This window comes from Scatophagus argus, chromosome 10 (genome assembly GCF_020382885.2).
Source record: "Scatophagus argus isolate fScaArg1 chromosome 10, fScaArg1.pri, whole genome shotgun sequence".
Taxonomy (NCBI): domain Eukaryota; kingdom Metazoa; phylum Chordata; class Actinopteri; family Scatophagidae; genus Scatophagus; species Scatophagus argus.
This window is the reverse complement of record NC_058502.1, coordinates 95,703-234,128: the sequence shown is the minus strand read 5'-3', so window position 1 is coordinate 234,128 and position 138,426 is coordinate 95,703. Positions and strand designations below refer to the sequence as shown.

At 45.2% G+C, this 138,426-nt stretch overlaps 11 protein-coding genes and 1 long non-coding RNA gene across 25 annotated transcripts in view; 6 read left to right on the top strand and 6 right to left on the bottom strand.

Moving 5' to 3' along the window:
* The window catches only part of tjap1 (tight junction associated protein 1 (peripheral)), a 24,608-nt gene extending 8,021 nt beyond the window's left edge, over positions 1–16,587 (top strand). Inside the window, exons 3-11 of one of the 4 annotated variants that reach the window (XM_046401373.1) lie at positions 1,704–1,736; positions 4,053–4,222; positions 5,948–5,976; positions 6,200–6,361; positions 8,207–8,273; positions 10,410–10,517; positions 11,236–11,319; positions 11,797–12,486; positions 13,296–16,587. In XM_046401373.1, coding sequence (XP_046257329.1) covers positions 4,103–4,222; positions 5,948–5,976; positions 6,200–6,361; positions 8,207–8,273; positions 10,410–10,517; positions 11,236–11,319; positions 11,797–12,486; positions 13,296–13,946 — 1,911 coding nt within the window. In that variant the 5' untranslated portion in view covers positions 1,704–1,736; positions 4,053–4,102 and the 3' untranslated portion in view covers positions 13,947–16,587. Of the gene's footprint in view, positions 1–1,703; positions 1,737–1,850; positions 2,973–4,052; positions 4,223–5,947; positions 5,977–6,199; positions 6,362–8,206; positions 8,274–10,409; positions 10,518–11,235; positions 11,320–11,796; positions 12,487–13,295 lie in introns of those variants that run through there. The other 3 variants (XM_046401375.1, XM_046401376.1, XM_046401374.1) reach the window with 3 other exon arrangements.
* Positions 16,588–16,780: 193 nt separating this feature from the next.
* Positions 16,781–21,258, top strand: LOC124065718. Its single transcript, XR_006844481.1, has 3 exons — positions 16,781–18,043; positions 19,995–20,346; positions 21,131–21,258. It is a non-coding gene; the product is annotated as an uncharacterized LOC124065718 (long non-coding RNA).
* dnph1 (2'-deoxynucleoside 5'-phosphate N-hydrolase 1) lies at positions 21,085–22,912 on the bottom strand. The gene is made up of 4 exons (XM_046401377.1): positions 22,651–22,912; positions 22,022–22,093; positions 21,806–21,916; positions 21,085–21,245 (listed from the first exon to the last, which is right to left on the bottom strand). The coding sequence occupies exons 1-4, from the start codon at positions 22,784–22,786 to the stop codon at positions 21,127–21,129; spliced, it is 438 nt and encodes a 145-aa protein (XP_046257333.1). The 5' UTR covers positions 22,787–22,912; the 3' UTR covers positions 21,085–21,126.
* A 1,050-nt stretch (positions 22,913–23,962) lies between these two features.
* yipf3 (Yip1 domain family, member 3) lies at positions 23,963–27,292 on the bottom strand. The gene is made up of 9 exons (XM_046401735.1): positions 27,031–27,292; positions 26,271–26,480; positions 25,450–25,556; positions 25,316–25,361; positions 25,042–25,134; positions 24,820–24,951; positions 24,589–24,702; positions 24,388–24,511; positions 23,963–24,278 (listed from the first exon to the last, which is right to left on the bottom strand). The coding sequence occupies exons 1-9, from the start codon at positions 27,100–27,102 to the stop codon at positions 24,157–24,159; spliced, it is 1,020 nt and encodes a 339-aa protein (XP_046257691.1). The 5' UTR covers positions 27,103–27,292; the 3' UTR covers positions 23,963–24,156.
* A 1,128-nt stretch (positions 27,293–28,420) lies between these two features.
* Positions 28,421–40,960, top strand: ncoa4 (nuclear receptor coactivator 4). 3 transcript variants are annotated; one of them, XM_046401733.1, is made up of 11 exons: positions 28,421–28,581; positions 33,531–33,654; positions 34,566–34,706; positions 36,072–36,163; positions 36,402–36,510; positions 36,601–36,681; positions 36,922–37,041; positions 38,341–39,054; positions 39,195–39,485; positions 39,575–39,667; positions 39,791–40,960. In XM_046401733.1, exons 1-11 carry the CDS (start codon positions 28,544–28,546, stop codon positions 39,794–39,796), a joined length of 1,809 nt encoding a protein of 602 aa, XP_046257689.1. In that variant the 5' UTR covers positions 28,421–28,543; the 3' UTR covers positions 39,797–40,960. The 3 variants fall into 3 exon arrangements, with proteins under 3 accessions (XP_046257689.1, XP_046257687.1, XP_046257690.1); XM_046401731.1 differs by having other exon boundaries at positions 36,919–37,041; XM_046401734.1 differs by lacking the exon at positions 28,421–28,581 and adding an exon at positions 29,550–29,848 and having other exon boundaries at positions 36,919–37,041.
* Positions 40,961–45,121: 4,161 nt separating this feature from the next.
* Positions 45,122–52,956, top strand: LOC124066103 (zinc finger protein 135). Of its 2 annotated transcripts, none has more exons than XM_046402209.1 (3): positions 45,122–45,351; positions 48,714–49,345; positions 50,055–52,956. In XM_046402209.1, exons 2-3 carry the CDS (start codon positions 48,765–48,767, stop codon positions 50,977–50,979), a joined length of 1,506 nt encoding a protein of 501 aa, XP_046258165.1. In that variant the 5' UTR covers positions 45,122–45,351; positions 48,714–48,764; the 3' UTR covers positions 50,980–52,956. The 2 variants fall into 2 exon arrangements, with proteins under 2 accessions (XP_046258165.1, XP_046258164.1); XM_046402208.1 differs by lacking the exon at positions 45,122–45,351 and adding an exon at positions 46,744–46,881.
* Positions 52,957–56,768: 3,812 nt separating this feature from the next.
* prph2b (peripherin 2b (retinal degeneration, slow)) lies at positions 56,769–62,932 on the bottom strand. The gene is made up of 3 exons (XM_046402813.1): positions 61,917–62,932; positions 59,638–59,884; positions 56,769–57,226 (listed from the first exon to the last, which is right to left on the bottom strand). The coding sequence occupies exons 1-3, from the start codon at positions 62,495–62,497 to the stop codon at positions 57,023–57,025; spliced, it is 1,032 nt and encodes a 343-aa protein (XP_046258769.1). The 5' UTR covers positions 62,498–62,932; the 3' UTR covers positions 56,769–57,022.
* Positions 62,933–64,156: 1,224 nt separating this feature from the next.
* Positions 64,157–89,574, bottom strand: ubr2 (ubiquitin protein ligase E3 component n-recognin 2). Of its 4 annotated transcripts, none has more exons than XM_046401746.1 (47): positions 89,417–89,574; positions 87,812–88,095; positions 87,651–87,729; positions 86,630–86,743; positions 86,361–86,491; positions 85,551–85,689; positions 83,700–83,762; positions 82,793–82,913; positions 82,601–82,708; positions 82,428–82,516; positions 81,319–81,417; positions 81,139–81,237; positions 80,427–80,590; positions 80,230–80,329; positions 80,011–80,139; positions 79,302–79,485; positions 78,779–78,840; positions 77,881–77,991; positions 76,965–77,030; positions 76,624–76,740; positions 76,458–76,521; positions 76,082–76,206; positions 75,925–75,977; positions 75,733–75,835; positions 75,601–75,649; positions 74,650–74,804; positions 74,106–74,208; positions 73,506–73,615; positions 72,141–72,224; positions 71,877–72,061; positions 71,420–71,628; positions 71,238–71,331; positions 70,851–71,012; positions 70,677–70,765; positions 70,158–70,218; positions 69,475–69,623; positions 69,353–69,408; positions 68,586–68,682; positions 68,420–68,487; positions 68,108–68,246; positions 67,903–67,993; positions 67,319–67,449; positions 66,978–67,086; positions 66,143–66,277; positions 65,726–65,896; positions 65,486–65,587; positions 64,157–65,404 (listed from the first exon to the last, which is right to left on the bottom strand). In XM_046401746.1, the coding sequence occupies exons 1-47, from the start codon at positions 89,498–89,500 to the stop codon at positions 65,263–65,265; spliced, it is 5,379 nt and encodes a 1,792-aa protein (XP_046257702.1). In that variant the 5' UTR covers positions 89,501–89,574; the 3' UTR covers positions 64,157–65,262. The 4 variants fall into 4 exon arrangements, with proteins under 4 accessions (XP_046257702.1, XP_046257703.1, XP_046257704.1 ...); XM_046401747.1 differs by having other exon boundaries at positions 66,978–67,080; XM_046401748.1 differs by lacking the exon at positions 81,139–81,237.
* A 586-nt stretch (positions 89,575–90,160) lies between these two features.
* On the bottom strand, positions 90,161–98,414 carry si:ch73-193i2.2 (transient receptor potential cation channel subfamily A member 1). 3 transcript variants are annotated; one of them, XM_046402914.1, is made up of 18 exons: positions 98,213–98,414; positions 97,676–97,790; positions 97,435–97,592; positions 97,101–97,187; positions 96,168–96,627; positions 95,846–95,955; positions 95,532–95,643; positions 95,395–95,423; positions 95,151–95,242; positions 94,944–95,058; positions 94,683–94,853; positions 94,444–94,514; positions 93,973–94,140; positions 93,508–93,626; positions 91,691–91,895; positions 91,149–91,353; positions 90,943–91,010; positions 90,161–90,621 (listed from the first exon to the last, which is right to left on the bottom strand). In XM_046402914.1, exons 1-18 carry the CDS (start codon positions 98,297–98,299, stop codon positions 90,456–90,458), a joined length of 2,538 nt encoding a protein of 845 aa, XP_046258870.1. In that variant the 5' UTR covers positions 98,300–98,414; the 3' UTR covers positions 90,161–90,455. The 3 variants fall into 3 exon arrangements, with proteins under 3 accessions (XP_046258870.1, XP_046258871.1, XP_046258869.1); XM_046402915.1 differs by having other exon boundaries at positions 94,683–95,058; positions 96,168–96,329; positions 96,477–96,627; XM_046402913.1 differs by having other exon boundaries at positions 94,683–95,058.
* A 1,560-nt stretch (positions 98,415–99,974) lies between these two features.
* Positions 99,975–109,167, bottom strand: prkn (parkin RBR E3 ubiquitin protein ligase). 3 transcript variants are annotated; one of them, XM_046402221.1, is made up of 11 exons: positions 109,020–109,167; positions 105,459–105,622; positions 105,089–105,365; positions 104,880–104,995; positions 104,556–104,639; positions 104,303–104,418; positions 104,081–104,217; positions 103,331–103,392; positions 102,677–102,907; positions 100,850–100,967; positions 99,975–100,505 (listed from the first exon to the last, which is right to left on the bottom strand). In XM_046402221.1, exons 1-11 carry the CDS (start codon positions 109,024–109,026, stop codon positions 100,402–100,404), a joined length of 1,416 nt encoding a protein of 471 aa, XP_046258177.1. In that variant the 5' UTR covers positions 109,027–109,167; the 3' UTR covers positions 99,975–100,401. The 3 variants fall into 3 exon arrangements, with proteins under 3 accessions (XP_046258177.1, XP_046258176.1, XP_046258178.1); XM_046402220.1 differs by lacking the exon at positions 109,020–109,167 and adding an exon at positions 107,927–108,551; XM_046402222.1 differs by lacking the exon at positions 109,020–109,167 and having other exon boundaries at positions 105,089–105,313; positions 105,459–105,600.
* A 9-nt stretch (positions 109,168–109,176) lies between these two features.
* LOC124066109 lies at positions 109,177–112,683 on the top strand. Its single transcript, XM_046402223.1, has 5 exons — positions 109,177–109,391; positions 110,801–110,948; positions 111,237–111,604; positions 111,842–112,070; positions 112,150–112,683. The coding sequence occupies exons 1-5, from the start codon at positions 109,326–109,328 to the stop codon at positions 112,269–112,271; spliced, it is 933 nt and encodes a 310-aa protein (XP_046258179.1). The 5' UTR covers positions 109,177–109,325; the 3' UTR covers positions 112,272–112,683.
* A 13,090-nt stretch (positions 112,684–125,773) lies between these two features.
* On the top strand, positions 125,774–136,095 carry LOC124066339 (protein quaking-B-like). Its single transcript, XM_046402625.1, has 6 exons — positions 125,774–126,370; positions 130,368–130,504; positions 130,776–130,892; positions 132,645–132,788; positions 135,250–135,337; positions 135,463–136,095. The coding sequence occupies exons 1-6, from the start codon at positions 126,226–126,228 to the stop codon at positions 135,864–135,866; spliced, it is 1,035 nt and encodes a 344-aa protein (XP_046258581.1). The 5' UTR covers positions 125,774–126,225; the 3' UTR covers positions 135,867–136,095.
* Positions 136,096–138,426: the final 2,331 nt, after the last annotated feature.

The following is a 138,426-nucleotide window of genomic DNA, read 5'->3' as shown; positions in this document are numbered from 1 at the left end:
TCAGTTCACTTCAGTTTATTTATATGGTGCCAGTTCACAACAAAAGTTATCTCATGACACTTTCCAATTAGAGCAGGTCTAGACCAAACTCTTTAATTAGGTTTTGTAATATAGAGAATCCAACATTCCCATCAGCAACAGTGGAGAGGAAACACTGACTTTAATCAGGCAGAAACCTCAGAGCAGACCCCAACTCAATGTGGACAACCAGAGAGAGAGAGAGACAGACAGAGAGACATAGAGGGGAGTGGGGGTGAAAGATGCATAGCAGCAGCAATAATACCAGAAGTATTGGAACTGTAAATAATGATGATGATGAAGTGTACAGAAGGTACTGTGGTGATTATGATAGCAGTATTAGTAACAGTAATAATGGCAGTAGCTGTACAGAGTAGTAACAGAATTAAAGCCTTGAGCCTGGCCTGAGCCTGAGCCTGGTCTGTGGACCAGGCTCAGCAGGACGACAGCACGAGGTCCAACCACGATCCATGAGGACCTGAGAGACCAGAAAGCACAAGGACTCCACCTGCATTAATGGGACATAAATGTGTGCAGAAGGAGAGTTAGAGGAGGAGAGAGAAGCTCAGTGCATCATGGGAGATCAGCCTAAGCCTATAGCAGCATAACTAGAGACCGGTCTAGGCCAGCCCTAACTATAAGCTTTATCAAAGAGGAAAGTTTGTGGTCTACTCTTAAATGTGGACAGGGTGTCCGCCTCCCGGAAACCGGAAGATGGTACCATAGTAGAGGAGCTTGATAACTAAAGGATCTGTTCCTGATCTACTTTTGAGGACTCTAGGAACCACAAGTAGCCCTGCATTTTGGGAACGCAAAGTTCTGGTGGGATAATAGGGTACTATTAACTCTTTAAGATAGGATGGTGCCTGACCGTTCAGGGCTTTATAAGTGAGGAGGAGAATTTTAAAATCTATCCTGAATTTTACAGGTAGCCAATGTAGAGAAGCCAGAACAGGAGAAATATGGTCTCTCATGCTGGTTCTTGTCAGTAGTCGTGCTGCAGCGTTCTGGATTAGCTGGAGAGTCTTTATGGATTTACTGGGGCAGCCTGATAGAAGGGAGTTACAGTAATCCAGTCTAGAGGTAATGAATGCATGGACTAATTTTTCTGCATCTTTCTGACTCAGGATGTGCCTAATCTTTGCAAAATTGTGGAGGTGAAAGAATACAGTCTTTGAAATATTCGCTATGTGTCAGTTAAAGGACATGTCCTGGTCAATGATAACTCCTAAATTACTTACAGTGGAGCTTGAGGCCACGGCTAAGCCATCCAGCATTGCTATATCACTGGATAATTTGTTTCTAAGGTGTTCGGGGCCCAGAACAATAACTTCAGTCAGACTGTCAGTAGAGCAGTACATGTGCGCCTACAAGACACCACAGAGGGATTTTAACATAACAGACAGGAAGTCCAGCAAGACAAAAACATTTCTAGTCTTTAATCAATTAATCAAACTTGTATTTGTATTTGTGTGGCATTTTCATACAAGCACAATTGAGGAAACACTAGAGGTAGGATGATTAATAAAACAAAAGATTCAGATGAAACGTGTAGGCCTGGAAAAACCGCGAGGCTAATGGAACAATGCTGAGACGCTAACATGCTAATGCTGATTGCACTTTCACGAGGAAATTGTCTGATTAAACAGTGTGATTCACAGCTGTGTGTGTGTGTTTTGTTTCAGGTGTGTTGTTTCGTGGAGCAGCTCACACTGCAGGTACAAACACACCTGGACTGATGATCACATCCTGAAAAAGCTTGAAATACCTGGAAATCTTCAAATCAGTCTGAAGCTCTGAAACAGACTGAAACGCAAGATAATCTTCGTTCAGAGCTTTCAGTCAGTCAGCTGCTGACTTTCTAAATTTTAAAGATGGCAGTAAATTTACCTTGAATTGAGATTATTTTGTTAAACTGGTCACAAGGTGAAGAATGAACGTCTACATTCAATTCAAACCCTTCCTGGGAGTAACAGTAGTATCTGCTCATTAACTGAGGATTAAACCTGAAATATTTGAGGTTTGAATTTAAGTTCAGTTTTCTTCTGCTGATCAGGAAGGGAGGAGAAAAACAGTAAGAACTTCTGAAAAGCTAAACTGAAGAGAGAAACACTGGAATGAAAGGAAGGGATGTGAAGAAAAGAAGGAAGGGAGATGTGTAAGACAGGGCCGTGATGAAGGATGACAAAAGCAAGAAGGGTAATAAATAATAGAAAACAAAAGCAAGGGACAAAGGAAGAAAGAGGAGATGAAGAAGAGAACACAGAAAAGAAAATGTTAAGAAGAAGGAAAGAGAAACGAGTGCTACTGCGTCCGAGGACGTGACCAGACGGTCCCCACAAATGCTCTGCTCTGTGTGAGCAGAGCATGCTGGGTAAAAACGCTCGAGGCAATTTGAATGTAAAATTCAGAAGCTGCAGTCAGAAGGAGCGAAGACGTGGTGCTGGTTCACCCTCACCTGCGACTGCCAGGTGAAGGCGATGACGCCTTGTCGTTTGCACTTTTCTAAAACTCCATGAAACAGGGCTGCTGTTGGGGATTGTTTTCAGCTGCGAAATAATCCACATTTGGTGTCTGGACATCCATTGCTTCACTGATGAAAAAGCCAAACCCGCAGGAACCCCGTGAAAATGAAAACCAGATGAGAGAAGTCAACTACGACTCCCAAGATCAGTTTCACTAACAAGCAGCCAATCACAGAGCATCACATTAACAGTGAGCTGGACTGAAGTTCACTTCGACCTTATGGGTGTTGTAGTTTTGTCGTAGGGACAGAAGTCGAAATCAGCTGATTGATGTGTTTCACTGTGAGGACGAACAGCAGGTGATGAGTTCACTGACAGCAGAAAACAGCATCACGATGTGAGAGACAGGAAGTCCCACTGTGATTGACGGCTGTTTGTTGGCCGCCTCGGGCAGGGTCATGTGACCTGGACGAGCTGTAAACGTTGCAGGTCAGTGAGCACAAACGGACTGTTCAGTAGAGCCCAGTAAAAACCAGTAGACCAGGTGGGTAAAGGACGATGAAGAAGAAAGTGTGAAATAAAAGCAGAGTCTGAGACCTGCTCTGTCTGTTTCAGATCTGCACTGGAGTAAAGCTGGTCTGATTTGGGTGTGGAGACAAATAGTTTTTATGTGTGTGTGTGTGTTTGTTTATTTGTTCACACATGATTGACAGTGCAGGTTTGAGCCAACGTAAAAACAAATGGACAAATCATCATCATCATCACCACACTGTAATGTCGATTATACATGTGTGTAGTTAGGTTTTCAAAATGTTGTCTACAGCAGGTTGTCAGTCAGATCTGAGTGTGTTAGCATGTTAGCAGTGTTAGCATGTTAGCAGTGTGCACTGCTCCATGTCAGACGGATTAGCAGGCTAATGCTGACATGCTAACTGGCCTCATTCAGATCAATGGAGCTGCACTTCCTGTTCTGGAAACAAACTGAGATCAATGTGTCGCCTGAGGTGCACACACACACACACACACACACACACACACACACACACACACACACTACATTTATTGACTCACTTGTGAGAACCACTATTCAGTTCTCACTGTGAAAGTTTGAGGTCCTCACAAACATTCAAGTCCAAGAATTCACACACTGACACGGACTTGTGAGGACCAGTGACTTGCGTGTGATTTGCCACTTTTGATACCTGTGAGAACAGGTGTGTTTGTTTCCGGTGGACATCGTCTACAGGGACGCTCTGTCATGGCTTGTCCTCACAGTGCAGGTTTGAGCCTCCAGCGCAGTCCTCACAAACATACAATAACATAGAAAGCTAACACAGACACACATTTACGCTCCATCCGACACACACACAAACATGAGTGCAGGTGTGTGCAGAGATGGAGGCGTGTTTGATGCTGATGAGGGGCGACCGAGCATTGATCCGCACAGAGAGAGGGAGTGTGACAGCAGTGGCAGAGTCCATTTGTGGTTGAGGTGTCGTGGTTGGCGGTTGGCAGGCGATCGGCAGTTGCATCATTTTCTGCCACATCTGACTCTTCTTCTCCTGGCAGGACTGACACCGCCAGGAAGGAAGTGAAGAAGGAAGGAAGTAGGGCCCAGGATGACGAGCGCGGCCCCGGCCAGGAAGCCATACCGTAAGGCTCCGCCACAGCACCGCGAGACCCGCCACGCTCTGCCGATTGCTCCGGCCGCACCTGCACCACAGCACAACGTCAGTCAGGTAAACCAATGCACCTTAAACACACCTCCAGTCCAGCTCACTCACCTCTCAGCTGCCGCCTGTAAGCGACCTCAGAGCGCTGGGTCACAGCATGGCGTCCCGACCTCGCTGCTCCCCCTTTCTGACAGCGAGCTGGATGTCTCCAGCCTGTCCAGCCTGGAGCTCTGCATCCCACCGCCCCCGCTCTTCAGTAGTCAAAGCCACAAGCCCAGCCGGACCAGACCCACAGCGGTGGGTGCCACCACCCGTCCTCGCCGTGCGGGGAGCCACTTTGTGAGTGGTGGCAGCGAGGGTTCTCCAGTACGTCGAAACCCCACAGCAGCTCGGATGCACTCACCGAGCCGCAGCCACAGAGTGGAGCGTCACATCCGGACTCACTGGACGCAGACCTCTGCCCCTCCGAAAAGCATCCTGAAGCAGCCTGCCTCGCTGGGTGTGGAGCACGCCTATGACATCATCAGGAAGTCAAAGTCAGTGGAGCTGTTGGACGATAGCAGGGGGCAGAGCAGAGCTGTGCGTCATCCACCCTCTCACTCTCTGGACCGGACAGAGCAGCGTCGGTCCTCAGACCCGCCCTCCCCCCGTAAGACCAACTGGAACTGGAAAATGCAGGTTTTGGAGGAGAAGGTCCGCTTCTCCAACTTTCTGGATGAGATCACCTGTCGTGTCATGAGCCCCGCCCACCTCACGCTGCTCGGAAGGACGCCCTCCAGAGAGCAAGAAAGTCCCGCCCCCCAGCGGCGCCGCCACGGCCACAGGAAGCAACAGGCGGAGGGTACGTGTGCAGACCGGACTCAACGCTGGGACAAGTGGGTGGCAGCGATGCAGCGGCCTGACAGCTGGTGCCAATCCCTGCGGGAGGAAGGGGTGGGGCAAGAGACCCCACACCTGAGGAGTGACATCACAGGGAGGACGAGACCTAAAGAGGAAGTGCTGGGGGGGAATAGAGGAGTAAAAGAGCCACAGAGACACAAAAACAGACCTTCTGTTTCTAATCAGTCCTCTCAGTCCCACATCAAGGTAGGTCCCCCTCCTCCCGCCTGTCATCCCATGTGCGTTACTTTCCAGTCCCGACACCTTTAGATGTGACTTTTTCTGAACAGTTAAAGTTGATGATGAAACGAAGGGCTGCTGAAGTCAGTAACTAAGTAACTCTGTTACTAAACCTGTTGACCCTGCAGACGTCCTGCTTTCTGTCTCGCTGTACTGATGACCTGCAATAACCAGTTCAGTGTTGTTTCAGGGGAAACGCAGCACAGACTCAAGCTTCAGGCTGCAGAAAGTCTGATGATAACCTTTAGGGTTTGTGCTGAATCAAACGGTTTGCACAAACTGAGCGATGAGATCGCTCTCACATGTCATGTGATCAGGATGTGGAGCGGCCCAGTTTCCTCCTGTTCGCTCCCGTTTGTACAAGTTTTTGTTGATGTTGTTTATGAGACCTTTTGATGTCACCGTCAGGAAAATCAACCGATTGACAGTAGTGACGGTAACAACATCAATAATGGATGAACAAACGACGTTTTGATCATTTCCTCAGTGAATTAGTTTGGTCTGCGGGGTTTTTGTCCGCTCGCAGAAGACGCTGATGTGACTGTTCATGAATCTGACACAGAAACTGATAAAGACAACAGGAAGTCCTGACATGAAAACGTCTCGTTATCGTCACATTTCTGTTCTTGTTCTGAAAAACAACCTGAGCAGACTGTTTTTCTTGTGTTTCAGGAGGTTTTATCAGACTCGGACAGGATCAGGTGAGACTCCTCTTCTTCCAGATGCTCACATTTACTTCATTCTAGTCCTTTTTCCGACTGATGTCGTACTTTTGTACTGTGACTTTTACTTGTGACGGGGTTTTTAAATGGTACTTTAAATTACTGTTTATTTGGAATTCCAAACACTGAAATAATCTACAACCTGTGAAGGTCTTTGATCTTCTGCCTGTTATGACCTCTGACCTCTACTCCCTTTACCCAGAATCCTCCAGCAGCAGAATGAGGACCTGCAGCGCCGCCTCTCTCTCTCCACCCACAAGATGGAGGCCATGGAAGCGGAGTTTGATGGCAGCCGTCACTACATGGAGGCGGAGCTCAGCCGGACCAGAGACGACCTGGATAAGATGAGGGACAAGTTCCGTAGGTGAGGACTCTGACGATCCAGATCAGACCGTGGTGGTGTGTGGTTTTACTGGTCATGATGAGGAGGTTCAGAATAATCAAACTGCTTCCTGGAGGTCTCTGGAGTTGAGGAGCAGCGTAGGATGGAGTAGGAAAGGGTTCACATTCACATCACGTTCACATTCTTCTTCTCTGTAGTCTGATGTTGAATGCATCACTTCCTTTACTTTGTAAATTGTTAATTTATTTTACCTTTATATTTTTTTGAAACTGTTTTTGCACACTTCTTGCTTTTTGCGCTCTTTTTCTGTTCTTGTGAGCTGCCACGACAAGTGAATTTCCCCACTGCGGGATCAGTAAAGTTCATCTTATCTTATCTTATCTTATCTTACTTCCTGAGTAGCGGAGGATCATATGACTGTGCCCACAGTGTAAAGAGTTTTCAGCACACAGGACAAATCAGTGTATTTACAGGGTGGGTCGTTTCCTGCTTCACTGGTCCACGTGTGACGGCCTGCCTGCCTCTGAAGCTGCCCTGGGTGGGTGTATTGCTGAAGCAGCTAGCGAGCTAATATCACAAGAGCAGCAGAAAAAGTGTAGTCAAAATGTCCCAATGCTAATGACAGTCATGTTGTTTACATTCATTATAGTGATGTCAAGTGTTTTCATACCCGTGAATGAGACATGCAGCTAACCCAGCTACCACAAAGCTAACATTACCAGTAGTGAACAGCACCTATTGGCTGGTTTACATGGTGAACGGAGTTGTTTATTTTCGTAAGCTGAGAGAGTTTGGCGAACAAGATGAACTCGCTGCCCACAGGCAGTGAGGCTGCAGGATGGTCAGCACAACTCCAGCTTTTAGTTTTGTCTGCAAAGCTGAGCTGCGTTCAAAAACTTTTAATGTCTGAGAGAAGCACACGCACACAAGCCCAATCTATCGGAGATGGTGAATTAACGAGATTCTGATTATAAGAGCCAGCAAACTGTTTGTTTGTTGTTTGTTCATCAAACAGAAGGAAGTTCGTCTTTCCTTGGTGCTCGTCCTCCTTCAGGTCCTCAGTGTGATTCACAGTCAGCGTAATTAAAGGAACATTTCACAGCATCTGAAGAAACTCGGCAGACTCACAGTCAAGTGATTTATTGAAGTGATTACTCAAATGTTTTTGAAGTTCCTCAGGGGTCCAGTTTAGGTCCTGCTTGTCTCTCTGAGCCATGAGGTCGTGATGGTGATTTTTATCTTCCTTTCTCCCCTAACCTGTGTGGTTCAGTTCACATGTACTCTGGTGTGTGTGTGCGTTTGCGTGCGTGTGTGTTCTCTGTTCACAGCACTGAAGTTTAATCCTCTGTAAAACAATTCATCACTTTTAGCATGACTCTGCGGTGATAATCAGTCTGTAAATGAGGGAGGATGTCAGTGAGTCACTGCTTAATGAGGCCTGAGATTTAACATGGAGGAGGGAGGGAGGATAGAGAAGGAGGAGGGAAGAGGAGGAGGAGGAGGGAGGAAGTGCAGGAGGGGGGAAGAGGAAGGAAGAGGAGAGAGGAGGAGAAAGCAAAAGGAAGAGGAGGAGAGAGGAAGAGGAGGAGGAGGAAGCAAGAGCAGGAGGAAGAGAAGGAGCGAAGAGGAGGAGGAGGGAGGAAGAGAAGAAGGGAGGAGGAGGGAGGAAGAGCAGGAGGAGGAGGAGGAGGAGCAGGAGGAGTGCTCACAATGCTTGGCTCAACAAGGACTCGACTCTGACTCTGCTTGGACTCGGCTCTGACTCGGTTCGGACTCTGCTTGTCAGGAAGTTTAATCCTGAATCTGTTTCAGTTTGTCCTGCGAGACCATGTGAGCATACTCAGTAACACTTTTCTCTCTCTGCAGACTCCAGAACAGCTACACGGCATCTCAGAGAGCCAATCAGGATCTGGAGGAGAAGCTTCACGCTCTGGTAACCTTTCGCTGCCTTCACATGACCTTTGACCTTACCAACTTTCTGATTTCAGTCAAACACCAGTTGGTCAAAGTTAGAGAAGTTTGAGACCAGAAACTCTCTGATTAGAGACGAGATTTTTGTGAAGCCACGTTGCCTGGCTCGACATACACCCATTGGACACCATTTGTTAATACTGGATGTAAAAGGTCTCTGACATTGACTGACTGACTGACTTTATGTTTTCTCTGCAGCACGTGTGTGTGTGTGTGTGACTCATTGATCACACTCAGCCAATAGATGATCGATGACTAAATGAAAACGCACTCTGAGGCAGTTTATTGATTAGCTGTGGAAAAGTGGAGCTGATGGACAGCTGTGAGGTCAGAGGTCACGGGCAGTCGGCCCACAGCAGAACAAAAGGCCGACGTCGCTTTAACTGAATGTTAAATTAAAACATTCGCGACGCAGGAGGAGTGACGTGGGCTCAACAGCTGTGAACGTCTGTGCTCCATCCAAACAAAATAAAGTCCTTCACGACACAGAAATCACACATGTAAAATATGATTGAAATATCTCGATGTTTCTGACGACGGTTTTCTGAAGTGAAGTCTCAACTTTCCTCTGGACGACACTTTGGTTCTGACTGAAAACCACAGTAGATTAACACCAAACATGAAGAGTTAAAGTCAAATGTTTTGATCAGATATTCAGAAGCCGCGCGTCCTGTTTGTCTTGTCGTTCTTCATCTCTGTCTTTTCTCTTTTCTCCTCTTTTCTCACGCTGCTCTCTGATGGACTGACTCATCCTCATCATCTTCATCTTCATCTTCATCTTCGTCAGGCTGCCGTCAGTCAGACATGGGTTCATGCAGTTGCGTTTCATTCATGTTCTTCCTCCTCCCACACATCCAACATCTGCCCATCCTCCTCATCCTCAGTTTTCTTCTTCTCTGTTTCTTGGTGAAGATGTTTGTGCACCAAGTCCTGACCTCCAGCTGTTACATAAATGTTTTGTTTAAATTGTACTGCAGGAGAAAAATTCTCCTCCTGGTGATTTATTTTGTCCTCAGAGATGAAGAAAAATCATCTGTTGACTCCCTGTGAGGAAAAATACAATAAATGAAAAGTTAGAAACTATTAAAAAATGACTTGTTATTTAAAATTGAGGGGTAACAAGTTGTAATTTTAAGATCAACTCATGAGGAAAAGTGATCATTTGGACTTTTATCTCATGATGCTAATTTTAATAACTTCCTCAGTCACATTTAACTTTAACAAGAAATTCACCCAAAAAGTGATGAAGCTACAAAATATTTGGACTTGGTGTGAAGACTCATCCGAGCTGATGACTGTAGGTGTGTTTGCGTGTTGGCCGATAAAAGTGAAGCGTTAAAGCGATGATTGAAAAGCTGCTCGCTGCTGTCTGAGAGATCAGGACTTTCACTCAGCTAATCGCACTTTAAACCACTCAGGGCTAAGCTAAGCTAACATCAGCCACACTTGAGTTTCAGAGTTGCTGTACCTTCACAGTGATAATTAAATAGGTGTTAGCTGTATTAGCTAGCTGACTTTATTTGGGTCTGGCGCTAATATTAGCCCAGCCGAAGCTGCAAATTTGGTTAAATTAATTCTCCTTCGTCGAGCTCAGTGAGTGATGCTTACAGACTGTCTGTATTAACTGCAGTGATGCTTCCTGATCTACTCGGGATGCTGACCACGCTAACCAACACGTTTACTTAATGCTAGCTGTGTTAGCTAGCGTGAACTCCTCGAGTTCTCAGTGTTCTAGAAGAAACGATGAACATTTCAGCTTTCAGCTTGGTGCTTTGATCAAGATCTTGTCAGATCATACTGATCTTCATGCAGCAGCAACCACACCGCCGCATCCCATAATGCATCTGTAAAGTGCTGCTGGCAAATGCAGCATTCAAATGATCTGGGAAAACTGAAGATATGGAAGGAAGGCTTAGCTTCTGGTCGCAGACATTAACGCTCGTCTATGAGGATTCTGCCAGATTAAATTTATATCTTTTCAAGTCTAGTCTGAAGTTTATTCCCACATGATCTGAATGAAGGGCTGCCACTTGTCAGCCCAAGCTCGTGATTGGCTGTCTCAGCTGTGACTGACATGGTGTCTCTGTTCCTCCCACAGCTACGGAAGGTGGAGAGGGACAAAAAGACGATGGACCAAGAGATCGTGGAGCTCACCAACAAACTGCTGGATGCCAAGAACACCATCGACCGCCTGGAGGAGCTTAACGTGAGTCTCTTCCACACGCTCCCACAGTTCATCTTCTGAACTCTCTGACACCAGACCACCATCTCACTGGTTTTCCACGTTCCCTTTCAGAGCGAGAAAAGGCTCAGTCGACTCTCTCTTCAACTTCTCTGTCATGTCCACGTGTCCTTTCTGACTGACCTGTCAACTGTTCACACTGCCGTATAGCTTGCTAACTCGTCCCATGAGATGATTTTTATATTTGTTCGTGTGACTCTTGTTTTCTGGTTTGTCTCTGGGATCCTTTGATGGTGAGCAGTTCAGAAGTTCAGATCACCTTGAACTTCACGGTTCGCGGTCGTTTTGTTGGAGCCGTCTGCCTCGTGTTGGCATGTCGAAGGCCGATAACAAGGACTATTGTCCTAAGTATTGATTGGTACCACAGTGTTATCTGGGCCCTCACAGGAGCTGCAACACAAAACTTTAAGTAACACAAAGCAAACTGAGATCCGTCCTCCATCAGTTCTCAACAGGAGACAATAGCCTGCCAACTGCCCTCTGATTGGCTGACAGCTTCTCTGTAAGGGCTCATTTGTGACCTCATCATCAGGTCATGTGACTTCCTGACAGCTGAGGAAGAAACCACACGTTTGCTCATTCATTCATTCATGTTTGAAAACTTAAGAGTGAGACGTAAGTTAACAAGTACTACTGAGTACTGTATGTAGTACTGATGATGTGTACTATTGTCTGCCATCAGGAGCGCTACAGACAGGACTGTAACCTGGCCGTCCAGCTGCTCAAATGCAACAAGTCGCATTTCAGGAACCACAAGTTTGCTGATGTGAGTAACTCAGAGAGAGAGTGTGTGTGTGTGTGTGTACAAACTGATGCTGTCCAGTACACCAGCTTATGACGCTCACTGTGTTCCGTCCATGTTGACATCGTCAGAGTTTAGTGTTTGATTCTGATGTAGAGCTGGACTACATTACATTGAGAGACGATACACAGAATACTCCTTTAATGGAGGAACATGGCTAATTAATGGCATTAATGGAGAGAGAGTGCGTGCGTGCGTGTGTGTGTGCATGCGTGCGTGCATGCATGTGTGTGTGTGTGTGTGTGTGGGTGTTGGTGTTGATGGTTCCATTAGTTCCATTAGAGGAGTTTATAGAGACTCAGCTGTTACAAACCGTCACCTCTGATCCAGCCCACTTCCTGGAAACACTCTAACACTCAGTCTGTTTGTCATGTTTCTGTGTGTGTGTGTGTGTGTGTGTGTGTGTGTGTGTGTGTGTGTGCGTGTGCGTGTGTGTTGCAGCTACCCTACGAGCTGCAGGACATGCTGAATAAACACATGAAGAGCAGTCTGCCCGAGCGAAGCCCTGCCACCGGCTCTCAGGATCCAGACACACTCAGTTTGACTCCTGCTGACGTAGTGCCGACCTCTGTCATCGCCCGCGTCCTGGAGAAACCAGAGCCGCTGGTCCTGAACTCGGCCCAGTCCAGCAGCTGCGGGCGGCCTGTCGCAGAGGATGTCTTTGTGCATGTGGATATGACGGGCTCTACAGGGGCTGAGGGTCGCGGCCGGGAGAACGACGGCGGTCGGGAGGCGGCGCAGCACAACGGTTCCTGCCGCAGTCAGAGCAGCCTGGATGGGCAGTCAGGTGGTGAGGAGGCGGGTGGGGTCCCTTCCTTCGAGAAGCTGAACCCATACCCTGCGCCGCCACCGCCTAACCCACTTTACCCCGGACGCAAGGTCATCGAGTTCTCATCAGACGACAAAGTGAAGATCCCCAAAAACTCCCCACTGCCCAACTGCACTTACGCCACACGGCAGGCCATCTCTCTGAGCCTCGTCCAGAACGACGACGAGCGGCTGCCCCCCGGCAGCCCCGCCCCCTCCTCCTCCTCCGGTGGGGCTGTCCACCAGCGTACGCCGCTTTCCCAGTGCGACGCCACCAGTGACCCGCTGTCCAGCCAGTCCAGCCCATTCAGCAGTCCGCCGCAGGTAAGCAGGAAGTTGAGTGAACCTGTGTGTGGTTTGTGTCATTAATGATGATCCGTATGATGATCTTCATGTCCTCAGTATTTTCGTTTCCGCTGAATGTGAGAAGGTCAAGTTGATGTGTTGCTTCGATCTGTTTAACATAAAAGCTTTAAAAACTTGTGGGTTTAATTCTTAACCTCTGAATCATTCAGGATTGTAAGTTCTTTAACATACATGTTAAAATCAAATAAACCCAAACAGGCAAATGTAACATTTCCTTTGGTGTGCAAGGCTCAGCTGAAGGTGGTTTTAACTGCTCTACTGGTGGAACATCAGCGTCATTTCAGTGACAAACGCACGACGTTAGGCAGCTAACAGCCGCAGTGACTTGAGCACTACATTGTTCACACTTCCTGTTTTAAATACAAAAAGTGCTCATCATGACTGACATTAACTGTTTTTGAAAATAAAGCTTTCAGCTGTACCCTGAGAATGTTCAGAAAAGCTGAGGTACATTTTCATCCCTGAACAGTGTCTGCAGGTAATCCTTTCAGCCCAAACAGCCTCAACCTGTCCTGTAGCGCAGGGCTATCCTGAGAGTCAAAACCCTGGGCAGAAAAGTCACCTGCTGCTACCTGTTGTTGATCAGCTCCTCTGTGGCATTATGGTGGCTGGACAGTAAATGAACCAGAACTACACTTAGTAGTATTTGTTCTAGTTCTACTAGTGTAGTTCAGGTGAGTCAGGGTGATAAACTGTCCTTCGTTTGGGTTGTTGTAAAACTAATAACGACCCCCCCCCCCCCCCCCCTCACCCCCCCACCCTCACAGGCTCCCAGCGTTCTGGCGAGCTCCGGTAGCTCAGAGGAGGATCTTCTGGCCAACTGGCAGCGGATGTTTGTAGAGAAGATGGCGCCATCCTGTGACGGCTCCGTGGTTCACCGCACGTCGTTCAGCAGTCAGACGGCTCATGAGCTGCAGCGGAGGAGGCCAGTGCCGGGGGGCGGGGCTTCATCCTCCTCTGACCGCCACAGAGCGGCATACTCGGACGGTGAGGAGGGCTCGTCGGCGCGCAGCTGGACGCCGAGCCGTGGGTCCAGCCTCGACACCGACACCGACACTGAGCCGAGGCCAGGCAGGAGGGGGCGCTACAGTGGCGGTGACGGTTCCACAGAGGAGGGTGAGAGGTTGCTGATGAACCTGGAGGATGATGGCGGCAGCGGGGACACGGCAGTCACTGTGGCGACCAGCCCGGTTGACGCCTGCAGGAGAGAGCTGGAGGAGGAGGAGGAGGAGGAGGAGGAGGAGGAGAGAGACGTCCTCCCCCACGACCTGCCTGTCATCACACCCCGCCTCCTGGACTTTGATCCCGCCCTCGCCCCACAGCGGCCACAGAAAAGCCCGAAGAGGATGGGCGTTCACCACCTGCACCGCAAAGACAGCCTGACCCGAGCCCAGGAACAAGGCACTCTGCTGGACTGACGCTCGCTCTCCACAGCCTGAGCACACCTCGCTCGCCCCACACTGTGCTCCTTCAGCTGCTGTCTGTCTCCATGGCAAACGACCTGTCTGTCACAGGCCACGCCCATCCAGGAAATAGCCATACTTTATCGTATGCTGCCGAGCTCACCGCCTGACCGTTGTGTGTGTGTGTGTGTGTGTGTGTGTGTGTGTGTGTGCGTGCGCGTGTGTCTCAGACTGATCAGTTCCGATATTGATAAGATGATAATCAACTTCACTATCAGTGATTTGAACCCAGCTGATCAGCTCATGTTTGTGTTGTTCAGCTTCAGTCAAAAATCAAACCGAGTAAGTAAAAACAAATTAAATCCTGACAGTATTTTTGGAGATTTAGTATCCAAAAACATTTCCCTCTTTTTTTTTATTTTAAATGAATCAAAATTCTGATTAAAATTCTAAAATATATGACATGCTATGCGTCCAGAAGTATGTGGACAGACTTCACTACTAAGACTGAGAATCACACGCTGGACTGCATTGGTGGAATTTATAGAAAATTGAGCAGTTTGGTTGGTGGCAGTGACAGACTTCTGGCCATGTTGTGTATTTTGACAGAGTGTTCTGTAAATTATGTGGGTGTCCACCTACTTTTGGCCAGTCTACATACAAACCTAACCTACATGGCCAAAAGAACCTGGACAGCTGATTAAACCACAATACACTGGACATCAGTATTAGATCCCTATAGCAGTCTACTGTCTGTGTGTGTGTGTGTGTGTGTGTGTGTCTGACAGTCTGTCTGTCTGTCTGTCTGTCTGTGCGCGTTCGTCAGGTTATTGGTGAGACTAGAAAAATGAAAGCTTAACAACTTTGTGGACGTCCTTGCCTTGTTTCCTCTGTGGGAGCTTTTATTTTGAAGAGAACAGACGACACACACACACACACACACACACACACACACACACTCAGACTCTCAGTGCCTATCACTCACTCTGTCTGTCTGGAAGTCCCAGGAAGGTTGTGACGATGACGCTGGATCTGAAGGTCAGACTTTTTATTTTCTTGTCTACACTAATCATCGATTTCCTGTGATGTCGTTATTTAGTCACCTGATTGGTTTGTCGGGGAGTCATGGACCATTTGACCCCGACTGACATCTGTCCCCGCTCCCCCTCTTCACCAACACTCTGACTGTACCTGCAGGGGGCGGGGCCGGGGCGGAGCCTCTCGCACCTGGAATGTATCCATCAGGTTGTTTTGTTGTCATTCTAACCTTTTTGTAGTATAAATCCTTTGCTCAGAGGTTGCTTTTCCATTTGAGTTTGGTTTGTTGTTGATTTGTTTTGTTGTTTTTCTGATCAGTTTGGTTTTTATGTTCAGATGTCATCATGGGCCTGCGGAAGCCCGTTAGCGCCAGAAATGATCAAACATGAGCCTGGAAGAATCTGAACCAGTTCTTCTACAAAATAAAATCTGGTCTGAAACCGCAGAAGTAATGCTTTTAAATAGAGTCTCATTATAAATCTGAGCAGATGTTTGATGATTTGAGTTCAGCCCTAAACAGGAACATGAACAGAGATGAGTTTTAAAATGCTGGAAGTCAAATTGATGTTTTAGTCTCACTATCAGTTTTCATGCCTTCTCAGATCAGTTAGCTGTAAATTATCAAACATCTAATTGACTTCAGAGTGTTCTAATAGTGATTGAAAGACCAGACGAGCTTCTGTCATGGTTATCTGATCCCTGATCAGTTTAACGACTTGATGATCTTTGTGTTGTTGGTTGCAGTTATTGTATATAAAAGGTGTGTGAGGTCCTCGGCCTGAAGTGAAAAGCAAACCGAAAGCTGCGGTTGAATTTCATAGAGAAGTCGTTGGGTCACTGCAGGATGTGGGACTGACTTGTGAGTCCAGGTGATGTAATGCAGGTCTGTTACAGGTGTGACTCTGCAGGTGTGAATGGGCTCAGAGGTCTTCTCATTAGAAACGTGTTGTCAGTGTTTGTCTTTCTGGCACTTCCGGGCCTCCGTATGTTAACTCACTTTTATCAGTTTGTTCTTCTCTGAGGTCACCGATGAATGTTGGCTTGTCGCCTTCCTCACAGCTCTGATTGTGACTCACCGAGCCCCAGTGATCACCGATTGGTCCTCTGATTGATTGATTGTTTGAGTCTTAAAGAATCTGACTTGTTGAAAGTCATTTGATTTAAAACGTTACCACAGTTTTGTTCTCAGCAGTGTTTTCACGGGAAGTGATGGAGTATTGATCAGTGCTGAATGTTTGAGCTCTGTGTTAACGCTTCAGTCTGTGATCGGTGTGTTGGTGCCCTGAAGGTCAAGCAGTATTGATCTGTAGAGCAACAGCTGTTTTCATCAGCACTGAATTAACTGATCAGCAGCATCGATAATCACAAATTAATTATCTTATTATCTAAACAGAGTGTTGATTTTGCTACTCACGGGATAACGAAACAGAAGCACACAAGCACCAATCACAGACCAGCTTCATGACCTTGTGGTGTGATAGCACTACAATTAGTGCAGGTGCGTTATGGGATAAAAGGTGTTGTTGGAGTGTATGATGGGACACAGACGATGTTAGCAGAATTAGGACAACATCCTGTCAACGTGTCTTTGAGAGATAATAAAGATTTTCCTCTCACTGCAAGCTTGATTATGACCACCATGTGGCAGCAGAACAGGAAATACGTCAGACTGGAAACAACAACAGCAGCAGCAGCTGAAAACACCTGGAACTGTTGATGTGATTGGTCCACTCAGTGGCTGTTTACTGTATCACATGGTCTCCCTCAGCCAGTGGTGTCTGTAGATGTTTAAACTTGAAACAGTTCTCGTCCATGTCGGAAACAACAGGTGACAAAACAGCAGAAATGTGAGGGTTAAAACTAAAACTAAAAATACAGAAAAATTATGAACTGCTCAGCTTTCAGCAGTTTTAGCTTAGCTTAGCACAACAACCGGAACTGAAGGGAAACCGAAAAGAGAAGAAATCCACGTGTCTGACTGGCATGTTGTTAGCTAACGAGCTTGTCATCAATCTTGTATGCATGTAGTGATGAAGTTAGGCTAGCTGTGCTAAGCTAGATGGTAAACACAAGTTACTCTTTACTGTCGATGGTGCTAAGCCAGCAGTTTTCATCAGTTTTCGGAACATGAGCTCAGCTAGGCTACAGATAACTGTTAGCTCCTTTGGAAAGGCTAGCTGTTTATCATCACTGACAGCTAACAACTTCAGCTAGCTACAAACATTTAAGGTCACAGTGGTTGTGCTAATGGTTTGTAACTACCGTGACATCAGCTATATATTAACAACTGTTTTCTGGTCACGTTTCCCCTTGAATTACAGTCTTTGTGCTAAGCTAAGTTAGCCTGGTCCCAGATGTGAACTCATGTGATCAGGAGGGATTCTGAACCAAAAACTTCCACATGGACCATCCGGTGTTTCTGCATGTTCTGGCCTGCTAACAACAGAAAAACACGTTCAGGAGCAACTTCGGGAGCAGGCTGGGAGTCGTGTTGTGTGTGCTGAACGTGACTTTGTTATAAGATGGATAAATAAAACATGTAAAAACGGCGGTTTGGTCCTTTAACTGCAGTCTGTTTGGTCTCTGAGCTGCTGAATTATTCAAAACCATTTTCTTTTGTGTGACGGCTGCAGGATGCGGAACTAAAACCTCTCAAATCCCACACCCATACAACCGCATAAACACACCATCCTCCTCCTCCTCCTGCCTATCAGACTGATTTTTAGTCCTCAGCTGTAATTAGCAGAAGGAGCAGCTGCCGTTAAATTATTAAGGTTTTATTACCATCAGAAATGGGTCGTTAATACGTTAGAGTGTGTGTGTCTGTGTGTGTGTGAGGGAATGTAAGTGTTATAGTGTTAATATTTCATACAAGTCATCAGATGTTCAGGAGACGCGAACAGAGAGCAGGAAGTCGGAAATGGGTGTTAGAGGAGTGTGTGTGTGTGTGTGTGTGTGTGTTAGCGATGCATTCTGGGTATAAATAGACTTTACATCTGGACTCGTGCAACTTTAATGACTCCTCTTCACGAATATAATTGGAGACGTTGACCTGCAGCCTCATCTCAGTCAAGGTCATCCTTCATCTTTCCTCTTCTTGCTCTTTGTCCTCCTCTTTTTGTCTTTCTTTTGGCGCACTTTTCATGTTCTTCCTCTTCTTTCTGTTCCTCTTCTTTGTCTCCCTCCTTCCTGTTCTTGCTCTTGTCTTCCTCTCTTGGACATAGCTGTCTCTAACTGCTTCCAGTCCCTGACAGAAACCTTTTCTCAGACAGATTCTTTTCAGAATAAAAGACGTAGTTGAAGGCAGGAAGTGAAATCAGAGCCTGTATAAATACAGAAATTAAAGGGTTTTCTACACACAGCATTATTCTGACAGGACAGTGTGTTTCTCTGCTCATCCAAGGTCATTCTTATGCTGTCTGCTTAATGTTTAAAGCAATTCTGTGTCCCATCATGCACCAGGAGGACAGAGGCACTGAAGACTGTCCAAATTCAGTCTCCTCACGTTTGATGGTCTTTATTCTTGGGTTTTAAAATCTGCACAAGTCGATTCAGTAAACAGAAACTTTGGTTTTTATTTTGTCACTTGCATTTGGGTCAGATGGGACACACCAGTTTCCAAATTAGCAGCGTTCACATCAACATCACCAGATTTTAATTTTACCATCAACCCTACAAGATGTGAACGCAGCATTAGCAAACGCTTTATTTTCAGAGCTAATTGTAGCTAACAGAAGCTAACGATTGCTCCTGTTAGCTAGGTTAGCTACCGTTAGTGCGAATTCAACAGAACCAGTTGTTCATCAGGTGATTTCCTCTTCTGCATCAGGACCTTGTGTGAAGGTACGCTCAGTTATTCTGATGTTGTGTCCATTAATGCCCCTGAATGCTGACACTTGCTGTGGGAGGTGCCAGCAAAGAGATTTATGTATTAACATCTTTACTCTTTTAGCAGCTTGTTGTTCAAATTGGGTTTGCTAATTCAACAGTATTTATTATACACCAGCTAATTTCACTACTTAATTATTATTACAGGCTAATTATTGCTAATTACTATGACAGTCTTCATCAGTGAATGAAGGCCTGAAGACATGGGTAAAATGAGTCCTTAATCTGTTATTAATTTCCTCATATGATGTTCTGATCCAGTAGAGAAGGAAGGAAGGAAGTGACACGCCTGAACGCACTGTTAGCAAACTAGCTAGCCTGTAGGCTTATTTGCAAAACACTCCAATGCTAATGCAAACTTTAATGTTAAGATTAGCGCTTGTGTGCTAATCATATTTTAAGTAGCTGCACATTGCTGGTTAGCCAGTTAGTCAAACACAACCAGCTGTGTTCAGAGCAGAGGACCTCCAACGTGGCTGCTGGGGACATCTGGGTCGTTAATTCAGGACCTGGACTTGTCTGAGGACTAATGAACGTGGTCCTTGTGTAACAAACTGAGGACTGTTTTGGACGCTGAGGATTTGTGGGATGACTGGTTGATGATTTTAGCTCTGCCTCCTCGCTCTCCACCTACAGGTGCTGACGTTCACTCAATTCTTTGACCTCTGACCCCAGCTGTGGTGCTTTCAGGGTCAGCTGAACTGTTTTCTTGTGTCTCCGTCTCTCTGATAGTCTCAGTGGGTTTTTGGTCTGATCATTTGTTTCACTTTCTGTTGAGAAATAAAACTACAAAAATGATGGGAAAAAAATACAAAAGAGGACTGTTAAAACTCTAACAATTTTATTTTCTGAATTTGTAAACCAATGTATATTTTAAAACAAATAAAATATTTTAAATGTAGTTCAGTCTGTGTTTTGGACTGCTGAGAAGCACAGGATGGTCCCTGGAGCCAGTGCATGCTGGGATACGCTCCAGCTCCCTGAGGAACACGGTCCACCTGCAGATCGAGTCTCCAGGCAGGACGTGTGTCTGCAGTTTGTCGTCATTTTAACTTCCTGTTGACAGAAGAAAATGTGAGGGCTAAAAACATTGTGATGATAACTTTTATTTGGCTCTTCTTTAATCTGATCCCACAGCAGCTTTCGGGTCTGCAGTTTGTCACCTGACCAGCTGCTGATGAAATTGCGTTAATATTGATGAATGCTGTCGTCGTTAGACACAAGCAGCCTCATCAACACTGGTGTGTGTGTCCCGTTACCTGGCAGCAGCTGATATTGATCAAATTGCTCTGTGACTTATTTATAACCAATAAATAATTGACCTGTTTTGTTCCGTCTTCATGGTCAGCAGCTGCTCCATGTGAGGGTCCCGTCCCCTCCTGATGGTGTCGCACTGCCTGTCAGTTAATGGCCTGTCTGACCGGAGTTCAGAAGGTTCTCCAGGGGGTCTGTGCAGTGTTCTTAAGGGTTTGTCTTCAAAGCCTTGTGGGTAATTCAGGTTTCCCTCAGTATTTGTCACGATTCTTCAGGGTTTTTCTTGGTACTTTCAGCTTTATTCTAAAAGGTTTCAGAGGTTCTCTGTAGAAACATGGGAACCTTTGTTCCTCCTCACCTATATGAGCTCAGGTGATCGTCAGTGTGTGAACTGCTCTGGTGGCAGATGTGTGAGCTGTGCTGCCACCTTCTGGAAGCCTGAGGAATTGAACCTGAGAACAGAAGAACTTGAAGGTTCATGTTTTGGATCAGATTTATCAACTGTTTTTTAGATAAAAAGCCCTGAATCTTCTAACCTGAAAATGGTGACTGAATGTGTAACACTGAATTATTTTATTTTGAAAAACAAAAGTCTGAATTCCTGTAGTTTGACTTTCCCTCAAGGTCAAAATGAGATTTTGATTTATTATAGTATAGTATTATAGTTACTCAGACTGAATCCAGTCCATTCAGGGTCCACACAGATGAAAAGTGGACATGATCGATGGATCCCAAATGTAATTGATCAGGCTTCTGTCCACTCAGTCACATGATCCAAAAGAATTGAACTCAAAATGAAGTTTATGTTCCCACCAGTGTTCACGTTATCACAGTTGTACTTTGTTATAAACAACTGACATCTGAATGTAATGAGACTTTCAAAAGTCAGTTAAGAGTTGATTCACGTCTGATTGTTTGAATTCTGTCAGATTAAAAACATTTTGTTTCCAGATAAAGAAAAAACGCACACGGATTTTATTCTGCTTTTTGACTTTATTGAGTGAGTTTCTGTTCTTCAGGTTCTCTGCAGGCTGTTAAAGAACTCTTCCAGAACGTTCTCCACCTCATCCTCGTCGTAATCTCTGACCAGGAAGAGCTCGCCGTCATCAGCTCCTCGAATCATGGCTGAGAGACCTGCTCACAGAGAGAGAGAGAGAGACAGGAAGTGACCTCATCACGTCACTGCAGTCTGAGACCAGAGTGACCCAGCAGTTCAACTGAGGCGTCAGTAATCAGAATCCAATAATGAATTTTACTCTACATAATGGGTACTTTTACTTTATTGATGCAGATACTTCAGTACTTTTACTCAAATAAAACTGTACTTGTAACTTGTATTTCTGTAGTAGTTGAGGTTGGAGAGTTCCGTTAGGCAACTGGACGTGACGCACCTTTGTTCCCACCCACAGTATAAATATTCCAGTACTGCCCAGTTAGAACTGATGAAAGGTGAAACGTCTTCCGGAAAACTTCACGTCCAGTCGCCTAACAGAAGTGACCACGACTCGGATGACTGAGAATCTTCATAGATATGTATTTCTTCTGTGGTACTAGTACTGCAGTTAGAGAGGTTCTTCCTCTGAATGAGAACAAGCTCAAGTTGTTTAGGTTCCCACAGAAGGACGTCTGCAGATGTTCCTAAAAAACAAAGTGATTTCTGTCAGCCGCAGGAAGAAAACAGGAAGTGTCCTCACTGCGTCCTGAGGATGGTCTGAACAGACAGAAGATTTTCTTCTTCATGTCGACGGCTCGGCCGAGCTCGTAGCCGACGCCCAGAGACGGCTGCGTCACCTCCGCCACGACCACTGAACACACACGCGAAGGTCAGAGGTCACACACACCTGCAGCCGCTGCTCAGGGCCAAATCACCCTCCAATAATGAATGATCAGTAAAGTGATCGGAGAGTCACCGTCACACTGTCGGAGCCAGTCCACGTCCCGGTTGTGAATGGCTCGGTCTCCTGCTGCTGTGGCGTCCTCTCCTGTCCAATCAGATGTTGTCATTATTATTGACTATTTATTCTTCCTCTTTCTACTGCTTCATCCTGCTTTTCTTCATCATTTCATTCCTGAACTGAACTCCATGTGACCAAAGTGCCCGTCAGTTCAAAAAGTGAACAATGAAACTGACCTCAGGTCAGTCAGCAGCTGAGACTGATTATTGATCCATCCTTTGATCAGCTATGCACATCTTTTATTTCAGTCCAAGTACTACACAAAACTACACGTCCTGCATTTTAAATTTTACTTGAAGGTATATAAACGTTAGCATCAGAAAGTACTCAAACTGTAGTACCACAGTACGGTAATCTGATTATTACTACTGCTGATCTATGTAGTAACTAGCGGTAGTGAAGTAAAGTACGGCATTTCTTTCTGAGATGTACTTTCAAGTAGAATGAAAAGACTCAAGTAAAGTACAAGTACTTCAGATTTGTGAGCAATTTACTAAAATGTACTTCCCTTTCCATTAGTACTAGCTATACCCTACCTGTCAGTGTACTACTCTCAGTAGTACTGTGTGTACCTGACCCCTCACCTCTGTCGGTGAGCTCGCCGCTGCTCACGTGCTCGGTCAGCACGGTCCCGTAGCTCTGCAGCTTCTGAACGATCCTCCGGTACACGACAACGTCATCTCTGCCGCCGCGGATGCTCCCGCAGAAATACACCTTCATCCTCCTCACGCGCTCTGCTTCTGCTTCCGGTTGCTCCCGTTTCTTCGGTCTCAGCGGCGTCGTGCTCGCGCCGCTTCCCGCGCTCTACGCAAACGAGGTTCTACGTGATGACGTGGCACCAGCACTTCCGAGCGCGGTCTTGCAGGTGGTCCTCCTGTAAACAGCCTTCACACTCCAAGGCCTCTGATTGGTGCCCAGCCTGTGTAGGCGGGAGCTACCTGTCAGCCCTCGCTCAGGACTCACAGGTCAGTTTGCTAAGTAGGATTTGAAGTGAAGACTAGTCTGCAGCTGTTGAATCTGACATTTAAATTAATATTCTATTCGAATATTCAAGTCGTTGTTTTTGTTTTTCTGCTTGACAAGAAACTTCCTTTTCACTGTTTTTTTTATTGTTTTTACATTCTACTATCTCTTTTATTGCCTTTTAAATTGTTTTTGTTTCTGTCATGTTTGTGTGTGTGTGTGTGTACAGCAACGATGTTGTTTTTAAAGTGCTTTATAAATAAAGCTGAATTGAATTGATTACCTTTCAAAATAAAGGTTTTCCGTTGTCTGCCTCACCTTACTAGAGCACAGTGACACATCTGGGAAGTGAAGTCACCTGCCCAGGAGAAATTCAGTCCAGGTTCAGCAAAGTTGACCTTCCAGGTGAAGCGAAGACATGGACGTGTCTCAGGTGACCATACCCACATGCTTTTACATGCAATAACTTCTGTACTGTAGTACAGCTCTGAGGTCCCTGTACTTGGTGAAGTACACAAGTATCCTTTATCGGCAATGTACTTAACAGTAGTTATGAGCTGCTGCTGGACTGAATTTGCCTTCAAATATCAAAACATACTTATTCAGACATTTTACAGCAGTGCAGTCGCCTCACAGCAAGAGGCTTCGGGGTTTCAGTCCCGGTCTGGGCCCTTCTGTGTGGAGTTTGCATGTTCTCCCTGTGCCTGCGTGGGTTTTCTCCGGGTTCTCCGGCTTCCTCCCACAGTCCCAGAAACATGCACATCAGGTTAACTGGCTGCTCTACTTTGCCCTGAGGTGTGAGTGTGTGTGTCAACCCTGCGACTGACTGGCGCCCAGAAGCTGAAATTGTTCTGATATGTGAAATCTGATGTGTTCCAGTTCACTATTTGGACCTGTAACAGGTAGGGCTGTAAAAGAAAATACACAACCCTATAAAGTCCATAAAGTTTATTTGAGTCTCTGTACAGAAACTATAAATACATCTGAACATGAAAACAGCAAAATAAAAGGTCTAAACTAAATATTATAATGGGAGCAAAAATGTACAAACATCAACAGAAAAGTTCAGAGACAAAACTTTAACACGAAGCTTCTGACAGGAAGAGATGTTTCTCTGTGCGGGGCCCTCAGTGGGCCCTCAGCAGGGCCCCCAGGGTCCTCACTGTGGTGATCACTGTCAGTTCAGGCACGTCTCTGGCCACTCGCTGCATGGGAGCCATGTTGGGTCCTTCCAGAGAGTCCAGCAGCCCTGAAACCACAGTGACAGGAGGTGTCACTCTGACAGCAGCGTTGGCACTGAGCTGTTGACACTCAGTCATGCGACTTCAGTGAATGATGGATGATAATAGCTTTCTGACCTTCTATGATCTTGTGGTAGGCAAAGTGAAGGTAGAGCAGGAAGAGCATGTGGAGGAGCGCCAGAGTCCCACACAGGAGGAGACGAGGAGTCTGACCGACCGTACGAGAGAGCAGAGCCGCCACCTGACAGGATCAGACACAAAGACGCTGGGTTCACAGCTCAGAGGAGACAGGGGGCTGATGGGAAACACAGTCCTTACCATGCGCAGAGTGGACAGCCCTCCAAGCACAAGCCAGAGGACGTAGAACAGGAAGTGGAAGTGAATGTTGTAGGTGATGAGGAGGACGATGCAGTGACCAAACAGACCGTAACCCTGATGACAAGAGACAGGAAGTGATGACACTCAATGATTAAACTTCCTTTCAGAACTGAGAATCATCATATTTTTTAAGTTTTCTTCAGATCAAAGTTATCCAGCACTGCGACTGACCAGCAGGGAGAGCATCTGCAGCATGGTGATCTGAGCGTTGACAAGGTACGCCAGGAAGTAGATGAAGGAGGAAACGCTGAGCCAGTAACCAAAACATGTTCCTATGGCTGTTCCCATCAGAGTCCCCTCCCTCTGTAGCACACACACACACACACACATTAGTAGCATCACGTTGTTTTTATTTTCAAGTCTATCTGGGCGTGTGTGTGTGTGTGCTCTTACAATGACGGTTCCTGATGTCTTCATGCCATGCAGCAGGATCGCCACCAGAGTGAAGACCAGCATCAGAGGACCGTACAACTCACCTGCAATCTTCTACACACAGGAAGTACAAGCTATCAGAGTGCTGAATCTGAGACTGAATGTGAACCTGATGACAGACTGATTTAAACCCTAATGGTTTAATTGATCTAATCTGCTGATCTTGGATCAGAGCTTCAGTCTTGCAGGTGTGTCATGCTAAATGTGGAAAGACACAGGAAGTAGTAACATGTACCTGTGGGAAGTTGATCATACGAACAGGTATCATGGACTCAATCAGCCTGAGAGGAGAAAGTTAGCAACAGTGAGCATCAGACTGAGTAAGAAACAGGAAAGAATGGACAGGAAACAGGAAGTGGAAGGCTCTACCTGCTGCGGACCTGCACAGGCTCCACATCAAAGTATGGCCTTAGGATGTCAATGTTGGCATACAAGTTGAAGGCTCTGGAGGCCTGACGCTTGCCCGCCTGCCACACCTGAATGCATCACACAGGTTAAGAGACAAACTGATCCACCAATCAAAACACTTGAAAGCTTTCCAGTGTCAGGTTTTACCTTTGAACAACAAAAACATCTTCAGCTCTTCTAACAACTCCTACTGTTCATCTGCTCTCAGTTTCCACAGGTTTCACTTCAGCTGCAGTCATCACTTCCTGACCTTTCAACACACTTCACCTCCTCCCACCTGACGGCCACTTCAGCCTCAGTGTTTGTATTTCAGCTATCTGAACTCCAGCGAGCACATGTCTACACCGGGTTCAGACCAGGATGGAGCACCAGAGGACACTGATGCTGTCCAGTTGACACTGGGATGCATTTGATGTGCGGTACATTTAATACGTTTGTACACTGATGAAAGCGGCGGACAGTAAGAATGTTCAGTGTTGACTTTTCTGTTTTAGCCGTTGAAGAAAACGGACCCGTTCAGTTTCTGATCTGTCGCTAAGATTGTATTATATCACTGTAAAAAATTAAAACCATTAAGAATTCAGATTTTCATCCGGATGAGAGTGCACAGGCAGCCCCGAGTCAGAGTTAGATAACAAGTCCAAAACCAGTCCAGTTACCCAGTGCAGCAGTGCTGTACTGTTAGCTGGGACTGTGGGCCAACATCAGGACTACTGATAACCCTGTGAGCGTCTGCATGTTGCTGACAGGAACCTGAACCTCTGACCTCACATCTGTCTCACCTCATCAGCCACCTGTCGGCCCAGCTGTCCCTTTAACCCCTTCATGCCCAGAAACTCTCCGTCCTCGCCGTTATCGTCCTCAGTGGCGGCGGCCTCAGCGGCCACCTCCTCCTCCTCCTTCATCCTCTGGTGCATCTCTCCCATGTCCTCGAAGCTGGAGCCCGACGTGTCGTCCATGTTCTCCATGTCGATGACCGCTGCGCCGCCGCCCTGAGCACAGGAGGGACACACAGGGTTAACACGAGTCATATGGACCAGACATTTACAGCACACAGGATGGGGATTTGGTGTTCCGCTCGGACTGGACTTCTGTCCACAGAGGAAAGCTGACTTTATCAGAGTTCTGTACTTTTACTACATGAAGCTGGTAGTACTTCTGTTCTTTCAGTGACGTGGGATTTGAAAGCAGGACTTCTTTAGTGAGGTCTTCTTACAGTGTAAGAAGCGAAAGATGTGAGTTCTTCCACCACTTGCCGTGACGTCACTGAGGTGTCTGTACACCTGCGCAGCTGCCTGTCAGAGCAGTAACTGGGTTTTGGCGGATACTCTACGGAAGCCTGCTCGTTAGCTTGTGGGGTTGGCATGTTGAATAACAGGTTAACAAGTTAACAAGTTAGCCTGGTTGTTAGTCAGTTTGGTCGGTTATCTTTTCGCTAGTCAACACGATTAGCTACCCTGTCAGGAAGTCAGCTCATCCTTCCTGGTCAGCACGTTCACCTGTTCTCCCGTTAGCAGCTGGTTAGTTAGCATGTTAGCTCACCTGGATGAGGTTATCATCGAAGCTTCCCCACGGTTCCGTGTTCGTGTTTCTGTTCCCGGAGCCCGCTGACATTTTCCCCACCGCGGCAGTTCAGCTGGCAGTTTACCGTGTTTGTCCCGGGTCGGTGACCGTGTGAACGTTCCCTCAATAGACTGACGGAGTTTAATCTCCACACAAATAATTAAAAATCCGATGTTTTGGTCATGAAACTACAACACCAGACCCTCCGCCCTGACTCCGCCTCCCTGTGATGCACGCAGTCAACGTGATGGCGTCACGAAGACTGGGGCCAAAAAATGTCGCGAGATTTTCGTTTTTGCTCTACTGTCCACCTATTTCTTTATTTCAATGATTATCTCTGTGCTAAAAATCTATGAGAAACATTAATTAATCTGGTTTTATTCTCAGAAAAACATGGAAGAATAAACCTTCATTTTTATTCATACATTGTACGTTAAAACAATGCTGCATTAAAATATTCCATATTCATATTCCAAGCAGCAGAATCTAATATTCCTAAAAAATAAAACTGAGAAAAGATGTTTCACTCCTCTCCATAATAATTTTGCTTCAAGTATTTGCTTGAAAAGCCTATGTGTTGGTTATTTCCCGATAAACATCTTATCGATAATGAAATATTGACAAATATTTCCTTTTATGTTCCCAAGTCACTAAGATTATTAATTCTGTTGATTGTTTTTATGGGAGTTTTAAAATCCTTATCATGTATTCAAAAAAAATTACTCATTTCGAAGTAAAAAGTACAAACTCAGCAAACTGTACCAGGGCCCCTCTGTATCTGAGGGTTCGTGGGATGATCAATCGGCTTCAATTTCAGCTTCAAGCTTTATCTGTATATTTTTTACATACACCAAAACTCTTCTCTGTATTTAACCTGTCACTGGTTGAGCACACATGCAACACAACACAGTGCATGCAGTGAACACACACAGGAGCAGAATCAACATAATTTGTAAAGTTTTGTTTTTGCATAAGTTTGAGTTTTTTTCTCTAATCTCTCTGGTAAATAATAATAATTATTATTAGCTACTTTTGCTGTTTTAGGTGCATCAGTGGTTCAACAGCTTCTGAGCTCTACTAGTTACCTCTTGGCATATGTTTGTGATAACAGTAAATGTAGTAGAGTATAAATTACAGTATGTAGTATACTTTCACTACATAAATACTACTTTAGTGTTGCATTGAAGTGAAAATACTTTCAGCTCCAACCACTACCCCACCTTTCACGGACAAAGTGGGTCAGAAAATGGATGGATGGGTGTTATACTCATCTTCACCGGGAGAGGGCAGTCTCATTGCATGTTTGAGTCTGATGTTGTAAATTCTCGCGAGATTTCTCCACCCCCGTGTGTATATATAGATATATAAATATATATTTTTCCCCCTTGACGTGATCGTGACTTTGGGTACCAGCTGATGGGAAACACCGGCTTGTAACTGAGGGGTTTTTTTTTTTCATTTTAATGTGTGTCTGAACACACTTGGATTATTTATGACATCGAAGTCAAGAGTCCACAACAAAGGCACAAGGTGAGTTTAACCCTCAACGGCTCAGAAAACGATTCTTTTCTCTTTAAACCCGGCTAACAACGCAGTTAGCTAAGCTGACCTCCTGGCTGTGTCTCCTGCCATAAAGGCTAATATGAGTATAAGCTAGGATAGCTGCTAACGCTGACAGTTATAAAGGAGTTACATTCTCAGCTTTGGAAAAAGAGCTGTTAATATTGGCTTCAAAGGATAACGCATCGTTAGCGTTGTCGGATTGTCGATAGCTAAAATCAAGAACGCGCAGAATTAACATAGCTAACGTTGTTAGCTAAAAACACACCGTGGCCTCCAGTTGGTGACAAAACTTAAGATAATAAAACCATTATAAAATGATATGTAGAAGTTTTTAGTTCTTTTAAATGGTTTAATCGTCACATCCCGGTATTTGTTAGGTTTTTTTGTTGATTTTGAACTGATGCTTAAACTTAATATTTAAAACCAAACTCGCACCATAAAATATCTGATTTTTTTAGCCCCACGCTCATCGGCATGATTTTACTCGACACAGCATTAATTTTTAATTGTTTTACAAAGTACTAGGATCCACTCTGTAACTCGGCATTTTTATACCTCGCCGATAAATATCATCTGTAACAAGATGTCGACCATTAGATGTGATTTCTCTGCCATTCCCAGTCCCCTTCCTTCAGCGCACAGAGAGAGTGCGCGTTGGGCTCCGACTACAAAAGTAGATTTTTTATTCAAATAAAGAGTTGCTGGTTGGGTTGTCTCTAAACCGAGTTTATAAGGAGACCTTTACGGGTTAGTTAAGATGTGAAGTTGTTCTGTCAGCTGAGCACGCTGTCGAACAGCCCTGACAAAAATAAACATGAAGTGTTTTTGTATGGAGTTTGGCGAGCTGAACTGAGCCAGCTGCATGTCACGTTTGCTCAATGTTAATATGAAAGTGAGTTATCTTCTGTGCACACTGGCCCTTGTCACATCTCAGTTAATCACTACTGGAGGTAATAGCGCTGTTAATGGCAGACTATGACCACACTTCACGGGGTTCTCCCCCTTGCGGTGCCCTCCCCGCGATGTGAGCGTGTGTACGTGCCAGCCGGCAGGCAGTGATGGCGGACCGTCAGAGTGTCGTTTCCTCCTTCCTGTGAGCTCCGACCGCAAGAGACAGAAACTTAATATTAGCTGTTTTTAGATCACCGTTATCGGCTGAAGTCGGAAGTGAGGACGCGTTGTGTTTTCGGAACCTCTGTGTGGTGTTTCGTCTTCACCGAGTCACCAACATGAGGTATGATAAAGAAACATTTTCCGGCTGTCTTCGCCATTTTAGCTGCTGGCCGGTTAGCTCTGACGCGGCTGTGTTAGCTACTGATCTGATGTTACTTAAAGCGGCAGCAGCCGTGCAGTCGGTGAGAGGTGGAGTGAAAATCAAAATAATATCTAAAAGGAAAAAAGCTGATTATTAGGAAACTTCAGTGTCCAACGTAAAAGTATTTGCTGTGCAGAGAATCGGCCCTGATGGGGTCAGCTGTGAAGCTGTTTGCTTCACATGCACTTCGGTAGTTCAGTCTGAAACAGCACATCATTTGGGTTAAACGCGAGCAGAATTTGGAAACGAGTAGTTTTAGCCGTCAGGTAAATTAAATATTTAATAAGTAAATAACTGCTCTCAAATACAGTACAAATACCTCGCAAGTATCTTCCCCACTGTTAAAGATTTAAATTAACATTCACACTGCTTTCATAGTAACTAGCAGCAGTGTCTGCAGCCCTGCACACATTTGTTGACACTGAGAGTGAAAATGGATTTAATGCATTATTGAGCAGTAATCATTGTAATCAGTAATCCTTTGTTATTGTTGCTGAGTCAGTCAATCAAGAAGTTAATCCTCTGGAATTTAAATATACATATAAATACACACACACCCACACAATAACATTTCTTTTACAAGCTGAACATCTGCTGGCCAGACACAAAAAACATCTGAAGACTCTAACTTAACTAAACTAAATTTTAAGGGCTGTTTGTTTGCCACTGTTTGGAGACCAAAATATGACTGAATCGCTCTGATCTGTAATGTACCCATTAATCTGTCATGTAAATGACCACCCTAACAACATATGTAAAAGAAAACATTACAGACAAAATGTTTAACTGAAGGCATTTTGTATAGTGTATAATAAAGTCATCATCAGATGTGTAGTTTGGACTTTTAATATCTTCCAGAGGTTGACAGCTGTTTCTTAAAAACACTGACAGGTCTAAATATAACTTTGAGGTTATGTTTAAAATATTTTAGTCTTTCTTCAGCTGACACAGAATCAGTTTTCATCGGTTAAACTCTTCCTGAGTCATGGCTGTTAGATAAAGCAGGATTGTGTAGTGCCAGTTTGTCGTCTGTTTTCATGTGTCCCACTGAATCAGAATCAGAATCAGAAAGACTTTATTGCCATTGTAAGTGAAGAGGTTTCACATTACTAGGAATTTGTCTTGGTGATTGGTGCATACATAGAACGTAACAAGTAACATATAGTAGAAGAATAAAATAAAATAGAATAAGGTAACACATAAAATAAGATAAGTAAAATAAATATGTTTCTGAAGGTATTCCAAAAGTGAGGTAGTGGGTGGAGTATAGTGCAAGTGGGTGAGGTAAACGGTGCAAATGAACAGCAGGTGGATCATGACATGAGCAAAAATCAGTTACTAAAGTGCAGGGCAGCATGTTAGTCAGTTGGTGTTCAACAGTCCAACAGCACAGGGGAAGAAGCTGTTGTTGTGGCGTGAGGTTTTGGTCCGAATGGACCGTAACCTCCTGCCTGAAGGACACCTTTTGTCCACATCACCCACATTATCCTACAGACACAGTAAAAATGTTTGTGACACATAGTTCAATTCAATTCAATTCAGTTTTATTTATATAGCAGCTTATACAATCAAAATTGTCTCTAGGTGCTCTACAGAAACCCAGAGCCTGAACCCCCGAGCAAGCAGACAGTGGCAGGGAAAAACTCCCTTTTAACAGGAAGAAACCCTGAGCAGGACCCGACTCACAAGGGAGAACCATCCTGCTGATAGTCGCCAGTCGTAAGAAGTTCCACGCAGAGATGCATTTTGCTGATGAGGCTTTAGAACTTTATTTACAAATCATGCAGAGACAAACAGAGAAAACCTGTCATGTTTTTACATTTAATTAGAGAAATGTTTCGACCTGTCAGTGTTTCAAGGGAAGATTCAGATGTGAAGTGATTACTTCACTCGTTAAACGTGGATTTGTTAGGGTGTTTCTGTTCTGTTTCTAATAACAATCAAACTATATTTTAACAACCTTCACTGTCCTACAGAAGAGAGGAAATATTTAGTAGAGCGACAGAAAACTGGACAGCTGCTTTGTTAATCCATCAGTTCCTAAGATGTGGATGTTTTCAGGTTTTCTGTCTCACTGAACTGAACCTCCGTTTGTTTTGAACTGTTGGTCGAACACCATGTCACCTTGTCATCATCAATGACTCAGTAAGGGAATCAATAGTAGAAATAGACGATGCAGATGTGACCTCACACAGTGTGTGGACGGTAACAAAACTCTGTGTGTTTCTTATCAGCGGCGCGTTCAGCTGCCGGCTAGCTGCTAACAGCTGATACTGAAGCAACGGCGCACCCTGAGGCCACACCCACTCCCAACTCAACAACAGTCATGTGACAAGGGATTCAATAAGTTTGATCAGTTTTTATCCGAGCTGCTTACAGGATGTCAGTGACCTCACATCTGGATTGTGTCATTGGCTGGGTGAGCTTCATAACGCTTGTGTTAAAATACTCCGCCACAGTGGAGGTACATCATAGTATCTGAAAGTACTCCACTGAGCCTGGAAGTACTCCAACTCTGTCAGGCCTTGTCCATGTGTTGAAGTGTTCGTCTGTGTTTTGAAGTACTGCAGATTTACAGCTGTCTCTGAGTCTCTGGAGTGTTTCGGATATTTCTGTCTTTGTGAGGACTGTTGTCCTGCTGTGTCAGAAAATAGTTTAGTGGTTTGACCGCTCTAATCCCAGTGGATCTTGGGGACCAAGCAGCCCTCTGACCAGTCACAGAGTACAATGCAGCTATGTTCACAAACACCATGAATGTCAGCTGAGGTCTTGCCCACAACACAACAGGCTGAAAGAAACACTGATCTGCAGTCAGCTGAGTCAGCCTCAGTGTGAGCAGAAGAATGAAGACAAATCAAAGCTGCAGCAAGGACTCACCTGTGTGTCACTCACCTGTCGGCTGGTCTCTTGTTATGAACCAGCTGAGAGGACATACGCAGAGCTGAGCAGCCAACGGGAACGTCGGACAGAGACAAAACACATCAAACCGATCAATGAGCTGATCAGTTTATCAATGAACTATCTGCTGCTGTCGGATGAGACTCGGTTTTTTGCTCTGAGAAACTGAGACCATTTATGATGTTCTTCACTAACAGATTTATACTGGGAATGTGATTTTTCAGTCAGAAAGTGAGTTACATGACCTGATGTTGCTCTTTAGTCTTGGACCCAATGAACGGTAAATGTTTTCTTATATTAATAATGTTATTGCATTGATACATATCTTAAAGTGGAAAGTGATCATAAAACCAATAACAGTGTTAAAAACAAGGAGAAAGTAGAGCATGAGGTGAGAGCTGCGCTGGTGAAGAAAACAGAAGAGGAAGTTGGTTTCATGAACACACACACACGCACACAGCTCATTTAAAGGTCAGTTTCATTGCATGTAAACATGAGAGGATTCACACTCTCATAACTGAGTTCTGAGCTGCTGGTTGAAGTTAACCACCAGACTGATCAGCTGATTAGTGACATCACACTGAGCTGATCATCCCAGTTTCTTCCACAGAGTTCCACACAGTGGAAGCTGCTTCAGTCCAGATCCTGTTAAACCTGTTTCATTTTGACACTGTGTCCTGCCTGTTTCCTGTTTCCTGTTCAGGATGTCAGGGGCAGAGGCAGCAGTGAGCGGGCTGAAGCAATGCCGGCAGGCCCAGGATCAGCTGGAGGACGCCATCAACAAAGTGATGAAGGCTGAGCAGCAGCTGAAGGAAAACACCAGAGAGGTCAGGATGTTCATCCTCCTCATCTGTCTGTCTGTCTACCTGTCTGTCTACCTCTCTGTTTGGTGTTCTTGATGAGAAAGAGTGTTTGACTTCAGCCTGCTGCTGTTTTGCCATCAGCTAACACTGAGTTAAGATTGAGCTAACGTTCAGATCAGCAGCGTCACACAGTTAGTTGATTCGTACTGAGTGATGGGGCAGTGTCAATGTTATGCCAGAACAAGATGAGACGCATGACAGGAACCTGACCTGAGCTAAACCTGTGATTTCAATAGTCAATCAGCTAAATGTCTTTGTGCCTGATGTATGAACAGTTAACGAACTGGTGACGACTGTCTGTATGAAGCTGCTGCACTCTGATTCGCTGTTCAGATGGTTCACCAATCAGCAGCTCATAAAAACATGAAGCTGTCTGACCAATCAGTGGCCTTCATCAGCCCACTGTCCAGTCAGGCCACATCACACGGGCCTGCTTCACCACTGCTGACTCACTGTGTGTGTGTGTGTGTGTGTTGTTCAGCCCTGCACCTGTGGTCACCGTGGTAACCCAGACTAAATTAGCCATCAACACGTGAGGTTATATGTGTGTGTTTACTGTGAGTGGAGGTGGAGTGAGCATATAAAGACTGGACAGAGTGTGGTAGAGTCAGTCCATAAGAGTGAAGACGGACACGACTTCATATCACCGACATCTGAGAACAGCTGCTTCTGCCGTGTTCTGCTGTGTTCTGTGTTCTACTCTGCAGGTACAGGTAAACCTGGCGGTGTGGTGGGGGGGGGGGGGGGGTACAGTGAAGAAGCTGATGTGTCCACATGTCTCATTTTGTCCACAGCAAACTGTTGGTATACTTTTGACAGAGGAATAGGGCGTCTGTCTGTTTGTCTCACAGGCATGTCTCACCTGTGTGTCTCAGGTGCGTGCGGAGCTGCAGAGCTGCGTGAGTCGCCAGCAGGAGGCGCTACGCTGCAGGGAGGTTTGGCTGCTCGGTCAGATCGAGCTGCTCGAACAGCTGAAGACTGAAACTCTGCAGCAGCAGCTGCACCAGCTGCACTGGGTAACTGCTTGCTCTTCACTGCTTATACTGGTCACTGGCACTCTTCCCCAAACAGAAACCTGTTTTTCTTGACCTTAATAAAAGTCAAAGCTGTTAAATGTCATGTCCAACAAACTGAACAATCAAGCTGATCAATAAAGCAGTCTGAAACTTTATTATTTAAATGTGCAGTATGTAAGAATTGGCCACCTGTTGAGTTCACGCTCCAAACAGTAGGGGCAGCATTTCACCAGCTAACTGTCGCTAACTGGAGCTGCTGTTAGCTTATTAGCCCAGTTAGCTGTGCAGCTAGCTGTTCTGTTAGCTCCGGGGTGGTGTTTACATCTATAGCAGGGCAGCTCCCTACAACAGGAGGGAGGAGGTTCTCAGGCCAGTAGGCGGGACCAGCAGGGAATACCAGAGCCAATCGAGTGGGCAATAGAACCAGGCTCAGCAGGGTCCAAACATAGCGTCTAAGACTGCCAGAGAGGACAGTCTGATGACAGAGGATACAGTACAGAGGTGATTTTGTGCAGCTGTGATGAGGACTGTGACCCTGAGGAGAAGAGAACGCAGCAGGTTCAGGCGAGTCCAGACAGGAGCGAGAGGGAGGTTGTCAACCTCCAGACGTCTGAGCTTCACTATCGGACCGTCACCTCAGGAGGCACAAAGTGGTTTAAAGGATTCAAGGAACTTTATTGTCATACCAGCTCACATTCACATGTTTATGGTACGAAATTAGGACTCAGGTCCCGGGAGCAGTAAGTGGACTATAAAAATATAAAGTACGAGGTAACATAGAATATAAGCTAAACAGAAAATAGAATATGAAAAGAATATAAAACTAGACATTTAAATAAGCTAAACCTTAAATAAGAAGCCGGTTTTAACATATAGCAGCCTAAGTATGCATGTGCAAGTGTGTGCAAGTATGAGGTAGTCCAGAAAGTAGTCCTTAATGTTGCACTTGTGTATTGCACTTGTAGGATAAAGTGTTTGTAGTGCGTGGGGAGGGGGGTGTCAGGGGTGTGTGTGTGTGTATGGGTATGGGGGGACGGGGGGTGGGGACTACAGGGCATGGCTGGAGTTCAGCAGTCTGACAGCTTCGGGGAAGAAGCTGTTTCTGAGCCTGGTGGTCTTGCTCCGGATGCTCCTCAGCCGCCTGCCTGAGGGGAGGGGTTGGTCAGCCGGCTAACGATCAGTAGAAGTCTGTGCCACACAACACACTGAGCGTCAGCGCACGATTTCTTCACCGTCTGCTGACGACCTTACATACTGCACCTTTAAACAAATCGATAAGACGATGAAGTGGTCGGACGCTCGGTGCTACAGGCACACTGCAGTCTGAACTGAAAGGTTTCTGTCTGTGCCCTGTCTGTGTCTCAGCTTCGAGGTCAGTTTGATGTGATTGGCCATCAGCTGCAGAATTCCAACAGCAGCAACGACCTGAGCAACCAGCTGACCAGCTGCATGGAGAAGTAGGCCCACACACACACACACTCAATCAGTCAGTGATGGGGGGGAAAAAAAAGGTTCAGACACTTTAAAGGGAAAAACCCAAACTGTAAGAGCAGGCTGTGACAGCCGAGGACAGATGGACTGACTGAGCATCAGATATTTGATGTGATGAGATGGAGTCCATGATGGGTGAGGAGGAGGATGAAGGTGAGTGCTCTAATAGCTGTGTGTGTTTGTTTTCTCTACCTGCATGTGCAGGTTGGCTTCTCTCAGTCTAACACCTGAGGAAACACCTGAGATGAGCTTCCACGCCGACACTCGCTCTCTGAGGCAGGCCATCACCTCGTTTGGCAGCATTACAGCTCAGGTAACACACACACACACACACACACACACACAGCTGTGGTGTCTGAGGATGTGATGCTGATCAAGTGTTTTCTCTTCTTCCTGTTTGCAGCCTGTGGGGGGGGTGTCCTCTCAGAGCCCCACCCACCAGGCCAGTCAGGCGCAGAGTTGTCCAATCACTGCCAAGATGCAGGTAACCACAGCCAACAGGTAGATGAACTCACCTGTTGTGTTTATGTTTCTCACAGCTGAACATTCAGGACACAAAACGTCAGCGGACCAACTGCAGATTTGGTGCTCAGTTCTGCTTTATTGACAGCCCTCTGATACATTTCTACAGTCCAACCGATTGATTGACTGATTGGTTGGTTGATTGGAGGACCAGACTCCAGAGCAGCTTTCATGTGTTTCTGTGACTGTGTGTCGGCAGCAGATGGAGGCCGAAGCTCTGGGCGACTGGTTACTGGGAGCTCCTTCAGCCAGCCGCACTCCTGTTGGTTACCAGTCCAGCAAGAACCCTCATGACTGGCTCATGTCTCACAAGGAGAGCAAGGTGAGAAACAGGACTGTGAGACGTCTTCTTTCTGACCGGCACAGCAGAACCCAGAGAGATTCAGGTCACTGTGATGTGATGATCAAACAAAGAATTAACTTACTGGACCGGAGACAAATTTGAACTCTGCGCGGTCATGGTTAACGTTTAACTGCATGCATTCATTACCTCTAGACTGGATTACTGTAACTCCCTTCTATCAGGCTGCCCCAATAAATCCATTAAGACTCTCCAGCTAATCCAGAACGCTGCAGCACGACTACTGACAAGAACCAGCATGAGAGATCATATTTCTCCTGTTCTGGCTTCTCTTCATTGCCTACCTGTAAAATCCAGGATAGATTTTAAAATTCTCCTCCTCACATGTAAAGCCCTGAACGGTCAGGCACCATCCTATCTTAAAGAGTTAATAGTTCCCTATTATCCCACCAGAACTTTGCGTTCCCAAAATGCAGGACTACTTGTGGTTCCTAGAGTCCTCAAAAGTAAATCAGGAACAGAGCCTTTAGTTATCAAGCTCCTCTACTATGGAACCATCTTCCGGTTTCGGTCCGGGAGGCGGACACCCTCTCTGTATTTAAGAGTAGACTAAAAACTTTCCTCTTTGATAAAGCTTATAGTTAGGGCTGGTTTAGGCTGGTCTCTAGTTATGCTGCTATAGGCTTAGACTGCCGGGGGCCCTCCCATGACGCACTGAGCTCTTTCTTCCTCTCTTATTGTTACTACTATTGTTATCAAAATCACCATAATACCTTCTGTATACTTCATTATCATTATCTACATTCCGATACTTCTGGTATTATTACTGCTGCTATGCATCTCTGCTTGTGTGCTCCTTCTCTCACACCCCACCCCCTCTGCCTCTCTCCCTTGCGCTCGCTCTCGCTCTCTCTCTCTCTCTCTCTCTCTCTCTCTCTCTCAACCCAACCGGTCAAGGCAGATGGCCGCCCATCTTGAGCCGGGGTCTGCTCTGAGGTTTCTGCCCTCTAAAAGGCAGTTTTTCCTCTCCACTGTCCCCAAGTGCTTGCTCAAGGGGGAATGTTGGGCTCTCTCTATTTACAATTTAATTACAGAGTTTGGTCTGGACCTGCTCAAATTGGAAAGTGTCATGAGATAACTTTTGTTGTGAATTGGCGCTATATAAATAAACTGAATTGAATTGAATTGAACTGTAAATATGTAAAACATCAGCTGAGCCGTGATGCCATGGACAGGAAGTGACTTCACAATAATGATTATCTGGAGTTGTTGTCACATTTGAATTTGCTCCATATGTTGCCTCCTGTGTGTTTTTCTCAGACTTCCTGTCCCGTCCTGACCTCGATGGACTTCCTGCGGGACTGGGGTCAGCTCAGGGACCTGGAGGCGTGGCTCCTCCAGGACGACATCACCATCAGCAGGAAGAGGACCAGCAGCAGCTGCAGCTCCTCCTTCTCCATCGAGAAGATCGATGAATCCGAGTTTGCCGTCTCTCCTGAAGAGGAGGAGGAGGAGGAGGAGGAGGATGAGCTGAGCGACTGGCTCATCACCCCACCCACCGCTGCCACGAAGACCATGACAGATGCTGAGCGGTGGCGGCAGGTTTTGAAGCCATTTGAGGACAGCTGGTCGTCCAGTGATTGGCTGGTGGGATCGAGCCGCCCCCCCGCCGACTGCTCTGCCTGCTGCCAGACCAGCAAGGCTGTGGAGATTGAGAACCTGGGCCAGCTCAAGTGCCTGAAGTCCCCGACCACCCCTGCCCTCCCAGTGGCCCCAGCAGCGGCCCTGGAGGCGTGGCTGCAGCAGGTGGTGCCGCTGCAGCAGACCTGCAGGGCCAACGAGGTCTGCTCCACCTACTCTGACTGCATCTGCGAGGAGAACTGTGGGAGAGAAGCTCTGAGCCTCTGGCTGCTCCGACAGGACGGACGAGACAAGAACGGAGTCCCTGTAGCCAAGAACACCCCGCCCACCGACAAAAACACCCCGCCCACTGCCAAGAACGCCCCTCCCCCCCACAGAGAGCAGGAACAGAAGGTGAATCAGCTAATCATGAAATCTGGTCTCTGGTTTGTGGTGATTTGCAGCTATCTGAGGAACATAATTATCACAGAAGAAAAATCCAGCAAATGTTGGCTGTTTAGTTTGGTTTGTGACGGGAAGTTTTTTCTCCTCAGGTTCAGGCCATCCTGGAGGCCTGGCTCCACCCCAACAACACACCCTTCTCCTGCAAGACTCCTTTGCAGGCTCTCAGCTCCTCCCTTTCCGACTGGGTGGCTCCTGGGGAGGAGCACAGATCCCAGTTCAAGCCTTTCTCCTCCGCCTTCTCCTCCTCTCTGTTCCAGCGCCCTCTGGATCCAGAGCTCTGGGTCCTTCCAGGCCAGACGTCCCCTCCTGCTCAGGGGTCAGGAGCTCAGCCTTCAGCAGAGGAGGACAAATGGTTGCTGAAGAAGAGGAGTCAGGCTCAGGTAACAGGGCCACAAAACCGATACAGAGCAGCCAGCCAATGTCAGGTTCCTCTCAGCTGTTTGGTTTACTTCCTGTTTCCTGTTTGTAGGAGCGCTTGGCGTTGTCCACTGTCTGTGATCTGTTCTCCTGTATGAAGGTGTACGGAGACAAAGAAAAATGGCTGCACAAGACCCCCGAACAGGTGAGTAAAGCATTGTGTCGCCAGTTTGTTATTAATGCCTTTTGAACAGGATCACCTGCGCACAGGTGAGGCATTATGGAGGTGAAGGATGTTTGATAAACATTTCCTCTTTTGTCCTTCCAGATGTGACGATGACGGTGATTGATGTGTTGTCGTCTTCTTCTTCTCTTTTCTGGGAGTCACTTTATCGCTGATCAGCGCACATGATTACAACAATCTAACTATCACCGGCGCCTTCCTCCTGTGACATCACCGGGCTCTCCTCCAATCAGGATCAAGAACCCATTGATCAATACCCTGAACTGTAAAAAAAAAAAAACAACAACAATTCTGTTGGGCTTTCATCTGTGTCTCACGGTCTTCATCTGAGTTGTCATGACGACGGTGATGCAGTTTAGAGCTCAGGAGAAGTTGGATCTTTAGCGTCAAATTGAAGATTTCAGCAGAAACAAACAGAAATTAGATGAATTTATTTTTTTCAAGCAGAAAAATCAAACTGTCCCTGATCAGAACGTCTTCATTTAAGGTCCTACTGATTTATTTTGTCTTATGAAACTTTCAATTGGACTTGAGTGTTGTCATCATCTGACATGTTCACAAAGAAACTATTGATCGATTTTTGTGGAGACAATAATTTGCAGATGAATCAATGTACATTATTGTGGCGGCCCAGTTCCCAGGATGCATTTCTTCAGCTGATCCTGACAGGAGGGGGGCGGAGTCTGAGGGGACAGGGTAGAGAACAGTAGCAGAGTTAAAGATATAAACCAGCCTTTATTTTAATTGAGCTTATTTTAACAAAGCTGTTTTCATGATTTAATTTCTTCATTTAACAGAATCTGCCATTTGGTGGAATATTCCTTTTATTGTTTTGGATTTTCCTGTGGAACTGTTGCACTACACAGGTCTACTTCCTGTGCCGACTGCAGGCTGCTTGCATCACTTCTTGAGATCTGTGAGGAAACTCCTGCCTTCTAATGTGAGGCTTGGTGGTGCTCATCACGTGTCATCAGTCACCTGAAAGACTCAGTTTAGGGCAGAAACAGATTTGTTAAATATAAACAATCAAAAGGTGAAACAACTTTGTTTCCCAGAATGCCTTAGGTGGAAGCAGCCAGCAGTCTGTTAGCAGGTGGGCCACCTGACTCTGCAGTCAGCAGTGATTGGTGCTTTTTATTGAAGCTTTGGGTGTTTTTTGGGGGTGGGGTTGGACGGCTTCACATTGAGCTGCGATGTCATCATTTCTCTTTTCCTGCTGTGATTCTCTACAGTAATAAAAACATGCTGACATCATCACTGTGTGACATCATTCAGCGGTGGAGAAGTAATGAAGTACATTTACTCAAGTAATCTCAGAGGTTCATGTTGTACTTTTACTTCACTACCTTTCTATGGCAGCTTCAGTTACTTTACAAAGATTTATACACACTAACTTGTGAAGAGTTTATAATTTAAACTCCCCAGCAGTTCGCACAGCTAAAGGCAATTAATCAATAACTGATCAGCTGTATTGATGGGGGGGGGGTGCGAGAAGGAGCTCACAAACAGAGAGGCATAGTAGCAGCAATAATATCAGAAGTATTAGGACAGTAAATGATGATGAAGTGTACAGAAGGTACTGTGGTGATTATGATAGCAGTATTAGTGACAGTAATAATGGTAGTAGCTGTACAGAGTAGTAACAGAATTAAAATAGATTATAAACAGTAGTAATCGCAGTGAGTTTCGAGCAGGACGACAGCACGAGGTCCAACCACGATCCACGAGGACCTGAGAGACCAGAAAGCACAAGGACTCCAGGGAAGAAGCTGAGTTGGTAACCTGCATTAATGGGACATAAATGTGTGCAGAAGGAGAGTTAGAGGAGGAGAGAGAAGCTCAGTGCATCATGGGAGATCAGCCTAAGCCTATAGCAGCATAACTAGAGACCGGTCTAGGCCAGCCCTAACTATAAGCTTTATCAAAAAGGAAAGTTTGTGGTCTACTCTTAAATGTGGACAGGGTGTCCGCCTCCCGGAAACCGGAAGATGGTACCATAGTCGAGGAGCTTGATAACTAAAGGATCTGTTCCTGATCTACTTTTGAGGACTCTAGGAACCACAAGTAGCCCTGCATTTTGGGAACGCAAAGTTCTGGTGGGATAATAGGGTACTATTAACTCTTTAAGATAGGATGGTGCCTGACCGTTCAGGGCTTTACATGTGAGGAAGAGGATTGATGTGTTCAGTGTTTTCTCCTGTAAAAACATGTGCTGGATGTGAAGCTTTGCTGCTTTTCCTCTGAATGTGTTTGTAATAATGTTGAGCTTTGGACTGTTGGTTGGACTGAACAAACTCTGTTTACTGGAAACAAACAGGAAGTTCATGAAACCAGTTGGACTGACAAGTGCAGGAATGAGTCCACGTCAGTCGTGTGGCTCAGGAAGTCAGCAGATGGCTGAAATGTTTTCTGTTTTCTTCTAAAGTATAAAGTCGTCAGTGAAGCGCAGAAACTAATCGGCTCTGTCATCCACCACACTCGTTCTCCTGCACACACACACACACACACAGACACACACACACACACACACACACACAGACACACACACACACACACACACACACACACACACACACACAGACACACACACACACACACACACACACACACACACACAGACACACACACAGATAACACGCTGATAAACTTCCTGTTTACTGCAGCTGATGAGGTCACACCCTGCACCTGGAGGACGCTGATAGACAGAGCTGTGACATCACTCTGACATCACTGAACATACTGCCATCTCTGTTTAAAAACCCTTGGAAGTTAGTACTGCAGTATTTGAGGTACATTTACTACACCGTAGTTTCTGTTACCTTCTACTTCTGCAGTAGTAGACTTCACAGACCACTTTGGTTTCTTTTCAGATTTTAAGCTGATCACTTAAGACGTTATACGCACTGACCACTGAAGGGGCCTTCTGGGTAGCTCTGGTGAAGGGGCCCTGAGGGACCAGAGGAGGCCCCTCAGGGCCCCTTCACCAGAGCCCAGATGGTCTGTTTTTGTTTTTCATCGCTTTAAAACAAACAACTGTTCTCGACTGTTGACCTGCAGCTGGCAAACAGGTTCACGTGAGTATGAGGGTCAAAGATCTTTAACACAGGCAGATGATCCACACGTGACGGAGAGTCTGAGAGTCTTAAACAACCTCAGGACAGTTTACGCTGAGACTGTTTCCTACTGCAGGTAAAAACACTGAAGTCTGATCAGTTTGCTATCCAGAGGAGTAAAATCACAATCCAGTCTCAGTTCTGTGACTTCACTCTGACTGCAGTCTGCAGCTCCCAGATGGTCTGCAAATGAATATGATGATCAATGGAAAGGATCAGCAGACTGATTGGAGGAAGCCGCCTTTTCTGTTTCCTGTCTCAGTGAACTGACTTCAGTCAGTGGATCAGTTTTATATCAGCACGTGTTCACCTTGTTTGGTGTCCCACTGCACACGCTCTGTGACCTTAGACCCCCACCTGTAGACACTCGGGTGAGTTCATGCAGCTGTGTTTGTCCACTTCAGGGCCATCAGGCCAACACAGCACTGAGTGAACTCAGCTGTGTTTGCACAGGTAGAAGATGAATAAATTCCTAAGTTTATATTTTACTTTTTTCTTTTTGTCTTTTTAACCAACCTTTGCGTTTTAAAAACTCACATTTTAACTCTTTTTTCACTGCAACGTTCCAGAAAACGAACACCTTTCAGAGTTCAGATTTCACTTCCCAGCATTCATTGCAACTGCGTGTCAGTGTGGAGCTGCTGTGAGGCTGCAGTGGCGACATTGTGCGCCACCTGCTGGTAACTGTGCCTCACTGCAGCTGAGCGCCTCTGCTGGCCGAAAACCACAGCGTGAGCACAGAAAAAAACATAAAATAAAAAACAAATGGATGTGTCTGATTTCACTTTAATGGAGAAAAGGCAGATTGCTGTGATAACCTAACTTTAACTTTATTGATCTCGCAGTGGGGAAATTCACTTGTCATGGCAGCTCACAAGAACAGAAAAAAAAGTGCAAAAAACAAAAAGTGTGCAAAACAGTTTAAAAAATATAAAGAGATAATAAATCAACACTTTTTAAAGTAAACACAGTACAATATACAGCTCTATCCAAGTCCTCATAAGGGAGGAAAAGAGGACCAGACTGTTGAGCTGTACAGTCTAACAGCAGTGGGAATGAAGGAGCTGCTGTAGCTCCTTCCTACACTGAGGGTGTAGCAGTCTGCCGCTGAAGGAGCTGCTCAGAGCCTCCACTGTCTGATGCAGAGGGTGAGAGGTGTTGTCCATGATGGATGTCAGCTTGGCTAACGTCCTCCTCTCACCCACCTCCTCCACAGAGTCCAGTGGGCAGCCCAGGACAGAGCTGGCCCTCCTGACCAGCTTGTTCAGTCTCTTCCTGTCCCGGTCCCCAACAGACCACAGCGTAGTGAATAGCAGAGGCTACCACAGAGTCATAAAAAGTCCTTAGGAGGGGCCTGCACACTGCAAAGGACCTCAGTCTCCTCAGAAGGTGGAGGCGACAGGGTTACCTGTTTTCAGGTGTGCACTGCTCACCTGGAGATTGAAAAAGGCCCATTCCTAACAGAGTTCGTTACTAGAATAACAGCTCTCACTCAGATTATGCCTGAAAAGTCACAAAATGGCAGAAAAGTTTCATCATACAGAAAAATAAATGAACAGAATGAAAGTGGAAACCACTTATTGCTTCCAGTTCTATTCAAAACCTCAATATCAGTGAACTTATTATTGATGATCCCTGTAAGACAGCCAGTTTCTGCTCCACACTTCACAGACATCCCTTAACCTCACAGAGAAGAAGCTAACCGTTTCAGAATGACCAAAAGATTTGCTTAAACCTTCCTGAGAAAGATTCAAATCATCAATCCCATCAGGTGAAAGGCAAAGACAGAAATGTTTTAAAGAGATGACAGAGCACATCTTCAATTTGTTTAACTTTTGAACACAAATCATTATTCATGTGAAACTGGTTTGTCCATTAAATTCATCTCATAAAACAACTCCTCTCTATATGTTTCTGCAAAAAAGTAAATGTGTAATTAATTAACTAATACGTTAATTATTTTAAGGCTGGATTGAGGATTGTAAATATCTGCCTGCATGATCATTGGTTGTTCGTAAGACACAAAATTACATGAAACATCCTGATTTTTCGACGGAGTTCAACATGTCCTGAGAGAGTCTTCGTCATTTCATTTATTCTTCATTGGAAATGTACATGTTCATTGGACACATTCAAAACAAAAAAAATGACTTATATAAATACAATCAACGAACTTTATTGGTTTGAAACCAGTCGGTCTCCGCGCTGTCAGACATGGGATGTATCCGAGGCTTCACGACAGCTTGCGACATTTGGGGGCAGAGTTTTCGGGTTTTTAGTCCGCCAGCCAATCACTTCCGATGCACCGAGCAGGCTGCGCCGCAGCTGAACCAATCACAGCCCGGAGAGGCTCCGGACGGTCCGTCGCCTGCCGCTCTGCACCGCTCCGCTCCAACGTCGCAGCAGCGGTTGCTAGCCGACAGGCTGCCGCTGTTCTCCGGCTGGGATGTGACAGAGGTGCGGCAGAGATAACCCACGCCGATTCTCATCGAGGGCCGAACCGGGAGAAGCGGGACCGTTCCGGGTCGAACCGTAAGTGCTTAGGTTGGAAATGATCTTGGTGAAAACGTGAAAACGAGGCGGGGCGGTGTGGATGTGTCGAACACGATTCGAGCTGATGGGATTCTGCTGTGACTCGACAGCCAGCTGGAGTCTCAGCAGATGTTCGCATCAGGGCTGCTAATGTGGAAAAATACCGTAACAAACGTCCCGTAACAAACGTCCCGTAACAAACGTCCCGTAACAAAGCCGCTTCGTGCTGCATTCAGAAGCAGACGGCTGAGGAGGCCTGAATATTTACCGCTCTCCTCCTTTTTCCTTCAAATCCTCCTCCTCCTCCGCTGTGGAGGCCCATTAGAAGAAGAAGAAGAAGACAGGGACGTCAGAAGAGACAGAAATACACTGACGTTCAGTCCAGACGATCAGATAGGAAGTCAAAGCTTTGACCTCATGTTTCACCCCGCTGGCGGACAATCCATTTACTTTAATTCACACGAATATTAGGCTGTGATCAGTATTAATGCTGTGGAGGGAAAAGTCGATAAACCTGCACATTAGAGTCTACCTCTGTTTCCTGTTGTCCACGGAAGACTTTATTCCATTTATTCACTTACAAACCGGATGACACCGCAGCAAAGACAATGAAGACTGAAGTCAAATGACACCAATGTGGTGCACACGTGAAGCCCAGGATGCTCTCACAAAGCGAATCACGTGTGACAGTCGCGTGGAATACTTCCCACTTACTTACTATTTAATACTAATAATGATGAAGTCGTGAAGGTCAAGAAGGAAACAGCAGAGAATGTGTGATGACAGACAGACAGACCGACTGGGACACAAATCTGTGAAGTTCATAAGAATCAGCTGAAATCTACTTCCTTTGGCAAAATACAAAATAAAGTCTTTGTCTCGGGCTGCGGAGACGGAGACTCGTCAACATGTCCATCTGCTCCTCTCGCCTCACATTAATAAACCTAATGTCAGAGCACAGGGGCCACAGGGGCCCGGAGCCGCCCTCATGGCCCCGCGGTGTTTATCTCACACAATTGTGTTTCCCTTTGCAGAAACAACGGTGAAAACCTCGTGGCTCAAAAGCATATTAGGACAACGCAAGAATAAATATTTATTTTATAAACTCTGTAAAGATTTAAATTCAAACTGACCATAAAAACTTAAAATTATTCTATTTTGTCCAGTTCTGACAGCAGGAAATTGCCATCATTATTATACATACATCACTACGTTCAACACGGTCTAATAGTTTTTCCCACTTTTGTCATTTTTGGATTTAATTTTATTCATTAAGAGTTTATTTTTTTCGACCCTGACAGATAAAGAATATAGAAAATGAATGAGTGAAAGTTATTTTTTATTTAAGTTTTTTTTTTTTTAATCATTATTTTTATTTTGAAAGACAGTCTGCTGTACTTCCGTTCTTTGCAACCATTTAATCCTTTCCCACAATGCTTTGTGTCCACGTCCTCTGCTTCCTGTTTATTGTGACCGTCTCCACCGGTAAAATTTTAACGTTTACACCGCTGTACCCCCGCCGAAAGCCCGGTGAGTGACAGAATCTCGAAACGTTTCACGTTCAGACCAGTTCGCGTCGTTTGTTCCGCGGTTTGCGCTTTTATTTTGGCAGTTAACGTTGAGGGAAGAGAAATCCCTCCTCTGCTTCCTCATCAGTGACGCTGAGCCCGGCCGAGCCCCGGATCTCCTCTCAAAATCTTCAGTATTTAAAACATCCTCGCTTTACGATTATTAGAAAATAATTTTAAAAAGATTTAATATATTTGACGTAACAAATTTGCCTTGCAATAATTTCGGCATTCAGACAAGCCACTGATGTGCTCCAAATTTGGATGAAATCTCATGTTTGATAATGGGTGCCCGGCCAGCAGCCGCCCTCCGCGGGATGTCCAGAGCGAAGTAATCGCGGCAGTAATGAGGAAATCTGTCGTATAGTTTGATGTTCAGTGTTAGTCAAATGCGGGATGTTCTGTTTAATTTATACCAGCGTGAAAAGTGAGAGAAGATTTCGCTAACAAGCAAAGGAGCGCCTGTCTCCTCGGACTCCCGTCGAACAGAGAAACGTTAAAAATGAGAGATTTTCGAATGGAGTTCGGCGTGTCTCTTTGGTTCGGTGAAAATAGAGTGGAAGTGCCGCAGAGCGGCCTGGTGAAGATGATCTGTGTTTCTGCTTTCAGTGAAATAAAACGCATGTCGCGAAGCTCATATGAAAGATTTTTTTGATATGAAATGTTGTGATTCTGCTGACAGGAGGTCATAGGTCACGTGTCTTCGTTAATTACTGTGACATCACTGGGTACTGACCTCATATGGGCGTGCCAGCGTCATCAGACTGACCTCAGATATGTTTTCTTCATTCAAATCAATCATTGTAGTTAATTCATTGATTATTTTCATTTCCTGTTTGTCAGGTTGTTGTTATTCTTCCTGTGGTCTCTTAAAGTGAGCTCTAGCAAATATTATTTTCTAATAAATCTGATCAGTAATCAATATTGGCTCCGCAGTGCAGCTGCTGGTATATGATGCTCCACATCACCTGCTTGTCCTCTGACCCCCCCGTGGGGCCCAAAGCTAGGGAAGCACTGGATCAGGTGTTCTGGTTGTAAAATCAGCTAGCAGGGCTGATGATGGTGAACAGAAAATTCCTTTGATTATAGATTTATCAACTGATTAAATGATTGGTTTGTAAAGCATCAGAAAACTGGGAGTGTTCAGCAGTCCAAGGAGACGTCTTTAGACATCCAGAACCCAAAGAGGATCAGTTTAAGAAGGACAACTGAAAACAAGATATAAAAATGAAATTAGGAAGTGGCTGATTTATAGTTTATTGAACTGTTTGTCGATTAATATTCTGTTCAAAGGGAGCTTGTCTGCAGCTCACTGGTCAGATGTAACACAATTCATAATTCTAATCTTTTCACCATCATCAGAAACTGTTGGTGGTGATCAAACAAAGTCTCAGCTTGTCATGCACTTCCTGTCTCAATGAAGTGGAGAAATGAATTCCAGATCAGTCAACAATTTAAAACATCCAAACGTTCTGCTGCCAAAGCTTTTTGAATATGAAGTCATTTTGTTGCAACTGCTGGACAAAATGAGTTTGAGAAGAAGGAAAAGTTTTGTGATGTTCAACTGAGAGGAGAACAAAAACATGAACAAAGGTATCGATATGGAACCGATTGATTATTAGAACACCGCAGTGAGTCTAAAGTCCAAACACAAATGAAACTAAGAAGCTGCAGATTGTTTGGTATTTTAGTAAATACACACAGTATTCACACAACATCCAGCTGTCATTGTGATGGACAGCACATGCTGACCTCCTCTCCTCCTCTTCCTCATTTCCTCCTCCTCCTCCTCAGGCCTGTAGCAGCTCCTCTTCTACTTCCTCCCGTAGCCTTCCTCGGTTCAGGATGGAGGACACAGAGACAGAGCTGGCGGTGACGGAGTCGGACGCTCTGGGTGCAGACTTCATCACAGTGGAGCTGGACACGCAGCCCATTGAGTACGTGGTGAAGTGGGCCGAGGTCGGCTCCAAGTTCACCATCTCCTGCGTGAAGAAGGACTCGGACGACCCATCGGACCTGACGGCCGACCAGCTGAAGATCGAGACAGATGAGGCCTTCTTCGCTCCCTATGAGGAGGTGTACCCGTGCGAGGTGACGGAGCAGAGCGTAGAGATAAAGACGGACTCTGACGAGGAGGAGGAGGAGGACGCCGAGGAAGAGCAGGAGGTGTTGGTGGAGGCGGGGAGCAGTCAGCTGGACGGCGACGTCGACTCAGACCAGGCAGACTTCCAGCCGGACGAGCGTCAGTACCGCTGCAGCTACTGCGGGAAGTGTTACAGCCACGCCTCCAGCCTGTACCGCCACCAGCAGACGCACACCACCAAGAGCAGCGGGGCGCCGCCGCCTGCCAAACGAGCGCTGGAGCCGACGCATCAGGAGGCACGCTACACCTGCCCTCACTGTGGGATGAGCTTCAAAGGCAGCAGGTCTGTGCCCATGTTTCTGTCGCCTTTTGTAGTGATTACATCATAATGTTGATTAGTTTAACAAATAGATTCGTCAACTTGACCATTAATCCAAACCCCAAACTCACTTATTCATTCAGACATTCACTTAAATGTCACACAGAGCACCAAGACGGCAGCCATTTTCCTCTGATGTCACACTCACAGCAGGAAGTTCACATGCTGGGGTGATGTCGTACTGCTGTGTGCCTGGCCGCGAGCCGACAAAACGATGGCAAATCAGTTTCATCGCTGATCAGACGTCGGGCTGCGCCTAACATTAGCGTCCAAGCTAACTTTACCATTTTATAGTGTTACTAGATTTACACAACCTGCAACCAGGAACACGGCGGTATGACATCATCCCAACATTTGAGCATTTCCTGTAACTTCTGCACAATGAAAGCATCCCACACGGGCCAGTCAGCTTTGAGCTGAATAGCAGTATGTGATTGGGTCCACATCTGCTGCTGGATGACCTCATCAGTATTAACATCAAATCGTATTTCCTGTTTTGTCTGTCTGATGCACCACACACAGCAGGCTGCAGGCTCATCTGTCGCAGCTGAGAGAAAGGGGTTGATCACATGTCGTGTTACTGGGAGCTGTGAGTGGACTGGACAAGTTATTTGAGCGTAGCGTTTCCTCAGTCCCTCAGTGAAGCTTGTGCTTCCTGTGTCTTTGTTGGCAGGATGCTGGGCAGTCACCTGCGGCTGCACGGGAAGCGGCGGATCCACCCCTGCAACATCTGCGGAAAGGAGTTCAACCACAGCTCCAGTCTGTCGCGCCACCGCCTCATCCACAAGAAAGGAAAAGGCCTCCCCAAAGACGTCACCCTCGGCCCCAACATGGCTGCCCTGCGCCACTCACTGAAGGCTGGCGGCAAAAACAAAAAGGCCAAGAGGCAGCAGCAGCAGCAGCAGCATGTGGCGGCCGCCATTATTCAGAGTCACGGCGGTGATAAGTTCTACGCCTGCCCGCAGTGTGACATGAGCTTCAGGACATCCACACAGCTGTCCAAACATCAGGTGACCCACGTCAAGGAGCTGCTGGACAACTACACACCTGGCAAGGAGAACCTGGGCGAGAGCTCATCCGACCTCAAGATCCGCCTCAAGCTCTGCTCCCGCGACAAGCCCAACTTCTACACCCTGTGCAAAAAGAACCGCCGCCGCCGGGGGGGACGGGCCAGCAAACGGGGTGCTGCCATTTCTGAGGAGGAGGAGGGGGAAGAAGAAGAAGGAGGAGGAGGAGGAGGAGGAGGAGGAGGAGGAGGAGGAACCACCGGTCGCCACGGCTGCAGCCAGTGCGGAAAGCGGTTCAGCCATGCCTCCAGCCTGGCGCGGCACCAGCAGACCCACAGAGTGGTGGACAGCAGTGGACGAGGTAAGCTGCAGCATCAGAAGCAGCTTCATGTCAAGACCGGACCCACCACTGCCAAGACCAAAACCTACACCTGCGCCACCTGCAACAAGACCTTCATGCACTCGTCCAGTTTCTCCCGCCACAAGAAGGCTCACCTGGAGGAGGAGCAGCGAGCCCAAGCCGCTGCTGCTAAGCGCCGGAAGAGAGTCGTCTTAGACGAGACCGCTCCATTGGAGTCCGACTCGGAGTGAAATCACCTGGCTCTGGACTGGACTGGGACTGGGACTGGCTCTGGACTGGTTCTGAATCAGTATGACTGATTCTGCACTGGTTTTGGACCAGTTCTGGTAAAGGTCTAATTTGGAAAAGTTCTGGACCAGTTGGAGACAGATTCTTCAGATTCTGGGCCCTCTCACAGCAGTTTGTTTATCCAGGTTTCAGGAGCTGGAACTGGCTGATTCTTCTCTGGTGTAGATAGCAACAGGACATACACATATGGTCATTTGGAGGGGAGATCCCCACATATGGTCATAACTGACCATTGGCTAATTGTTCTTCAGGATGGGATTAGATTTAAAGTGTTACCCCGCCTCTATCCCCACCTCCAGCCCCGCCCCTCGCCCACCTGTCTGTTAGGTAGCACACAGACGCTGTTCGCTTTCATTCTATACTTTATTTTCCATCGGCCACCTGGGGAGAGAGCTGGGAGCTACAGTCAGTGTCTCTTCTGTCTGTCACAGGCCACACCCACTGGCCACTACACTTCAGTCAGAACTTGACACCAAGAGCACTCTGGGAAACAGAGTTCCTCATAGCAGTGTAGGTTCACTTTAAATTGGACGCAGTGCTGAGATCAGACAGCAGCAGCTCAGCGTGATTCTGAGGAGTGCCGGTAAAAACTGGAGTTTGTACGGGTCTGATCGGGGTTCAGAGCAGCAGTCCTCTGCTCATCTCCACGTTTGTTTCCTTTCCTCTCTGACGTCACCATCTGGAGAGATTTTTGTTTGGCTGAAGTTCTTACTGGCACAATGTTCTGATTGGTTAACTGTGTTACAGCTTTGATATTTTAAAGGTTAAAATGTGAAATCTGAGCAAACGAGTTGGTTGGTCAGAGCTGGCATTTCTCCATGTTAATGTTTGCATGAAGACTATAACCTGCAACTAGTCGGCCATGTTTGTAGTTTTTCAGCTGTGTTTGATGACCGATCTGCAGCATCAGGTGTTTGGATTTCTCGTTTTAGCAGCAGAGTGGTCATGTTGTGGAGGGTGAAGGGGAACCTGCACTATTTATTTATGAATTTGGAAAAATGTTGTAACATATAAATATCAATGGTATTTAAAGTGATTCACAAGCGCTTTCAGCTCCAGCCCCCTCATTATCACCACCACCTTCATCATTCTACATCGTCTTCATCTACCGTCACAGACAGGAAATGACAACCCTAATCCAGCGGATGTCCAGATTTTCAAAGTTAAAGCATCCAATCAGTTAAATAAAAGCAACAAATCCCGTGAAGTCACAGAAAGTCTTCAGTTTCATTTAGAACAAAATGACAAAACAAAAACTCAAACTGTCTTTATCGGCTGATTGAAAAGACGACAATTCAGACACAAAGCAGCACAGACATTTGGACCTAAATATAATAAATAATCAGTAAAACAAAGAATTCTGTGATCAGATACAAACTGATGTGAGCTGCTGTCAAACCACATGTGAGTCTCTTGGTGGAATTAAAGAACTGACCAGTTGGAGACCCTAACGGCTTCTTGGACCAAACATGGACGGACTTCCTGTCAGAGTTCTTCCCCCTCTGACAGTAGGAGCTGCTGCAGCCCCCCCTCAATTTTTGTTTCCTGCGAGGTGAACACTTTGAGTTTGTGAATAACATTTTACTGTGTGAATTGGATTTGACTTAATTTAATGGTGACCTATTTATAAATGTGTGTCTGCAGCAGAAGGCTGCACTGCGAACCTCCTGTAGAAAAATAAAAATGTTCCTCCTCCTGCTCTTCATCCACCTGGTTTGTGTTTTCAGTTTAAGGCCTTAAAGCTGCCGTTCTCCTCTTTTTGTCCACATGTTGTGTTGCTTTGTTCTCTCTTTGGTTCGTGGTTTCAGCGAAGCTTCACTTGCAGTTAGAAGGTTGTTCGTCATTGTATCGTGTTTGCCAATAGAATAAACCCAGTTGACATGTTTTGTCTTGCATTTTGTAATAAATCTTTAAAAGAAGTTTCCTCTGTGTTGTCACTCAGTGAACCTGCTTTACTCACCTCAGTGTGTTGTATGGAAGCCCAGACAGGACATTTGGTCCTGATCCAGTGTTGCACTTTAGTTCACGCTGACTTCCTACAAACAAACCAAGAGGAGTAAACTAGAAGTACAAACACCGATGGTTTCATCCTATCCCCGTGCTTTGAGGACTCTGATCTGGATTGATTAACGTGGATCAATAGTGAAACCAATTAGAAATCATGAATATATTCTGTCTGTGCCCTGAAAACGAAATGCGGTTTCTCAACAGCAAAAGTTTCAAAATAAAAGACTGATGGATGTGTAAGGAAGGATGAACAGTAGAAGAGGAGGTGAGTCTGTGTAGTGACTCTTCACTGCCTTCCAGTGGTCACAGTGTGGCACTACAGCAGTACTGAGAGAAGTGATATGAGGTACAGATCTGAAGCATGATCTCAGGCTCTGCTGATGTTCCAGCTGAGAACTGAAACAACAGCTCGGGCTGAAGTCAGCTGCTCATCAAACTGTCAGTCTGATCTGATCTGCTTTGAACTGACAGCAGTCACTTACTGATCAGTGTGTCGTCCATCTGGTGAAGACTTCAGGATCTGGGACTGTGGTGTTGTTCGTCCAGCAGGGGGCAGCCTCACACCATACATCATGTCTCATTGTCCTGATCAACTGAAGAAGATGAACAAACTAATGATTCAAACTACGTAATCATTAATGAGCAGCATCCGTTTACACTGAATCCAAGAAGTGATGAATTATTATTACCTCCAGGCTGGACTATTGTAAGACTCTCCAGCTAATCCAGAACGCTGCAGCAAGATTACTCACAAAAACCAGCGTGATTCAATTCAATTCAATTCAGTTTATTTATATGGCGCCAATTCACAACAAAAGTTATCTCATGACACTTTCCAATTAGAGCAGGTCCAGACCAAACTCTTTGAGAGACCATATTTCTCCTGTTCTGGCTTCTCTTCATTGCCTACCTGTAAAATTCAGGATAGATTTTAAAATCCTCCTCCTCACATATAAAGCCCTGAACGGTCAGGCACCATCCTATCTTAAAGAGTTAATAGTACCCTATTATCCCACCAGAGCTTTGCGCTCACAAAATGCAGGACTACTTGTGGTTCCTAGAGTCCTCAAAAGTAGATCAGGAACCAGAGCCTTTAGTTATCAAGCTCCTCTACTATGGAACCAACCAGCTTATAGTTAGGGCTGGTTTACGCTTGATGGGAAATGGGAAATTCATAAGCTACACCTGAAGATAAACTATAGTTAAACCACCTTAATTAGCTTCATCATTAAAGTGATGAACATGTCAATAAGTACCTGCACAGTGAATACTTTTAGCATTAGCATATTTTGAGGCAAATACTTTTGTACTTTTAAATGCGCTGCATGACTTGTAGCAGAGTATTTCTATACTGTGATACTGAAGTACAAAATGTAAATCCTTTGTCCACCTCTGCTAAGGATCTTGAAAAAGAGAGATCAAGACTGCAACTGCAACCAACTTCATATGTAGAGGGTGGAGAAGGTGAAGAAGGTGGGTGTTTTGTATTGGGATCAGTACACTAACTGGAATTGCCAGTCCAGTACTCGTTATACATGCAGTCTCTGGTGCACATCACACATTAAGAACGAGCTGTTCTTCTCTGGTTCAGAAGTTAAGGTCTTAATGACCTGTCAGATAATCTGATCTAATCTGAATTCTCCCTAGCAACAGGCTGTGAGGAGCAGTGATTGGCCAGCTGAGCAGCTGCAGGACCTCTGTGGGTCTACATGAACTATAAAAATCAGTACAACTAATTACAGTCAGTTGATGGAGAGTTTGATGTCATCTGAGATTTGTTTATGTTTACATTTCTCTTCTGTTGCAGTGGAGATGTTTGGTTTTTGTTTTCTGTATGTTGGTTTAAGGTTGTTTGTTTTTTTTAACCTGAGGCTATAATTTGAACTGGGTTGAATTATGCTTTAAAACTGCAGCACTGCAGGAAATTCACAACAGCAACAGCTCAACTGGGTGCTTAGATTAACTGCAGTGTAAAAAAAGAAACATGCTAACAGAACCAGTGTTAAAAAGCAGTGAACTTGTCCTTTATATGACCTGGACCTGGGCCCTCCCCCTTGTGGCCCCTTGGGTGTCTCCCTGCGTCATGGTCGCTGTCCTTGGCCCTCACCTGACATTAGCAGCTAATCTGTTGCTCTAAGCTGATTAACTGTTTATCTGCTCAACTGCCATTAGACACCTGCACGCACACGGAGACACACAGCAAGACACCATGAGACACTGAGAGACATGGAGAGACACACACAGGGACACACAATAAAACATCATGAGACACACAGCAAGACATGGTGAGACGCTGAGACTACGAGTTAGACACTGTGATACGCACAGTGAACCATCATGAGACACACAGTGAGACAGACAGTGAGACACTGAGACATTTAGAGACACAACAAGACACATAGTGAGACGCTGAGAGACACAAGATCTACCTCTCTATGCAATAGTGTATACCACTGAATATACTCTCCCTATACTCTATACTGTGTATACCTGTGTGTGTACCTGTGTGTTGTATTTACATGTCCAGAGAAGGCGCTGACGAGTTTTATAAAAGATGACTCAGACAGTTTGGTGTCGGTCACAATCTCTTTATAGTATTTATCAACACAGTGGAGCAACTACAAGCTCCAACCGACCCACAACAAACTTAACAACTCTCCATATTACAAAGAAGAAAACAGAAACATACAAATATTACAAGCTGTACTGGAAAACTTAATTTCTCTTTAGACTGACCATTTAAACACTAAACAGCTGATCTGACTTTATGTGTGTAAAACCGAACACAAACCAAATCCACACACACTCTTTGATGCAGCTTCAATTCAATTCAATTTTATTTCTTCCTGTCTGTTAAGATGAGTAAACACTACATATTAATATTTGAAGAAAAAAATAGCTTATCAAAGCGTGTGTTGGTTTGGCTGCAACTTTAGAGTACAAAAACATGTCAGTTTCAGCCTCAACCAGCTTTGCTCTGACAGGAAATCAGACGGCCAAGACAGGAAACCCTGAACTAAGTCTGCTGGGCTCAGTCCTGACCCAACACACTCTACCAATCATATGATTCAAGTTACAGATGTTAGCATTAAGGTTAGCTATCACATACACTGGTATACATCTCTGTACATACCAGTACACAGCTCTGAATATACCTGTATATATCACTACATGTTTTTGTATTTATTTCTGTATACTTGTATTTACCTCCTGCTGGTCACAAGCGGTACTGCAGCAGTTGCAGCACTAAGTGTGTCCAGTTTTCTTTCAGATGTCTCAGCCGTCTGTTTCCATGTCAGTTATCTGAGTCAGAGATCAGATGGTGATAGTGAACACCAGAGTCTGACCGATACTTACTGTCTGAGACACAAATACCAAACGGTGGATGTAAAATCAGCTTATAGCAATACTGAAGTTTGTTTTTCACACGAACAAACATGTTTGGCAAAATCATCACTTTTTTAAAAATAGTTTTGCTTTGTTCTGTGCTCTCTGCCAGACAAACTGTAGAACTGCAACAGTTTCTCAACAAAGTGTTTGATATCTGTGTAACGAGCTGATATCAGCTGATCAGACATCAGTGATCGCGTATAGGTCGGACTCTGGCATCAAGTCTTTTAGGCCTGATGATGTCTGACAGGACGCATTTATGGGGGTGGGGTGGGGGGTGGGGGGTTTTAATATTTCTTTATAATTTTAAACCCAAATGTTTTATTTACAGGAGCGGGATTCTATTCATTCTGTTTAAAAATAAAATCTGTTCATCATATTTACAGAATGGGAAATACTGACACTCACAGTAAGTTTAAATGACTTGTTCACTTTGAATGCACGTAAATGTGTGTAGTGGTTTAACACATGTATGATGGTGTATGTACAAACGGTGGAGAAGACTCCTCCTCTCTCATGCCCTGTTTTCTGGAAGAGAGGGAGGTGGGGGAGGGGGGAGACCTCAGTCCTTTGTGGTGGTCAGGGCCCTCAGGTGGCTGGCCCCTGTGCGTCCTCGCCCTCCTCCACCTGATTGGTCTTTCCCAGCGTCTTCAGCTTGGTGAGCAGCTCGCCGAATGTCTCCTTCACGCCTTTCTCCAGCAGCCAACCTTCACTCTCACACTCCGGGTTCTCCGGGTCCTCCATCGTCTCCAGAGCTGTGGTGAGGTACTTTAAGCCTGCCATGTCCACCGACTGACACACACACACACACACACACACACACAGTGTTAATATTGGGTTAGGGTTAGGGTTAGTAGTGTGTGGAAATTATTTTATGTGGCCTGAGAGGAAGCTGTGCCTGAAAAGACTACATCAGGGGAAATAAAGACCCACAGAGCTTGTTCATTGGTTGTTTGATTCTTGATTTGTTCTGGATTCGTTTCTATGTGGAGAAGGCTGCTGATCAGTCCAGTGATCACAAACTGCTGAAGCTTTAATGAACACACAGAAACAGATCTGAGACCACCAGCCAGGCTTGTAGTAGTCGAGTCCAGGACTTGGACTTGTGCCCTAATTTTAAGGACTCCTGACTTGACTCAGATTTGAGCACTGTTGACTTGGACTTGGACTTGTGCATTAACTGCATTCGGACTCGTAAATCGGAGACAAGTCCTCAGATTTTTATTTTCCTTATGTAATATACCATATTAATTTGGCATAACATAATATCTACGTTAAGTTCAAGATCACATCATAACTATACAAAAATATATATGGGTTGGACTGGACTCGGACTTGAGTTGGATCAGAAGTGAACTCGACTTGGACTCAACTCAGATTTTTCTTTAATGACTTGGACTTGACTCAAACGCTGGGAACTCAAAACTGGACTCGGACGAGAAGTTTGGTGACCCGTGTCTTGTCCAGGAAATGATGTTAGGTTTATTTAATCAGTTTTTGTCTCACGTTTATGTTGTCTTGTGATTTCCTGTTTTATTTTGTCACTACTTCCTGTCTGGGTCTGTGGTCGTCAGCTTTGCTTTCTCCCTTTGTCTGTTTTCCCTCCTTCGGGATTACCTGTCTCCGCCCTGATTGTTTCCACCTGTGTCCTTACCTTGTGTGTATATATAGTCCTCGTCTTCCTTTGTCCTGTGCCAGTTGGTCTTGTCCGACAGACATTACCAGGTCTTGTTACTTTGTTCTGGTGGTTTTCTGTTTTCTTAGCCAAGCTTCAGTCTGGAGAGTTTCTGTTTCTTAGTTTCGTGTAGGTTTTGGTGTAGGTGTGTAGGTTTTATTCCTCTGTGAAGAGGGATTTTCAGTTTGTACTTTTTGGATAAAGACTTTATTTTGAAACTTTGAGAGTCGTGCGTTTGGGTTCTGGTCCATAGTTCAGTCGTGACAACTCGACTACAACACAGCCAGCAGCAGTATCAGTAAAGTTCCTACAAACAGATTTAGTTCAGGATGTCGTTTTTAAATCCGTCACCTGTCGTCACACTTCAGGTCAAACTTGTTGTTTTGACCGACATGACGAATTGCTTTTCACTCTCAGGGATTGTCCCTCATCATGATCTTCCCAGAATGCGACCTGTAGCTGCTGCAAGCAGATTAACCCCCAGAATAGTTCCTGATCCTTGCTGAGCCTGACCACCGCTCAGCAGCTTAATGCGCCACTACCTCAGCAGACGATCCACGGCCGAGTCCTGAGTCACAGCAGCAGGACTCAAGTAGACCACAAACTCATTCTGTCAACCTCTGAGAAAACAGACTCCACATCAGAGGCAGACAAACAAACCCCAAACAACAAAAGAGTTCTATAAAGTGGTCCCACACAAATTCTGAAATGTTGTCATTTTAAAAATATTTTCTATATGGAGTCTGGTGTGTGCAGCCTGCAGGGCTGTTTGTCTTGAAGCAGCAGCTCCTCCAGTGCTAATGCTACTCACTCGCTAATCAAATATGCAGTTAACATTTAAGGTTGCTTCGGTTAATTTTCAGCAGGTGTGAATGCAGAGGTTTGAAGGTTGAAGGTTAAATTCATCAACAATTTGTAGGCAGCAGAAAAAAAGTCAATATCTACCAGAGAAACACCTGTTCACACTGCAAACTCACCAGTTCAAACTGCACCTTGGTGGGCCAATAACAACCCGTCTTTTATTGCTTCACCTGAAGCAGCTTCGATGAGGTGATGAAGCTGATTATTTGTGTGTGTTCATGTAACTGTTGCATTGAATGCGCTTATTGCAGATGAATTTGGATAAACTTGTCAGCTAAATGGATGTAATGTTATGTAATAGAAATGATTCTGTTGATGATCACGTATCAGTCTTTTCTCTCCACGTCTGTACATTAACACAATGTCCCTTTAGGAGACAACACAACAATCAAATGTAATCAAATCTTTATTTTTTAACTGCTGTTGAACTTAATGGACTTGGTCAACATTAGGTGAACTCCTCTTCTTCCATTCTTATGTTTGAATATGAAACTACAACCAGTCGCTTGTTAGCTTAGCTTATAACATGTTAATCAGCCAGCTTTGTAGCTTCTGGTAGGTGAATTTTGTTGCCTATGGACCAACCCCCTCCCCCCGTTTCTTTAAGCACCAGTGTAGCCCAGGCTGGATGCTGACTGGCTGAAGCAAGTTGTGGGCGGACCCTTACCTCCAGGATAATGGTTGTAAAGATGAGCACTCCAATGCTGTTCATCATGCTACTGAAGTAGGAGAACAGCGCTTCACGGCAGCCCCGGGTCCAGATGTTGAGTTCCTCAATGCGGTGGTCGTAGTCGTAGTGGGCGGAGTTATTAGTCAGGTGATGCTGGATGCAGGGTCGAGGTGACCCGGGGTTACAGCAGCTGAATGGGACGCTGTCCATCAGGTACTTCCCCTCCACATTACTGAGGACACGACTGCAGAGCAAGACAGAGTTAAAGTTTACTGGACTCTGCACGGAGGTCAGCGATCACCTGATGGAGTGTCATAGATAGATAGATAGATAGATCCCTTGATCCCAAGGGAAATTCAAGACACAAGCTGCATAAGTCATAACAATACCCAAGGGGCCTTCTGGAACCCCCTGACAAATGGGCCACTAGGCCGGAACCTCTGTCGTCATAAAGGCACAGCAGCCTTTAAAATGGATTAAAAATGTAAATAATTGGCGTCTTTACAGTCAAATGAGTTCATGTGAGGCCAGTCTCTATAATTCCAATAACAGCCAATAAGAAGTTGCCCTGACTGAGCTGAAGTCTGATTGGATGAACAACTGGAGTGCCCAAAATGGAGGAAGCTATCAAAGCTTCAGCATCCACTTTTATTCTGAAGCTCCACTGTCAGAATAAAAACTTCTTTACAAACAGACTTGAGGATGTCAAGCTAATAAATAAAGTGGAGAGACTTTGGTCCTATTAGCGACTGCTAACTAGCAGCTAACTAGCTTGCTAGCATGTAACGCCACTGTGGCTGACGGGTGTGATCATGCTCCCACCAGGTTAACGTTACCAGTAACTTCAGCTACAGCAGCTGTTAGTAGTCGCTAAATCAACAAGACTATCTGGGGTCCAACAGTCTGCTGGTGCCCCCTGCAGGCTGTAGTCCACAATAACAACAAACGGCACCCTGAAGATTTATCTTTTCTTCCTGCCTGATTAGTGGTGGAACTTAGCGTATAAAGTTTGTCCCAATGATGATGCTTAAGTAAAGATCAAGGCCATTCAAATCCTCAGGGTTCATCCTGTGGAGCGCGGGAAGGTGATCCGAAACATATAAAGATGATCTGACCTGTCAGTGTTGAGATATCAAATCACATCAATAAACTACATCTGCAAGATTTTTAATCTGAAGATCTTTTTGATTGCGAACAAAAGGACGTTTGGTTACAGGACACTTTGTCTCTTCTGAGGGGTGGAGCCTGAGAGTGATTGACAAGAACAGGCAAAGGATGGGAACGGGAGGTTAAAATTGGATGATGGGAAATAATCATCTCAGAGGCAAAGTAATATCTCTTAAGTGCATTAACACAGAAACACGACTTGGAAACACGCAAACACAAATCAACAACACGCTCCACACTCCACTTCTGACGTGTTCTGCTGCCTTTTACGGTGTGTTTGTAATGATCACATGGTCACATGATCTGTCAGAAATGTGATTTTCAGCAGTTTCTCAGGTGAGAGAATCAAATGTTAACTCAGCAGCCTGGTTGGGTTTAACCTTGTCATGCGAGGTGGAAATCAGATCCTGACAGATTATGGACTTAAGGAGGAGAAGCTGGTAGATCGACCTCCTGCATGGTAACTTTTACCTCCTTAATTCCCATTTATCCTCCACTGACCCCTTTTAATAAAACTCTCTTTGTCGGCCATGTAATTCAGATGAAAAACAAATCCAAACACTGGGGAAAAAGTGGAATTTTGAATCAGGCTTTTCAAGTTAGGAGGCTTAGAGATGATCCAAGTCTGAATAACGATTCAGAGAAATGAAGCTGAAGATTCAGCTGAACTTTCCTAGAAAGACAGAAATGCCAACTGATCAGAAGTTTAGTTCAGTGAGCCCCAGATATCCTCCTGGAGGTCTCACTGATGACGATCAGCGAGACCTACAGGAGGATATCTGTCATCAGTCTGTATTCGAGAACTGCAACAAATCATTATTTTGATTGTCCATGATCTTTTTTATTCGCCAAGTAATTGTTTAGTCTATAAAACACCACAAAATGTCACCTTTTCAAATGTCTCATGTCCGACCAACAGTCTAAACTCGGACAGATTCAGACAGAACACCTGAGGCTCTGCAGAAACTGACAGCAGAGGACAAACACTTTGAGGCTGATAATCAGTTCATCAGTTATCATAATTGTTGTTTGATTAATTTTCTGCCAACAGACTGTTTTAAACTGTCAGTGAACGACTACTGGCTGCAGAATTTGCTCGGTGTACTTACTCTTTGACGGCGTCGTTGCTCATGTCCAGGTAGCGGTTGCTGATCCATTGCACCTCGAACCAGTCCCTGAAGTTGTTGTTGCCGCAGCAGCGGAACTCGATCTGCGTCATGTCCAGTGTCCTCTTCATGAAGCAGCGTCCTGGTGTGTCTGTGTCCTTGTAGAACTTGATACTGTTTTTCAGGCCCTCGGCCAGCGTCAGGTACACAGCAAACTGCATGAGGAAGCAGAGTATCGCCGTCACCAGCAGCAGCACGTTGAAGCCACAGCACAGCAGCAGGTATGACTTCAACATCGGCTTCCACTTAGCAAACTTGATCGGATCCAGAGAGTCATGGCACACCTTTCCTCCGAAGGCGTTAACCCCGCAGGCCAACAAGCCCACCAAGATCAGCAGGTTGGGCACTAAATGGCTCTCGTTGTTGTCCATCATTTCACTTCTCTTCCTCAACTCGATCTTGAAGAAGATTCCAAGGCTGAAGATGAGAATCCCCGTGATGACCGAGAACCAATAGAGCATCCACAGACCCTGAGCCAGCTTCACCCGCTTCTGCAGGTTGAACTTCACTGGCATGAAAGGCATTTTAACCTTGTAGTGTGACTGAAACACTCAACTGAAATCAGCAATCAGTCAGCGTCAGGTATCAGTAAGAAACAGTTTGAGAATCTGTGAGAGTTTCAGAGTTTTAAAGCTTTCCGCAAAGAAGCAGCTGAATGCGACTCAGTCAGAACTCCTGCTTTCAGACCCATAATGCCAAACTGCAGGTCAGGACAGTCCATAGTGCTGGGAGGGCAGAGGGGTCTGCCATCAAACCGTCAGATTGGCTCAGCACTCTGTTCGTCCACGCTGATATTTTCCTGTAGAAGAAAAAGTGTGAATGTGAGCGAGCTGCGACTCATCATCCCAAACCTCCGATCAGCTGTCATCCCATTAACAGCAGATCAGCTGCTGCCTCTAATCCTCCGACTTACTGCTAATTGGTTTGATGTTAAGCAGCCTGTCACAACTCAGAGTTCAGTTCTGCTGACAGAAGCTCACCTGGGTCACCTCCCTGCAGGTGTGCAGGACTGATGTAGTGATGATCCACCCACTCAGAAAACAAGAGTGAAAAAACTTCCTGCAAGGAGGTTGACAGAAGCAACAGCCAAAATAATCACAGATTTATGGATAAGATTACAGCACTGTGTCCACATTCCTTAAAACCAAAATGAAAAGAGACATGGAGCCACCAGACTGGAGCTGCTGATCAAAAGACTTCAGGGCAAACGTCTTCATGGGATGAAGATGGCAGATGCACTGAAGACATCAGAGCCAGAACCAGTGTCAGAACCAACCGGGGCAGTCGTGGATCAGCGGTTAGGGTATCGGACCCATAACCGGTGGGTCGCTGGTTCGATTCCCCGTCCCGGTGTCCATGGCTGAGGTACCCTTGAGCAAGGTACCTAACCCCCACTGCTCCCCGGGCGCTGCACGCGGTCGCCCACTGCCCCGGGTTTGCTGTGTGTGTGTGCACGTCACTTGGGTGGGTTAAATGCAGAGCACGAATTTCGTTGGAGTGAGTTCCCTCCAATGACAAAATATGTCACTTTCTACTTTCTTCTTTTCTTTCTACAGATTCCTTCTTATATGCAACACATCAGTGACTTCAGAAAATTTGTCACTTTTCTCATTTTCTGCTCTTTCTTTCGAGGTACTAGTGAAATTCATTACAGTCTCTCACAGAAGAAAAGCTCATGACCCATGATGCTGTTTTAATACAACTCTAATTACACTTTTTCAATTGCAAACTGGGATAATTCTAATTATCTAATTATATAATCCTCATTACATGTAATCCAGTACCACGCAGCCCTGGTTTTATCGCCGGAATAAAACTATGGCATGTAACAGAACGAGAATAATGGTAACTTTGTAAGAAGTCTGAGATTTGAACGGAGACTTGTCGTAGTTGAGACTCTCTGCCAGACGTTACCCTCCTGCAAGGCTATTATTAATTATTGTAATTACTGTAATTATGTTGTTATCTCTGTGAGCGTCCTGTTTCTCTGTAAACTCTGTGTTGTTGTTTGTAATCTGATGAAATGGAATAAAATGGTCTGTGAGACATCAACATGTCACATCTCCAGAGGATGAACCTTTCAGACTGATGATCTGACCTCTAGCAGCACCATCGGGACAAACAGGTGAGATTCTGAGAAAGGTCGATCTGATTGGCTGAGGTTCAGAAAGACAGAAAAACAGTCCTTTTAAAGTCTTTATTGGTTTTGTTATTATTAAACAATATTGTACATTTACTCATTTATACAAGAATTCACATATTAACAGTCAGCTGTGATAAATGATGCAGCGTGAGATGATATGCTGCCTACATCTGAAAATCTTAAACGTGAAAACAAATCAGCAGAAAAAAATGTTTTTCATTTTTTATAACAAACTAATAAATAAATAAATACAGGAGATGTTTTCTGTTTCTGTCTATCACGTCACAAAAACATTCCGCTCATTTTAACAGGAGGTGACATCACACAAGCAAATAAAATGTTGTAACAACAAAACTAAACTAAAACACTGATCAGATGTCAGCCTCGATCAATATGAAAATCAGATGTGTGCTTTGATACATTCCCAAACTGATTGATAAGCATGTTTTGGTGAAATGCACCCTGGGAGTTGAACATGACATCTCTCCTTCAGCTGTTTCTAACCCACGTGTTCACCTTTTTTCATGTTCAAACTGTCAGGAACATGAAACCACACCTGTGTGATCTGTGAATGAATCAGGAACGTGGGTGGCGACTCAGGTGACTTAAACAGGGTCTTTTCTCCCATCATGCTGAGGGGGAAACAGGTTTAAATTGAAGATAAAAAAGTATGTTCACAGCTCTGAAACCGCTTGAAATGACCTTTCAATCAACCTGTGAGGGACAGCAGCAGGTGGGCTTCGCTTTGGTTTGTTTCCTGTTGTGTCTCTGCAGAATTCTGAAGATTCACAGAAAGTCAGAAAATCTCCCAAATTAAAATTCAAATCTGAAGAAAATTTAAAGTAAAAAAAATTTAAAAAGAAACTCCTTGAACTTCCTGTCTGCATGAGTGAGAACAGGGAGGATCGAGCTGGTTTTATTGCCTCTCTCTGACTGGTCAGAGGTCAAAGGTCAGGAGCCTCCATGAAACAGAAACCACAAAGCCAGAAGTCCTGAAAAAATCCCTGAAAGCTGATCTGAGCTCAGCGCTGGGCTGCAGGAAGCTGATTGGTTGAGAGGCAGGGGTTGTTATTAACAAGAGGCGCACCAAACGCAGTGAGCCAATCATCAGCTATGTTTCTGAGTGTGAGTGGGTGGAGCCAAACATCACAGGTGCTGCCAGTCAATGGCAACCAGCGTCTGATTGGCCTCCTGAGCGTGACCAATGACCTCAGCGATACTGTGCTGACGCCACAGACGCTCAATCTTCCTGTAACGCTCAGCACACAGGTGGAGGGGGTTTCCCCGCCTGCAGGGACACACACACTCATAAATAAATGAATACATACAGAAACAAATTAGGTGTGTGTGTGTGTGTGCTGACACCTACTTGAGGCCCTGGTCTGTCTCTCCATAGTCGTCCAGGTACGGAGGAGGATAGAAACAGCCCTTTGTTTTACCTGCTACAAACAACACCTGACACTCTCTGACCCTGCACGCACGCACACACACACACACACATCAGTTACAGTCATAACCTGTGTCCACTACCATGCTAACCACAGAGAACTACACTGTGGTGTTTATAACGTGAAACAGTAGTATCACAGGTGAGTACAGGTGTGTTTACCTGAGGAAGAGGCCAAGGCCTGCTCCACAGATGAAGGTGTGGGCAGTGCAGGCTCCCACATCCTCTCCGTCCACCTCGGTCTGACAGCAGTAACTCTGTGAACACAAAATGGAGCCACAGACCAGGCACAGAGTGGGAGCTCGAGACTTGTCACCTCCTGACCGCGGACACCTGCACAGGTAACACACAAGTAATGCACAGGTTAAGGAACGTATGAACTTGACAGTTTGTCATGTTTCAGAGTGTTTGTGTATCACATTCTGTATGCAGTGGAGGCCAACCAACAGGCCAATATAATAACAGTTTGTAAAACGTCTTATTGGTCGACCTCAGGTATACAGTGTACATACGGAGTACACAAAGTGAGTACATGATGTGTACTTGTACACACAGTACATGTAGTGTGTGTGCACTGACGTGAAGCTGGATGCCTGGTTGATCAGGACACTGTAATCTTCAGGCAGTTCAATCAGTCGGTTCGACTCTCTGGGGAACCTGATGATGACTCCGCCCCCCTGCAGCATCTGTCTCACACCTGGATGACAACACCACCTGTAAAACACACACACACACACAGCTGGTGAGTCCTGTGTGAGATCCTGCTGATCCTGATCAATCAGAGATCAGTTTGAGGAGTGTGAGCAGGCTGTAAATCAGGTTGCCTGCGTTTGACACATGTGGACACCTGCGGACACCTGCTGTCATTAATAAGTGTGGAGTTCAGTGCAGCTGGACAGTTTCAGACTGTGATGAGGAGAAGCAAAGGACGGCTGTTTCAGTGTGAGTCAGGTGTGTTTGAAGGCCACAGGTGTACTGTGCTCAACAGATTAGAGTTTGACTGTGAGGATTCCTGCAGCCAAGTGAAATCTGGCGGGAGGATTAAAATGGTGCAGAACAGCTTTGGTTTCAAATGAAGAGGTGGATCGCTGGTTCGATTCCCCGTCCCGGTGTCCATGGCTGAGGTACCCTTGAGCAAGGTACCTAACCCCCACTGCTCCCCGGGCGCTGCACGCGGTCGCCCACTGCCCCGGGTTTGCTGTGTGTGTGTGTGTGCACATCACTTGGGTGGGTTAAATGCAGAGAACAAATTTCGTTGGAGTGAGTTCCCTCCAATGACACAATATGTCACTTTCTTTCTTTCTGAAGAGAAAGCAGTTCAGAATGAGGACGACTGCACTGTCATCTGTTTATCATATTTTATTGGAATCAATCAGGGGACGTTAGTGTGTGTGTGTGTGTGTGTGTGTGTGACCTGTGTATGAGCGGCTCCAGCAGTGTGTGTTCGCTCTGGTGAAGCTGCAGCAGGTTCGAGGGCAGACTGAGGTAGCTGCACAGCGCCTCCCATTGACCAGGATCTGCAACTACCACACACACACACACACACAGTCAGCTCAAGTTCAAACATAAACCTTTGTGTTTTTCTTCCTTTCTTTGCTTTTATTTCTCAGATTCTTTCTCTTCTTCAGATGCTCTTAAACTTAAACTTAACCAAGCTATTGAATCAGTTTTGTACAAATATTTAAACACTGTTATTTCATTGTCACTAACAAAGAAACGTTACGATGTTTTGCGCAGCAGTGTGTGTGTAGTTACCCAGCAAGTCAGCAGGTGGCGCCGTAGAGTTCAGGTAGTGGAAGAAGAGGGCGGCAGACCGGAGGAAAGGCAGAATACCGACTTTAACACAGCGAAGCAGCTGCCACCCAGAGGTCACTTCAGGTAATACACTGAGAGACAGACAGACAGACACAAACACACACACACAAACACACTGTTTATTTACTGATAATTAATAAATAAATGCAGACACGCCAACAACTGACTGATCAGATCAAATATCCGTTCAAAAACAATCAAATAATCTTTGTATCGACATTAAATATGATTGATGAGAATGACTGCTGAACACGTGACTCACCTGTGTGTGTGTGTGTGTGTGTGTTTTTCTGATCTCATAGGGATAAAAACCTGTTAGCACAGCTACATGTGGGGACTCACCTACCTTATGTTGTTTAAGGTGAGGCTGAGTTTGAGGTTCAGGTTAAGGTCAGAGTAAAGGTCAAAGGTCAGGGTCAGGGTCAGGCAAGTTATGGTTTTGGTTTGAGCAAGAAATAAATGTAAGTCTGTGTGATGTCCCCACTGGGCATGAAAACCTACACTGTGTGTGTTTGTGTGCTGACCTGCCCAGGTGTTTCCTCAGTGTGTTGTAGAGCTGACAGGTGAGCTCCTCCTCCTCTGAACTCACACTGTCCTGATCCATACACACCTCCTCTACAGACAGGCAGACAGACAGCAGACAGACAGACAGGCAGGGACATGTGAAGAAGGGGCACAAAAGGAAACTTGAGTGTTTGGTTAGTGTGTGTGTGTGTGTGTGTGTGTCACCTGTGGTGGAGGTGAGTAGGATCTGAACCAGGTGAGCCACAGTGACAAGGTGAAGGAGATGAAGGTGGGCTGTGTCAACCACACTCCGTCCCGATTGGTCCAAAGTGTAAACAGAACTGCAGGACAACACACTGTAGACCTACACAGACAAACGGCATGCGAGTTAACTGGATTCAAACTGGATTCACAGAGTTCATTGGATGTAAACTTAATTAGATATAGAGGCTTAAGTGGTTAAAAGGGGTTTCGACTGGATGTGAACAGAATATGAACTGGATGTAACCTGGATACCGAAAAAACGATGGAACTCACCAGCAGGTGAAACATGTCGATGTTGAGGATACACGGAGTGTTTTCTACCTGAGAGTCTGGAACCAGGGCTACAGCACACAAACGCACATCACAAAACTCTTCATTGCTGTGTATGTCCGAGTGTGTGTATTGTGTAGTGTGTGTGTGTACTGTACTGCGACTTTACCTGCAAACAGTCTGATGAAGTGTGTGTGTGTTGTTGTCAGTGGAACTGCAGTCCAACAGGCTGAACTGAACCTGGTGAGAGAGCTCAGACAGTCGTTCTGTAACACACACACACACACACAGAGTGAGAACACAGGCAGGTGACACACCTGACTTTTACCTGCTCTGCTGATCACATTAACCAAGATGCACCTGAGGCCAACATGGGACAGCAGTCCTCCAGCCGCAGGTACGACTCTAATCTGTTAAATTTCTATGTTATTCATTTCAGTTCATCATCTGTAAACAAAAGTGTTAATAAAATAATCAAACTCCTGAACGATTAACTGTGTTGTCAACTGTGTTCAATCAATCCTGGGTCAGAGTGGAACGTTGACACGGTTAGCTCGTCTGTGGCGAACGTTAGCTTGTCTGCGGCCTGCGCTCGGTTTGATCAAATTGAACCCTCCGTGAATGACAAAACTTTGACTGACACATCGACATCTTCGTCATCATCTTTGGATAATTAATTAGCCGGTTGGATCGGTTCCTGTTAACTGACTGAGCTTTTTTTCCGCTGTCCTCGATCATGTTAGCTTAGCAGTTTTACTAGAGTTAACTGACACTCGGACGCTGACTGCATGTCTGCATGTCTGCTAAAACAGTATTTTTAGCTTGTCTGAAATAAACTATACTCCAATAGGTTCTTTAAAAACCCCGCCCCTCTGCCATTCCTGTACAATCAGAGTCTGATCTCTCTATCTGTCATATAGACTGAGGGTGTGATACCTGTCGGCAAGGTAAACTTCCAAACAACGGCTTCCCCTCATCCGTCAGTAGGCGCTCTGCAAAGAAACACAGTGTCAGCACATCCTCTGACCTCTCAGGTGTAGGTGTGTGTGTGTGTTTACCTATACTCTGGATGGTGTATGCGCAGGTGGACCAGATCAGAACCGGGACTCTCTGGTCCTGCTCGTTGGGGTTCGCCTTCAGTCCCACCTTGTAGGTTGACATGCTGAAGGTGGTGATCATCTCGTTGATGCTGCTGGAGAACAGGTTCCTGAGAGGGACAGTGACATCACTGCTGACATCATCCAGGTGTGTTCAAGATGGACTGGCTATAAATACCTTCTTCAGTGCTTTATGCAGATTTTGTGTTCAGACGTTGGTGCAGTAATAAAGACTGAATTTAAATCAAATCAGAAGAACAAAAGCCTCCGCACGTTCAGACGTCAGCTGTTTGAGACTGAACATGAAGACCAAAGTTAAGATCTCAGTCTGGTCAGTGTGCAGCAGGTGCTGATCAGCCACCACCTTCGTCACATTGACATGTTCGTAATGCTGCTGACAGCTGGCAGATTGGACAAACATGTCAGCAGCAGCTGAATGAATCCATCGCCTGCTGCTGTTCTTGTGATTTGTGCCATTTTGCTTTAATAAATTAATGCTCTAAAGAATAACACAGAATGCACACACACACACGTCAATAAAATAAAAAATATTATGAGTGAATCTACAGCAGAACAAGAGCTGCAAAGAGATGTGAACATAACCAATGACTAATCACAATCAACACAAACAGCTGCTGACTCACTGCGGAGTAAAGTCAACTCTGAATCCTTCAGGAACGTTAGGCTCCGCCCCCTCTGTTACACCTGAAACGAATGGAAGGAGTTTTATCCACAAGTAGCTCACATTTTAACCAGACCATAGCTCAAATAAAACTGGGTTGGGTGTCTCCATCCTCTCGGGCTGTGTGGACTGCTGTCTGGACATGAAGAGCAGGTGGAGCTGAGTAAACCAGCACAGAAGAAGAGAATGCGGCGCTGCGCTCCAGTCGGAGGCCAAACGTTGGAGAACATGATGAGAATCAGATTCATGTCTTATTGTGAAGAAGGTTGCAGCCTCCTCATTCCTCCACACACACCTGATGACTTCAGCTCTTCACATGAAATTTAAGTCTCATGATTTATTGAAACTTTTCACAGATATTTTGAGATTGTTTTGAATTATTACACTCGCATTTGTTTTAATAACAAATTAGAAACGGGAGGATGGACACACACACATTAACACAAAGCAGGATGCTCTAAATGACTGACAGGTAACTGACCATCACACTGCTGCCTGTGGGCCGAGTGCAGTGCTGCTATCTGCTGATTGGTTGTTTTGAGCCACGCCTCCAGACTGGGAAGATCGATGCTTAGAGAAAACGAGAGAGAGGGTCACGTGTGGGCACCTGCAGACAGGTGTGTGTGTGTGTACCTGCTGTAAGGCGTGTGTGTACCTGTGGTCAGGTGAGTGTGTGTGTGGCAGCAGAGGGATCACAGTGTTGCTCAGACACTCGCACAGCGGACACAGGAACTCTCCATTCTCTACATCATAGCTGGTGTGACCTCGAAGACGCTGCTGACGTCTCTGCTCTTTCAACTGGACTGCCTCAAAGTACCTGAACACACACACAGACTTGTGACGTGTTACAAACATGTTTCTTGAGCTCACCTTCTCTAGCTGGTAAAAAAGTTTTACTTCTCAAAGTGTTGTGAGAATAAAAAGGTCTACATCATGGTTTGGGAATAATCTAGAAAAAGGGCTTCACTTGATTAATTATCAGACACTGTATCCTGGTCAATTTGCTGCCGTCTGAATGATCTGACGGTTGGCGGTACCTCACCTCTGCCAGCAGGTGGCGTGCATGATGTGTCCACAGCTCGCCGTATGAATCCCCAGAGACAGATCCGGGTGCATGAACAGAGGATCGTGATGCTCTGTAACACACATTTACACATCTGCCAATCAGCACTCATTAACACTGTCTGGTTTCTGCCCTGATGATGTCAGTGAGGCTCCACCCACCTGGGTCAGGCAGGTTGTGGCGGCGGTTTTTGGACAAAACCGTTGACCTCTGGACAAATGCCGCCAATACCATGGCTCTGCCCTGGCCTCTGACCTCCTGCTCTTCCTGACACAGGATGCAGGTCACCAGCTGACGGCGCTCAGCTCCGCCCACCCTCCTGGGACCAACACACACCTGAGAAACACAGGACTGCTCCGAACTGGGAGGACTGGGAGGGGAGGAGGAGGGTGAGGGATAAAAATCGGAAGTTTCTTCACTGAACTCGGATTTAGCATCTAACACTATTATTATAATGCTGAAGGCTGATGTTTATTGAGTGATTTAGGTATCAGTTATTGGACTACAGATTCACAATATAAAAGGATGGAGGCCCGATAAACTTAATCGGGGCATCACAACTTCCAGCAGCAGATGTTACAGGTGTGGACAGGTTTAGACAGGTGTGGCCAGGTTTACCTGTTCTCTGCAGCAGCAGCAGATGTAGAAGCCTCAAGCTCCTCTAGACTCTGCTGGAAAAGTTCTTTGTTCTCGTTGATGAAATGTTTCTGCATCTCAGACATCTGCGCCATGATCTTCTCTCTCCTAAGCCGAGCCATCTCCGCCTTCCTCTTCCTCTCCGCCTTGTCTTTGTCTCTCAGTGTCTGCAGGGAGACAGCAGGTAAGCAATAATGCATTTCATCCTGATTTCATTCCTGACGGGGCAGAGTTTGCACACTGTACCTCCTCTGGTCCTTGTCCCTGGCTGACGGTGACAGTGGAAGTGGAGGATGTTCGTTCTCTCATTGTTTTGATATTTGTCACCATCTGCACACATAAACAAACATCAGCAACAACATCCAGACAACCAGAGTAAACCTCCAGAGGACTGAGAGAAAACGTGATCCAGAGTCTCTGTGGATTAAAATATGAAGGGGCCCATGATGGAGCCCTGAGGAACTGACCTGCATCAAACTGTCCTGTAGGCAGAGTCTGATTCATCAGCAAAACATTCATTGATGAACAAAAACTAAATCACCTTTACAAAACCTTTACAAATCTAGAAATATTAAGCCTTGTAATCACTAAATAAAAATTAAATGCTTACATGAAAAACAATTTAATACATCTTATACCAACAGTTCTTCCACCAGTCAGTAACATCTAAAACACAAACACATTTTATTCATTTATAAAAATATTTCAAATACAATACACTATTGTATTTTAGTGCACTATTGTACACTAAAATAAAAATACACTTACAGCAGCTAAAAAAGATCCTAGAACTTTACACTAAATCCAACATAAACTAAGAAACATGTTTGTTGAAGACTGAGCGAGCCTGAATGTATTATTTTGATGCTTTTGACAGGCAGAAGAATCCAGAGTTCCTGTTGGCACCTTAGCTTAGCTTAGCTTCTGCTGCGCTGTAGGATGGTTGTGCTAACAACAGCTCCACGTTCAACTCCAAGGTTTCTACTCATATATCTGTAACTGGGTTCTGAGCTTTCAGACAGACAGATCCCAGGTAGTGAGGATGGGCAGCTTCTTCCCCACACTGATGCTGAGCGCAGGTGCCCCCACAGGGCCATGTTCTCAGTCCTCTCAGATGTTAACCCTAACCCCTGGCACAGACCACCAGATCGACCAGCAGCTTCTTTGCTTCAGCCATCACACTTTTAAACCAGCAGCTCTCATCACATCATCTCCTTCACCTACCTTTCACACTGATGCTGTACATCTGGTCTCACATTGCACATGTACATCCTGTTCCCATAATCCATGCAACTTTTTCTTTTTAAGAAAATCTATTTTACTTATCTAATTAGGTTTATTTGGAGTTGCTTGCTTGCCTGCCTTGTCACGAGTATTTCATTGCTCAGTCAACCCTGTGTCGATACTGAGTAAATGACAATAAACCTCTACGAATCTTTGAATCTCATCTGATTCTATTTTAGTTTCCATCATACGAATCGAAGCTTTTATTTGACTTTAGTTTTTCTCATGAACAACAACATGTGAGTGAACTGAACCTTTAGGCTCAGAAGAGAGAGAGATGACACATGGATCAGTAAATAATCTGTCTCGTGTGACATCAGCGCTTACCTTGAGGATCCAGGTGATCATGTCTTTGTGGACCTCCAGGTGAGGAGCGTTCTGCAGAGTCTCCAACAGAGCCAGGACGCTTCCTGAAGTACTGGGAGCTTCACCTGGACCTGAACACCCACCCACACAGAGTATGTGATCATTATGCCTCAGAAATCACAGGTTCTGTTCACACCTGGTATTAACATCACATTAACAAATTTGGTGACTGGAGACGCAGGCTCATGTTGATGCCAGGTGTGAAATGACAGACACAGAGTTGTCCATCTGTCATGAGATGTTAACACCAGATGAGAGCAGGCATCCACACACTTAATGTGGAACACATTCCACCTTTTGATCTTTATTTTATTAATAAAAAATGACACAACAGGCAGACTGTTAAATAAATGAATTTCTAAATGAACTGAGAGTGAAGTAAGCACAATATACTGTATATTGTACTGCATATTCATTTCATAATGTGCTTGTTTATTTAATTTAGTGATAGATATGAAATTTATATATTAAACCTTCTTTAAAGTATTGCTCATCTGGTGTGATTGCCACAGTCCGTTAACATATGTGAGTATTGTGTGAACGTGTGCTGTGTGTACTGACGTGTGATCTTGTAGGTGTAGTTGAAGGTGACATCATCGTCTCCACTGCTGTTCTCCAACTGCTGCTGCTCCTCCAGCAGAGCCACGCCTACCAGGTGGAGCACCTGTACACACAGTACGCACACAACAGGTACACAATCAACAGGAAACTAACCGACGGTCAAAGTGAAGAAATGACTGCAGGAATGAAAATAAAAAAATAAAATGCTGGTTCAAACTTCTTTGTCACTGACGCCCACAAAGTTTTCTGTATATGGATCAGTCTGACAGACAGCAATCCTCCAGGTGAGACTTCTCACCTGGAGGATTGTAGGATTGTAGGATCCACACCTTGTAGTTCAAGTGTTGAAGCGGCTGCCGATCAGCTTTTCTCACGTTAGACTGAGGTTTTTTTACAGTTGAGTTGGAGCTGCTAACGGTTAAGTTTCAGTTCCTGTCAACCCCATCTTGTTGTCTTCTCACTTTTTTTTTTTTAAATTTCAGGAAGATAAAGAAATTGAGATGACACCAGAACCAGAAGCAGCAGACCGGAGCTCAGTCCTTACCCTCTGCAGCATCGACTCAGTCCAGCCACCCCCACTGGGCTCCACAGCCCACTGCAGCACAGCGCCCTCTATAGCCAGCAGCACGTCACACTGCAGCAGGTTCACCAGACTCCCAAACAAGGGGCAGAGGGGGGGAGGGAGAGGGGGAGGCAGAGCTGTTCCCACACACAAAAACACATTACCACCATGACAAACTGTGATCAATACATTTAACACCACTTTTAATGGCATCCTTACATGTGAAAATGTTCAGTTAATGTTGAACTCAGGTGTCATTCACACCTAAACAAAGCCAACTAACGGGTGAATCACACCTGAGATCTGAGGTGAAAACATCATCAATCAAGAATCAAGATTCAAGAGTCTTTATTTTCATTATGCAAGCATAACGAAATTTTGTGCAGATTCTCGGCTTAAAAGCACACTTATAAATAGCAGCAGAGAACAAAAAACACACAAAAAAATATAAAAATATAAAATACAAGTAAGGTAAATAAAGTGCACTTAGTGCCAGACTATGTGTATGCTGTGTGTGTGTATGCAGATAGACGGGGGAGGGTGTGTGTGTGAAGTCCTGTATGGGGGTGGGACGTGAGTGTTTCACTGTAGGGGGGTTATTGCTTTAACAGATCTGGGGAAGAAGCTGTCCCTGAGTCTGTTGGTGCTGGTTTTAATGTTCCTGTACCGCTTTCCTGATGGAAGCGGTACAAACAGTTTGCTGCCCGGGTGGGTGGGGTCTGTGGCAATGCGTCTTGCCTTCTTCTGGACTCGGGCAGTGTAAACTGAGTCCAGATCTGGTAGACTGCAGCCCACAATCCCCTGTGCTGTCCTCTCCACCCGGGCTAACAGTTCAAAGCAAAAACTAGTGATCAGTGTATTTTACAGGTGACAGGTGTGACACACACAGGTCACTTTCTCTTAATGTGTGACTGAGACAGACTGATGTGTTACCTGTGTCCTCTCCATTCTGTCTTCTCAGCTTCCTCTGAGCCTCCTCAGCCTGCAACACACACATACTGTCAAACATACAACACACACATTAAAGGATCAATAACCTGATCAACAAACTGGTCAGGTGTTTACCTTTGACTGATCAGCTCTGCTGTAGTGATAGAAGTACAGGTTGAAGTGTTTGTTCCACTCAGGACGCAGTTCATACAGGCCTCGACCTGTCACACCTGGCTTCCTGTAAACACAGTACAAATACACATAGTACTACAGACAGTACACACACCTGCTGATTTTGGTGAGTGAGTATATTCAAGAAGGACTGACTTGAATGACGCCACGCTGTCAATGACTCTCTCAAGACCGGTCTCCTTGTTCCCCTGAAGAGGGAAGAACAAACAGTCAGAGGTTAACTGTCTGTAGATAAACAGATAGACAGGTAAAGGCACAGACAGGCCAACAGACAGACAGGTATGTCTCTCACATTCTCTGGCAGGGCCTTCACCAGCTCGCTGTGAGCCATCGGTCTGATCGAGAGCTGATGGATGATTTCTCTTCTGACCTCATCAAAAGGCTCCACCTGTCCGACACCTGACACGTAACGCTCACCTGTACGCGTGATCCCACACACACACACACACACGTTATCCCTCAGACAGGCAGCCTCCAGTCATGTTAAGGCACCAGTTTACCATATCATCTAATCATCAGTGAACAAAAAGTGCAGCTATCAAACATGTTTCACCTTGATTAGGTGAGATGTGACCAGTACAACATCTCACCTGTTCCTCTGCTTCTGCTTCAAAACATTTAAACTTTCCTTTTAAATCAAGTTAAGGACGCAGCACAGACAGACTCACCAACAACCATGATGATGAGGTGAAGCATCTCCTCAATTAGAGTGTTGTTCTGCTGGACCACATCCTGTCAGACACAGTCAGTCAGTAGTCTGTCAGTACTGACCCTGCTAGCATCTCTTTATCTCTACCTGTCGTCTGTTGCTGTCAGTAGTCTGTCAGTACTGACCTTGTTAGCCTCTCTGTATCTCTTCCTGCAGTCTGTAGAGCTGAAAATGTGGAACAGTTCAAATCGACTCAGAACGATCATCAGGAAATGGTTTGGATCCATCATGGATGCCCCCACCTGTGTGGAGACAGAATCAGAAACAACCGTCTGCAGGTGCAGTTGTTACAGTCTCCAGATGTTCATATTTTCCATGATTTATTTTACCTGGGCACTCAAAATTAATTTTAGTTTAGTGCTAATGATTCTGCTTATAACCGTGTTAACACGAATGTATTCATTCAGACTCTAGTGGCTGGAGGTCGTCTTTCACTGTCCAGTCAGAGACGAGTGTGTGTTTGTACCTGCAGCATGATGATGTCTTTGTCGAACATCTCCACTCTGCACTTGACGTTGTGGTAATAATAAATCTGAAACACACAAACAGACTGACAATGTCACAGCTAGTTAACATGAACAAAACTTTATTTATAAATTGTGCTGATGAGGTTCTCATTTCAGGTTTTCACAAACATTTAGTGAAATAAATATTTCAGACTGTCAGTTATGAAAACTTTCGGTGATTTACAGACAGACGTTCAGAATAAATCACTGCTGTCACTGACAGCTGGTCACATGACTCATCACTGAAGTGAAATAATCCTTTCAAAACATTTAACCCAGATTTGAATGTTAGTGAATCATTTGAACAATCTGCACTCTGCAGTCCTGTGTCGACGCCGAGACTTCTCAGCCTGTCAGGTTATTGAAATGATCTTCAGTTTGTTTATCAACATCAAATAAATTTAACTAATGAACATTGTTTCATGATCCTATTAAGATGGTGCCGTTCCAGGTGGCAGCCCGTAGCCACAGCTTTTCGGCTGCACTGTAATTTCCCAGTCTGTGATCAATAAAGTATATCTATCTATCTATATCCAGTAAAATGTCTGAGGAATCATGACATCAAAGTTTGATGATGAAACATGTCGTGATGACATCATCCCTGTCTTCAGAGGAAACATGCAAGAGAACAGTGCAGTAATTGAAAACCACCTCTGAACTCCAGAACAAACTGACTCCAGAACAGCAACAGAACATTTCTGTTTGGATTGTAGTTTCATCCATCTTTGTCCTTATTGATAGTATTATTGGCAGCTGTTCTGTTGGCTCCATTTGTATTTGATCGTCTGTTTCATCAGATGTGTTCACTGACATGTTTAACACAACAAGTATGATGTGTGATAAACATGATAAACATTATCATTATTATGGACTCACCTGGTTGATCAGGGAGAAGCCGTTCCTCCTCCACATCCCAGCATGCACCTGGGCACAGAGCACTAGGCAGCGGAGGGGTAGTTCAATCAGAAGCAGGGGGCTGAGTTCACCCTGAGGACACACACACACACACACACACGTATGTTAACACTGGTGTGTTGATCTGCATTAGCTGGTAAAAGAGCCAGTTGGTATGTCAGGCTGGTCCTGGGCGACTCCCTTTGGAGGGTTTCTGGGTACGTTGACCTGGGAGGGCACACTGAGGCAGACCCAGAACTTGCTACAGAGACTACATATCCCATCTGGCCTTCGAATGCCTCGGGATCCTCCCAGAGGACCGGGGGCAGGCATGGAAGACCCTGCGTAGCCTGCTGCCACTACTTGTGGTTCCTAGAGTCCTCAAAAGTAGATCAGGAACCAGATCCTTTAGTTATCAAGCTCCTCGACTATGGAACCATCTTCCGGTTTCGGTCCGTGAGGCGGACACCCTCTCTACATTTAAGAGTAGACTTAAAACTTTCCTGTTTGATAAAGCTCATAGTTGGGGCTGGCTTAGGCTGGTCTCTAGTTATGCTGCTATAGGCTTAGACTGCTGAGGATCTCCCATGATGCACTGGGCTTCTCTCTCCTCTTCTGAAACTCCTTCTGCACATATTCATGTCACTAACTTGACTTCATCCCTGGAGTCTTTGTGCTTTCTCGTCTCGCAGGTTCCCATGGATCGTGTCTGGGCCTCCTGCTCGACACCACCTTTTATATTTCTGCACTACTACTATTACGGTTATCATTATTATTGTTAATGCTGTTTTTTTATTGTTTCAATACTCTGTTGTTATTGCTGTTGGCCAGCGATAGGCAGCAACAAACAGACACAGAGATAGACAGATGGGTTACTGACCAGAGGAAGCTGTTCAGGGAAACGAGAGGCGACTTCTGTCCTGCTGAGGAGAACGTGAAGCCCTAAAGAGGATTAAACAAAAGATTTTATTTAGAAAAATCCAACAGATCTTTGAGTACCAAGGAGTTCAAATGCATTGATTTTATCCTGCAGGCAAATCCATCAATTGATCGATAGCTTTTAACAGGAAGAAAACTGCTACAGATGGCGTCTGGGAGAAAATGTCAGGGTGTCAGTGGAGCAACCTAATAACATGTTAGATGTTATAAACACATTTATGAGGACATGGAGATACAAGAAAGGTGGTGTTTCACTGCAACACTGTCACTTTGTCTGTATATCTGCTTAACTGTTTGACTGATCTTATCATATGCTTTGATTTGATTTTATTTCTAAATGTCACGTTAGTAGGTTTTTACCCACACAACAACAGAAAACGTTTCACAGATATTTACTGGTGTTTCTACAAATCGAAAATTTCAATGAATACAGAAACTGTAAATGTGTGTGTGTGTGTGTTTACCTGCCAGCAGTCTGCACACCGGCAGGTGTATAGACACTTTGTCCTGAGATACCTGGTATCTGAACGTCTCCACACAGTGACCCGCCAGACTCAAGCTGATTGGGTGCTCACCGTCTGGGAGGCCGCTGTGACAGTGACTGAGCGCGCTCAGACACTTCTTGTAAGCGTCGATCAGGACGCGTTCCTGTCACACACACAAAAACACACTGCTGTTAACACACACACGTGGATGATGTGTTTATCTGTCCCATTCTTTATTCTTTTAATCTCAGTGTAAAAAGCCAACCAGACATGTCTGTTACAATCACCTCATGTCATGTGACAAAGCTTCTAACTTCAAGTATCCCTCATGTTCTCACAGATGCTAGCAGATCTGGGTTCAGGTACTGTGCACCTTTAAAATGGAACGAGCTACACAGTGCTACAAACTCCCCCTGGTGGTTTTCAGTCTCTGCAATCTGTTTTTGATGACTGTTGTACATGTTTCAATTAACCCCACACATCGGCACGTCAGCACAGCGTCACCTGTCGATTTTGTATTTAAAATGGAAAACATCTTGTTTCATTGTAGAACAGTTTGATTCGCACAGTTCCTCCTCCTCCCGGTCTCTCTATGAATGGGTAGGCTTACTACTGTGCTGTCACACTGTGTATTGCAGTACGTAGGTATTTGTGTGCACAATGTAGCAGTAGTAGCACAGAGCCTCACGTCAGTGGAGCACCACTCCTGGATCATGGAGATGATATGAGTCAGTTTCATCTGCAGAGTGAACGCTGCCTCCCACTCGGGCTCCATCTCTATGTGCTGCCCCACCTGTCTCACCACTGGGTCCATACCCTGAGAGAGACAGACATGCTCAGGCTGAAATAAAGACAAGCTGCCACTGTCCACAGAGGTGTGAGGTGTGTGTCTCCAAGTAAGTGTTACCTGCATACACTTTAGCAGCTCCAGAAAAGCATCGAGACCTTCCAGAAACTTGAGTCTGAGCTGATCGCTCCACTCAGAGGGTTGACTGATCAGGATGTACCTGTGCGAGCACACACACACACAGATATATATATATATATATATGTGTGTATAACAGTAAAACTGGCCTATAAACTGGGACAGAAACTGGTCCTAACTTGAGGTCTCCAATGAGGCTTTGGACTCGTCCAAATTTGAAGGCCTGCTGGGCCGTGTAGCGGTCGAATTGGAAGCGTCCCTGCAGGTCTTTGTGACGCAGGTGGTCCACAAACGTCCTGATGATGGTCTTCATCAGGTTCTCCTCCACCATCAGCATCCGGGCCTGCCATAAGCACACATGACAAAGCGATTTTATCTCAAAACTTCATGTAAAATTATTTTAAAACTACTACTACTACTTAAATACTCAGAGACAAATACTTTTTTTCCAAAACATCATTAGAAGATACAGACAGTGGCTTACTGCTGAGGACATTCTAAACATGTCAAACATAGTCGAGGACTGCACGGTCATGGTTAAAGAGTCAATATGTTACAATGAATAATATTAATTTTTCAGCGTTGGACATGTTACTGCTTGTTCAGAAATGTAAACGTGTTCAGTTTGTGCAGCATTAACATTCTGCTAAGGTGTTAAGTTTTGCTAAGAATTTGGAACAACTTGTGGCCTATTTGGGAAAAGAACTGGTTTGACTTCGACAAAGTGAATTCAGAGAAAATGATAATTGATAATCATGTCCACAAAGGAAACTCTGGTAAGGGACATCGGAGGAAATGTTCCGGGATGACTGCAGGTAATAAATGATGCTTAAAGAGGAACGTTTGTCTCTTCTTTCTCACCTCCAACACAAACAGTCAGACTGCACTCACCAGCGACGGGACGGTGAATATTTGTACTGACAGGTCAGTGATGGAGAACTCACGGTCGTGGTCGTCTCTCACGTAGTCATACTGCAAGCGTTCATAACTCTACCAGCAGGAGAGAGAGAAACAGGCAGAGAGAGAGACAGGTGTGTGGAGGCGCAGAGGAGGAGGAGGAGGAGTACTCACCATAGTCGGGACGGTGAAGAGCTGAACAGACAGTGAAGTCACTGACACCACTCGCTCGTGGTCGTCCTCCATAAAATCTGTCTGGAGGCGTCTGTAGTTCTAGAGGGGGACGACATTTCACCTCTGGGTCAGCGGTCGCTGCTGCCGGGCTGACGCCCCCTCACCCACCCAAATCACTTTATTCTGACTCAATCCCACGTCCTGCTGCCCCAGATACTCCCTGGTCACCAAATGTGGATTCACCCAGAGCTTTTCATCACCAGCTTTTCACCAAACTTTTCATCTGGTGACACTCTTCAAAGGTTATTAGTGCTGCGTTTGTGGGTGACACACACACACACAGCTGCAGCACTCATAAGCAGTCTTTTTTTGTCATCTGTCTGCCACAGGTAACCTGATGATGTCACATCCTGCTGACCAACCTTGGCCAATCATTCACACTAAAACACTGAGAGGCTGCAGTGGAGGATCTGAGCTGAGGGACAATAACCTCACAGTCTGACCGTCACTGAGACGTGAGGCAACATGTGGTGGCTTTAGATCACATGACTTCCTCAGCAAGTGCAGGTGGGCCAGTGATCAGTTGCTGACATGTCAGCAGGGATTGATGACATCATCATGATGACATCAAGTTCCATGAACCAACTCACTGGGTCTGGCCCGACACACACACTCACAAACATTCACACTCACACACAAAAACGCACACAACTGCAGCATTCATAAGTCTGATTTTCATACTCCCTCAAGAATTTCCCTCCAGGGATTAATAAAGGAATTCTGATTCTGATTCTGAGTATTCGGTTCCTGTAGTATTTCGGAGTTTATAAAAGTCAGGTGACGAGGACACCTGAAGATACGGATGCTTCATGAGGAACATCAGGTTTGTTACAGGATGTGAGTTTGTTACTCTGAATGTACGCAGAGGAACATTTAATTATATACAAGCGGCAGGTGTGCTTTTATTTTGAAAGATTTGTAGCATTTCTAATAACTGAACATACTGATCAGCTTTACTGATAAATGGACATTAAATGTTAATTTAATTTAATGTCTGTGATACTGTTATCAGTCTCCTGTGTGTTGATATGGATCAGGTGTGTGGTTACCTTGGCAAACTGGATAGCAAAAATCTTCTTGTATTTGAGGTCCATGAGGAGGCTGTTCATCAGCAGCTGGTGGTAGATGTTCCTTGCTCCTACAGAGAGAGAGAGACAGGTGAGTTACTGGATACACACACACACATACACACAGGTGTATGTGTGTGTGTACGTGTGGTTACCTTTCCACATCTTGGAGTCATTGAGCATCAGCTTGTCGACCAGCGAGGAGTTTTCTCCCTCAGGACCCCTCTGCAGTCCCACCTGACACAGGATCCTCCTGAGACCATCTGAAACACCACGCAGAAACACTGCATACAGCAGCGCACACACCAACACACATTGGGATTATGGGTAATGAAGTTCAGACATACCTGAGTACTGGATGACCTGCCCCAACCAGCTGAGAGCCTTCAGTGCAAAACACTGATGAGCAACAACAGACGAGTGCATCACCTCAACCCGGAGAGGCTTCGACTGACGGCTGGTGTTCCTCTGAGCGAGGGGGGGAGGCAGACGGGACACGCGAGAGAAAGACAGAGAGTGGGACAAAGAAGGGGACAAAGAGAAGAGTGTGTGAAGTATTTTCAAGCCCTCCATTGTCCACAAGATAAGACAGACAGAGCATACTGAGGCTGAAGCTAAATGTCCAGACCTCAATGTCTTCATGCACTTTATTTACTACTAATCCTACTACTACACTCGGAGTAGATGTGTTGGAACTACTCTGTCAGCAGCAGATCAGGCCAAAATGATATCGTGAATGACTGAATTCCAGTCTGAACTAAACTGCAGTCTCCTTCCTCACATTTGAAAGAGTGTCTTTTTCCACCACTGACAAACACAACAGCCTTAAAAATGCTTTAGTCGTAACAAACCTTATATTATTTACAGGTCACCCATGGGAAAACCACATGAATTGACTCATCTAAGCAGCAGAGACTTGCAGTAACATCTCAGTGTTGGTTTGTTGATCTGTTACTCAACGAGGTTACAGTTTGGAAACAGAAGCAAATTAAACGTTAGGGTATCCGCCATTTGCCTGAAAAGTGGACGCCTTCAATGTTGATCTAAAATCATCAGACTGCCCGAGCCCACCTGAACACATCGAGATCACCATGACGACACAGACCCAACCCCACAACCCCAACACAGTACTTGTGACCAAAGGTTGTCAGGGTCCAACCAGCGACTCTGGTCTGGATTCAGCCTCAGCAGGTTCACTCCAGTCCAGGATGGTCAGATGTTAGTTAACAGGTAAATATAGAGGCAGACACTCACCACTATAACAGACTTGGCCTGTTCGCAGAACTGGAAGTCACCGTATCGAACTGACTTCCTCCCCTACAGCACACGCACACACGCACACACACACACACACACACACACACACAAAGAGAACAGGTTTCAAGTTACAGTCTTATTTATCAGATCGATCTCAATTTGTTCATGTTAACGATACATCGCCCACACTCACAAAAGTTAGTCACGGAGTTCCCCAAGGTTCTGTCTTTGGGCCAATATTGTTCACCCTTTATATGCTCCCCATCAGTGATATCATTAGGAAACAGTCCATACATTTTCATTGTTATGCAGTTGTACACAGTTGTAAACAAATCAGCTAGTCAAGCTTCAGGCATGTCTTAAAGACGTAAAAACCTGGATGACCTGCAATTTCCTACTTCTAAATTCAAACGAAACTGAAGTTATTGTTCTGGGCCCCGAACACCTTAGAAACAAATTATCCAGTGATATAGCAATGCTGGATGGCTTAGCCGTGGCCTCAAGCTCCACTGTAAGTAATTTAGGAGTTATCTTTGACCAGGACATGTCCTTTAACTCGCACACACCGAATATTTCAAAGACTGTATTCTTTCACCTCCACAATTTTGCAAAGATTAGGCACATCCTGAGTCAGAAAGATGCAGAAAAATTAGTCCATGCATTCATTACCTCCAGGCTGGACTATTGTAACTCCCTTCTATCAGGCTGCCCCAATAAATCCATAAAGACTCTCCAGCTAATCCAGAACGCTGCAGCACGACTACTGACAAGAACCAGCATGAGAGACCATATTTCTCCTGTTCTGGCTTCTCTACATTGGCTACCTGTAAAATTCAGGATAGATTTTAAAATTCTCCTCCTCACTTATAAAGCCCTGAACGGTCAGGCACCATCCTATCTTAAAGAGTTAATAGTACCCTATTATCCCACCAGAGCTTTGCACTCACAAAATGCAGGACTACTTGTGGTTCCTAGAGTCCTCAAAAGTAAATCAGGAACCAGAGCCTTTAGTTAACAAGCTCCTCTACTATGGAACCATCTTCCGGTTTCCGGGAGGCGGACACCCTGTCCACATTTAAGAGTAGACCACAAACTTTCCTTTTTGATAAAACTTATAGTTAGGGCTGGTTTAGGCTGGCCCCTAGTTATGCTGCTACAGGCTCAGATTGCCAGGGATCTCCCATGATGCACTGAGCTCTTTCTTCTTCTCCTTCTGCACACATTTATGACATTTATGTCCCATTAATGCAGGTTACCAACTCAGCTTCTTCCCTGGAGTCCTTGTGCTTTCTGGTCTCTCAGGTCCTCGTGGATCGTGGTTGGACCTCGTGCTGTCGTCCTGCTCGAAACTCACTGCGATTACTACTGTTTATAATCTATTTTAATTCTGTTACTACTCTGTACAGCTACTACCATTATTACTGTTACTAATACTGCTATCACAATCACCACAGTACCTTCTGTACACTTCATCATCATCATTATTTACAGTTCCAATACTTCTGGTATTATTGCTGCTGCTATGCATCTCTGCTTGTGTGCTCCTTCTCTCACGCCCCACCCCCTCTCCCTCTCTCTCTTTGTCTGTCTATCTTTCTCTCTCTCTCTCTCTCTCATGTCATGAGATAACTTTTGTTGTGAATTGGTGCTAAATAAATAAACTAAATTGAACTGAAACATCAGTGAACCTCATCCAGTCTCTGACTCCTCTCTGGTTTGACTTCACAGACAAAGCTGCTGCTGATGATGAAGTTGAGCTGACTGACTACATCGGGTGACCTGTACCCATCTACTGTGTGTACATGGTGAGAGTACAGAGTGTAATGAGTACACAGTGGGAGTACTGACGTCTCGGTCCACGGTGGTGGCGAAGCTGACAGCTTCTTTCTGGCTGCAGTTGACGGCTTTCTGCAGAGTGTAGATCACCTGTTCATACGTGTGGACTTCATCATTGAACAGCATGCAGTAGTAGGTGTCTCGTCTCTCCCTGAACACAAACACACACACAGAGGAGGTGTCCATACATTGCAGGTTGACAGTATAATAAGCAGTTTGACGTGCTACAAGGTTGGTATGGTGCGGACTGCATATCTTTGCCGTATTCTCTTCGGTCTGTGTTAAGAATCCCGATGTGTGAGTGTGTTTCCACACTCACACTGCAGTGTTTTCGTCATGTTCCTGTGGTGAAGTACTTCACTGGTCTGTATTGTATTAGGTTTAACGCAGATGTTGACGCTCCATCGTGTACAATTTGAACCAGTCTGGAGCCAATCAGGCTGGATCAGTATGACTGACACAGTGCGATGTGGAAACCCGAAGCCTCCACATCATAAAACTGAGGCCTAGCAGTGATAAGACACCTTAACCAGCTGATGAAAAATTTTCATGTGAACGTATGGAGGGGCTGTTTAAAGACTGTCTGAGTGTGATGCTGATGGTTGGTACTCTTCCATATGTGGACAGCAGGGGATCGAACCACAGGCAACCTGCTGTGACCCCTGGTGGCTCACTGAACCCTGGTCCACTGGGTCAGGACTGGATGCCTAATCATGATGGATGAGCTGATCTGATTTGTGATTTTAAATTGGCACACAGTGTGTGTGTGTGTGTGTGTGTGTGTGTGTGTGTGTGTGTGTGTGTGTGTGTGTGTGTGCATACGGTGGCTCCAGTCCTGCAGGTAGTTGGTCTTCCTGATCCCAGGTCAGCAGTTCCACAGCATACTTCAGGATGATGGAGAAGATGCTGTAAGCACGAGCAACCATGTCAGCTGCAAGCTGAGCTACAGGATCCTGACGGGACAAACAGTACAGAGTGGGAATCATGTATGACTGCATACACTATAGAATGACGTAATGATGATGATATCACTGTAGCAAGGCACAGCAAGACAGACAGACAGAAGACAGACAAAGAGACAGCTGTCTCACCTCCTCTGTGTCTCTGGTGTTGTCTGTAGGGGTGTGTTTCTGACAGTAAGGACCCTTCTTCCAAGCTTCAGCATCTCCACAGTCGCAGAAACCTCCACCTCCTGACGTGGTCATCTAAAGCATGCGCGCGCACACACACACACATACATTAAGTCCAGACATTCAGCCAGTGACAGCCTGGCTGTTCCTGCCTAATGGTTGATAAACTGTGTGCAGACTTTGCCCAGTCGAAGTTAGGTTTGTCTGTGGGAACACTTCAAACTTTTGACGAAGCCAACAGAGACAGAGCGGAAGGCGAATATGTCTCCTCAAAGGGTCACACCAAAGCAAGACCTGAGGCTACAGGAGGGTTTCTGCCTGTGGATGTGACCACACTTAGAACAAACAAACAACAATTAACACGAGCTCAGTGAGCCTTCACACGCGTCAGGAATCAGTACTGACCACAGAGCATTTTATTACAGACTTTCTGACTTTACAGACAGTCTTTTATGGCAGGAACTGTGGACACTGAGACACTGTTTTATTTACATTTTTCACAGTACAGGACAGAAATATTAGACGGTGCAGACACAGACAGAAAGAAATTAGCTGGAACCATTCAGCACAGGATCCTCACATTTTGTTCTCTGCTGTACTAAACTGAGCTAAACCCCAACAGTTTGTGTGTGTGTGTGTGTGTGTGTGTCACATGCAGCAGACAGACTCTCAACTAAAGTGTCTCTTTGTGCAGCTGACACTTGGGCTACTGATCACTTCCTGCTGGGGATTCTGATCATGATGAAGAGTACACAGAGACATGGTTTAATCTGATTCAGGTCCAAGACTACAGACCTGAACCACACCTGGGTTAGGCCTGAAAACTGAATCTAACCACACATCAGCAGAACACCTGTCAGTTCTTTTTGTGACACTACAGCAAGTAAACAGCAGGTGCTGCAGTGTGTCATGTTTCTGCTTCCTCCACATCAACCAGCTGCTGTGTGTGAGTGTGTGTGTGTGTGTGTGAGCGTGTACTCACCCTGTATCGATGCTCTTTGTGAATGCTAGCCAGGAAACACTGCATGCACAGAACACAGGTCGGGTCTGCTGCACACTCCCTAAACACACACATACAATCGTTAATACCTGAGGAGTACGTGTGAGTGTCTGAGTGTGTGTGTGTGTGTGTGTGTGTGTTACCTGCATGAGTAGGTGGGCTCGCCCACCTTGAACACATGTCCACACAGTGGTGACGGCTGGTTCTTCTCCTGCAAGAGGGCCAGGCCGGAGGCTGGCTCCTCCCCCAGCAGGAGCCACTCTAGAGGGGCCAAAAGGAGCAACTGACAGGCCAGCTCCTCCCTCTGCTCCTCCCTCTGCTCCTCCCTGCTGCTGCTTGCACTTGGACCCAGACAGAGGATTCTGGGTACATACAAGGCCAGGTGATGATACACCTCCTGCTGCAGGTCTGCTGCCACCAGCCATTGCTGAGGAGGAGAAGAGAGTAGGGAGAGAGGGAGGAGAGGAGGAGAAAGATAAGGAGGTGGAATAGGTAGACAAAAAGAGGAGGGGAGAGGTGGAAGAGGAAGGGACTTCATCATTTAATGTTACAGCTCCAACCTATTGATATTTTTTTGACAGTATTTTCTAGATCGTCAAATATATTGATAAATGTGATGAAGAGAAGGCAAAGGAAACTTTTGTTCCTGATGTTCTGCATGTACTGCAGTGCAATACTGCAGACTGTACTGCAGTATTGCAGTGACCAGCAGCAGGTTAATCAGCTCTCTGACAGCATCCTGCTGAGCCTGAGTGACACACTGACCTGGATAACACCTGCTATACACGATGTGTGTGTGCTTTTCCAGGTGAGCCCTCCCGCACACCACTAACTCTCCCTTTGTACTCATGCTGTGATTTTCACCTCTTTACATACTTTTTCCTCGCTGAATGTGCAAAATCACTTAAGTAATCAAACAGATGTGGTGGAGTGGAAGCGCAGATTAACAGAAAAATGAAACACTCAAGTGTCTCAAAAACAACCTATGAATTTCTTCACGGACAAAGGAGCAAACCATCTCGGCAGTTTATGTAACTTAAGGTTAATTTAGACATGAACGTGTCACAATGTGACCGCTGAAACACCTGAGTGTATGAAGAAATACCTTCAAAATCTAAATATTATTCTACAAAGCTACCAGCTGACCAGAGTGCCACCCGTCACACAGAACGTCATGCACAGTACGTTACTCTGTTGATGAGGTAGAACCAAAGTGGCGTGCCAATAATATTCAGTAAACAAAAATATACCGCGAAGTCACAAGTTCTGCCCGCTATGACGGTACAAACTGCGCTGCTGCTCAGGTGTGTCAGCACCTCACCTGCTGTTTCACACAGTTTACTCTCTCAAATCTCTAACTGCGTCTTTGTCACATCATATAATTTGGGCTCCGTGTTTGATAAAAGTGACAAAGTTTGAGACAACAGTGTCGGTGCAAGTTGAATTAACGTTCAATAACTGACTTTAACTGTAAACACGAGCGGTTATGATTTAGTAACGAAGCTGTTAGCGCGGGCTGACAGACACAGCAGCTGTTCCTGACAGCCAGATGTTATACACATCACTCCGAGCACCGCAGCTAGCCTTAGCATTAGCATTAGCTCAGTGTACCGAGCTGGGCTGAAAAACAAGCCAATCCGGACGCAGATTAACCTCGTAACACGTCGTTCAAAAGAAGAAAGGTGAGTGTGGCGCCGTGACAGTGCAGGTGAGAGTCAGCCGGACTGACAGCTCGCGGGGCCACTTACCGACGCGGTGTCTTTAGCGGAGAAATTGAGGAATTCAGAACATAAAGCGGACGGTGGATCTCTGTCGGACTGGGCCGCCGCCATCTTTCCTCCCTCAGCTCTGTGGCTGCTGGAGGAAGAAGAAACCGGAACCGGAAATCATCAACAGCTGAGAGGGCGGGGGGGATCCCCGGGGGGAAATAATGTCACTTTACAACTGTTCCGCCTCTAGTTTAGAAATGTACTTAAATCAGCATAAAGAAATTCTAAGAAAAATAGACAATAAGAAAAATAATACATATGTATTTTAAAAATATGTGTACTAATAGGTTAAAATGCAATAATAATTTAGGCTAAATAAGTAACATTTGTTGAAATGTGGTATGAATAAATGCAGTATTAATGCTGGAGTAGATCAGAATATTGCACTGTTGAAAATATAAGTTAGAAATAAACTATGGGCTTATGGCTGCTGACAGTAAACATTAATCCAAGGACCAATCTGGACTTCACCCTGCCAGCTCCTTGTACAAAGTCAGAGTAGCTGACTGACTGCAGCAGGGTGCATACAGTGTCACTAATTGATAATAATAAAAATCAAAATGTTGAATTTTGACCTCATTATTGAGAAAAAAGTTCAGTCACTACCTTTTCATTTATTTTTTTTTTCTTTTGCTGGTGGACACATCAAGACAGAACAACAAAATCTTTTCAGTCCAGCAGTGACCAATAAGGCTTCAAAAAACATCAATAATGTACCAACATTTCATTTTGTTTTACCAACATTTCTAAGGGTTTTAGACAAATCTGAAAATTCGTGTGATTCATAAGTGTGTTGTGCTGCTGTGTCAGCTGTGACATTTTAGCAGATGGATTTAACAGACTCAGATGACAGAAAAGTCAAAGTGAATTACAGCTCTTCTTTTGTTTAAAGTCTGCAGAGCACTGTTGTCTTCAGTCCTCTCACGGCTCTTCCACTGACCCGGTCTGATCTCTTCTCAATCTCTTAATCTCTTGAATTTCCCTCGGGATCAATAAAGTATCTATCTATCTATCTATTTTAACCTGAGTTCATCTTGGTCTGAAGCAGCTGCTGGACCAGAGTCCGGACCTCCTTTAGCTCAGTTCGGATAGCCTGAAGCTCTTGCATTTGCAGGTTCTGGTTCTGCTGGTTCTGGTCTTGAAGCTCATGGTTCAGCAGGTTCTGATCCTGGTCTGTCTGGTTTCTGGGAGAGATAACACCAGACATTAGAGACCACCAGCTCACTCAGAGTCACAGATCAGCTGCCCTCTTAGTTTTTTTCACACATACAGGAAACAGAGCATCTGTTGGGGACTGTTTTCAGCAGCATAAGAATCAACATCTAGTACTCTGAGTACTCTGAGTGGGTGAGTATTTGAGGCAGCAGGACGGTGTGAGACTTAGTCCCTGAAACCTCAGCTGCATCAGTACTTTATGCATACCTGAAGAGTAACTGGTTTGCTCAGGAGCTCAGGAGCCCCACATGACAGTAAACTGTTCTCTTATTGGTTATCATTTGACTCACTGATTCTCAGAAGAAGCTCCAACTGTATGCACGTCCTTCTGCAGGACCAGGAACTGATCCAGAGTCTCCTAAAGGACACACACATACATGAACACACACACACACACACACACACACACACACACACATATATATATATATATATACATCTTCACCTCCTGAACTTCATTTTACATAAAAACACATTTTCATTCATCTTCACACACTTTGATCTGTGCTGTAATGAGGCCCATTTCGTCATGGTAACGGGGGTTTGTGATGTTGTCATCATAGGCATCAACCAGTGGTGCGCAGTGACTGGAGATGTACTGGTTGTCATAGAAACGGCGGAGGAAGGGTATGGAGTCTTCCACCTGCAGGATGACGGCAGCCTGCTGCATCACAGCATTGGCCTGAGAGTTATCATGCACCCTATGTGTACAGGTATGCGCACACACACAAACACACAAACACACACATATACATACAATCATTCTGTGTCAGCAGCAGTTCAAACTCATGCTAACGTGAGCACAGCCGCTAGTCCGGTGTGACTCGGGTTTATGCCATCTCTGTCAGTGAATTTGTTGTCAAACGCTGTCTCACTGTAACTTAATCTTTCATTAAAAGTGCTGAGTCAGATCTACTCTGAACATTAGGTTCACCTGGTGTCTGAACTCTGACTGGAGCTCTGCAGCAAACAATACAATTGATCAGCCCTGGTGGGCTGAAGACGTGTGTGAGGAGCAGGACAGGTGTGTCCTCTGACCTCTGGAAGGTGTCGGTGAGCAGGGCGATCAGAAGGTTGACACACAGGATGGAAGATGCAGCCAGAAACGTCCCACACAGCAGAGGAGCCATGACATCGTCCACCTTCTTCATGGCAGCGTACTCGTACTCGTCTACCAGAGTGATGCGGTACAGACTGTACAGCAGGCCAGAGACAGACTGCATGCTGGGAACTGAGGACGAGCCTGAGTGGGCGAGGGGCAGTTATATTAGAACACAGCTGCCCACAGAGAAAATGGTGCAGATGTTTGACATGAAGTCTACCTCGTGTTGTTCAACAGTGACAGCAGCTTTGAGGGTGTCATGCCTGGTGTTTTGGTTATGCTTTGTTTTTTGATAGTCCACGTGCCCTGTTTCATGTTTGTCTCTCATGTGTTTTTCATGTTTTATGTTCAGGTTTTGGTCACGTCTTGGTTTTCTGTCCTTTTGTTTTTGAATGCATGTGTCATGTTTCTTGTGTTTCCATGTTTAATGTTTGAGTCCATGTGCCATGTTTCATGTTTGTTTCTCATGTGTTTTCATGTTTTATGTTCAAAGTTTCTGTCACGTCTTGGTTCTCTGTCTTTTGGTTTTTGAGTCTTGTGTCATGTTCCATGTGTGTCTTGTGTTTCCATGTATAATGCTCACAGTTTTTGTCATGTCCTGTTTTATTTTGAAAAGTGTCACTTCCCCTGTGTGTCCTGTTTTCAGGTAGCTTTGCTTTTGGTTTTCTTGATTGCTTTCTCCCTCCTAATGTGTGCCACCTGTGTCTCGTTGTCATGTCTATTTAGTCCTTGTCTTCCCAGCCACCTTTGTCTGAGCGTTCGTTGAATTTCTTGAGTTCATGCCAGGAGGTTTTTGCCTTGCCTTGCTTTGCTTTGCCTTGCCTTGCTTTGCTTTGCTTTGCTTTGCTTTGCTTTGCTTTGCTTTGCCTTGCCTTGCCTTGCCTTGCTTTGCTTTGCTTTGCCTTGTCTTACCATGCCATGTTTTGCCAGGAGTTTTTTGCCACAGTTTCTCTGCCACAGTTTTTCTCAGTTCCCTTGACACAGTAAGTGTGCTTTTTGAGTTTTGTTAAATAAAGACTTATAGTTTTTGGACCTCTACCTCGCATCACTGCTTTTTTGACTCTGCATCGGGGTTCAGCCTTTTCTGTGTCAACACAGCCAAAAATCAAGCAAGTATAACAACACAAGACATTAAAAGCAAGCTAATATTACTGACAAGTCCAGCAGTGCTAAGTCCAGCTCTTACAGACTTTTATTTTGTAAAGCTCTCACCAACAACTGAAACCAATCTGACAGTTACTCTCATCTGTCCTCTTGCTCTGTCACTATCTGTTTTTCCTCCTCTTTGCTTCCCTGGTCAACATCTTCTATGGTCTCTTTGCTGTCATGATGACAGTAAAGGCTGCAGATCCCAGTTATGTGGCCTGCATGTCCAGCTTCAGTCCTGCTGCTCTTTCCGGCACCGCTCCCTACCAGCATTCTGCACTGATTCCCCCATCTCCTGGGCCTGAAAACCTCCTCCTCCCAGTGTTGTAAACTCCAACCGTTCGCTGCAGTCCCAGCTCTCAATCCAGGCAGAGTCAGCTAATAGGACTGCTAGCTAACTAGCTGACAGCAGCTACAGCTTAGCAACAGCTAGCATGACTCTGGTGACAAGCTGCATCCTGTTTTCAGTTCTTACATATTGTATCTTTAATGAGATAGCTCACCATAAACCTTCAAAAACCTACCAGGCATGCCAGAGACAGGAAACAGGAAGTCTCACACTCTGTCTCTCTCTCTGCCTCTCTCACACACACACACACACACTGACCTCCAAACATGATCCAGAAGCTGCAGGCATAAGGAATAAAGATCTCGGCGTAAAGGAATAGGAAACACATCACGTCCCCAACGATGTTTCCCAGCATGACAATGAATGGACCCATCAACCTTCACACACACACAGACACACACACAGACAGTAGTATATTAAAGCTGATCAGTGAAGGGGTCTGCCAGGTTCTGGTCCTCTGAATTATACCTGATCACACAGAAGACAGACAGGTGAGGAAAGAGACATACAGGTGAAGACAGAGACAGACAGGTGTGGTTATGTCTCAGTTACTGAAAGAAGCTGCAGGTGAACATTCTGTAGAGTGAGATGTGTCTGCATCAGAGAAGATCTTCGTTTGGATGCCTGATGACCCTGAGCTCTTCTGTTGTCACGGTAACGGTGAGGTGACGTAATTGCCCCCACCTACACACATTTACCCGACAGGTTGTAGTGTGTGTGTACCTGAAGGCTCTGACGTGCTTCATCAGTCGCACCCACAGGAAGATGATGGTGAGGGAGAAGAAGCGCAGACTGATGGTTTGAAGGAGGACAGACGGACTAAACACGTCTGCCATGTGGACGCTGAAGGACACTGTCAAAAGACAGTAGACCAGCCAATCAAACACATTCCTGTGAACACACACACACAGGTTTGTCTTGCTGTGGAAGGTCTTTCCTGGATCGCCTGGTCACCTGTCCGCCTCCTGTTCTCATCTGTCCACATGTCGCACACAATTTACTGTTTCTGTGTCAGATTCTCTCTGAGTTTAGTTGTTTGTTTTTATTTTCATTCCTGCTGTTAGAGGGAACCTGACATTTAACTGTCAACACCTGCAGATGTAGAAGTTATATCTTAAATATTGTTATATTATGACTTTCTATTGAGAAAAGCTTCATTTACACATAAACTGTGTGTGCGTGTGTGTGTAATACCACAGGTCATGGCTGTAAGGTCCTCTCGTCCTGTGAATCTGTTTGTTCTGATCCAAAAGGAAAACTTTTTCCTGCATGCACGTGCACACACACAACACACATACACACACACACACACACACACACACACACATCAGAGGTTGACATTGTGGACGCTCTGTACTGCCCCCTTACTTTTGGACAGAGCAAGCTGTTCTCACCGTTCCCAGTCCTTCTCATAAACACTTGATGTTTCTTACCTGAGGCCACATAGGATGTGAACAGCACAGGTCGTCATGGAGACGTCGCTCCACCCACTGCTGCCACAGACGGAGCTTTCTTTTTGAGCGCAGGATGTCCAGCACCTCCCTCAGCACCTCCTCCAGAGTTAACAGAAGTGCCAGGACCAAGAGGAGGACACGCCACCAGTCCTGAGAAAAACAGACACACAGACAGAGAGACAGGTAAAAGGGTAAAGACAGACAGGTAGACAGACAAGTAGAGACAGACTGAAAGGTCACCTGGGGGAGGACATAGCGATCAGGTGAGTCTTTGCGAACAGACACAGAGATGGCGACGGTTGTCCAGGAGACATTGAACAGGAAGTTGAGGATGAGAAGAAGCCATGCCCCCAGTCTGAGAGGAGCACAGACAGACAGGACAGCTAGTGAGTTCTCACCTGAGGGTTCAATGAAGAAGATAAGTCAGACCAATCAGAATCAGTTTACCTGCCATACAGTTTCCATTTGACCTGGATGAGTTTGAGGAAGACTGGGTTCATGATGAGGTCCAGTTTCCCTTGCTGCACCACCACCTCCAGCTGGCAGCACATACACACAGAGCAGAGGTGGTTAGTTTACCTGAGCTACTAGCTGGCTGTCATGTCTGTCTCTGTGTCGGTACTTTGAAAGTCCATCAGTGTGTACATGTGTGACCAATAAAAATGGTTCTGAATCTAATTACAGAACTTACTGGAGATGTCGGCTCACTGACGACCTCTTCTACAAAACACAACAGACAGTCAGCCAGGCAGTACTGTGTCATGAGTGGAAGTACGGTCTGTAACTGATATTGGTATTGCAGTAATATCATTGGGCCTGTCAGCTTACCTTGCTGGGGGGTCTCAGGTGAGTGTTGCTCTGGTTCCAGCAGGTTCAGGTAGTAGTAGTGCCGTCTGGTCATTCTGTCAGTCACATGGAACTGACCGAGTGCCAGTTGGGCCTGAACACGACATACAACCATCAGAATCATGATTTACCCTGTTCTGTTCTGTTCTGCTCTGTCTGTTCTGCCTATTCTGTCTTTTCTGTTCTGTGAAGTCTGTTCAGAGAACAGAGAAACAACGATTTTGTAAGGACTTATAATGACTTTGTTTTGAACCAATCTCAGCCCTGCTATCTGTCAGTAGGTGGGACATTGTTACCACTGGACTCATCCGACCAATCAGAGCAGTGATACAGAGCTGTCCGTCAGAGTCCTTCACCCCTGCCTCTGCCCCAAGCTCCAACAGCACCCGAGCTGCCTCACTACGCTCTGAAAACACACACAGACAGCGATGAGCTTAGAGACAGTACTGACACTTCTGACCCTGAAGAGTCAGCTGCAACCCTGCAGTGTCAGTTGTGTCCGTGTCAGTAATCCCAGTTGTAACACATATCAGTAGTACTGTCAGTCACTGTCGGTGGTGTCAGTGAGGATGTCAGTAATGATGTCAGTAATAGTATCAATGGTGACGTTGGTAGTACCCAGGTTGGCAGCAAGTTGTAGCGGTGTTCTCCGTTTGTAGTCGGTGCAGCTGATGGAAGCTCCAGCCTGCAGCAGCAGTCTGATGGAACCCACAGCATCATGTTTGGCAGCGTAGTGAAGAGGAGTCTGCTGGTCCAGAAAAGTCCGGGCCTCTGGATCAGCTGAGAACACACATAATTCATCACATATTGATAAGGATCTGCATGTCTGGTCTGACTGTTCAGCAACAACAGCTCCCATGAGTGTGTTGATTATTTTCTCTTGATTAAAATGAGAAGTTGTTAGATTCCCCCCAACTCCACAAAGACCTTTATGGCCTAGCAGGAACTGGACCATCTCCTGGTAGTCCAGTGCTGAGGCCACGTGAAGTGCTGTGACTCCAAACTTATCTGGCAGGAGGAGGTCTGAGCCCCTGTCCAGGAAGAACCGCATCACGTCCACATTCCACGCCCTGGAGATCTGAACATACACACTGCAAGTTCACCAACCAGACACACAAGCACCACAAATAAAACTTTAAAATGTACAAATAAAGGGAAATGTGAGAAACCAGCTGATGCTGTATTCAGAGAACATCTTAAAGGCTTAGTTCACTCAAATCCCAAAAACCTGCAGTGTGGATAAGTGAGGGATTAGTGTTTGTTTTTCCAGTGCAGTAGTTAGAGTATATTTCAGTAGTCACAATACAAAACTATCCAGCAAACTGTCAGAAGGAAACATGGTCTGTGTTTAATTACTTTAACATGGATATGGGTTGTGTTCAGTACACCTGAATGGGTCATAATTGTGTTGTAGCTGTTTTGCAACATGTTACTTTATGGGTCTTTATAGTATTCTTGATCATGTCATTACTGTGACATTGCATGTTTGAGATGTATTTAGTGTTTGATGTGTTGTGTTTACAGTTGTTGTCTTGTTGTCTGTGTGCTGACCTCGTGCAGGATGGTCTGTCCATATCTGTCAGAACTGCTTGGATCAGCTCCGTCTGAGATCACCTCATCCACAAACTGAAGGTCCACCTGAACAAATACAGAAAAAGGTTTTCTACTCTCATTTGCTCACCTGACTGGTGTTAGGCTACTGTGAAAACTTCCAGACTGGCTTGATATTAAACTAAAAACCAAACAAAAAAACAGCAGCCAAAGCTTAACCACAGTTTTAAATTAAATAATCTAAAAAATCTGCCACATTGATATGGTACAGTATGACACAATGCAGCGTCACCTAGTCAGTATTACCTGGTCAGTGTTACCCGCTCAGCGTTACCTGGTCTGTATCCTGGTTGCTAGCAGCCAGCTCTCTGAAGTGATTCAGCAATTTTTTATTCAGCTGTTGGTTTTCATTTGCTCCATCAGTTTCATCTCTCCACTCTTCATCACCTTCATCCTCAGCCAGACCTCTGTATTTTGTCCCCAGCGGAACACCTGGAAAATAATCACTCATATTAGAACTTTAATAAATCCAGACCTGATGAACTAACTGAAAAAACACCTGGGCTGTGTGCCACCTGAGAGTTTTTTCCTTCTCTGCTTCCAGCGGCCACATGAATACGATGTCCACTGAGCTGCAACCTTCAGTGCTGCTGACACCGAGGATCTGGACCCCCGAGGACATCCCGAGACCTGAGGACACCAGTAAAACCACTGTGACTGATTCAGTTTGATGTGTATAAAGTGATTTTCAGGTAACATGATGACGTTTTTGTGTTTTTAGTGGCTCTCAGGAGTGAAGGTGGACCAGTTAAAACTTGGTGAAAGAAAATAGGCTTTTAGTGTTTGTTTCATTCTGTTGGGTAAGATGGATAATGGATGAAGTTTATTGTGTCAGTTTTTATTTAGTCATTTCTTATTTGAGAGCTTTTAGCTGCTTTTGTTTGAACTTGTTACATTTCTTTAAATTAACTTTGATGTTCTTCTGTCTTTTGTTCGTTGGTTTATAGATATAAACTTTGTTATGATTATTGTGAAATACATTGCTGGCGCTCATGAGTTAAGCTCCACCCGGCAAGGACTGCTAGCAGACTGAAACAGACACTCACACTCACCTGGAATGTGTCAGGGTTCTCTGCCATCTCCAGCTCCAGTCCAGGATTCTGTACCCCCATTAGACCAATACGGGCTCCCCTCTTCATCCTGGTTCCGCTGAGCTTCTGCCCACCAGGTCAGAACTCCAAACTGATGGACCTACCAGACCTCCAGACTCCAGTTGGACCTGTCAGAACTGTTTCCAGACAGTGTCCTGTATCTTCTGTTGAAATCTGTTGGAGAACTGTCTCTGAATCTGTCATCTCCTCTTGGTCATGAAGGAATGAGCTTATCCAGAGCCTCACAGGGCGATTCTTCAGCTACTCAAAACGAAACCATAAATCCATCTGTAAGGAACATTTACCAGCCTGCTTCCCTGCTCAAAGGTTTATGGTTTATCTTATCAGTGGGTGGGGCTGGAGGGTCCAGGTCCAAGACCTGAAGAAGATGAAAATCAGTGACTGAACAACATCAACAGAAACGACTTCACAAGTTTAATGTATGAAACACACACACAAAGAGCTTCCTGTCAGGTAAGATGGGCCACACCATCTATCAATCAATAACTCCGACACTGATACCGAATCAATTTTCAATCTGGCCAAGACCTTATAAGAATTAAAGTTCAGTAAAATAAAGTCTTAAAAGACACAAATAAATTAAATATTTTGAGCATTTTTTTCTGAACACCTTTATTTATTTTTTTCATTTTATATAGTTTGTTCTGCAGTGGGTATCAGGACATCAATCCTCTCTGTCTCTAATATACAGTAAAATAAAATAAAAACAGCTCAAATTTAATTTAAAATTCGATACTGAAAATTGGGGCGCCGCGGTGGTGCAGTGGTTAGCACTGTCGCCTCATAGCAAGAGGGTAAGGCCCCGGTCTGGGCCCTTCTATGTGCCTGCGTGGGTTTTCTCCGGGTTCTCCGGCTTCCTCCCACAATACCAAAAACATGCACATTAGGTTAACTGGCTGCTCTACACTGCCCCCTAGGTGTGAGTGTGAGAGTGTGTGGTTGTCTGTCTTTGTGTGTTGGCCCTGCGACTGACTGGTGACCAGTCCAGGGTGAACCCGCCTTTCGCCCATACTCAGCTAGGATAGGCTCCAGCCCCCTTCCCGCCCCCTGCAACCCTGATGGATAAACGGTATAGAAAATACATGGATGAAGTTTGGATCAACATTAAGTGCTGATCATTAATGCTCTAACTGATACATACCTGCAGTAAGCTAATGCTGTGATGAATCTTAGAGGCAAAACATTTATTTTTTCTTTCTTGTTAAAAACATCAGTTGCATGAATGCAGATTTTCCTCTAATAAGGACAAAGGGTTTCCTTCAGAATGAATAAAGTTCTGTTCTGGGGGCAGCCGCGGCCTAGAGGCGGCTTGTGATCTGAGGGTCATCGGTTCGATTCTCCCACCGGACGGGCAGGAAAAATTTGGGTGTGGTAGAGTGATTAATGCGAAAAATGCCCCCCCCAACCCCCCCCCCCCCCCCCCCCCCCACCCCTCCATTAGCCAGCTGATGTGCCCTTGAGCAAGGCACTTAACCCCCAATATGCTCCCCGGGCGCTTGATGCTGCCCACTGCTCCTGTGTGTGTTTCACTGCATGTAATTTGCTGGGTGTTGCATGTGTGTGTTCGACTAAGGATGGGTCAAATGCAGAAGACGAATTCAGTGTGTGTATGTAAAAATATATATACTGTTAATAAAGCTGATTCTGCTTCTTCTTCTTCTTTTGTTTCCCCTTTTAAACAAAAACTCTGAACCACAATCAATCAGATTAATAAACTTTTTTAATAAATAAGTATTTTTATTGGACAGACTGCCAGAAAATGAACAGGAAACTCAAAGCAGTGGCATACTGATTACATGACTGATTACACTGATTACATTTTAAATCTCTTGGCCAGCAGGAACCCCAGTAGCTGGACTTTCAATAAAGTTCTAATATTTCTGGCAACAAAAAAATTCTACATGAAAACAGATATAACATCTATAAATTAAAATGTCTTTAAATTATTACTGCAACATTGATAAGTACACATATGGGGTATTTAAAACCACATATTCCACAATCCCCCGAAGCTGTTTTTTTTTTTTTTTTATCAATGTCTAACATCAGATGGTTGAGCAGAGTTGGTGGTTTGATTCCCGGCTTCTCCTGCTGAACTAAGCTGCTCTGTGCGTGCGCGTGAGTGTGTTTTATCCAAACCAGTGGTTTCCCATACACTCTCTGTTCCAGGTGACTCCACAGAGCCAACACCACTCTACTCTGCACAGGGGACACTGCATATGCATACAACCACCTGCAGGGGGAGACAACACATTCATTACACACAGCACACAGCAGAGCAGGAACCAGAGTCTTTAGTTATCAAGCTCCTCTACTACGGAACCATCTTCCGGTTTCGGTCTGGGAGGCAGACACCCTCTCTATGTCTAAGAGTAGACTTAAAACTTTCCTCTTTGATAAAGCTTATAGTTAGAGAAGGCTTAGGCTGGCCCCTAGTTATGCTGCTATAGGCTTAGACTGATCTCCCATGATGCACTGAGCTTCTCTCTTCTCCTTTAACTCTCCTTTTGCAAACATTTATGTCCCATTTATGCATATCACAAAGCTGGTTCATCAGAACTTATCTGTGTTTCCTACCGTTTCTCTCCACAGGGACTGAACACTGAGGGCAGGGTTTAGTTGACTCCTTCAGGAGGAGCAGGGAGGCTTGATCCCACCTCCCTCTCAGAGATGCCTCCTCGTCCACCAGAAAACCCTGAGGAGCGCGAGGACAGAAGAGCAGAAACTGTTTTCTTATTTTGAATCAGAATCATCAGAATCAGAATTCCTTTATTTATCCCAGAGGGGAAATTCTGTTTTTACAGACATTGCACTTGCAGTTTTCCCAACCAAGAAAGGAAGTGAAAGATATAAAATAGGATAAAAACCAAGATAAGTATAAATCTAAAAATACAGGTATTTACATGTGTACATATATACATTGTATATATAAAGTAAGTGTGTCCGTCACAGTGCAGAGTTTAGCAGTTTGATGGCGACAGGCAGGAATGATTTCCTGTGTCGCTCTGTGGTGCATCATGGGAGTCAGAGTCTGTGGCTGAACGAGCTCCTGTAGCTGATCAGCACATTGTGGAGAGGGTGAGAGGGAAAGTCCAGTATCGTCCTTATTTTGGACAACATCCTCCTCTCAGACACCACTGTCAGAGAGTCCAGTTCCTCTCCCACAACATGGTGGCCTTCTTGATGATTCTATTGAGTCTGTTAGTGTCCCTCACCCTCAGGCAGCTGCCCCAGCAGACAGCAGCATATGTGATGGCACTGGACACCAACAAATGGTACCTGGGCGTCCACATAACGGACGACCTCACCTGGAGCAACAACACTTCCTGCCTCATCAGGAAGGCACACCAGCGCCTCTACTTCCTCAGGAGGCTGAGGCGTGCCGGACTGGGGAGTTCGGTCCTGACATCCTTCTACAGATGTGTGGTGGAGAGCGTCCTGTGCTCCTGTATCACTGTGTGGCACAGCAGCTGCTCTGCAGAGGGTGGTGAAAGCTGTACAGAAGACTGTGGGACACAGCCTATCCACCACCACAGACATTTACACCTCCAGGTGCAGGAAAAGGGCCTCCTGCATCATGAAGGACCCCACCCACCCCTCACACAAACTGTTTGCCCCTCTCCCCTCAGGCAGGAGGCTGCGGAGCATCAAGAGCAGGACCACCAGACTGAGGAACAGCTTCTTCCCAGAAGCTGTGAGACTGTTGAACTCTGGAGGTCCTCTGTAGCCCCTGCTGCCAAACTTTGCACAGAACTCAAACTACTCATGTTCCATTGCACTACGGTCATTTTGCACTACCTTGTCAGCCATTTGCACTACTGTTTATACTGTTTACACTGGTGTTTATATCATCTACTGTTTTCTCTTATATTCCCCTGTTTTTATATTATATAGGGTTGTGTATATTTATATTTATTTTGTTAGGCAATTGGGCTTATACTGGGACCGGGGAAACTAATTTCGTTCCACTCATGTTCTACGTGTGTGAAATGACAATAAAGCTCCTTGAATCCTTGAATCCTTGACCTCACATTTCCCATGACGATAGAGGGGAGACACGGCTTGAACTTCCTATTCATAAGCCTCCGCTGTTTCAAAGCTTCCCTCTTCCTCTGTAGCTTTTTATTTCCCCTGCATCCCCTGTGAGTTTTGATCCAGCATTCAGCAGGGATTACTCTCGGTGTTTACTCTGGAGCGGTGGCCAGCTTCAGGTCCAAAACGGTGAACAAAGTCAGGAGCGTCTGTAACAGGCTACACACGTATTGACGCATGCGCACTATATCATTTTTCAGATCTGGAGATTGACTCATAAACTAATAAAAAAATGCTGATCTTCACAGCTAATAATAAATAATTATTCATATTAATTTGTCAGCTGATCTGTTCAGTGATTGGTCAGCTCACCTGTGAGGCTTCACCTGGGGGCAGGACTGGCTCAGTGTGACATGCTCCTTCATGGTAACCCTCCCTGCACTCTTTGCAGAAGACGAAGCCACAGCCAAGCTGTCTGTCGCACTCCACCCTCCTGCTGTCTTCAGGTGGGACAAGCCCCGCCCCACAGCCAGGTGACGGACACATCACACCACCAGTCATCAGCAGGCACTCCTCCGCCCCATACTGCAGGTACCGCCCATACTGAGAGACAGAGAAACAGATCTCAGAGCTCTCACCCAGACTTCATAACAGAAACAGACGGCTGGTCTGGAGTCAGTCGGTCAAGCCAGATCACAGAGTGTCATGTGAACATAAATAACAGTTTAAAGCGGTTCAGTTTAACATGGAGTCCACTGCAGAGGCAGCACCGTGCAGCAGTAATGGTAATAGCAGTAATAGCTCACTGACATGTGCAGTGTCCTCCTCTATTAGACAACACTGCGTAGATGTTCATTGAACGAACATTGGAATCAGTCAGTGAGCCTTCTTGGGCAAAACTGTGTAATGAAATACATTTAGTGTGATGTAATTGAACCGTTTTTTTTCTCTGTTTGAATAAACATTGAATCAAAGAAGAAAAACAGAACAACTGAATCTAAACTTTTGAACAGAGAAAATACACACCTGATCATCTCCCAAAATCCTGAAATGATGCAGCTCTTTAATGAGAGACTCGACGCAGCCCGCTGAAGACACAAGCAAACATTTAATGATTATTTATTTACTGTATTGATCACCTGACTGAAGCAGATCCTACCGTGACATAAATTTGATGTGATGATGACCTGAAGAAATTAAGGATGAAGACCAAAAGAGGAGCTGATGACACGTCTGCCCGTCCTGGGTGAGGGATCCCTCCTCTGTTGTTCACTCTGAGGTTTCTCCCAGTGTTTCCTGTTAAAGGTTCTTCTGGGAGTTTTTCCTCAGTCGATGTGAGGGTCGAAGGGCAGAGGATGTTGCTGATGTTATATTAAGCCCTTTGAGACAAACTGCTTGTAAAAATGGACTGTACAAATAAAGTTGTCTTGTCTTGTCTAATTCGATAGTGACAGTGTGTGTGTGTGTGTGTGTGTGTGTGTGTGTGTGTGTGTGTCTGCAATGAGGATTAATAAAGTTAGCAGCTTTAATTCCAAACACACTCAGATGAGTGTGTTTATAGTCACTGCAGTCACGTGACTCAGCTCAGGTTCAAACAGCAAATTGATTTTTAATTAGCAGGATGATATCAGGATAACTGTGACGTCATCATCATCATCACCATCAGTGGAGTCATTATGGAAACTTGAAGGTTGTACACAGTAGCCACAGCCCAGACGGATGCTATTGCACTAACATCACTCAACAGTACAACAGTCACTACACACTGTGTCTTACCAGCACACGGCAGTGTGTAGCCAATCACAGGATGGTAAACAAACTGTCGCTCGTTTAGTCGAGTCTGACAGTAACGACGGAAACATTCGAGGCAGATCACATGACGCTCTGAGCACTGGAAGACCAGGACCAGGTCCCTGAGAGGAAGACAAGCAGCGTTACATTGGGTATGTTTCTCTGTGTTACTGTGTGCACTACAGTGTGTTACACTGTGTGTGTTACATGATGTCAGTGCAGGCGATACAGGGGACGTCTCTGCTGTTGACCATAATGAGATCCAGGGCGACGGAGAGGTCGTCCTCAGAGGTTGGATGGGACGCACACTTCATGTAGAACTCCTGCATGTGCACACACACACACACACACACACACACACACACACACACACACACCAAAGACATCAGTTAAACAGCTCGAACAAACAGACACATTCAGAGCTGTGACATCATATTAGACAGCAGCTCCGTCTACTTACTGCTTCGTTGCCATGACAACCATCAGATTGACACACACCATGGATACGACCTCGGAGGAGAACATCATCCCAACAGGATGGACCCTGAGACGATGAGAGACAGATTCATCATCGCCGTTGTCACGTGTGCTTGTGTGTTACAGAGCAACACTTCAGCCTTCTTGCTTTCTGACACATAATGGATTTAATAATTATCTGGATTAAATAACTCCAGATGAGAACTTAGGTTTTCAGCTTTTAACAGGAAGGAGAATAAATTCATCTCTAACGGCCATCATGTGACACAGCTGGCTGCATTATGAACAGTGAAAGCTCTGCTCTCACCCTGCTGTGTGTCAGTGTTGTCTGCCTGCAGCTTCTGCAGCGAACTCTCAGTTTTCCTGGCTGGATCGACCTGCAGCTTTTGCAGTACACAAAAAAGGTGCTGCAGGTACGCATACCTGCACACACAAGTACACACAGTAAGAGTATTACTACTAGTGACAGATGACAGGAGTACTGACAAACTGTTGCAGAACAGATTCTGTGGCTACCTTTCGGACCTGCAGCCTGCATCTCCTCTCTCGCCGCCTCTACTCCTCCAACACCTCCTCCATCACTTCCTCTTCTTTCACTCCCATCCAGAATCACGGCCAGGTCAGAGGAGGTGGAGGGGAGGCGCGAGGAGCTGAGGTCCAGCCTGGTCAGACTGTCCTGCTCCCCTTCCCCTCCTCGAGCCAGGCGCTCCTGTAGGAGGAACATCTGGGAGGGGGAGGAACCTGATGGAGGGAGGACAACATGGACGGTACTTTGCTCTGGGAGGTCACAACCCTGGGAGGAGGAGGTGATAATATTCAATATGAAAGGATGGAGTGACCAAGAAGAGGGAAGGACTCCTCCATCCAACTGCCAAACTGATGTCACCTGCAGTGTGGTGGTGCTCCTCAGCTCCCTCCCAGCGAACAGGACCCTGAGATGCTCTGGTTGGACTCCCTGCTGACTTCCTACCACCTCCTTCAGCTCAGCCACACTTGCCTCCTCTTGCAACTCCACCACAACACCTGGACCAAGGTTATACCGCACAAACACTGTGAGACACAAACAGGCAGCAGGTCAGGTGACAGGTCAGGTGGTAGCATTTGTGTACTTTTATTACTGATACTCCACATGAGTCAGTTCACAATGAAGCTACAGAAGAAGCTGATAGGGCTCCTGGTGCAGCAGGACATCAGAGATGCTCAGTGCTGACGCTGAGCTGACTGACATAAAGAAGAGAACAAACAAAGAAAGTAAAATAATAACACAATATTAACAACAATTATAGACAATAAAATACAATTTAAAACAGACAATGCAGTTGTGGTCAGAGGGAGTAAGCCAGTCTAAACTGATGGGTTTTGAGTTTGGAGTTCCAGAGCGGAGCAGCTGAATGCTCTGCTCCCCATGGTAACAAGGAGGGCAGGGGGGACAGCAAGATGGAGGGAGGAGGGGGATCTGAGGGTGTGGGAGGGTGTGGTAATATGGAGGAGATCAGAGAGATATGACAGGGTGAGGTTGTGGATGGCTTTAAAGGTGAGGAGAAGTATTTTATAGTTGATGTGGTGAGTGATGGGGAGCCAGTGGAGATGTTAAATGGGTGTGATGTGATGGACAGAGCAGGTGCGTGTTATGATACGGCTGAATTTTGGAATTTGTTGTAGTTTATGCAGGGTTTTTTGTGGGAGGTCAAAGAGAAGGGAGTTGTAATAGTCTAAACGGGAGGTGACAAGGCTGTGAACAAGAATGGCAGTGGAGAGAGGAGTGAGGGAAAGACGGAGAGCTGTCAAGAATGACCCCCAGGCTCTTTACGTGAAGGGAGGTGGAGATGGAGGAATCATCAATGAGAATAGAGAAGTTATGGGCTTTCATTAATGTGGATTTTGTGCTTGTCAGAAGAAGTTCTATTTTATTGCTGTTTAATCTGAGGAAGTTTGAGGTGAACCAGGATTGGATTTCAAGAAGGCAATTGGTGAGGGAGGAGGGCGAGAGTGTGGAGTTGGGTTTGGTTGAACAGTAGAGCTGGGTGTCATCCGCGTAGCAGTGAAAGTGGATCTAATGTTTATGGAAAATGTGACCGAGGGGGAGAACGCAAATGGTGAACAACATGTGAGCCCCAGGACAGATCCCTGGGCACACATGCACACATGTGGTGACAGGGACTGGGTGGGAGGTGAGTGATTTTAACTGAATGAACTGAGTGCTGGCTGAAAGGTATGAATGAAACCAGTTGAGAGGTGTGTTTGTGATGCCAATAGAGGAAACTCTGTTCAGAGGGAACAAAATGCACTGGGAACAGGTCTGACTTTCTGCCAGCAATGCGAACCAAACTTCTGCTCCGGGAGTACAGAGACCGCATGGCCCTTATGATACCATAGTACTACAGAAATCAGAGGAGTACAGGTGAGGAGGAAACAAATCTGGGGGTTTTGTGATGTTTGTAAAGAGGGAGAAAAGGGCCTAGCCCTAAAGGGCCAGAGCAGTAGATGGATTTAGAAATGCAGTCTTTGTAGTGGAGAATATGGTTAGAGTACACGTCCTTGTGCACAGTGAGACCGGTTTTCCTGTAGAGTCTTTCAAGTTGACATCCCTTAGCTTTTAACTGTCAAAGAGTGGGAGTGTACCAAGGTGCAGAGAGAGTAAACAAAACAGATCTGGTTTTGAGTGGAGCAAGATTATTTAGAAGGTTATGGAGGCTGTTGTTGTTGTAGTGTGAGAGCAATTCATCTGGGATAGAAAAACTGTCAGCACCGGGGAGGCTGTTGACATTAGAGGATAGATTGTCCAAGTTGAGGTCCTTAATTTTACGGAAAGTTATAGTGCATGGAGGGTTGGATTTGGAGAGTGAGAGATTGACACTGAAGGATAAAAGGATGTGGTCAGAGAAAGGGAGGGAATCTGCTTTGCATCCAACAGGTGTAACACCTGAGCAGCAGATTAAGTCCAAAATATGCCCTTTAATATGTGTAGATAGATAGATAGATGGATATACCTTTATTGATCCCAGGCTGGGAAATTACAGTGCAGCAGCAGCATTACACCCAGTGACTGTATCATCGCTGGGTGTGGGAAAAGAGTTTGGAAAAGTTAACTAATTGCTGCAGTCCAAAGCTGTCCAAACTGGATGTGAAGTCTTTGGTGAGAGTATTATTGACACTGTTCATGTGAATATTAAAATCCCCCAGAAGTATTATGTTTGGTGAGAGTGTGGAGAGGTGAGTCAGGAAAGCAGCAAAGTCGGTTATAAAATTCTTGTTAGGCTTTGGTGGGCGATACAGGGTGGCTACAATAGTGGGAATCGGTCCAGAGAGCTGACATACAGTGGCCTCAAATACGTGACAGACAGAAGCACTCACAGACGCTGTCCTCCATGTCTCACAGCAGATTATCTCAAGACCTCCTCTTCGGCTGGAGTCACGAGGTTGAGAGATGTGAACAAACCCTGGAGGTGTAGCATCATTGAGTGGAGTAAGGTCATTTGGCTGCTGCCATGTTTCAGTTAGACACGAAAAGCCCCTTATTCTTGAGTGAGCGGATGTTGAAAAGACCGAAGTTGACAGTAGTGCTGCTGAATTTGACAGCCATGTTAGCCGACCTAGCTAAGCGGGCTAACACACTGTGATAAGCACGGAGACCGGTGTTCCTCGGTGGACATCGAGCAGTGGACCAGAGTGATCCGACGGGGCTGGATCTGTTGCACTGGAAGCCCCAACGGGAGCCGCGGTGAATGTACCTCTGATGTCAAGGTGCGGGTGCAGGAGCAGGGCCGCGAGAGGCGGCCCGTGCGGATGCAAGCGGAGCTTTAGAAGCTCAGCGGCAGAGTACTGGATCAGTGCTGTCGATGGATGGTGGATGGAAGACAGGATAGTCCAGGCGAGCAAGCCACACATAACTAATCCACATAGGCGGAGGCTAATTTAGCGCAAACACAGTCAGACACGGATGTAAGCTCAGATACTATAAAAGGAGGACGGGATTAACGAATGGTCTACACATAGATAATTGAGTCCCCACGCAATAAAATTAAAGCGTATTTAGTGTTCACTCAACCGGAAACAGGAAGATTAGCATGTTAATACATTTTATAGAGTATATTAATATGTTACTCACTACTTTTTCAGGAAATGCTTTTATATGCTAACTCAAGTAGTTATTTTGATGACTACTTTTATTACTACTTCAGTACATGTTTTTGCAAAGTAACAGTACTTTTAGTTGAATTCAGTGTTTGACTATGCTACCTGACAGTATCTTCACTTGTACTGCTCGGACTACAGGAAGGATACTTTCAGATGTGACATTGATCAGATTACTAATTAGATTTTCATAGTAAGTAAACCCGCTTGTTCTCAACCAGCTGAACACACACAACCAGAATCGTCGGTAGAACCGCGGTACAGTCCAGTAGAACCCGGTAGAGTTCCTGCAGTAGAAACAACCAGAACTCACCGATCATCGTCCTTCAGGCTCCATACATGTTTAAAGTCTGTCGATCGCGGTGCATTCTGGGGACTGTATTCCTGTATTCTTTCACTCAAACGTTAACGTCGTTGTGTAAAACAACAGCACAGTCGCGCAGAAATGACGACATGATGCAGCGCCGGAAGTGAGAATATCTATGAATTTTAATAAACTTGCTTTTCCTTTTTTCCTCTTTGTGCTTTTCCAAGCGTCACCTCGCAGTCAAAATAGTGGCACAATTGTGGATTTTCTCTGACAGTGAAGTCCCGGTGTGTTTCCGGCTTGTGTGTCCATATGACGGAGAGTCCGGACAGCAGCGTCCTACCGCGGACACCGACCGGCGGCACAGGCCCGGTGGTGGTGAGAGACACGATCACACCTGTCACACACCTGCTGTCCTCAGCGTTTACCTGCCACAACAGCTATTCCTGATGTCTCCAGGTCGATAATCAGATGTATTGATTAGTGAATTGCCTCCGCTATGGTCGTGATGTCACTTAAAAGTTGACGTCATGGTGAGCCGCTGACCAATAGAGACGAAAGAATGACCTAAACAATCGTCATTCTGTTTATGTCATTAAATACAGCAAGACTTTATTTATAGTCTTGGATTTGATCAAAATGACATCTAATATCAGTCAGTCAGTGATACGAAATACTAATATTATCAATTTTTACATTTATTCTTGCTGATGAGATGGTTTCATTTGTAAATATGAACAAAGTGCAGCTGCTTTTATTTAATATGAACCTGAAATGACGCGCTACAGGACGGAGAAGAAATGACAATCAGACACAGACAGCAAAAATTATTTATTAAGACGTGATCATCAGACTGATTAAGCAAGCAATGAACTCATTTTCTGACCTTTTGTTTTTCATCAATTTGAATTTTAATCACTTTTTACAAATTGCTTTAATTTTGTTTGACTTTGACTCATAATTCACGGAATTCAATCTCAGTTTATTTTACTGCTGAATACTGGTAATCAGATCAAGTTGTGTATGAATGCAGCATGTAATAAATATTATATGTACAATAAGTTTGATATTGAATTCTCTGTAAATATTTTGTTCTTGTTTTTCTTTTTGCTAATTCTTCACACATTCAAACCAGTTCAAATATACCATTAATATTATCATGGAAATATTAAAAAACAAAAAACAAAAACAATTTGCCACTGATGGAAAAGCAGCTCATTTGACCTGTGTGGAGATCTATATGTGAAAATTATATGCAAATCATGTACAAATCAGATAGACACTTGTTTGATTGTAGGTGAAATAAGACAACTAAAGACTTTATTTTATGTTTTAGTCCTGTGGTCAGCTGTTTGTTTCTCTTTGTGCAGTTTGACAGTCTTACCTGTGGAGGCACTGCAGGCCGATTCTCACCCACCAAAACCGCTTTTAAAAGGTTACATTCCACCAACTGAGCAGGACTTTTTTATGTTTGAATGCATTCTGTTTAAATCATGTTTGTTTTGTCTTCTAGTACAGTTACTCAAATACAATGTGAAAGTACTTGTCCGTGAGTATTTCCATCTTGTGCTACTCTTCCTACAGCACTTCTACATTTATTTGACAGTTTTTCATACATGAATACAGGAATAACTTCCCACACACGAGCCATTTTATTTCACAGTCGGACTCTAGTGCAGAACATTTACATTCAGACTGCGAAGGGAGCCAAGCACCACAGCTTGTTTTGCTGAGGTTTAGTGATGTGTTGACTGACAGTGGGACACACCAGAATGTCCCTCCTGCAGGTGGTGAAGGTGGAGTCGGGTGTGTCGGTCCTGACCACGTCACAGACCACTGAGCTTCATTTCCTGCGTTCGCGGGTTCAGGAGCTGGAGAGAGAGAAGGCCGAGCTGTTGGCAGAGAACCAGAGGCTGAAGAACATGCTGGTCCACGGTGAGTCCAGATCCAGTTCTCTGTCACCTCCTATTACAGCTGATCTAATTTAACCTGACTGGGTTTGATAAGATAAAATTAAGAGTTTATTGATCCCCAAGGGGAAAAGCCACACTGATATGATCCAGTTTGAACTAATCTGATCCTATTCATTATGCTGGTTTATGATAATGTAGTCTGGTTTCATTTGATTTTACTTAAACAGGTCCAATCTGGTTTAAATGAAATCAGCCTGGGTTAATATTGTTTGTTTTATTTTATGACATTTAATATGACTACATTTCCCAGAAATCCCTGGGCTCTTGTCCACCATGTGGCAGACATTGGGCCAAGCCAACAGTCACCACTCCATCTCCACGGCAACAGGCAGGAGTGACAATTATGCTCCGTATTTGCATCACCACCTCTCAACCAATCAGGACAGAGACCTCCACCCTCAAGTCTACACCCAACAGATCCAGGAGGAGCTGACTGGGGACATGTTGGAGTCCTGGGCCCCGCTGGGCTCTGAGGATGAGGAGGTGCCAGGAGGAGCAGACCTGGGCATGGGCAGCCACATGGGGGAGGAGGCACCGCTCTGCAGCCAGACCATCATGGAGGAGCTGAGGAGGAGCTGCTCCGAGAGCCAGTGTACTGCTGGACACGTGGACGACCATGTGAGAACACCTCTGATCTGGTTCACACTGAAACTGATTTAATCTTGTTTAGACTGGAGCAGATTGGACATATGTGGTGACCGGCAAGGTGCTCCAACTTTGTTATTTATGTAAAATGATCTGATTCAATCTGAACTGGGTTAATATGATCCAGTTTAAATCACTTTGATCTAGGTTAAACCAATCAGATTTGATGTCACCTGATCTGGCTTGTCTGTTGTGGTTTAATCTGCTCAGGTGAGCCAGGTGGAGGTGTGTCCGGGCTCTGGTGTTCTTTGTGATGTCCGCTCATGGCAGGCAGCCAATCAGGCGCAGTCTCCCACGGCAATGGCACGGACGCTGCTGATGGGTGTGTTTGATATGAACACTCTGATGAACAGTAACCTGCGAGGTGGACGGAGCCGTCGTCCTGCCTTCCAACCACAGCGCAGCGCACTTGACCCACACAAGATCAACGCCATCTTCAGTAGGTTCAGACATCCAACCAAAATGTTCCTCTAGTCTGACCATCTTCCTTTCTGACCATCTTCCCCTCTGTTTCTCAGATGCGATCTTGGCTCGGTTTCCTCTCGCCAAGAAAGGCGTCATAGGCTCTGGCATCAACTCCAAACTGTCTGAGATTCGTTTCCGTTCCCGCAGAGCCAATCGAGACCCTCGATTCTTCTGATGAACAGCTTGATAGCTCCTCCTACCTCACTTAATAAACAACTAACCGTCCAATGAGAACACAGCAGTCTGGAGCTGCTGTACCAATGAGCTGACAATTTAATTTAAACCTGTGTTTAGTTTCAGGTCTGATCTGGTTCTTGTGTCACCGAGTCAGTGATTCTGTTGCCATAGCGACCAGCTGATAGGTTGTTACGACCCAGTGACTGCCGACTGGACCTACAAAACATACTGCCACACATACTGCCCTTGTGAGTCTTCAGGTTCTCACAGTCGAGACAGACTTTGGTTTTTGTGCTGATTTTGTATTTTCATGTGTAACATATGTGTGTGTGAGACATCATGTTGTATCCGTAGATGACATCATCAACATCATGATTTGTCAGCACTAATAAAAGTCATGTTGAACTTCAGTGTGGATGTGAATCCTGTTTGTTTGCTCCTCTACCTCCTCCTCTCCTTCTCCACATCGTCCTCTCACAGCTTTACACCTCCTCCTGGAATGTCATCGCTTTTTTGTAAACTTTGAGTGTGTGTTTGTGTGTATGTGAAGCATCCATTCTGAAGCTCCATTTGAATATGAATCAGCTGTCGCTGGGCCGAAAACACCCAACACAAAGACATTCGACTTGACATTCTGCTTCACCTCCCTCCCTCCCTCTGCCCCCCCCCCGGACTTCCTGAAACAAGGCGTCCTCCTTAATGAAGACAATCTGCTATTCTTTCCTCCTGAAAGACGCTCTGAGGACTTGCAGCGATTGCCAAGGACAAAAACAAAGACAGCAAGCGGGGGAAGGAGGGAGGAGGGAGGAGGAAGACGGGGCAGAGGGAGGAGGGGTCAGACCTCTCCTTTTAGAAAACATGGAGGTCTGGACTCAACCCAGTCATCTGACAACAGACACAGATCTCCTCAAAGGCTGGAAGAGAAACTGAGTTAAATTTTAAAAGAGAGGAGAAAAGGAGAATGAGGAGGTGATAGGACAGCAAACTATGCGTTTCATCTGATTTTGATCATTGATGTTCTAGCAGAAAATTCAGTGTCAGCTGTCTTCACATCTTCCACTGTAAATCCACACACACACATACAAACTGATCTGAGAACAGTGTTTCAAACAGCAGTGAGCAGGGAAACATGAAAGGACGTTCACTTCGGGTGAGCTATTTCTTTAATTAAATCTCCGTCAGAGTAAAAGCTTCTTCTTGTTCTTCTGTTGTTTGTATCTCAGGTTGATTTGTGGAGAATCTGCTGGTTCATTAGTCTGGCTCAGTCCAGAACCTGGACTGAGACCAGGCAGGACCTTTCCCAGGACCTCCTCCATCCATCACACACGAGGAGGAAGTAGTCTGAATCTGTACTGAATGGGAAGAACAAATACTACAGTCTGAAAGGACTCAAAGTCTTGCATTTAAACCTTAGTTCAATATCAGTACTAACTAGTAAACTTTTATCAGTTGGTGTAGTTAAAAATACAGTATGCCATATGAAATGCAGTGGGGTAGTAATACAAAGTAACTTAATATAGAAATACTCAAGTGATGTACAGTTACTCCATCTTGTTCACCTTGTGTTATATTTAGTCAGCAGGCAGGAGGTTCAGGAGCAGGACTGATCCAGACTCAGCTTGGCCCAGAGTCCATCTGTGATGTCTGCACAAAGTTCAGGCTGTGATGTGTCAGCCAATCAGCAAGCAACAGACCGAGTGGATTCAGGTGACGACAGGAAGCAGAAAAGACTGCTAAGATTAATGAAAACGTGTGAGTGAAGGAGAAAATAGAAGAACATATGACTGTTTGTTGTAGAACATGGAAATGACATAACTACAGTTAATGTTTTTTAAACAATCAGATTTCTTCCTGTATTTTCTAACAAACAAGAGACCTTGTATGAAACAGTGAAACTGAGTGAGTCAGTTTAAAACCAGGAGAATTCAGCACTGTAGTGTTTAGATCTCGGCAGAAAATGGACGTTTGTTTCTATTTGTCTTTTGTCTGATGGAAAACAATGATCCAACACACAGTGAACTGAACACACACACACACTGTCCATTCATCAGCTGTGTGTCTTTTGTTATTTGATAGTTTAGATTTACAGAAGAAGTTTAGATGGGAATCGTAATAAAGTTGACCTTAAATGTAGCACGTCTTCCCGTCCACGAGGACACTCCAACTGAATCAAACCACCAAGATCTCATAAATTTGATGTAAGAAAATAATAATATATATAAAAAAATACAAAACAATAAACACAGCTTGATATAACACCTGGTTTTTATAGTCCAAAAAAAACTGAAGCTTCCTCAGTATCATTTATGAAGTTCAGAGTCAGGTACTTGACAGTGCAAACTCAGGAGAACTAATAGTTTAGCAGCCTCGCTTCAATTCAGTTCCATTCAGTTTATTTATATGGCGCCAAATCACATCAAAAGTTATCTCCTGACACTTTTCAATTAGAGCAGGTCTAGACCAAACTCTTTGATGAAATTTTGTAACACAGAGAACCCAACATTCGGTGACAGTGGAGAGGAAAAACTACCGTATTAATATTTGTATATTGGCAGTGTCTTTTATTCCTCAGTTGCAGTGTGTTGTACTCTTGGTCACTGTGTTGTTATGCATTAGTTTAGTTATAATGGTAAAATATATAAGTAATATACGTGTTATATGTATATGGATGGACATGTTTAATATTTTAAGTACAGTACCTCTCAACCTTGTTTCTACTGTGTGTAGTTTTACTTCAGTGAGGAAAGTGAGTCCTTCTTCCACTGCAGGAGTTAATGTGCCTAACGTGGCTAATGTTAGCATTCCAGCAGTAGAAAATGAGACAACGAGGGGGAGGACTCAAACAATCTGAACTTTGAAGGGGAATAATGTTTTCAGTCAGCAGAATGACACAAGAAACCTTCAACAGCGCGCACGCACACACACACTCTCTCTCTCTCTCCGACAGAACAGCTCCATTGTTTCACACGTAAAAAGAAACCTTTGTTGTGACAAAGTAATTGGTCTTCAGCTCTGACTCATCAGCAGTCTGGTCACATGATGCTGTCAGCTGACTGCAGATATGTTCACTCAGTGCCAGTGAGGAGTTTGTTGCGTCAGTTCATCTGTGAAGGTTGATGTAGGGTACGTGTGTATGCAGATGATGCTAGTCTTTCTTTGGACAAATGCTCCACAACTGCCTCAGAGGTTACACATGAAGTGATGAAAACATAGAAAGATGCTAATGATGCCTCCTGTGCCCAAGACGCCAGATCCTAGAGGCATCAAGGACTACAGACCTGTGGGGTTGACCACCCACATTATGAAAACCCTGGAAAGACTTGTTCTAGAGCAGCTAAAGGTTAGGCCACTCCTGGAGCCCCTCCAGTTCACCTACCAGCCCTGACTAGGAGTTGAGGATGCCACCATCTACTTGCTGAATTGTGTCTATGCCCACCTGGACAAGCCGGTGAGCAATGTGAGGGTCATGTATTTTGACTTTTCCAGTACATTTAACACCATCCGTTCAGCTCTACTAGGGGAGAAGCTAACAGCAATGCAAGTGGATGCCCCCCCCATGTCCTGGATTGTTGACCACCTGACCAGCAGACACCAGTTTCTGTGCCTGCCTTTCTGCCTTCCTCTTCACCCTCAACATCACAGACTTCATCTACTGCACAGATTCCTGCCATCATAAGAGGGTTGCTGATGACTCAGCCATAGTTGGACATATCAGCAAGAGTGATGTGACCAAGTACAGGGCTCTGGTGGACAGCGTTGTTACATGGTGTGAGCAAAACCATCTACAGCTAAATGTGACAAAGACCAAGGAACTGGTAGTGGACCTGACGATGACCAAGATTCCAGTGACATTCCAGTTCATCTTCATCCAGGGGACTGTGGTGGACACTGTAGGGAAATGCAGATACCTGGGAGTGTATATAGACAGAAAATGGACTTGACTAAGAACTCTGATGCCTAGAGGAGGCTGAGGTGGTTTACCATCTGCTGGACGATGCTGAGGATGTTCTATGAGTCTGTGGTGGCCAGTGCTATCCTGTTTGCTGTTTGCTGCCTCACTGAGACTTGGTTACAGAATGATGAGTACGTTAGTTTATGTCATGCCTGGTGTTTTTTGGTTATGCTTTGTCTTTTGATTTCTGTCCATGTGCCATGTTTCATGTTTGTCTTGTGCTTCCATGTATTATGTTCAAGGTTTTTGTCATGTCCTGTTTTATTTTGAAAGCGTCACTTCCCCTGTGTGCCTTGTTTTCATGTAGCTTTGCTTTTAGTTTTCCTGATTGCTTTCTCCCTCCTGATGTGTGTCACCTGTGTCTCGTTGTCATGTCTATTTAGTCCTTGTCTTCCCAGTCACCATTGTGAGAGCGTCTGTGTTTATCCCCCATGCCATGCCAGGATCTGCATTTTTTCCCCATGCCATGCCAGGAACGTGTTGTTGGTTTTGCCTTGCCTTACCTTGCCATGCCATGCCTAGTTTCTTGCCACAGTAAGTGTGTTTTTTTGAGTTTAGCTTTGTTTAAATAAAGACAAGTGTTTTTGGACCTCCACCACGCCTGCCTGCCTGCTCCTCTTTAGACTCCGCATCGGGGTTCAGCTAATTTCTGCGTTGACGACGCCGTCAATCGTGACAGAACGCTCTGACCACGATGAACCCCGTAGAGTCTCCTTATGCGGGCACCGGACTGGCGGCCCGGCCTCCCAGTTTGGTGGAACTATGGGAGGAGCAGATGCGCCGCTTCAGGCCCCAGGGAGGCCTGCATCCAGCGACAGGCTCCCCGCTGCCGGGGCGGAGTCCGCGGATCGAGCCGCCAACCGTCACGGAGATCGGCGCCATATTCCAGACCCTGATGGAGCGACTGTCTGCCGTCTCCACTCTCCTCGCTTCAGCTGATGGACCGCAGCCAACTGTTCCAGGTCTGGGTCCATCAGCACCCCAAGCTACGCCAGGGCCCCATGCTTCAGCTGATGGACCGCAGCCCACCGTTCCAGGTCTGGGTTCACCAGCACCCCAAGCTACGCCAGGGCCCCGTGCTTCAGCTGATGGATCGCAGCCCACTGTTCCAGGTCTGGGTCCACCAGCACCCCTGCACCCAGCGACAGGCTCCCCACAGCCGGTGCAGACTCTGCGGACCAGGCCGCCTGCCGCCGCGGAGGTCAAAGTTCCTGTTCCTGCTCCGCGGACTAAGCCGCCGGCCGCCGCGGAGGTCAAAGTCCCTGTCCCTGCTCCACGGACCAAGCCGCCTGTCGCCGCGGAGGTCTCCGTTCCTGTACCTGCTCCGCGGACCAGGCCGCCTGCCGCCGCGGAGGTCTCCGTTCCTGTACCTGCTCCGCGGACCAGGCCGCCTGCCGCCGCGGAGATCTTCGTTCCTGTCCCTGTTCCTGCTCCGCGGACCAGGCCGCCTGCCACCGCGGAGGTCACAGTTCCTGTCCCTGCTCCGCGGACCAGGCCGCCTGCCGCCGCGGAGGTCTCCGTTCCTGTCCCTGCTCTGCGGACCAGGCCGCCTGCCGCCGCGGAGGTCTCCGTTCCTGTACCTGCTCCGCGGACCAGGCCGCCTGCCGCCGCGGAGATCTTCGTTCCTGTCCCTGTTCCTGCTCCGCGGACCAGGCCGCCTGCCGCCGCGGAGGTCACAGTTCCTGTCCCTGCTCCGCGGACCAGGCCGCCTGCCGCCGCGGAGGTCTTCGTTCCTGTCCCGGCCCCACGGACCAAGACACCCGCCGTCTCAGGACGCCATGTTTCAGCTGGTGGACCGCAGCCCACTGTTCCAGGTCTGGGTCCACCAGCACCCCAAGCTACGCCAGGGCCCCATGCTTCAGCTGATGGACCGCAGCCCACTGTTCCAGGTCTGGGTCCACCAGCACCCCAAGCTACGCCAAGGCCCCATGCTTCAGCTGATGGACCGCAGCCCACTGTTCCAGGTCTGGGTCCACCAGCACCCCAAGCTACGCCAAGGCCCCATGCTTCAGCTGATGGATCGCAGCCCACTGTTACAGGTCTGGGTCTGTCTGCTTTCACGCCTCGTCTCGCCAAGTCTCCACGTCTCGTCAGGTCACCACGTCTTGCCGCCAAGTCTCCGTGTCTCGCCAAGTCTCCACGTCTCGTCAGGTCTCCACGTCAGGTCACCAAGTCTCCACGTCTCGTCAGGTCACCACGTCTTGCCGCCAAGTCTCCACGTCTCGTCAGGTCACCACGTCTTGCCGCCAAGTCTCCATGTCTCGCCAAGTCTCCACGTCTCGTCAGGTCTCCACGTCAGGTCACCAAGTCTCCACGTCTCGTCAGGTCACCACGTCTTGCCGCCAAGTCTCCACGTCTCGTCAGGTCACCACGTCTTGCCGCCAAGTCTCCACGTCTCGTCAGGTCTCCACGTCAGGTCACCGGATCTCCTCGTCTCGTCAGGTCTCCATGCCTCGTCGGGCCGCCACAGAGGCGGTTCTTTGTTCGGCCGTTGGCCCTGACCCAGCATTCAGGCAGACCGCCTGAGGCCTCGTGTTATGTCCTGGCCCAGCATTTGGGCAGGCCCCCTGACTCATCAAGCCCCACCTGGGTGTTGAACTGGGGCCGCCCGCCCGAGATTGCAGGTTGGGCCACTGCCCTACACCAGGGCTGAATCCCTGACTTTGTTTTTTACTTGTTTCATGCCTCTTTGGTTTTCCCCCCCTCCAGCCACCCAGCCTGTGTTAGACCTGTGTTTCTTTTTTGAAGGGACATCTGGGATCTGTCCCTTAAGGGGGGGGTTCTGTCATGCCTGGTGTTTTTTGGTTATGCTTTGTCTTTTGATTTCTGTCCATGTGCCATGTTTCATGTTTGTCTTGTGCTTCCATGTATTATGTTCAAGGTTTTTGTCATGTCCTGTTTTATTTTGAAAGCGTCACTTCCCCTGTGTGCCTTGTTTTCATGTAGCTTTGCTTTTAGTTTTCCTGATTGCTTTCTCCCTCCTGATGTGTGTCACCTGTGTCTCGTTGTCATGTCTATTTAGTCCTTGTCTTCCCAGTCACCATTGTGAGAGCGTCTGTGTTTATCCCCCATGCCATGCCAGGATCTGCATTTTTTCCCCATGCCATGCCAGGAACGTGTTGTTGGTTTTGCCTTGCCTTACCTTGCCATGCCATGCCTAGTTTCTTGCCACAGTAAGTGTGTTTTTTTGAGTTTAGCTTTGTTTAAATAAAGACAAGTGTTTTTGGACCTCCACCACGCCTGCCTGCCTGCTCCTCTTTAGACTCCGCATCGGGGTTCAGCTAATTTCTGCGTCGACGACGCCGACAATCCTGACAGTTTAAATGAATCAACTCCATCTGATTATATTAACTATCATATTCCTCGAGGCACAGGCCGAGGAGGAGGAGTGACAGCAATCTACCATTCCAGTCTTCAGATTAACCCCAAACCTAAATCTATCTATAGTTCATTTGAGAGTCTCACTCTCAGCCTGTCTCACCAAAACTGGAAGTCAGAAAAGCCAGTTTTATTAGTTGTTGTGTATCGCCCACCTGCTGCTGCTTACTCAGAGTTCCTGTCTGAGTTTTCTGACTTCTTATCTAGTTTAGTGCTTAAAAAGTCATTGTAGTGGGTGACTTTAACATTCATATAGATGTTGACTCTGACAGTCTTAAGTCAGCCATTAATTCACTCTTAGATTCAATAGGTTTTCTTCAGACAGTAAATGAACCAACACACTGTCATAATCACACCCTCGATCTGGTTCTCACCTACGGCCTAGAAACTAAGAACGTGTTATTTGTCCATCAAAGCCCTCTCTTTTCAGAGCATTCACTTATGACTCTTGAGCTAACTCTAAAGGCCTTGCAGCAAAGAACAAAAAGGTTTACTATACCAGATGCCTCTCTGAGAATACTGTAGACAGATTTAGGGATGCAATCCCATCACATCAAGAGTTTTGACCACAGGTATCAAGACAGATGGAGAGGAAGTGGTACTCCTCCAAATCAGTTGAATCCCAAATGGTCTGGAAAGATAGTCTATTGACATATAAAAAGGCCTTTCGTAAAGTCAGAACAGCTTGTTATTCATCATTAATAGAGCAAAACAAAAACAACCCATGTTTAACGCTGTAGCCAAACTGACAAAGAGTCGCAGCTCTGTTGAGCCTTGTTTTCCTACAGCTCTTAGTAGTGGAGACTTCAAGGATCAAGGATCAAGGAACTTTTATTGTCATACCAGCTCACATTTACATGCTTATGGTACGAAATTAGGACTCAGTTCCCGGGAGCAATAGGTACGATATAAAAAAATATGAAATGAAAAGTTGAATAAAAAAATAGAAATATAAGCTAAGTAAAAATAGAATATATAAGCTAAAGACAAATACAATATAAAAAACTAAACATTCTGAGAAAAAGAAATAAATAAATAAGAAGCCAGGTTAGCATGTGCAGCATAAATATGCATGTGCAAGTTAGTGCTAGTGTGAGGTAGTCCAGGATTGTAGGATTGTCCGTATTGCACTTGTGGGTGTAAAGTGTTTTTAGTGCAGGTCCATCTCAAGGAAATTCAATCGAAGGCAACTGGACTTAGTTATTTGTCTTTGAAGACGTTTCACCTCTCATCCAAAAGGCTTCATCAGTTCATGCAACCATGATAACCATGATAACCATGACCTGGATGAATGAGAATATTCACAGGCTTAGTGCAGGTTCATGTTGATGGGGGTGGGGGGGGTCGGCACTGTGACAGTCTTAAGTCTGTTGGTCAGGAAGTCCAGGACCCAGTTCCCAAGGGGGTGACTCAGACTGAGGGTGGAGAGTCTCTGTACCAGGGTCTGTGGGATGATGGTGTTAAAGGCAGAGGAGAAGTCCAGGAAGAGCAGGTAGACGTAGGAGTTTCTGCTCTCCAGGTGGGTGAGGGCTGTGTGAACCACTAATGAGATGAAAAGTCTGATACTCTACCGACTGAGCTAACATGAGTTTCTTCACCGATAAACTAACATTAGAGAAAAAAAATCAATAAAGATCTCCCCACAATAGTCAATATACTGCCATCTTTAGAAACCTCTTTTAGTCCTAATCCATCTCTGGACAACTGCCCATAGACCTCCCTGAGCTGATCTCCAGCATTAATAAATCTAACCCAACTACATGTCTCTTAGACCCCATCCCAACAAAGGTCCTCAAGGACGTCTTTCCCTTGATTGGCGTTTCCTCCTTAGATCAGATCAACTTGTCTTTAACAACAGGTTATGTACCACAGGCATTTAAAACTGCTGTTATCAGACCTTTGCTTAAAAAACCTTCACTTGACCCAGACATCTTAGCAAACTATAGGCCGATATCCAACCTCCTATTTTTGTCTAAAACACTTGAAAGAGTGGTTTCAAGTCAGTTAACTGATCACCTACACAGGAACAGTCTGTTTGAAGTGTTTCAGTCTGGTTTCAGAGCCCATCACAGTACAGAAACAGCACTGGTTAAAGTTACAAATGACCTTGTGAGGGACCAGAGTGGTCTCCCCGAATAACGGGATCTAGGCAAGATCGGATTCAGAGGTTGGAAACAGGAGGCAGCAAAGCGTCAGGTGCCAGGAAAAACCCTTTTATTTTCCCGAAACACTAGGTTTTCACAGACAGGAACAATGCAGGAACAAAGCAGGAACTAAACAACAATGGCAAAAACTCACAGCAGTACATGGCAGTTCTCCCTAGGAACCACAAGAGCAAAATGAGGCTCCTTTAAATAGGGCTGCTAGTTGAGCCCAAACGGTCCAAACCATTATGGAGGGGATTACCAACAAACATAATGGTTCATACCATACACTAATCCTAATAAATAAATACAAAAAAATAAATAAGGCATTATTCAATCCACACACCAAATATTTACACACCATACAATAATTTTTCATAAACACCACATAGCCAACACCATAAAAAAAATAAACCCCCCTGAGTGCAATGGGTCGTGCCCCCTTGCCCCGTGCTCAATAAAGTCCGCCCCTGCAGCGGCGCGCGCTTCCGCAGAGGAGCAGTGGAGTTGGACCGGGAGTGTAGGTGACTATGTGAAAACTATGACTATGTGACAAACCAGAGTCTTTACAAACTGAAATGAAGAGGTGGACGAGTAGTGGGTACCTCACTACACGCCTGGATGCTAGACCGGAGAGAAAACTGACATGGGTGAGTTGTGGTTGTGGTGAGTGAGCGACGCAGCGGGCTGAATTTACAGCGCCGAAGCGTCCATGGCGTGCGCCACGCCAAACATGTCACCAAGCATTTAAAATACATATATAAACTGACAACAGAGTCCATTTCTCCGTGTGCGTGTGTGTGTGTGTAATGATGTTTCTTCTTCGCATTTAAAAGTTAATCTCGGTGTTCCACAGGGTTCAGTGCTTGGGCCAGCACTGCTCCCTCTAGGAAATATTATTCAGAAACATGGCATAAACTTTCATTGTTATGCTGATGACACACAGCTGTACTTATCCTTAAAGCCTGAAGAAACAGAGCTGTTAGCCAGGCTCCAGGGATGTCTTAACGACATAAAGGACTGGATTACCTCCAATTTTTTATTTTTTAAACTCAGACAAAACTGAGGTCATTGTTCCAGGCCCCAAACATAGCTGATAATATTCTCTCTCTGGACGGCATTACCTTGGCCCCCAGTACAACTGCGAGGAACCTCGGCGTTATCTTCGATCAGGACGTGTAATTTATCCATCACATTAAACAGACCTCTAAGACCGCCTTCTTTCACCTAATATTGCTAAGATTAGGAGCGTCCTCTCTCAGAGTGATGCTGAAAAACTTGTCCATGCTTTTGTTGCTTCTAGGCTGGACTACTGCAACTCATTATTATCAGGATGTCCAAATTACTCTATTAATAGCCTGCAGCTGATCCAGAATGCAGCAGCTAGAGTTTTGACAGGAATTAATCTCTATCATAGTTACGCTGTTATAGGCCTATCCTGCCAGGGGACACAAACACGATCCACCGAGCAGTTTCCCCACCTCCACAACACCACCACCGCCATCTCTACTCCCTCACTTCCTCTCCTCTTCTTCCTCTCCTCTCATCACTAGTGCTATTAAAACTAACTTGAACAATACATAGTCTTCAGAATTCCAATTATAACAACCTGTCATGTTTGTCGTTTGTAATGTATGATGTTTATTGCATGTATGTTGGTATGTCAGCAGTCAGTTCTCCCTTGTGAGTCGGGTCCTGCTCAAGGTTTCTTCCTGTTAAAAGGGAGTTTTTCCTTGCCACTGTCTGCTTGCTTGGGGGTTCAGGCTCTGGGTTTTCTGTAAAGCACCTAGAGACACCTAGAATTTTGATTGTATAAGGTGCAATATAAATAAAATAAAATTGAATTGAATTGAATCCTTTTCATGGGTGTGAATGTGAGTGTGAATGACTGCTGTGTTAACATCAACTCCAGATCAATTCCTGTGGATGGCTGGATGGATGGATGGGTGGAAGGATGCATGAGAGATGGATGGATGAGATATGGATGGATAGATTGGTGAACTGATGTATGGAAACATGGATGCATGGATGGATGACAGATGGCTGGATGGGTGGGTGGGTGGATCAGAATCAGAATCAGGTTTTATTGGCCAAGCATGTTGGTACACACAAGGTAGTTGTTTTGGCTATTGATGTCTTTCTAGCAATAAGACAAGATACAGACAATACAAGACAATATATACTCAGTTTATATCATGTATACAAAACACTGTACATGTTATACTGTTATCCACTAATGAGACAAGACAAGACAAGACAACTTTATTTGTACAGTACATACAATAAACATAAAGTGCAGTGCAGTCTGACTGTGTTCTGTTTTGTGACTGCTCCAAACCAGACTAATTAATTAAATTAACTTTAACTTAATTAAAGAGTTTGGTCTAGACCTGCTCAAATTGGAAAGTGTCATGAGATAACTTTTGTTGTGAATTGGCGCTATATAAATAAACTGAACTGAATTGAATTGAATTGAATGAGCAGAGAACAGCTTTGATGACTGTGGTGTAAAACTGGATCATCAGCTCCTGTGGCAGATCCTGCTTCCTCAGTTGCTGCAGAAAGTGCATCCTTCCTCCCGTCCAGCAGGTGTTATGTGATATCCTTCAGGTGGTCCAGCACTAGTTGTTCAAGGGACTTCATGACCATGGATTTCTTTGGGACTGGGATGATGGTAGAATGTTTGAAGCAGGAGGGGACTGCACACGGCTCCAAGGATTTGTTGAAAATCTGTGTGAAGATAGGAGCCAGTTGGTTAGCACAGACCTTCAGACAGGAAGGTAAGATCTGGGCCTGCCGACTTCCTAGTTTTCTACTTCTGGAAGAGCTGGGCCACTTCATCCTCTTTTATCCTCAGTCCAGTCTGAGTGCAGGGTGAGTAGGAAGTGTGTTTGCCAGGGGTGAAATCATTGTTGTTGTTTTCCGGGGTGGGTGGGGGATGTGTTGTGCGATGGATGGATGGACGGTTGGATGGAGTGATGGATGGATGATGGGCTAGTCACGTTACGGTGTGTTTGTTGTCAAGGTTTTGTCCACTCTGAAGGTCATCAGAAGTCTTTGCAGGTTGAGTGAGCTGATTGCAGGTTGCAGGTATGGACGCAACCTGTGACCCTGCACGCACTATCACAGGGTCACATAAAGACTGTGGTCCTGGTTTCAACATTCTTCACTCTGGTGTGTTTCTGCTCAGAGAGACAAGTTCTCAGCTAAACTGACATCACCAGTACAAGAAGAAGTACTGTTGTTTTACTCTTCCTCTCCCCCCTCTCGCCCATCTCTTTTTCTTTTCCGCTTCTTTCATGCCTTTTCTTCTCTTCAGTGGCTCCGGGGGTGGGGGGGTGGGGGTACTTGTTACCATATGAAAGAGAAGCAAAACCATTAAGCCAATTAAAGTATTTAAAGGGGCAGATTCAAACTGAGAAGTTTTATTCACAGAGATGCCTGGGAAACAGAGTGAGACAGTGACTCTTTGTCTCACTCTCTTTTCTGTTTTCACATTTCTGTTTATCTCTGTAAAAAAGACTTTAAAGTGTATGTTTTTAATTTGAGTTCATCATTTAGAAATACAATATTTTCAATAAATAAACAACAACCTGAGTGATGAAGGGGGGTGGAAGTTTGATGATTTATTTAATGAACTTTATGAAAGTTGCCAACAGAAAGTCTTATGAGAAATTTCAACTTCATTGGGTGATCCACTCATCAGTGTAAAGCTTTGTAAAACACCTGAATGCTCCTTTAATTCCACTGTGGTTCGACTGCTGTGGTGATTAAACCTGCTCACAACATCACTGGTGCTCATATTACTGTGGACCACAGCCTGTTTGCTCTGCTGTCTGACAGAAGAACCTGCTGTTGTACCACCAGACCTCCAAACCACCAAATCTGCCGACCACCAGATGGCCAGACAACCAGACCTTCTCCATGCTCCTCGGTACTCCTCTTTTTCAACATGTCAACATTGTGATAACTTCATTTCACCAGGTTTCAACAGGTTCACTTAAAGTCTTTTGTTCAAATATTTACTGAACTCCTTCCAAGTCTTCAATACATGAAGGCTGACATGAGTCAAACTTAATTGGTTGGCCAGGCAAGTTTTACATGCTTTTATTCTGAAGCCTGGGGCCGGAAGCTGTGTATTTGTAGTTGTTGAACTTGACGCTTTTATTCTGAAGTCTGGGCCCGGAAGGTGTTTGTTTGCCGTTGCTAAACTTGACGGTCCTCGGGTCCTCCGTCCTTCAGTCTGCGTGTGGGGGACCGGGCGGAGTGCAGCGACGGAGCCGTTGCTCGCCGTCAGACAGGCGTGGAGTGCCGGGGAGCGCGGGACCGATCTGGGGCTGCCGGCACCCGGGGATTCAAAACAGAAAAAGAGGGGACAAAAACCCGCTCCGGACCGAGTCTGGGTCCGAGTCCGGATTAATCTTCATGCAGTGATCCGTCCACCCTGGTGCTTTTCTTTATATGTGACACTTTGCTGGATGATGGTGTTGGAGATGGAGGGCAAGGAGAAGCCGAGACCCGGTCCGGATTATCTGATGCAGCTCATGAACGACAAGAAGCTGATGAGCAGCCTGCCGAACTTCTGCGGCATTTTCCAGCACCTGGAAAGACTGCTGGACGAGGGTGAGACACCTGAACCCGTCTGTTTGTCTGAGGCCTCATGAGGGAACCAATTTATCCTTTACTTCAGTTAAAGTACTACGTGTAAAAAAATCTTCAGTGAAGGTACTTAACTCGGTTGAATCCTTAATGTTCTGTATGGGGACTGATGTATTGATGATTTGTCAGTGAAACACTCAATAAAACAGCAGCAGAAGAAGTTTAAATAACAAGACACCAAAACAATTAAACACATAGTGCAAATTAATTGAGCTAATTTATTTCATTTCAATCTTACACCTTTTATAGGCACATATTGAGTGTTATCAACAACACAAGCTCACTGATCTGCCCATTAACTGATTAGTTTGCTTTCCTAATTGATTAAACATCTGAGTCTTGGCTGTAAAACAGTTGATGGTGTATTTTTAATTCAGTTTTTGTCACAGTGAATTAAATATTAACATAAATGAAACTTTGAACCTTTTGCTATTTTCTTGCATTTCAAACCATTTCATTTTTAGTGATGACATAAAATTAATTAAGAAAATACAAACAATGAATTGTTGCAGTAGTTAGAGTGTTAAAAGTACTCATTCTGCAGAATCTTCTGTATGCATACAAGAGAAGCTTTTCTGATTCATCTGCCGATTATTTTCTGATTATTATTGAATAACCTGTAGTTTATCCAATGATGTGAATAATATGACTATTTTACATTTGTTTTCAGTATTCAATTATGTCTTTATAAAAAGTACCCAGAATTAAATATAAAGAAGTAAAAGTTAAAGTAACCCATACAAATAGTACTTGAGTAAAATTGATCTCATATGAATATACTTAAATCAAAAGTACAACTAAAAGTAAAATATGCTTATGTTTATGTGTTTGATCAACCACTTGAAGTGGTTGATCAGTTCTGATCTGATGTTCAGCAGGTTTCTGATAACTGAAATCAATGATAAAATAAACGAGTTTAAACTGTGGCTCTGAGGCAGCAGTTTATCTGCTAGTAAAAAGTGCTCATATAAATGAGGTAGAGTAAATAGTGAAGTGGAGTATGAAGTAGCAGAAAATGGAAATACTCAAGTCAATACCGCAAAACTGTACTTAAGTACAGTAAACTGTTCACTCGGAAGGTTTTCTGTCTGCTCACAAGAATCCACCAAACACCTGATGACCGATTACACTTCGGAAACTTAACCTGACACACAAGTTGTGATGGTGGTGGAGCCGCACCCTGAGCCGCCCTGCTGCTGGACTTTCAGACTGCTGCAGAACATTAGAGTTGTTGTAGAATTCTCAAGGTGGCTTTGCATGTTGGTCAGATCTCTGAGGTCACCATGAGGCGGCGGCTGATACAGAAGAAGACGAAGACGAGCATTTCACAGAAAACACACATTTACAGGGTGGTTTGAAACGAGTTTGACTGGTGGGATTCAGGGTGGCCAGCTGAGCTAACCTCCGTAATTATGTAGGATTCATGTGAACACTGAAGTTTCCCAGGAGCACTTGAACACACCAGATGTTATTGAAGTCATTGTGGACGTCTTTGTCTCAGTTTTCTTCTTTTTCTTCACTTTTTATTTCTCTGACCTTTCAGTTCGTTTGTGTCTCTCTCTCAATTACACTAAGAGCAGCGATTCATCATTTAACTTTTTAGTTAATTCAGGAGCTGAAATGAAAAGTGTGTGTGTGTTTGTGCAAGCAAAATCAATTTACCCATAATTCCCTTTGGCTGGCATCCCTGCTGTAATGGTCTCAGCTTCTCAGACGGGCAGTAAAACCAGCAGTGAAAATGGCAGTGTGTGTGTGTTTGTGTGTGTGTGTGTGTGTGTGTGTGTGTCTGTCTGTGTGTGTGTGATTAGTGCTGTTGCAGCTGCGTTCTGATCTTATCTTGAGATGATATGAACTGGATCAACTTGCAGTTTAGTTTACAAACTGGTTAAATATTCCTCAGATCTGCATCACTGCTTCTGTCTCCTCTGTGGACAACATGTCAGTCCAGTTCAGGATGTCCTCCACAAGTCTCTTCCACCCTCTGACAGCGTCTTCAGTCCAGCTCTGCAGTTCTTCTTCCTGCTGTAAACAGTCTGGCCTGAAGTCTTCCTTCTTGTCCTAGCTCATCTGATGGTTTGTCAAAACCTTTTTGAGGACGACTGAAACTCTTCCATGGCCTCCATGAACTCTTCCCACACCAGAGTTTTGTTTCCTCACAGTCTGCAGTCCTTCTGATCTGATGTCCCTCTGCTGCTGAAGAGTCAACAGCATGAAGACGCTCGTACACTGCTGCTGTGTCCCAGCAGGTTCGGCACTGATGACTCTTTATGTTCCCAACATCAGGTACAGGAAGTGGGCCCAGTCTCATGTTCCCCGTTCACCCTCGCTACCTGTTCGGATTCCTCCTCTCAGCAGCTTCCTTTGTTATCAGAACCGGGTCACCACCAGGTGGTAATCAGCTGACAGCTTCTGCTCAGCCTCATGCTTTCTTATACAAATTGAATTGTGATACAACTTTGAACATGCAAAACAAGAAACACTGAGGAAAAGTCATCAGTGAACTTCCTTTAGGTGAAATGACAAATGCTGTACACTTGCTCACAGGTTCTGTGATTTTTCATACACAAACGGAAAACATCCTTCAATCCAGCATGTCTTCTTTTTGTTGTTCCTATTTTAACTTTATGTTATTGAGACTCACTTTTTGTTTTTTTAGCCCGCCTGCTCAGTGGCTTACATTTGGATCCTCTTAGAACCTGACATGTTTGAAGGGAAGTGTTTTACGTGTGTGAATGAATGGAAAACCTGAGGACCTGGCAGTAACGACAGCATTTCAGAAGGCTCAGATTAAGACTGTCTTCAGATGAAAGGAAGGCCTTCCTTTTTGCTGTTTGGTCTAAAACATACCTCTGCTGTGTGTGTGTGTGTGTGTGTGTATAGACTTCATAGACTTCAGCTCAGCATTCAATACAATCATCCTCCAGCTGCTCATTCACAAACTGGACCAGCTGGGGTTCAGCACCTCTCTGTGCAACTGGCTGCTGGACTTCCTGACGGGGAGACCACAGGCAGTTTGAGTCAGCAGAAACACCTCCAGCACCATCACGCTGAACAAGGATGTGTGCTGAGCCCCCTCCTCTTCAACCTGCTGACCAATGACTGTACACCAACATTCAACTCCAACCTCTTCATCATCTGTGAGGTGAGTCGCCTGGCCGTGTGGTGCAGGGACAACAATCTCTGCCTGAACGTGGAGAACATGAAGGAGATTGTTGTGGACTTCAGGAGAGTTCACACCCAGCATGCTCCTCTAACTATCAACGGTGCTGCAGTGGAGAGGGTGAGCAGCACCAAGTTCCTGGATATGCACATCTCCGAAGACCTGTCCTGGAGCAACAACACTGCATCGCTGGACAATAAAGCCCAACAGCGCCTGTACTTCCTCCGCAAACTGAGGAGAGCCAGATCCCCGGCCCCCATCATGCACACCTTCTACTGAGGCGCCATCGAGGGCATCCTGACCAGCTGTATCACCGTGTGGTACGGCACCTGCACCGAGTCCTGCCGCAAGACTCTGCAGCGCATCGTGACAGCGGCTGAGAGGATCATTGGTGTCTCCCTCCCTTCTCTTCTGGACATGCACAACACCCAACTCACTCGCAAAGCCATCAGGATCGCAGGTGATCCCACCCACTCATCTCACAGCCCCTTCAGCCTGCTGCCATCGGGGAGAAGACTGCGGAGTCTCTGGGCCAAAACCAGCAGGCTCAAGGACAGCTTTATCCACTAGGCGGTCAGGAGGCTCAACTCAACTCAACAACTCAGCTCAACTTTATGTCTTTTGTTTCTACTACCTATTCATATTTTTGTTTACCTGAGAGTGTTTCTTTTTATTATATTGCCTGTTTGCACCGTGGATCCGAGAGGACTGAAATTTCATCTGTGCTGTATGTCGTGCGTGTATAGCGTATTTGACAATTAAGTTGACTTGACTTGACTAAACGTGTGTCGTGTGTTTCAGAGATTGGCCGTGTGAGGAAGGACATGTACATCGACACTCTGAATAGTTCGGAGAGGATCAGCGAGCTGCCAGACGCCATCGGGCCAAACGTCCAACTGCAGGAGAAACTTTACGTCCCGACCAAAGAGCATCCTGATGTCAGTGTGTGTTACTGTGTGTTACTCTGTGTGTGTGTCCATGTTCATGTAACTAGATGGACAAATCATAATCGGCAGGTTATCGATCAGCAGCTCCTTCAGTGAGAGCTGGATATTTATTTAGATGATGACTTTGAGTCCTGTTGGATTTTCCACTTTCCATTGGTCAGTATTGTTTTAAGCATGTTCTGGTGTTGATTGACACCTGATCAGGTACTAGGTGATCCACTCACTGGTTGTCATGGTAACCACATTTCTCTGTGTCTGTCAGTTCAACTTTGTTGGGAGGATTTTGGGTCCTCGTGGTCTGACGGCAAAGCAGCTAGAGGCGGAGACAGGATGTAAGATCATGGTGAGAGGGCGGGGCTCCATGAGAGACAGGAAGAAGGTAACGCACATGCACAGAAAAGACTGGCAGCTGTTTTGTCATGGTCAGCAGCAATTTTCTTTTGTGTCTTGATGTTAATGTTAAGGGCGGCACGGTGGTGCAGTGGTTAGCACTGTCGCCTCGTAGCAAGAGGGTTCCAGGTTCGAATCCCGGTCTGGGCCTTTCTGTGTGGAGTTTGCATGTTCTCCCTGTGCCTGCGTGGGTTTTCTCCGGGTACTCCGGCTTCCTCCCACTTCCTCCCACAATACCAAAAACATGCACATTAGGTTAATTGGCTGCTCTACATTGCCCCCTAGGTGTGAGTGTGAGAGTGTGTGGTTGTCTGTCTTTGTGTGTTGGCCCTGCGATTGACTGGCGACCAGTCCAGGGTGAACCCCGCCTCTCGCCCGTAGTCAGCTGGGATAGGCTCCAGCTCCCCCGCGACCCTGACGGATAAGCGGTATAGAAAATGGATGGATGAATGTTAATGTTAAGACAGATTTTTGTTTAAAGTTAAAATACACAAATCCTGGTTTAGTTCACAGTTTATTTGTGCTGTAGAGATGAAAGGATGACATTTATTGTTGTATGCATACATTCAAGAGACTGTGAGTTTTACAATATAAAGCTAAAATGGACCAAACACACAGTTTCACTGAAATTAGTTCAGTAATTTTAATCACTTTAAACTGATTTGCTTTTGTCTCTGCTATTGTTGTAATGAAGCTGCTGTTAGTCAGAAGTTCTTTTGGTGTTGCCGTCGCTTTCCGGTTTTAAAGTAGATAGCTGCTGCAGCAGCGGAAGTCAACAGCAGAGTAAAGGGATTAAGTTTGCACTAGATCCTACTGACCTACTAAAACTGACAAGATACATCATTAAGCTTCACACATCAGTCAGGCTCTGGATATCCTGACTCAGTGATTCTATGATGAAATGTTCATAGACATCTCAAACAGAGAGTGGACTGGTGTGGGTCCCTGACCCCTCGGGTCCAGAGCCCAGAATGTCCATTTATTCATCCAACTCTGACTGCAGACACATAACAAAACTTAAATTCCTCTCAGTTTTCATTGGACAGATGAGGGATTATTATCATGGAGGACAGTCATGATATACTAATTCTGATGTTTATCACCAGAAAAAAACAACATATTAAACCATTACCTCTTTTCTTCTGCTGGAAAATGTGCTTTCCTCTGTTTTGAAGCTGATTTGGATTGAAGAAAGAAAGCATGGAAACAATTTCAAATATTTCAAGTCAAACTGCTGTGAAAACACACGTGTTTATCTCTCTCTGTGTGTGATGCTAACAAGGTTAGCCACCTGCTATGCTAACAGAGATACATGAGACAGACGGAGCAACGGGAGGTTAACAGAAACCAGATGGTGGGGAGGAGAGGGCAGATAAAAACATTAGTGTGAGTGTCGGTTCTGGACTGAAGTCCTGCTGACACACATGATTTATTTATTTTCATAGTTCATCTGCATGAGTGTGTTTAATCAGAATCAGAATCAGAATTCCTTTATTAATCCCTGGAGGGAAATTCTTAATGATCGTCCAATCAGCTGCGGGTCTTCAGGTTGCTGGGAAGATTAAGCCTCAGTGTGTCGGTATAGTGCTGCTTAGACTGAGTTATCTCAGTACTGACTTTTTATTGCACGATTCTGTCATATTCATTTGATCAAGTTCAGATTTGTAATTCAATCGTCTGTCTCTCTGTCTCTCTCTGTTTCTGTGTCTACCTGTCTCTCTTCATCTACCGCTCTGTGTAGGAGGAGCAGAATCGAGGAAAGCCTAACTGGGAGCACCTGAATGAGGATCTTCATGTCCTCATCACGGTGGAAGATACTCAGAATCGAGCTGAGATCAAACTTAAACGAGCTGTAGAGGAAGTGAACAAGCTGCTGGTGCCTGCTGTGAGTCACCTCTGACCCCTACAACACACTGTCGATACATTATAGGTGCTGTATAGATGAAGTAATGGTAAATAATATTTTGTGGAAGTAGATATTGTAAGTGTTGAGCATGTATGTTCATTATTTATTCAGGATTACACCTGGAGCTCATCTGTCTGTGATTTTCACTCTCATCTCAGTAATAATCACATTTACATATACTGTTTAACTCTGCACACACACTATGTGTGTGTGTGTGTGTTTGTGAGACAGGAAGTGCAGTAATTCTGCTGATCCTCACTTCCTCCACTCTCATTTCCTCGATTTCATCCAACCAATGAGGAAGCAGTAAAACTCAGCTGCCAGACATGAAACCGGGAAGAGAACCCAATCACTTGCTCTGTGTGTGTGTGTGTTGTGTTTGTATCTGACAGAAAGTTGGTCTAATGTTGGAGTGTGGCATTGGATTGGTGAAGGTATTAGAGCAATTTTATGTATTGGCCCAAATTCAGACTGGGAAAAAAACAGGTTGGGTGAAATCTTGCTGACTGTCATATAATGAGCTTCTCAGTTAATCATAGCCTTTCTAGCTCTTTCATTAAATAAATTCAACAATGTCATTATGCTATTTTCAAAACTTGGATTACTCATCTAAAGTATCATCTTATTTCAGTCACTACAGGCCTATGTGTGTTAATGTTTCAGCCAGCTGTTGTTTTTAGTAATGTATCAATAGATGGCAATAGTCATGGGGTCCTCATTCAGTGCAGGTGACTGAATTTATCACAGCACACACATATGTATTGTATGTAACACATACATTATAAGAGTATAAAGAGTAAAGCTGTGGTTGAAGACTCCACTGACAATGTTTTAGGTTTATGTAACAGGCACACTTCCTGTCCTCCTGTTGGGACAGGAAGCTGCTGTCCAGAATAAGCTGCAGGATCAGAATCTGCTTCTCAAAGTCAAGGCTACATCCTTGGTGTGACAGGTCCTTCCAAGTTGGGTCTTTCACGGGCTTGGCAAGACTCCTTTCTAGCATGCGGAGAACAAGGTGGGACCTTGTCCCACCTTTAATGCATATTGAACTTTCTGTGATGACGTTCATTCAGTGTTGTTTACCATTTTAAAAAGACCAGCAAAGCATTTTGTGCATATGTGATTTCTGGTGGGGAAAATGTTTCACCCTGTTGAAATTTACCAACAAAAAGAACAGGAAGGAGAAGAAGAAAAGTGTGCAGGACTGTGTTCAAGAGCTAGAAAAGCAATCAGATTTATTTTAGATGGATGGTTGGAAGAAGTTTCACCTTTCATCCCAAAGGCTTCTTCATTTCTAAAAACTGATGGGTCCCAGGTATTTAACCTTTAGAGGGGATGTCACCTCAGGGGTTGTCCTGAGGGTCACTGACACCTGCTGCCATCACGGGAGTCACTGGGGTCACATGAGCCATGGTGTGACTCATTAGTGAGTTGTTAGGGTCACGTTATGGAGCATGCTCAGTAGTTACTGCATCCCATCCTCTAAAGTCAGCCGACACTAAAGAGATGAACTCAAATAAAATCGCCTGAAGTCCTCTCTGCTGACTGATGGCAAAAGTTTTAGTTTTCTTTTCCTTTTTAACTACGTCATGAACACATATATATTTTTTTCTTTTATGTTTATTTTTGTATTCCAGATATATTTTTACTTCTATTGTTATTATAATTCTGTGGCCTGTAGGTTTCTAATCTTGGTTGGAGTAACTGTTGCAAAATCAACCAGGGATCAATAAAGTATTCTGATTCTGATTATTTCAATAGGATTTGAGCAAAAAACTGATAACTGATTTTCTACATGTGATTATAAATCATTTTTGAATATACATATATATATATATATATATATATTTAAAATGAAATATATAGCAAATATCTTCTGGGGACACATGTGTAAGCCAAAAGATAAATGGTAACATTAAATGCACTTGAACTTACTTTCGAGCTTGCAGTGCGGGAGTTCTATCCCATCACCTCCAATTAAATCTCCCTGTAGTTTCTAGTATTCCAATGTTTTTAAACCTGCAGTCTGTGGAGACTTTCCCATGCTGGCACACTTGTAATGTTTGTGCTTTACATCAACCAGCAATGACTGGTTTGTCAGAGATGAAGGCCCACGGCAGACTGTGGTGGAAATAAAAGCAGGTCTACAGTGTATGTGTAATTACTCTCACTGCCAGGAGGGGGAGACAGAAGTTCTCCACTGTAGGTTCAATTTTGTCTGTTCGCATCATTCAAACTTAAACATATAAATATTGTAGTATTGGGTCATGACTATGAATTTTAGTGCTGCAGCTGCCACTGTGAAGTGTTGAATACTTTTACTAAAGTATAGTGCATGAGCAGTTGTAGATTACTTCTCACCCTTGTGTACTTGTACTACAATATACGTTTATAATACCCAGTACTGGAGAAGTACTTGATGGTTGTTTGTATGTTTCAGGCGGAGGGGGAGGACAGTCTGAAGAAGATGCAGCTGATGGAGTTAGCGATCCTTAACGGGACGTACAGAGATGCTAACATCAAACCCTGTAAGAGACTGGCCAATCAGAGATCAGTCAGACTACTATCTGACCAGTCAGAGACTCGTCAGAATACTATCTAACCAGTCCTTCTTCTTTTTCCTTTTTCTTCCCCTCTTCCTCCTCTTCCTCAGCCTCCCTTACCTTTTCCCTTGCAGGGTCCTCTCAGACACCACGTTTCCTCTCAGGTCCTACCCCTGTCGTGACGCCGTCCACCTCTCTGCGTACACCTGTCCCCGCGGGCCCTGCCCTCATGCCTCTGATTCGTCAGATCCAGACAATACTGCCTAATGGGATGCCTCACTCTGCAACTCTGATGCAGGGGGCAGGGCCTGAATCCAGTCTGATCTACGCAGCCCCCTATGACTACCCGTATGCTGTGGCGCCAGCCTCTATCTTGGAGTACCCTTTAGACTCAGGAGGGATGTTAGGTAAGCCCGCCCCCCCCTGCTCCTGTGACTGCTCCCCCACGCCTCATCACCACCCCCATGGACAGTGGAGCCCCACCCCCACGCTGCTCCTCAGACACACCTCCTAAAGGAGGGAAAACAAGTGCACACACACATCTCACTGACAGCTGAAACCTGCAGTGTTGCCCGCAGCTGGATGGAGTTAGACACAGTACATGGAGGAAAGTGATGATTTCATTCTCAGCAACTAAACAATAAACAATATTAGAAAATATTTCATATCATATTTTTGGAAATTACCAGACTTCTGTGTTCTCACTGTCAATAAATCATCAGGCCAAACAAAAAATTTAATTAATATAGTTCATCTCAGTTCTAAAAACATATATAAAACATCACAATCATGTTTGTTGAAGCAAAGAAAAACGACTGAACGTCCTCTGCAGTCGCCAATATGACAGACTGCCTATTGTTCAGAAGAGTTAGCAATTAGCATTGATCTGAAAATTCCATTAGCATCAGGACACGTATTTGTGAATCTGTTACTGAGAACTGATCTGAAACCAGCACCAGCAACAACAGGCATTACATATGTCAGTGCAGGAAGCTGCAGTCACATGCCTCAGGGCTTCCTGTTGCTCCATGAACCTCACACAGTTTTATTTAACAAAACTAATTAGAAGCAAGTTCATCACAGTTGCCCTGATGTCATGTGACTGCAGCTTCCTGCACTGACATATGTAATGCCTGTTGTTGCTGGTGCTGGTTTCAGATCAGTTCTCAGTAACAGATTCACAAATACGTGTCCTGATGCTAATGGAATTTTCAGATCAATGCTAATTGCTAACTCTTCTGAACAATAGGCAGTCTGTCATATTGGCGACTGCAGAGGACGTTCAGTCGTTTTTCTTTGCTTCAACAAACATGATTGTGATGTTTTATATATGTTTTTAGAACTGAGATGAACTATATTAACAGCAAAACCAAAATAGAAAGTGAACAAACCCTTCTAACCAGAAGACCATGAGGTGTAAAACTGAATTTAGGGTAAAAGGTAAAATTTAAATTGTATTCAAAACCATTTAAATTCTTGAATTTAAATCACTTGACCAATTGTTTGATGATCAAAGTTAGAAATAAAGTATAAATATATCAACTAAAAGTTGTAATATATATTACATCCACAATATTTGTGGATTAAAATCATAAAGAATAAAATAATGAATAAACAAATGAATATTTGTTTTAAAAAAGAAAGTCAATATTTGAGACAAGTAAAGACAAGCAAAGCTCTAATATTATGGGAAGAAGAATGTGGTTTTTGGAGAGGGGGCTTTTTTTTAATTCTTATACAACAGCTGAAGATATGACAGAAAGGGAGGGGCAGAGAGAGGGGACGACATGCAGCAAATGTACATGGCTCATAGTGAAATCTTTACGACTTTGTCCTGTTAGGCTACAAACTATTTTCTTGAAATATTACTTTATTTTTGGAGTGGGCTGCATCAAGCGCCCGAGGAGCATATATGTTGGTGGTTAAGTGCCTTGCTCAAGGGCACATCAGCCAGCCCTTGTACTCACAGTGAAGTCACATTGAAGTCTGGTGTTGCCCCTCAGGTCTCTCCTGTATCTGCAGTGTTTTTATTCTTGTGCCTTAACTTTTATTTTCCATGACTTTCTGTCTCTGTGTGGCTGAGACTACATGTTGACGTACATGTACCCGAGCATTCCTGCATGGACTGTGGTTTGACATGGTGGTCCAGCTACTCCATGTCCTCCATGATGATGTGTGTCTTTCCCACATTCCACTGCTTTCTGTCTCTGGCATTTTCAGACCACCAGAGATCCTCTTTTCAGTTAACAGACCACAAAAGTGCAGCACTGCACCAAACTTTTATGTTTTAAAAAATACATAAATACAGATAAATGATAAGAGCTGTGCGATTTGATGTATAAATGATTGATTACTGAAGCGTTCTGATAAGTGAATGATTAAGACATTGAAGCATATGAGCAAAGGGATTAAATGTTGTATTTTTAATTTTAAGCTTAGTTTTCCCCGAAACTCCAAGCCACAGGTCAAACACTTCCTGCTTCTGTTTCCTGTCTGAGTAGTGAAGGTTGTGTCCATAAAACGCACTCAGTGAATAATGATAATGTTGATGAATCACGTGAAGAGCTGAGAACAGGAGATGTGTGAGCTACTGTAACCTTCCTCACATCAACACACAAAACTTAGAGAAATCTCTGATTTCCATCAAGTTCTCCACCATTTCGTCTTGTTGCAGGTCCTCTTCTGTGGTGTTTTAACAGCACAGACTGGAGAATCAGCCTCACCTGCTGTTAATGTCACATAATATTGATCTCTGCACCCTGAAGAACAAAATGTGGTCACATCATTAAAAGTCAGAATTTCAAAGTGCTTCTACCAGATAAGGTGTGAAAATGCCCCCAGCTAACAGAACTGGTGGTTTCCGGGAAATGCAGGCTTGATGTGTGTCATTCACCATGTGAGGCCGTAAGGATGTGATGTCACAGTGATGGTGTATCTTCGAAACATGTTTCAGATGACCTCCTGCTCTGTTATTTTGAGGATCTGCTATGATAATGATAAAATGCTAGTAATGAACCAAACACTTTAAATGGTTTGTTCTTTTAGCTATAAGGTGGAAGTGAAACGTATTTACA

Bases quoted from the DNA above. Each gene is read 5' to 3' on its own strand.
- ubr2 (XM_046401746.1), bottom strand. From the start codon at position 89,500: ATGGCGGCGGCCCAGTCCGACAGAGATCCACCGTCCGCTTTATGTTCT. The intron at 79,486-80,010 runs GTGAGGCTCTGT...TGTGTGTGACAG, and splicing joins AGGAGTGGTGCTCCACTGAC to GAACGCGTCCTGATCGACGC. The intron at 75,978-76,081 runs GTGAGAGACATA...TTCCCTCTTCAG, and splicing joins TGAAGGCCCTGCCAGAGAAT to GGGAACAAGGAGACCGGTCT.
- dnph1 (XM_046401377.1), bottom strand. From the start codon at position 22,786: ATGAAGGTGTATTTCTGCGGGAGCATCCGCGGCGGCAGAGATGACGTT. The intron at 22,094-22,650 runs GTGAGGGGTCAG...CTGATTGGACAG, and splicing joins CGGCGAGCTCACCGACAGAG to GAGAGGACGCCACAGCAGCA. The intron at 21,246-21,805 runs GTGAGGACACTT...CTCTGTGAGCAG, and splicing joins CAGACCATCCTCAGGACGCA to GTCTCTCAGCCATGATTCGA.
- LOC124066109 (XM_046402223.1), top strand. From the start codon at position 109,326: ATGACGGAGAGTCCGGACAGCAGCGTCCTACCGCGGACACCGACCGGC. The intron at 109,392-110,800 runs GTGAGAGACACG...TCCCTCCTGCAG, and splicing joins GCGGCACAGGCCCGGTGGTG to GTGGTGAAGGTGGAGTCGGG. The intron at 111,605-111,841 runs GTGAGAACACCT...TAATCTGCTCAG, and splicing joins CTGGACACGTGGACGACCAT to GTGAGCCAGGTGGAGGTGTG.
- prph2b (XM_046402813.1), bottom strand. From the start codon at position 62,497: ATGCCTTTCATGCCAGTGAAGTTCAACCTGCAGAAGCGGGTGAAGCTG. The intron at 59,885-61,916 runs GTAAGTACACCG...CTTGCTCTGCAG, and splicing joins AGCAACGACGCCGTCAAAGA to TCGTGTCCTCAGTAATGTGG. The intron at 57,227-59,637 runs GTAAGGGTCCGC...TGTGTGTGTCAG, and splicing joins TTACAACCATTATCCTGGAG to TCGGTGGACATGGCAGGCTT.
- ncoa4 (XM_046401731.1), top strand. From the start codon at position 28,544: ATGACATCGAAGTCAAGAGTCCACAACAAAGGCACAAG. The intron at 36,682-36,918 runs GTAACCACAGCC...GTGTGTCGGCAG, and splicing joins CAATCACTGCCAAGATGCAG to CAGATGGAGGCCGAAGCTCT. The intron at 37,042-38,340 runs GTGAGAAACAGG...TGTTTTTCTCAG, and splicing joins TGTCTCACAAGGAGAGCAAG to ACTTCCTGTCCCGTCCTGAC.
- LOC124066339 (XM_046402625.1), top strand. From the start codon at position 126,226: ATGATGGTGTTGGAGATGGAGGGCAAGGAGAAGCCGAGACCCGGTCCG. The intron at 130,505-130,775 runs GTCAGTGTGTGT...TGTGTCTGTCAG, and splicing joins CGACCAAAGAGCATCCTGAT to TTCAACTTTGTTGGGAGGAT. The intron at 135,338-135,462 runs GTAAGAGACTGG...CCTCTTCCTCAG, and splicing joins AGATGCTAACATCAAACCCT to CCTCCCTTACCTTTTCCCTT.
- prkn (XM_046402220.1), bottom strand. The intron at 104,996-105,088 runs GTAGCCACAGAA...TTGTGTGTGCAG, and splicing joins GCAGGCTGCAGGTCCGAAAG to GTATGCGTACCTGCAGCACC. The intron at 100,506-100,849 runs GTAGGAAACACA...CTCCCCCTGCAG, and splicing joins AGTCCCTGTGGAGAGAAACG to GTGGTTGTATGCATATGCAG.
- yipf3 (XM_046401735.1), bottom strand. From the start codon at position 27,102: ATGTCAGCGGGCTCCGGGAACAGAAACACGAACACGGAACCGTGGGGA. The intron at 26,481-27,030 runs GTGAGCTAACAT...TCCTGTGCTCAG, and splicing joins TCGATGATAACCTCATCCAG to GGCGGCGGCGCAGCGGTCAT. The intron at 25,362-25,449 runs GTAGAGCCTTCC...TTCTCCTCTCAG, and splicing joins CCTGTGCAGGTCCGCAGCAG to GCTGATTGAGTCCATGATAC.
- LOC124066103 (XM_046402209.1), top strand. From the start codon at position 48,765: ATGGAGGACACAGAGACAGAGCTGGCGGTGACGGAGTCGGACGCTCTG. The intron at 49,346-50,054 runs GTCTGTGCCCAT...CTTTGTTGGCAG, and splicing joins ATGAGCTTCAAAGGCAGCAG to GATGCTGGGCAGTCACCTGC.
- si:ch73-193i2.2 (XM_046402913.1), bottom strand. From the start codon at position 98,299: ATGAAGAGGGGAGCCCGTATTGGTCTAATGGGGGTACAGAATCCTGGA. The intron at 96,628-97,100 runs GTCAGCACACAG...GTGTATGTTCAG, and splicing joins GACAGACCATCCTGCACGAG to ATCTCCAGGGCGTGGAATGT. The intron at 95,956-96,167 runs GTACTACCAACG...GTGTGTTTTCAG, and splicing joins ACAACTTGCTGCCAACCTGG to AGCGTAGTGAGGCAGCTCGG.